The sequence below is a fragment of the Dromiciops gliroides genome, chromosome 1 (genome assembly GCF_019393635.1).
Source record: "Dromiciops gliroides isolate mDroGli1 chromosome 1, mDroGli1.pri, whole genome shotgun sequence".
Taxonomy (NCBI): domain Eukaryota; kingdom Metazoa; phylum Chordata; class Mammalia; order Microbiotheria; family Microbiotheriidae; genus Dromiciops; species Dromiciops gliroides.
Window position 1 is genome coordinate 324,198,511 of NC_057861.1, and position 131,768 is coordinate 324,330,278.

General features: G+C 35.4%; 2 pseudogenes; one reads left to right on the top strand and one right to left on the bottom strand.

The window, feature by feature from the left end:
* Positions 1-7,362: 7,362 nt before the first annotated feature.
* Positions 7,363-12,276, bottom strand: LOC122748789 (annotated as a pseudogene).
* A 35,610-nt stretch (positions 12,277-47,886) lies between these two features.
* LOC122748795 lies at positions 47,887-117,677 on the top strand (annotated as a pseudogene).
* The last annotated feature ends 14,091 nt before the right edge of the window (positions 117,678-131,768 follow it).

Sequence of the window (131,768 nt, forward strand, 5' to 3'; positions counted from 1 at the left end):
ACCAGCCAATTAGCTTGGAGCTTTGTGCATGTGTGGAGGGGTGTGCCCAGTTTCACAGGCGGCATTGGGGCCTTTTTGTTCCTGACCTCACCATGGTGGGTTGGATGATGGGGTCTCTTAGAAACAGTTAGATTTTTACCTTTCTCTCTGATCCTAATGATTTTTAATAAATATTTAAACACTTAAATACTCTTTCAAAAGCTTATAATTTATTGGCAACCACTCATTACATATTTTAGACAGACTAGCTAGAATTTTAGCCCCTTACAATAGTATGCCTAAATTGACATCATATTAGATTTCTACTTATATTTAAAGTCATTCCTTTTTAACATTAGCATCATCATTGTCACCAAAGAGTTAATATTGGAAAACCCATTCCCAGAAATGTTCTTGGGGCCACCAAGTATTGGATTTTTTTCCAATCACCACATTTCCCCATTTTTTTTAGATGAAATGTATTTTTATGTGTTTGTTTTTAATGGGCTCTTGATCTCTCTCTACATATCTCAGTTTCCTGCTGTTCATATTTTCATCCAAATGGGAGTGGATATTGGAGAAATAAATGAGTTTTTGGCAGCTTCAAAACCCATGGCAGCTTTAGTTCATTTTTAGACTCCATGGAATAGAGGGCATTTTTATTTAGGTCTCAGATGCAAATGGTAGAAGCGAAATGGTATTTTTTTTATCTGTCATTGTCAAGGAAGAGATTGTTTCATGTGTTTCTTCTCCAGATAACCAAAGTTTTACTCTATAAGCATCAAACCTTCATATCAGGGAGCTGTCTGTAGTATGCTGAGGGAAAACAACTAATTTTGAATTTAAAAATAAAAAAAGGTTTGAGATCTAGCATTGCCATTTTATAACTGTGTGATATTGAACAAATGACTTAAACTGTCTGGAATTCAGTTTCTCTAATAGCAAAATAAGGATTAAAATAACTGAATTATCTAATTTCCTAGGTTGTAAGGCTCAAAAGAGATATATGTAAAATGTGTTGTAAAACATAGAGAACTATGCCAGGTATTATTCATAGTATGTCTGAGTAGAAAAGGAATTTAAAGGTATTTCATTTGACTATTTTGTTAGAAATATTTCTTATTTGATGATATGGTAAATAACCCTGAACTACTCTGTTTCCTTAATTTCTTTTCTTTTGTTTTCTTGTTTGTTTTTTGTTTTTGTGGGGCAATGGGGGTTAAGTGACTTGCCCAGGGTCACAAAGCTAGGCTGGATTTGAACTCAGGTACTCCTGAATCCAGGGACAGTGCTTTATCCACTGTGCCACCTAGCTACCCCCTCCTTAATTTCTTACATCACTTAAAGGAATATTACTATGTCTCCTCATTAACTATCAGTCTGTCACCTCATACTTATTGTTTATTTCAGTATGCCTATTTATAACACAGAAAGATAATGGTACCTAAACAAGAATTCCATCTACTATATCTCTCACAGTCTTATCTTCTTTATTTGTAGAACTTTAGTTATAAAGAACTCATTTTACCCCCTTCATAAATCCTTTACATTCTTGAACATCTCTAAGTTTTGTTATTTTTCATTTTTATATGGAACTGAAAGATGTCTTCTTCTGCTTCACATGCAGGAAATATTATTGCATAAAATTATTGTTGCATAAATAGGCATAATCAGTACCACTACCCTCTTGTAGTTGCTTATAATTTTTTTAGTTGTTTATAATTTATGGAAGACAAAAGCATGATGGATTATATATGGGATTTATGGACTAGACCAGCTGGTTGGTTGTTGTCCTTCCTTCTTGAAGAGGACCAAAGATAACTTCACTATGTTAGGGTCAAATACTGTGTGATTCTAACTGTGACTGATCAGACAAATAGGTGCTGAGAAGGCTCTACCACAGGTCAGGCACAAATGTCTATTTGAATGTTTGGAGTTAAGATGTCTCTCAATTGCTCATCTTATGTTCCTTTTGAGCTGTGGCAATTCTGCTTCATTCATTTGATGCAGGCACACCATTCTGGGCAATCCTTTGCCAGTGTCTCCCATGTCATGTAATCAATACCAAAATTCTTCAAAGAGACAATTAGAGTGTCATTCTATCACTTCTCCTGACCTCTATGTGAGTACTTGTCTTTTGTGAGTTTTCCACAAAATAGCCTTTTAAGCAAACATACATTTGCCATTCAAACAATGTGCACAGTTCATCAGAGCTGTAGTCTCTGGAGTAGAGTTTGAATGCTTGGCAGTTTAGTTAGTTCAAAAGGGCCTCAGTGTCCAGTGCCTATGTGACAATGATAAGATGGTACGAGTGATGTCTTTTCATTTGCACAGAAATTGAATTTAAGTGAAGGAAGGCTGCCTCCTTCTCTCTTTCAGTCAGCAAAGTCCAATGGCAAGACAACAGTAAAGGTGACTGGTGATGGCATAGGATGCAGAGGATTACCTTGACATCTTTGATGTCTAACCAAGCTCTAACCTGGATGAGCCACCTTCAAGGACACTGGAAAAAAGTTGTTCTCATTCACCTTTTCTGAAGGGGTAAGTTTACCCATGTTTGAGGTAGACACCCTCCAACTCACTGATGGGTTTGAAAGCCCTCACTTACCCTCAAACTGATTTAGCCTTTCTGCCAAAATGGTTTATCAGATTATGGTCTTTGTACATGGTGTATAACTTCTTGGAGCCACAGGTGAGAGTTGGTTGGATCAGGTGGATGCCAAGGGAAGGAAAAGTGTTCGGCAGCCCTCACACCAGAGGTATTAGTTTTCCCTGTACAGACCCAATACCCCACTATATAATTAGTGTCAAACTCAAATATGGATCCTTACATGTTATATAATGACTTAGAACACCACAAATTCACATTTTATTATATTTTTGCTTATTTTGTTAAGTATTTCCCAATTATATTTTAATTTGGTTGGCCTCATTTGATAATTTTGCTGCCCAAAAACTGACATAACAAATTTCTCTGTGATCTGGCATGAAACACAGGGAATTGATAACAATTAGCAGTAGGAGGGGACATAGAAAGGTTGTTCTATCAATTGGAGAATACGGACTAAGGATTCTTTTTTTTTTTTTTTTTTTTAGTGAGGCAATTGGGGTTAAGTGACTTGCCCAGGGTCACACAGCTAGTTAAGTATTAAGTGTCTGAGGCCGGATTTGAACTCAGGTACTCCTGACTCCAGGGCCGGTGCTCTATCCACAGGACTAAGGATTCTTAATCAGGGGTCAATGTAGAACAAGAATCTTCAAAGTTCTCCCTGGTACAGAACTTACTTGAGTAAATGATATATAAGGAGTTTTATGTGATGTACTTAGCAGAATCAGGAAGCCAGCAGGTTACTCTTATATTGAAAAAGCACAAAACTAGAAAAGATAAAGATTTGGAGCACAGTATAGAAGATCATGATAATGTGAAGCCTTGCATTTCAGCATGAGAGCAGAAAGTAAAATGGCAAGGGCACAGAGACTGAAAAGCATTACAATAGGATGGAGGCAATTACTTTGGATTAAATTCCTTGCATTTTGTATTGTGATATGGGATGGGAGATCCATACTCGTGAATATTTTTTCTCATTCAGGATTTTTGTATTTATTGTTGTTACTCTGACCCAACATAGACCAGTGTATAGCAAGTAATGATGACAGCTACAAGACTATTTTAATAGTGTGTAGTAAATGGGATCTTTTAAAAAGCCTGATTGGCATATTTTTTTATATTGATTTTTTAGAAAGCCTTTTTTCATGTGCAATTTTGAATTACAGGTGATGTCTTATTGTAAAAGGCTCAAAGAAAATTGTATAGAGACCAACTTCCATATAAGTTAATGTAAATGATATATTGTGGGGGCCAAATTTAATATGTAGAGAGTTAATTGGGTGGCTCAACGTATAATACTGGGTTTTCTGAAAATAATGAGGGACCTCTAGGTCGAAAGCTCTCTCCCCTCTGAACTGCCTTTTTAGATATTTCTCCCAAGCCAATAAGAAAGGAGCCTAACAGCCTCATTTCCACAAATGAATCAGACTTTATTAATAGGAATAAAAATACATAGCAAAGGTGAAATTAATAAAATCCAAGACAAGGGAATAGGGAAAAAGAAAAATGGATAATCCCCTAACTCTAACCAAAACCTATACAATCCCCAATCTCGCTTCTAGCTCAACTAATTCAAAAGAGCTGGGGGTTGTTTATTAACTCACCACCTGGGGTCCATAACTTCAATGGGAAACTGCTATGCAGCCAGGGCCCACAGGACAAACTGCCAAGAAAAACCTCTCTCTCATCCACTCCTGCCAGCTCACCTGACGAGAAGAGGACTGAGTTCCCCTCAGCAAGCATTTACTCTCCCTCTCCCCAAAAGGAGAGGTCCCTTCAAACTCGATTGGAGAGTGGTTTCTCCTGCTGACATAAGGCAGCATATGTCACTCAGGATAGGCCAGGTGTGGCCCATTCCAATCAGTCTGCCAAATTCCATTATTTTACCACAATACCTACAAAATTGTTTTTTGACATTTAATAACATCATCTCACCATACCATAAATATAAAACTTATCATAAAACATATTAAAATTTTCTCACATATATAATATCTTCATCATGTCATATTGCTTGTTTAGTTATTTGCTAGATTTTCTCCTTGCCTATTATTTTAGTTTGATGAGATTTTAACTGTATTCTTTCCCAGATGTAATTTTTGTAGCTTTTGTTGTAACAGCAAAACACTAATTGGAAAATTTAAAAAAAGTATAATTACAAAAGTATTGACAGTTTGCTAATATCTTGGAACACTATATGTAAAAATATAGCAGCATTTAGAAATGTAAGATGAGCTATAGTTTAGTTATTGAATATGTAAATTAAATACCCTGTATTTAACACATTTCTATTTTTGAGATAAATTTTTCTTTGGACAAAACAGAAACTTTTTATTGACTTAATTGTAGTGTCTTCTGCTTATTGATCATCACCAATTTATCCTGTAAAATTTTTGCTTATACATAGTTCTTACATACTGCCTCCCTATTAGTCTGTTAGCTTCTTGAGAGACAGTTCTATCTTTTGCATTTATATTTATGCTCAGCACTTATCACAGTGCCTGGAACATAATAACCACTTAAATGTTTTCTGACTGACAGACTAGAATCTCTCTGCTATAGTTTTATCAGAATTGTAGCATACATACAAGGTTTGTTTCAATTTTGATTCCTAGGGTTAGAACAAAGACATGGGAAACTCTATTCATTTTCCCTGCAAAATAATTGGGCTGATTCTGATCACTGGCTGAGACCACCAAAAATGGGAAAAGGTGATGGAATATGTGCCTGGACTCATCCTCTTTGGTTCAAAGCTGCAACTAAATCTTTAACTCCCAGTCTCATTGTATTATGAATCTCCAACTGCCTTAGGTTAAGTCATTCCTCCTGCCCAATTCTTACTTCCTGTTATCTAATGTCTTAACCACCTTATCCCAACCTCTCCCCCCATGTCCCCTTTCTAATCTTCCTAAACCTTCCACTTTTGCCCCCCTGAAAGCCCCATTCTATAATAATAACAACAACAACAATAATAATAATGACAAAACCAATAAATAATGGGACAGTTCCCTTCATTTGAAATGTTTATCTATTGTGATTCTTTCATCTTCTGAAACTCAGAGTATTCACTTTTTCCAGGGACACAGCCCTGACTATCCTGTTTCTCTAATAACGTACAATACACTGGACTTAGAATAAAAGTTGTAATACTCTACTCTCTAGACATTTTCAGATTTTTCCATTACTGTACTCATAACTCTGTCATCTTCTCTTTTTCAAATTAATTTTATTGAATGGAATATTCATTACATATATTAGTGGGCTGTTTACTCCTCCCACTCTAACAGTTTCTCCACATAGATGTTAATGACTTTTCCAAAAGTATCGGTTGTATATCATCCCCATACTCAAAAACTTCCAAAAGATGTCCTATTGTCTTTGGATATAATATTTCCTCTCTTTGGCTTAGAAATTTCCTTGACAATTATAAGATAAGAGAGGAATAATTATATAGTAGTTATAAAAATGATCTAAGGATTTTAATAATCTGCAATTAAAATATTTAGCAGTGTAATTTGACAAACCAAAAAAAACATTGCATAATCGTGGACTGTATTAAGTGACATAGATACTAGAGATTGGGAAGTCATAGTTTCATCATTTTTGGCCTCATCGAACCTTATCTATAGCTTTGTTGCTCATTCTGTATGCCATAATTTAATGAGGATATTGAAAAACAGGAATGTATCTAGGGAACATCAGCCATAATGGTAAAAAACATTGTAATAGCTTAATCAATATTGATTGATTGAACATAGTAAAGAGGGGATAGTTAGCCTAAAGGAGAGAAGATTCCAAAGGAGTGGACATGTGATAGCCATCTTCCAATCTTTAAAGGGCTAGCATGTGAAGGAGAGATTACAATTCTGTGACTTTTCTCCATGAATTAAAATATGCTTTGTCTACATGTGGAAGGTATTCTACCTACCTGAAGGTGTTCAAGTAGAGACTGGGTTACTACTTTGTAAAAAATATTAGAGGTTCAGATCCATTTCACATATGGATTGGACTAAATGGCTACTGAAGTCCTTTCTAATTACCTAATTCTTTGATTTTGTTAGCCTTGTAAATCCTATTCAACCTGGTCCCACCTATCGTTCTAGACATCTTATACATTCTACCTTTCCCACAATGAGGTCCTTCCAAACTAGGCCTCTTGCTGTTTTTCACATGTCATTTTATTCCCACCTCTGTGATTTTGCATTGATTTTCTCCCATACCTGAAAAGAATTCCATCTTCATCTCAACATTTAAATGTTTGTTAATCATTCTAACTAAAGTGGCATTTTCTCCATAAAACCTTTAGTAATATCCAAGCTCCTAGTAACCTGAGTAAACTTATCTTATAGATACTAATATCTATTGTCATAGATACTTATATTCTATTATGTAGATACTTTTTTTTGGACAGGGCAATGAGGGTTAAGTTACTTGCCTAGGGACACACAGCAAGTGTCAAGTGTTTGAGGTCGTATTTGAATCAGGTCCTCCTCCATCTAGGGCCAATGCTTTACACCCACAGTGCTTATCTAGCTGCCCCCATATATAAATACTTCTAGACAAATATTTTTGAGGTTCTACGCAGTTTAATTTCTCATTATTCTATGATGGTGGTATACAAAAATGCCAGTAGACCAAGGAAATAAAGTGTAATGGTCAGGGAACATAATTTTATGTCTGATAGTATTTTACATGTCTTTCTCCATGATTGCTTCTAAGTAACTGTTCTCTTCTAAGGAAGAATTGGGGGCCACAGTAGGATTCCTCCATCCTCCCTACTGACACTTGACATAGTCTTTCAGATCTCTTCAGAAAGTTGATGTATTCCTGGTGTTCTAAGGCCGTGGCTCAGCTTGATCAGTTCATCTGCAAAGTATTGTCCACCCCTTGGTCAGCCAGGAAGTCCATCAATGGTCATACAGGACCCAGTCCAGAGAATCCATGTAAAGGTTTGTAAGTTGGTATCCTTGCAGTCAGATTCTCACTGGCAGGCTAATAGCTCACTTCCCAGGTTAAGAAAATTTCACTCTCCTCTTCCTCTTCCTGTCCAGCCTCATTCTCTGGATAATGGCAGTCCCAAAACAAGGCCCTTCTTGGTAATCATCCTTCACAATTGTCACATGAAGTTCAGGCTTTATGTAAGTCAGGCTCTTGCTCTTCCTCGGACTTTTTGTCCTCTGGTAGCACATCATCAATGTTGGTGGGATACTGTTGTTAATATTGAATGTGACTGTGATCATCTCCCCAGCTAATCTCTGGACCAACTTGGCTTCTGTCCCTTACACACCCAGTTCCCAATCCCCAGACATCTTGGAAGGGATTTGTATTTTTGGATTTTCCTCTCCTCTTTAATTTCATCTGTCAGGAATTCGGCAAAGGCCTTGTTCCCCTCAGTGGCATTGATTGGTTACTGGTTTGTTGGGGTTCAATGGGCAGTCTAACAAATATAAGATTTGAGTTAGCCAAACCTCTCCCTCTCACTCCCTCTGTTACTTTGTGTGGTTTGATGGGGGGTAATGCAAAACTTGAAAAAGAAGTTTCAACACCATCACATATTGATTATTAGAACTGAGGCTCAACAAGGCCACTTGTTACAGATATTCTCAGGTCTTCCCAAAGCAGTGCCTCTGTAGGAGCCAGTGATCACAACCCCAGCAATTCTAGGTGGAGAAAAGCAAGAAGACCTTAGCCTTTCTTGGATGATGCCAGCTTACCTTTATATTACATTTTTATGGACATGTTTCTATTGATCATACATTCAATCTCTGTGTTTCCAAAACCTGGCTAAGAGATAACCTTGTTAGAGGATAAAAAATGGTTAAGAGACAACAATATTTTCACATGGAGCTCTCTTGAATGTTTCACTACCCAAAGAATTTATGTGGTTTCCATGCTAGGGGAACATCTGGAAATGAGACAGGTACTTGGATATTTGAGTGTCTTGATAGTTGATTCCTTTTGGATTGGGAAAAAGGTGATTTTGTTGAGATTACATTCAAGCCCCTTTAATAGAAGACTTTGCTCAAAATGATCTCTTGGATTTTCCTAAAATTTCAGGGGTCAACTTGCAGTGGCAGACTTCCTGAGGTTTTCAGTACAGGTCATACAGTGAGCTGGGATTTTGTTATGTCATATAACTCATTATTGTTGCCTGTTCCAGGTTCAAGATAGGACAAGAGCAATTGGGGGAAAGATAAGAGAGAGTTGAATGGGCCACCAGATATAAAAGTATAAGCAGAGCTCAACTATTCGGGGCAAAATTGCTGTACCATACCAATCTACATCATATCTCCAGTGAAAATATTTGGATTATTAACTGGCCCAATAGGGCAGGTAGTATGAGTACCCCACCCACTTTCATAAGAGGTTTTTAGTGTATCCCCCCACCCAATGATCAGGATTAAAGAATTGTGTGTTAGACCCTTCCAATTATTCCACCACAGTAGCATGAAGTTAATTCCATAGTCATCTGAGGGGGAAAAAGAAAAATATAAACTTGCTCCTTGGTGCACATTTTCCTGTTCCCTTTAATAACCCCATAAAGCAAATATCACAAATATTATCTCAATTTTAAAGATAAGGAAACTGAAGCTCAAGCAGCCAAACATTATTCCAAAGCACATTAGACTCAAAATTTGAGCCCATACTTCTACTGATTCTAAGTTTGCTACTTTTCAAATGGGGTGTCCAAAACTTTAACAGTAGTACGATTAGTCAGGATGCTTATATAAGCCTCCTAGATCAAAGGGTAACCCAATAAATTTAGCAGAACCAGAAGAAGAGTTTATACTATAGCATCAATATTATAAAATTACCAGTTTTCATACATGTATAAATAGTTGTAGAATGAAATGTACAGAACCAGAATAATAATTTATTTAATAACAAAACCACTAAGAAAAAATGAAAGTTTTAAGAATTCTGATCAATATAATGACCATTTATTATTCAAGAAAACCATTGATGAAACCTATTATCAATGCCTCACAGAGATTTGATTGATTCAGAGTACAGAATTTTATATATTTTATGAATTGTTCACAGTTTATTATTAATTCTATAAGTCATTTCTGTCTTTTCTTTTAGGGAGAGTAAAGGTCCACATTTAATGAATATATAAATTGTTACCATGAGGGAGCAAGCAACACGTTTACCATATTTTTATAAAACTAGACACAGTTTTAAAACTGGACCTATGGTTTTATTAGCTCAGAGAACTCAGTGACAGGAATTTCTTACATGAGGTAGATTAGTATGTGCCAGATACAGGATTTGAATGCATATATTCCTGACTCTAAAGCTGGTTCTTTATTCATTATATTATGTTGTTGCTCAGATACAAGCAATTTTCGATTTAAATTCTGAGATTTCCCACAAGTAAATCTGACTGGAAATAATATGTGGGAAAAGAGGAGAGTGGTGTATCTGGGACATTATCTTATATTTATGAACTATGGGTCCTGTGGTAAAAATTATTGGAATTTAGCTGACTCATTTGGGAGAGGCCACACCTGGCCCACCCTGAGGTCAGAAGGAGAACTCTCCATAGGTAGTTTTTGAAGGACCTCCCCTTTTGGGGGAGGGAGATTGAATGCTCTTAGGCTACTCTCTCTCTTCTGGGTTTCCTGGTGATGCGAGAAAGCTAGCAGACTTTCCTAGCTACCCCAAGGCTCCTTTCTTATTGGCCTGGAAGAAATTTTTAAAAGGGCAATTTGGAGGGGAGGGAGCTTTTAACCTAGAGGTCTCTCATTATTTCCAGGACCCCAATATTTTGGTGAGTCATCCAATTAACACTCCATATATTAAATTTTGGCTCCTACAGTTCACAGGAACCAGGATTCTTGATGCCCTTGCAATCCATAGTGTTCCTCATTTGGTATAGAAGACTTAATCAACCTCATACAATTACTGATGTAATTGGACTAGGTCACATCTAAGGTATTTTCCTATTTTATTTTATTTTATTTTTTTGCAGGGCAATGGGGGTTAAGTGACTTGCCCAGGGTCACACAGCTAGCAAGTATCAAGTGTCTGAGGCCAAATTTGAATTCAGGTCCTCCTGAATCCATGGCCGATGCTTTATCCACTGCACCACCAAGCTGTCCCGATTTTCGAATTTTAAATCTGTGATGTTATGACACATCAAACAATGATGCATAATAATTCTGAGGACTCTGAAGACACGAAATTAATTTGAATCCTGGGGCTCCATGCTTGAGAACTTCTTGATACTTCTAGCTGTATTTCTTGGGACAAAAAGCAGTTGGTAACTCATCTGCCCCTATGTTTTTCAACTTCCTTTTATGTGCTGTGTTGTCCCAATAAAAGGTGAATTTTGATGGCATAGATTGTCATTCTTTTTCTTTTGTATCCCCAGCAAAGAGAAGAACTTTTGGTACATATTTAATAATGTTTGCTGACTTGACTTGAGTGAACCTAGTTCAACATGAAGAGAAGAGAGTATTTGATTGGTCTTTATCATGTAGCCCTATGAAAGAATGGCAGAGAGCAAACAATAGAAGATGTCATAATACTGCCCAACATGAAGAAGCTATATTTTCCCCTTTGCCATTTTTACTAACATTGCAGATGACAATGAAACAAATAAGAAAGGCAAAAGGACCTTTTGCTAATGTAGGATCTATTCTTATAGGTACTATTCAGTTCCCTCTTTGTGAAATTAATAGGGCATACCCATTCCTGGGGAGAAGAGGAGGAAAAGCATTGAATAGAAAGAGTGGAGAAAGAATATTGTCCTTAGTGATTAAGATGATGTATTTAAAAATAAAAGGTTAAAAAAACCAAACAAACAAAAATAAAAGGTTGGTGTGAATCCAGACTGTACTTGGAAACTACTAGATTACAGTATTAAGTCAATAGTTGTGATAAGCTATATGTTTCAGCATGAAAATGGAGAGAAGTCATGAGCAATTAGGGGATTGGGAGAAAATGGTAGCAGTGAGGTGGTGGATGCCTTTAAACTCCTTTATCTCTATAGATAGTTTCTTGTGTGTTAGTGAGGGAAGCAAGGTTTATAGATGTTTGTTTCAGTTAAGGTTTCTGAATTTATTGCAAGGGTGATACAAACAACATATATTAATGCAGAGTGAGCAATAGCAAGAAACTTGTGATCAGTTTCTATATAACCCAGAATAGTGTGTGCCATTTAGAAAATTTTCAGAATCATTCATTTGCACAAAATAAAAACAAGTCAGTCATGATTTATTATGTAGCATCTGACACTTTGGGGAGAAAATTTTATTTTATGTTTGTTATTTCTGGTGACATAAATAAATGACTGCTTATAGTTGAATTCATCTTTGTGCTGCTGGACCTATAATCTAGGTATCTCCAAAGAAGGAGCACTATCACTTAATATTTCTAAGCAAGTTCCATTTATCATATTAAGTAAAATTTTCCTTAGTTTGTCAGAGTATAAGGAAATCAGGTTACTTTTATAACTTTTTTTTTACCCCAAGGATCTCTCTAGAAGCTTCTTCGAAGTTAGAAATATTTCTACCTATTTGGAAATTGGCAGTTTCATTCAGAATTTGCTCATTCTGCTTGTGTTGGCTAACTTTATTTTTAGTTACTGTTATATGGAAAATGAATTGTGGGGAGATGGAATTAGGTAACATTACCGTATGATTCACAGGAATACTTAGGGAAAGAAGCCCAGTTCTAAACATGTTTCGGTTATAGAATGGGGTATGAGAACAGGAACTAAGATATAGAGATAAATGTAATGCTAAAGTTCCAAGGGAAAAAGAACCAGTTATCATGCTTAGCCAACCATTCAAGAGGCCAAATGTGAAAAGCAAGCTACAAATTAAGAGTAAGATGAGCACCAAGACTAACTTGATGATGAATGGTTGGAGTTTTGTGGTCCTTAATATTGTTCCTCTCATGTCTATAGAACACTTTAACGTTTCCCAAGTGTTTATGTTTCTATTCCAATTAAACAAATGAAAGCCCTGATAAGTCAAATGATTTGCCAATGATTTGGTATAGTGAAACAAGGACTTCCTCTGGAGATGAGAATACCATTTCATTTCCCATCAATGCCAATTACCTCCTATGAGACCTTAAACCAGTTACTTAAATAGTCTTGGTTTATTTCTCAATATTTAATTTTAGGATCTAGATGAGATGAACCTAAGGTCCTTTCAAGCTTGATGTCTATTGTTGGTTAGTACTCATGCTTAATTCTTTGTGACCCTGTTTGGGGTTTTTTTTGGCAAAGTAGTCATTTTCCATTTTCTTTTCCAGCTCATTTTTCAGATGAGGAAACCAAGGCAAACAATGTTAAATGACTTGCCCAGGGTCACACAGTAAAATTTTGGGGCTAGAATTGGACTCAGAAAGATGAGTCTCCCTGACTCCAGGCCCAACACATTATCCTTTGTGCCACCAAGCAACCCTTACAACCATAAACCTATGCCAGAATACAGTAAGAAATTAATCCTATAAATCTTTATATTCTTAATATAAAGGAAATCAGAAAAAAATAACTTTGCTAAAAGAAAAATGATGACTCCAAGTTTCTTCTTGGGGAAGCAGTTAAAGGAGTTTATGGAAATTATGTGTGGATTTGTGTTGAAAGTAAACAAGAAGTAACTTTTTATATAGAATTTGGTCTTATATGATAGTTCTTATGATGAATGTTCACACACACAAAAAAAAAAATCCATGCAGAGAATCATGACTTTTGTATCATCATTGGTTGAAGAGAATGAAGAAGTAAATAAAACCTAGAAATAACTTGATATAATATTCCAAATTAAATTACCTTATACTTTTATACTTACTGATTTTAATGCAAAGTTTCACATAAGGGAGAGCCATAAAACCTATATACCATTAAATGTAAAAATATGTAGAAAAGTGTGGTATAGATTTAAGAATTTTAAAAGTTGAAGACATAAGATAATACAGAATGTAATGTCTATACACACATACATACATACATACATACGTATGTATTTCATTCAACAAGTGAGGTAAGTTGGAAATAGTAAATACCAATAACATCAAAATAAGAGAAGCATTTTTTAATAGATGATAAATTACTTATTGCAGTGAAAGTAATTTCTGAATAAGCTATATACAATAAGAATCTTTACTGGTTAGAGAAAAGATAACATCAATACTCAATTAAAATAAAAAATAAAAAATGAGAAGGTATGGTAGGCAGCTGTTAAGATGTATGATTACCACAAGATATGTCATATTAAAAAAGTCTCCTAACTTAAATCCATTACCATTTGTGATGTTTAAAATCTAAATGTGTGGTCACCTTAAATTAGAAGTTTAGCACCAGTCTTAAGGCATTAAGAATTAAAGCATACCAGGTATTAGTCAGAGAAAAGATTATATTTGGACTCATCTCAGAGCCCTAAAGGCAGAGAGTGAGTCTGGTTTCAGGCCAACAGCTTTATGCCCGCGCCCCCCCAAAAAAAAACTCCCAGCAGGGGGCCGCTTGGTACACGAGGCTTTGAGCTGAGGCTCCTGGGCCTTAGGCCTGATAAAGGCCTGAAGAAGAGCCTGGGTTTTGTGGGAGTCAGGCTAGGCTGGGAGTTCACCTTGAGGTGCCCAAGGTGATCCCCACCTGACTCAGAGCTCAAGCCCTGACTTGAGTTTTGTTTTGAAAAGTTATGTTTACAAAAGCACTGTTTAGTGGGGAATGGAGACATTTTTACTCCAGCATAGGGTTGAGGCCTAAGGCCACAATCTGATTGGTTGGTGGGTTAATGGAGCAATCTGATTGGTCAAACCCCAAGACAGGTTTTCTTTCTAGAAGAGTCATGTATGTTAACATAGTTTTGTTCTAAAGGGGGGGGGGGAGCAACACTCTTGCCCAGAATAGGTTAAGGCCTGGTATTGTAGTTTGTAATATCTGATTGGTTAACTGGTACCACCTGATGGGTTCTTAAACTGTTACTGTTATTTTGTATAAATAACAACTGTAATAACTATAATAACTGAAATATAAATTAGGGGTATCAAAAGGCCTTAATGTGATTGGTCAGAGGGGACCCCTTGAGAGGTATAAATAGAGTCGAGGTACCTCATTTCAGTGCACTCTCCAGCACATTCAGAAGAGTGCCTATCTTCGTGAAGATGAATAAAGCCTTCAGTCACCAACTGCTGCCTGCTTGGGATTTTTGAACAGAGACCTGCTAGCAACACTAGAGCTGCCAACACTAGAGCTGCTAACATTAGAGCTGAGCAACACAAAGAGCAGTTAGCTGTGTTTCTAACATTAGTAAAAAGAGAACATGTGGAGTTCTGAAGGTTAAGAAAAGGCCTATCTAGCCTAGAGTTCCAGCCTGGTCTAGTTCTTCCTCAAGTCCTCCACCACAATCTGCTTTAACCAGGAACCCCCTGAGCAAACTGAGTGCAGAAGCTTTTTATAGGTCTTATAGGTCGGGGGAGAGGCAGTCCTTTCACACTGCTTGAAGATGATTGGTTATCGATATCAAAAACCATTGGTTCACTGAACTTGAAGGTGGTCCTGTGTTGAGTTCAAAGTCCTTAGCTTCTGAGAACAATACCTACTTAAGGGCCTGCCAGGTGTGCTTACAATGTAATTAATTTTAAGTAGGCTAATCAGCAAAGTCAATCAACCTCACTTAATTCAATCATTTAGAGTAATCTCCAGGTGGTGCCTTTGAGTATCTGCCAAATCCCATTATTTTCTCACACATTAAAAATAATTTAGCCTTCCTATATATAAAGAAAATAAATCATATAAAGATGTTTATTTTTTATGTATTAACAGAATAGATGCAACTGAAATAAATCATCCAATAAAATAAATTGACACTGAAAATGGGAAATGAATAGAACAGACAACTTCGCATTTTTTTGAAATATTTACTTAAAAAGCTTAAATTATGTGATTTGATCTCCAAAACAAGGATACAAGAACTCATTTCAGTCAGAAAATATTTGATCTCTTTGCTAGGCAAAGCAGTTAAGAGAAACATAAATTTACAGCAAAAACTCTTCATCTAATTTTATGGATAATGATAGGAGATTGTTATTATTACTGATTCATAAAACAGTGATAGCTGGTGGAGAGAAAATTAGTTTATAAGACAGATTATTGAGAAATATGATTGTCAAATTATCCTGACAACATTTAAAAGTGGAACCAAAATGAAGACACTGAACAGATGAAATTGAAAATTCTCTGTAAAAATATTTTAACAAATATTTGATCCACCAATGCCAGTGAAGCTGCCATATTTGGATTCCAACATTAGTCTCCAATCTTTTCATAAATACATGTGCATTTTCCTAAAGAAAACCAAAATGGCAAAAACAAAAACTTCTAATCTCCAACACATATATATATATAGGACATTTCTACCGGAGGGGAAAAAAAAATCCTAAACGATTTGACAAGAACTAAAGGACTGATTTTCTATATATTTGAAAGAGGAGGAAGATAAAAAATTCTGAAAAAATCATGGATCATATTATTGTCAAAAAAGGAAAGCAAAAATCACAATAACCCGTGACCCAGAGGCAGAATTCCTAATCTTTCTTATGAAAGTGAATCTAACACATTAGGATTCTAATATCAGTTTTCTATTGTATTGTGTATGTCATAGATATTTTGCTAAAGAAAAATGAAATAGGGAAAACTCCCAATCTATAACACATATACATTGAAAAGATTTATGCTGGAGGCAAAAAAAATACAATTTGATAGGATTGAGGAAGATGATTTGATTTATATCTGAAAGAGGGCCAGATAACAAACTCTTTGAAAAATTCATGAACCTTATCATTACAAAAATATAAGCAAAAATATCAATAACAAGTAGCTCCAGAAGCCTATTTTTGATCTCTACAAAATATATATGAGAATAATCTACACATACTTGAGAGTACTCCTTGATGAAATTATAAGAAGCAAAAAGTCATCCTTTTGCAATACTACATCCTAACAGTCATATAATTACACAAAAGTGCAGAGAACACAAGATACCTTGGAGGCAGCTAGGTGGCGAAGTGAAAAGCACTGGCTGTGCATTCAGTAGGATCCTAACTTCAGATCCAGCTTCAGACACTGACACTTACTAAGCTGTGTGACCCTAGGCAAGTGACTTACCCTCATTGCCCCTCAAAAAACAAACAAAAAATACAAATTTAGGGCAGCTAGGTGGCAAAGTGTAAAGCACTGGCCCTGGATTCAGAAGGACTGAGTTCAAAATCCAGCCTCAGACACTTGAGACTTACTAGCTGTGTGACCCTGGGAAAGTACAATTAACCCAATTGACTCCTAAAAACAAACAAACAAACAAACAAACATAAACAAGATACCACCAAGCTGTTAAATAAATACATATATTCCTATATATATATGTGTGTATATATATACACATATATATGTATATGTGTGTGCATGTGTATAGACATGTATGCATATGTGTGTATATATGTATATAAACCTGGGTATATATTATAATTATCTATAACATTTATAAATATGTATATACATACATACATACATTACACATTTGATTATGTAGAGAAAAAACACCATCTTTAAAGCACTAATTCCAGTTAAGTATATCCTATGGTTATATGAAAATCTTCCAAAGAACTTTGAAAGTGTAGCAACAGGCAAAAATTCTTTCATCCAGCATTTTGACTTGGCCCTGTTATAGGAGGTATTTAATACTGCAAATACTTATTGATTGCTTGATGGATTCCTTAACCCTTTTGTAATTAATATCAAATGAGACATAGAGAGATACAAAGTTGTGGAAAATGCTGCTATCTTATAGGATACACAAAGTAAAGTCCACCATAGGAAATATATTTCCTGTAGATAATATAATCTTTCAGACACCCCTGCTTATAAATGTTTGTTATGATAGAACCAAGATTTTTAACACAGCATAGTCTCATAAATGAAATCCACAATCCCATTACTATAACTATACAAACAGAATAAAGCAAGTGGATGAAAACGGCTATTGTCCAGATTATGATATAAATTTGATAGACAATCCATATTACTGATTCAAAAATATAGATAGTTTGGACAAACTCTTAATATGTAAAATGAATATTCTTCTTTTGAAAAGATGGAAGATAGCATACTAGAATTTTTGAAATTTTGCAGTCATTTTAATGTCCTCCTAATTCTCCCTTGAACAAAAGCCCTTAAAAAATTAATATTTTTTCAATGACTATTATGTGGGTTTATCACATGAAATATCATGGTCTCTGAAGAAATAAAATTAATTAACACTAACATGCAATAGAGACATGCATGGTGACTAAGAGTAGGCTTCAACAGACTGCCTATCATGAATTTTGCAAACAAAGTACAAATGATTTCATCAGAGAGTCATACACTTGGGTGGAAAATGAGGTAGGAGAGTTATTTATTGAGACTATGAATGACTGAAGAATAATTAATATGATTATTTGGATCTAAACAATGTCAAGAAATCAGAGAAGAGAAACCTTCAACTGTTAGATCCCTTATACAGAATTAGAGGAGATGGAGGTAAATTCATCTAGATTCGTTGCAATCTGCTCCCCAATGAAATTATTCACATCAACAAATATAAAAAAATGCATCAGTGTTTGAGAATATATTTCCCTTTAAGGAATATGAATTGGTACAATGATCTGGCATAGGGCTTAAACTGAAAGTGTCTTTTCTACTATATACTTCCCTATAATGGTACAATTTATGATATTACACAAAGAATAAGTCAGAAGATTATTATAAAAACCAGGGCAGCTAGGTGGTGCAGTGGATAGAGAACTGCCCCTGGAGTCAGAGGACCCTCAGTTCAAAATCCGGCTTCAGACACTTACATTTACTATCTCTGTGACCCTAGGCAAGTCAATGAACCCCAATTGCCTCACCAAAAAATACATATTATTATAAAACCATGTAACTAAGCATGTGACATAAGTCAATGCAATATAATAATCTGAGTAAGAGATTATTTTAATATTATAAATATTATATAAGCTTTAATGAATTAAGCCTGCACTAATTTTGCTACATAGGAGCCTTTTGTTGGTTCTAGGATTTCTGGATAATTATGATTTCTGGACAAGTGGCTGACTGAAAAGTGAGGTGTTACTATGTGGCTTTTCTTTCTCCAAGTTTATTTCAGAAAATTTCCAACTGACATCCGTACAGATCACTATATGTATTTATATTTAATATCTAGATCCAATTATCTATTTAAACAGTTATGGATTGATGGATAGAGATATTTATTCATTCACAAAGACATATTTCAATGAGAACCCTAAAACTGTACTTGTTTTATATAAACTAAGATCTATAGTTCTGATTCTTTGGTTATAGGTAAATGTATTGGATTTTACTGTGATGTACTCAAAATAGTACAAAGGTAGGAGTCAGGAAAATTGGTTCCATTGTGCTTCTTGCTGCTCTGGTGTGACAATTTCCAAATGTGTGTCTTGCTGTTTGTCTGAACTTGCATTGTCACTTTCTCAATTGTAGAATGAGGGGGATGTCTTGATGATCATGTCTATCTTTGCTTATATGTGTTGTGTTTCTTTGATTGATATTGAAAATTACTTGATGTTATACCCTTCCGCAGGAAATTTTGGGGACATAACTTTCTACCTAAAAGACTGCTTCTTATACAGTAAAAAGTTTGTAAGCTAGGGGAGGAGGAGGCATCTGATTTGGGAGAGGTGAATAGAACTTTCTCAGTTCTTGACATGATATATATGGTAATATATTCTGTTGACATGAAAGTCTGATGCTTGTCCCATTCTGTTTATTGGGAGAAGCATTTTCCAAAGTTACTCTCAATGGTTATAAGAAAGTGTTAAGCCATATGTTAAAGGACCAAAGTAATAACACAAAAGAAAAGGTGTGTGTGTGTGTGTGTGTGTGTGTGTGTGTAAGATGGGGGAGAACTTTAGAAATGTTTCTTAATCACTTGCATTCACATACGAGGAAACTCATTCCTAGTTAATTCATCTTCCTAAATTAACAGGTGGTGCATTAGTAAATCAAAGATTTTAACCCAGTGTCTCTTAGCTCACTCCAAAGTCTTTCTATAATAACAATCATATTCTTCCAGTTAACTGGAGCCTTGTGCATTTTACATGCCTTTTGGGTAAATAGTTGTTATTTCTTTATTTATCCTCCTTGGTTTTGCAATTACTCTGATGGTATCTTACTCTGAAACCATGCTGGAAGAAGAGATGTACACTGAAGAACAATGGAAACAATATTTATGCCAATACCATATATGACACTAAATTCAATAAAGATCTTAGGCTATGAATTATACCAAAGTGATTTAATAGATAAATCTACCAAATGACAAAATCTGTCTTTTGATAAATCTCAGCATTGTTGGAATGTTTGCATTGAGATGAATTGAAAAACTGCTGGCCTGATTTTTTTTTAATTTAATCATTTTATGTTATACTGAGAAGAAAAATATTATATTGAAATTTGGTTCAGGATGATGAATAATTTCAATTCAACACCATCAAGGTTTTTTTCTGTTTTGTGTGTTTGTAATGCTAATATATAGCATAATCCGAAGTAATCACAGGAAATTACAATTGCCATGTCTAAACAATATGCTAATATGTAGCATAATGTGAAGTAATCACAGGAAATTACAATCACCATTTTATAGCTCATCCTCTAATTGTTTCATTTATCTATTTATATTATTCCCATAATTAATTATAATGTCCAAAATGCAGGAATCATGTCATCATGTTCCTTTCATGTATCCACTACATTGATTGGTATAGTTCTTAGCATATAGATATTTAATAAATATTTCATTGAATAACTTCATCAGAGTAATTTGTACTAACACGCTTGCTCAGAATCAAACAGCATGTTTCAAAGTTATAAAATACAAGACAAAAGAAATTTTATTGATTTTATCTACAAAATAAATTTCACCTTGTATAATTGTAACTATAGCATAGAAGAGTATAGAAGACAGCAAGAACCTTAGAAAAGGCTTTTTATATGTAAATAAAGGATATACTTCCCAATCTGACTTCTGTTAAAGAAAACATTTCTTCTTTAAAAGGCATATAGGTACTTGTTCTCTTTCTCTTCATGCATACATATATGTGTGTGTATGTATATGTGTTGGTGTATATATATACTCACATTTTTATGTGTATATCTATATTTACATAAGACAGAAGTTGCAGATGAATTACTTCAACTACCCACTGAGCAGAAACATATATTAAAAATAAACATGATTACTTGTTGTCTATTATAGATATGCAAATTCATACAACATATCATATATACACATTCCTTTTGAATTCTAACACAGGAAGATCAAATGGCAAGTTGTCCAAATCTATTAAATTTATAAAGTAACTTTTCCATAGCATTATATTACTTTTAATATTTGAAAAGAGAATATATTAAAATTATAATGCCGCCTGTGCACAACTTTTCTCTAATGGGTTGAATTTGCAAAACTGCATTTAGGAAAGAAGCAAAGCTTAAATAATAGCCAAGAGAAGTATATCATTCTACCAAGTTCACTGTTCAGGATGATATTATTTAAACAAATGTAAAATTGTTGTTAAAGGTACCTGTAAGAGGAACTCTTAGCTTTGTTAGTTTTTAACAAGTTGTATTAATGGCAATTGACAGTTCTGTGTCCATAGTCCTGAAGCTGATACCAATTGGATATCCAGACAATTCCTTTTGTTCACTTCTGGCAGGCTAACATTTGAAAAAAAAAATTTTCTTATTCCCATTTTGCACATTTCTCTGTATGCCCAGACTTACATCATGTACGATTGATACTGTGCAGATGTTTCTTCATCCTATTTTGAGACATTTTTTCACCCTTCAAGTATTCCTTTTACTTCAAAGGGCAACATGGGGGAGAAGGAGCATTGTGGTAAAGCATTTCTCATGATATTGACATGTTCTTCTTCAGCAGGTGACCAGATGATGTAAGGTATCTACTTTGTTTTTGAAATTCATTCCCAGGACTTGAAGGACTCCTAGAAAGACAAATACCTCTTTTTCTCTCTGGCAATAAAGTTTTGGATTCAACTGCGTCAGAACCAAAGAACAGTGATTCTTTCTGAGGAATGTTGGGACTCTCTCCTAGAGTGAGAAACCCATAGGGTGTGGTAACCTTCGGGAGGTGTGGCAATGACAAAGCAGCCCTGGTGACAGGGTCTGAGTGATCTCCCACTCTCTCCACATCTTTGCTGACAGAAAAACCATCAGACAGACACAAAGAACCCTTTTTACATAATCTTGATATCTTACCCATAATTTCTTTTTTGATGGAGAATTCTGAATTGCTTCTTGATGGCCTGGGTTTGATATTAATTACATCAGAACAATTTCTCTCTACAGAAGGGTCTTCTGGTTTTTTCTCTGAGTCCATATGAAGGGCTATGCGTTTCACATCCAGGGAAGGAATGAAGAATTGAGGGATGCGATCAGGAGTCATAACAATGTGGAAAATATCTCTGTTCTTCTGTGATAGTTTATCTTTTGAAGATGACTTGCTTATTTTAAAAGTGGTCCAAGGAAACATTTTCAACAGCACTCTTCAAAGTAATCTGTGATGTGTCCAGCAACATTATCTTAATCTGTGTGGTTTTTGAAACCCAGGGCTTTTGGCTAATTGAATTCTCACTGTTGAAAATTCTGTTGGAGGACTTGTCTCCTTTAAACCAAAGGGCTCCCATTACGTCACTGGGCAGCCACACACCATTGGCATGGCAACTAAAGATAAGGAACCTTTTATACTCCTACTCATCCTTTTACCCTATGATTCATGCTGCTTCAGAACACTAATGAAACTCAAAGTATTTAATTTATAAAAATACTCCATTATGGATCAGACTGCTTGCAAACTTTAAGTGAATAGACATGGCACATTAATATTGAAAATACCCTGTATTACTTTAGAAAATGCCTGTGTATAATACTGTATGAATTGATTTTTCTAGAGAATGATTTAAAATAATGTCAAGGGGACAAAATTCAGATTCAGATTTAGTTTGACCTCACTCATATGGGAACATTTGTTGCCAAGGCAATGCTTTCTACATATTATATGACAGGAGATAATATTTGCAAATGATGTAGCAAGTTTCCTGTCACATATTAAGTGCTACATAAATGATATTAGTATTACCATGTGCTCAAGAAATGTACTGATTAAATAAATTTATAGCCTGTTGTTGCATAATGTTAGTAAAGAATTATAATCGTGTAAATGTATTTGGTGATAATAGTTTAACTATTAAGATGTACTGCTTTCTCCATGTTAAAAAATAATGCAAGGGAATTAGTAATCAGTATTAAGTAACTCTATGTGGCCACTACTGAGCTAGGTAATTTTCAGGGAATAAAGAAGCTCAATATATGATCATTGATCTTGAGATCTTGCACTTGATGTATTGATATATACATATTTATGTGAGGATAAATAAATAAATGTATATATACATACACACATCTATCTATCTCTATTTATCTCTATCATCTATCATCTATCTATATGTGTGTGTGTATAAATATGGTGATATGTGTGTATACACTTTCACCAAATCTTTGATTCCCCTGGTTTTAGAAAAAGAAAATTACATTACAGAATCCAGCTGATGAAGATTGGAAAGTTATCTGTAATAAAATATTTTAAAGAGTTTCTTAGGGGTCATTAGGAGATAAAATGATTTACCAATCAATGGTCACACAATTTAATAGACAGATAGATAGATAGATAGATAGATAGAGAGAGAGATAGATAGATAGATAGACAGACAGATAGAGGTATTATGGGTGTGCATGTGTGTGTGTGTATGGAAGATTGTATGACCATGGGTAGTATATTGACCATCATTAATTTTGCATACAAAGGAACATAAACATATCTATGGTATCAATGAATCAATAGATATAATGCTTTTATAAAGAAAAACATTATTCACTGAGTTAATATACCAAGGCCAAGGTATAAATTACCCCATGAAAACTAGGGGTATATTGGGGGCAGCTAGGTGGTGCAGTGGATACAGCAACAGCCCTGGATTCAGGAAGGCCTGAGTTCAAATCTGGCCTCAGATACTTGATACTTCCTAGCTATTTGACCCTGGGAAAGTCACTTAGCACTCATTGCCCTGCAAAAAACAAGCAAAAATCTAGGGGTATACCTTGATTTCTCCCCATATCCTTTGTTCTTAGAAGAATTAAGTTAAAGTAGTTATGACAACTAGGTGACACAAAGAATAGAGTGCCAGGGCTAGATTCAGGAAGACCTGAGTTCAAATCTGGAATCAGATACTATGTGTGACCCTGGGCAAGTAACTTTTATAAAAAATAGGGGATAATTTTATTATATATTTAAAAGGAATAGTATATTTTACCTAATAGATTTTCAGTTTCATGTATAATCATTTTTCTATTATAATATGGAAATTTTATTTTATTTCTTAAATTCAGGATAAATAAATAAAATTATATTTTACCTATAATTCAAGATTTAATCTTTTAATTTTTTCTTGTATTAACATTTTTATTTAAAAATTTGAGTTTCAAATGCTACCTCTCTCTTTTTCCCTCCCCCCTTTCTCCTCCATAAGGCAGGGAACAATCAAATATACATTATACATGTATAGGTTATATATGTACAATTATGTGAACTGGGCATTTAAGTTAATCCTGTTTGTTTCAGTTTTCTCATCTGTAAAATAAGCTAGAGAAGAAAATGGCAAACCACTGCAGTATCTTTGCCAAGAAATCACTAAATAAGGTCACAAAGTTGCACTTTACTATAAAATGACTGAACAGCAACAATAACATATACTTAGATTCCCCCTTCCCCTAACCAAATCAAGAAGAAGACTGCTTCTTGACCCAGAAAGTCCTTTTTTTCCCCGCTTGGTTGAATTCTTGGTTTAGCCTTGCCTATGGAGTAGTTGCTTTCTAAGAAAGCTAGTTTCCATGATAATAAAGTAAAGAGGGAAATGGAGAGTAATGCAACAGAAGAGAAACCAAAATCAGACAGTTTGGATGTAAAAAAAAAATGTGTTCATATGGGCACAAATAGCCAATTTAACCATAATTTTTTCTATGTGGCATGGGATTCAATATCATGTCACTTGTTTATATAGTACTTAGGTGTGTCAAATGCAGACAGAGAAGTAATATACCTAAGTAATGGGATTTGAGTAACACTGTCCTATCAACCTCACTAAGATGGCCTTATGATATGACATTCAGTTTATTATTTCAGTTGTTCTGCTCCAGTCCAAGAAGCTGTATTGATTATTTTCATATTCAAGGAATTTCACCTTCATTTCACACTTTTGATTATAGTGGACATAATAGAATTTCTGCCTTTGGTACCAGTTGCTATGGCTCAGAAGGAAAAAGGCATGGTTTTGTGAAAGGTCATGGAACCATAGAAGAATGTGTGTATAATTATGTAATTATATCACACACACACACACACATATATATATATATATATATATATATATATATATATATATATATATATATATATATATATTCTTGAGGAACAAAAGGGGGGAATGTGGTAAAAAGTTTTAACAGTTGGTTAGATAATGGAGAGACACCAGTTTTTTTTTAGGACCACCCTTTTGGGGAGGAGACCAACAGCATGAGCTACGCACACCAGTCCGCCTGTGATGCACGCCAGATTGCCTGCTGAGCACTCGACTTCCAGGGTGCGAACTTAAAAGGCAAGGAGAGAATGGAAGTGGGGCCTTTTTTTCCTGCTCCGCTGATCTCCTGGCTGCACTGTACAGACAGACACTGACTGGGGTTTGACTTGGCCTGGCTCTCGGTTAACAGCACACGCTTGACTCAGTCTCTCTCCCCAAAGGTGGCCTTGGGTTTTGGTGAGTTTTATACAGAATATAGACTAATCCTAGACTTAAGACTATTTGTATTGTATTTCTACTTTCCTATCCTTCTAATCAACATCACCTTGTGACTACCATACAATAAAAGGTCTATCTAGAAAACCAGAAGCTTCTTCCATTTACTAATCTGGGAGATAAATTAAGGGAAAGGTTAAGTAGGGTAGATTTATAATCTAATATACAATTTTAATCTCACAATATATATATATATATACATATAAATATATACATATTTGTATATGTACATTCTTGTATTTTGACATCAATAATAACATGATTGTATTTACAGAAACAATATTGGTATAATAAAGGGAGGTCTGATGTTGAAAGCTATGTCCTGCTTACCTGCAGGATTCTTGTAAGAATACAACAACCACAGCAATAACAAATAGAAAAAATGATAGCTTGCTTTAAGGTTTGCAATTTTTCTTTCATTTTTTTTTTAATGTTGCATTCACAACAACTCTGGGAGGTAAATGTTATTATTATTCTCCATTTTGCAATTGATGAAACCAAGGAAAAAAGATTAAGTGACTTGTCCAAAGAAAATACTATATTCAATAGGAAATATTATATTCAAAACAGTAAAACATTACCATAGAAGTTACTATTTTGTCTTATTTTAAAGTTACACAAAGGAGAAGAATCAACTAGCTTTGGGCCTTTATCTTTAGGCTTGTAGATCAGGGCTAGGCTAGAGAAAAAACAGCTTGCAGAGTAGTGTTCTGAAAAGGAAAAACAAATAGTAGAAGTGGATGTTGAAGGTGTAGAGACAAATTTTCCTTATTCTTCAATTTTTGTAAATCCCTAATCTGGCTTTGTATTCTTAGCATTACTGCCCTTACTCTGTAAATTGTTGTTAAATCTTGATAAAGATTTTTTTCCATTCTTGATGATAAAATTCAGTACATGGGAGTAGTGACTGAAATTCTGCACTTGGAGAAATAAATCAACCTATACAAATGAAAGCTCTCCATAAACCATAAACTTTATTGAAGCCAGCCCCTTCAATTAGAGCAAGTTCTCAACATCCTTGATTTTTGTATGTTCTTCCTAGTCATCCTTCTTTGATTGGTTAGGCATAAACTCAGTAATGGATTGATAATTTGACGATGAGTTGTTAAATTCTCATTTCAAATCACTGTAGCTTAGAAATAGGAAATTATACATCAGTATTAAATAATGGTGATAATTACCATAGTCTCAAGTCCTACTTACCCTGATCAAGTGTAATTTGCATTTTATAATAGAATGTTTATATGTGTATGCATGCATTCATACATGTGTGTGCATGTATACAGGAATTGTATACCCTTATGTTTAAGCATGTGTACACACGTGCTTAAACATGTACTTATATGCACACATGCATACATACTGTGTGTATTTAAGTGTTTTTTACTTTACATTCACATTTAAATAATCTAAGCCTCCAAAAGAGAAAAAGACCTATTTGTACAAAACTATTTATAGCAGCTCTGAGATTCATGGTGTCTAAGAATTAAAAATCAAAGGAATGCCCATCCATTGTGGAATGGCTAAACAAGCTATATTATATGATGGTGAGGAAATATTATTGTGCTACACGAAATGATAAGCAAGCTGATTTCAGAAAGGCCTGGAAAAAATTGTATGAACTGATGTATAGTGAAGTGAGCAGAACCAAGAGAACATTGAGCACAGAGACAGCAACAGTTTGATGAAGAACCATGAACGACTTAACTATTCTCAACAATACAATGATCCAAGACAATTCCAAAGTACTATTGATGAAACATACTATCCACCTCCAAAGAAAGAACTGATATTGATGAAAAAGAGTGAAGCATGCTATTTTAAAATTTTCTTTCATTTTTTTATTTGAGTTTTCTTATACAAAATGACAAATATGGTAATGTTTTACATAATTGTACTTATATAACCTATATGTGATTGCTTACTGCCTCAGGGAGGAGGGAGGGGAGGGAGGGAAGAAGGGATAAATTTTGGAACCCAATACTATAACTAAAAATGTTTATTACTTTAAAAAAAGAATCCAAGGACAAGTCCATATTATATATTTTTTGTAAAGCAAATCAAAAACACCATAATTTACCTATAATACAAATTCTATTGTGAAATGGGTCGTATTAAATAACTAAATCATTGCTGAGTTTCATTATAACTTTAAGATTCAATGATTCCCCAGCTTATTCTAGTTCACTTTGACTTACAGTATGATACGTTACTTTGCTGGGATGAGATTACTTATATAGATGTGTTATGGTTATTGATGATGATGATTTTTAAAAATTTACTGAGATGTGATCATTATTTTTTCTAAACTTCCATTCTTATGATTTCATTGACTGGGAATAATACAAGCTTGGGGTAATAATTTTAAGATATAGTAATGATAATCACTGTTCAGGATGGGGAAAATGTCCATAGTAACCAGCAGTCAGAGAGGACAATTAAACACTATTCAACTGATTACTTTGTATGGTATATTTATACCTCATTCTTTCTAGTGAGGGTCAAGGTCAAGCATAGCAGTCAGTATACTTAGACAAAATCTCTAGTCCTAACATTGTCCTGATAAGTTCTTTTTCCACAACAACTGGGGTAAAGACTAGCATTTTGTTTCATTCATAAAGAAAACTCTCAGATGAGGAAACTCTCTACTAATTCAGTTCAGCACTTTCTCTACAATTTATAATCAAAGAGTTGCATGCATCACTGAGAGATTGTGACTTGCCCAGACCCACATGCCCAGTATGATTCAGAGATGGAATTTTAACTCAAGTCCCTCTGGTTTGAAGCTTTGCTCTCTATCCATTATTCCATACTGCGTCTTTATTCAATTGGCATAATACTAATATTAATAATAGCTTTGATTTATATGGATCTAGACAATGTGACAGAATCTGAAAATTGGAAATAATTCCAAAGGTCCCCTAGTCAAACTAATACTTCAATAAGACTCTCCAATAAAATATTACAAATAAGGGGTAGCTAGGTGGCACAGTGGATAAAGCACAGGCCCTGGATTCAGGAGGATCTGAGTTCAAATCCGACCTCAGACACTTGACACTTACTAGTTGTTTGGCCCTGGGCAAGTCACTTAACCCTCATTGCCCTGCACCAAATCTGAGATATCTTAAGATATCTAATAAAGATATCTAATAAAGAAAAATAAATCTTCTGAGGCAGCCCATTCACTATTGGCTGATATTCATTTTTCATAATGTTTTACCATATCAATATCATATCTACTTCTCTATAAGTACCACACATCAATCCTAGTTCTGACTTTTTGGGTCAAGCAAATGAAGTTTCAAATGTCTCTTGTAAGATCTTCAACTGCTGTATTCAAGACAGCTTTCATTCCTTGCCCCTATTTAAACTTTAATGCTTACCAAAAAAAACAAAAAACAAAAACAAAAAGAAAAAGAAAAAACAACAAAAAAAAAAACCCAACCCTTTAATCAGAGGAAAACTATACTTTAAATTATATAAATATTGTCTGTATTTTTAGATGAGGAACCTGTGCCTACAGAGCTTCAGATGGGTTAATGGTTTTTTAGTGAAAATTCTTGTGCTAGATAGTACACAATGAATTGAATTGAGACATACTCTTTATTTTCATAAAATTTATATTCAGTTTGTGGAGATAGTGTATAAAGACAATAAAGAATAGCAGATATTGAATATTAGTCTATATTTAGGTCCCAACCTGTGTTTTATAGATTGTAAATATTTAAGATTTCAGAAAGATGTGAAATAAATAAGGACTGGAAATATCAACAGATACATACTAAGTCCTCATAAGGGATTATCAGGAAAAAAAAAACATTCCTGGAGAACATAGAATGTAATATAGACCTTAAAGGGTGGGTAGGATTTGAATACAAGAGCAAAAATGGAAGTTTGTGAAAAACAAATTAGAGGAATATCATGAATGAAGGTATTTAAAAATAAAACATATTTATGAAATGGGTTGGACATTTGGAAATTATGAGAGATTATTTTGAGAGTATGTTATGGTAACCACATTAATCTGAAAGCCTGACCTAGGAGGTTAAGTTTCACTTGCTATAACATATGGAGTCATTGAAGATTTGGGATAAGTGAATGATGTAATTAAAGTGGCATTGATATGTTAGTCAAATGAATGTGGAAACAATTGAAGACTAGCCAATTGAAACAGGGAAGGTTTGGATGAAGGAAATGAGGTAGGAGGTTGCAGTAACAAAGTACTTGTGAAGCTACGAATCCCTGGACAAGGATGGAATAGTAGAAATAGACACAAGAACAGAAACAAGAAATAGGTTTTAAAAAGATTCCTATTTTTCTCTTCTTTGAAGGAACTTCTTCTCCTGATCTCTTATAATATATTTTTCTTGCGTTAAAGTTCTTTGTGTAACTGAGTTATTTTGAGGAAAACAGGACCTTGTTTAATTCTACTTGGTGTCTTCAACATTGGTCATCTCAGTGCTCTACATATAGTCATTTCTTATATAGGTTTGTTGAATAAATAAAGGAATCTATCATTTAAACAAGAGGTTGAAAAATGATAACCTTCAGATCAAGTGAAAAGACAAATTGAAAATGGAGTTGGAAGAATAAACACAGGGGTGATAATAGGAGCTATTCAAATATATGAGTTCTTAAAAAGAAAATTCCATTAAAAAAAAATCTTAGCAATTAGATAAATCCAAACATGTCATAGATTGCATCAGGAGATAGTGAGTTCCCCATTACTAAAGAACTTCATTTAAACTTATCTGATCATCTGTCAGATATTTTAAGAGGGGTGCTTGTAAGTAATAATAATGACAATATCTAGCATTTATATAGCACCTAAAGATTTTTAAAATTCTTTACAGATATTATGTCATTTGACTCCTGTTAACATCCCTGGAAGGTACAAGCTACAGATGAGAAAACTGAGTAAGAGAAAAGTCCAAGTGGCTCAACCCAAGGTAACACATATACTACTATATGTGCTGGTGTGGAATTTGAAGTCAGATTTCCAGTTTTCTATAAACTGCATTGCTTATCTGGTTATTAATATATACTTTAGCCTGGCTAATTTTTGAGATTCTGTCAAATTCTGAGATTATACTATTTAGTGATCTCCCAGAAAGATTTCATAGTCCTTGTTAGTGTCTCTCTTTTTAGAAACTATTATTTACTGTTGTGATTTAGTAGTGCCTGGCACATAGCACAAGCATGTAATAAATACTTGTTAATGGATTTCTTTTATTGAATCATCATATATATTTATTTAATACCAATTATTTTTCAGGTATTGTACTATAATATCAAGAAAATAAGTATATATGCATGTGTGTGTGTATACACACACACACACACACACATATCCTTATAAAGAAATTTAGGGGGCAGTTAGGTGGTGAAGTAGATGAAGCACCGGCCCTGGATTCAGGAGGACCTGAGTTCAAATCTGACCTCAGAAACTTGATACTTACTAGCTGTATGACCCAGGGCAAGTTACTTAACCTTCATTGCCCTGCAAAAAAAAAAAAGAAAGAAAGAAAAGAAAAGAAAAAAAAGAAAGAAATTTAAACATGTTAGCACTTTCTTCTAGAAAAATATGAACTTTTAGAGAGCTTTAAAATTACTCTATAACCATGGAAAATAAGTCAGTCATTATCATCAGCCTGCTGTTCTCCCTGCTAAAATCATCTTATTTCTTTCATAATTACTAGCAGTCCTTTACTCAAATTAACATAAAATAATACAAATAGTGACTGATAGAGCTTGAACATGTGATGAAAGAAATGACAAGTTGGTAGGATCCAAAGTAATAAGAAAATATAATAGATGTTTAGAGCTGTAAGGAATTGTGGCATAATCTAATTTGTAGGTAAGAAAGCTAAATTTGGGGCAGCAGCTAGATTTTGCAGTGGATAGAGCACCAGCCCTGGAGTCAGGAGGACCTGAGTTCAAATCTGTTCTCAGACACTTGATACTTACTATGTGTGTGACCCTGGGCAAGTCACGTAACCCAATTACCTCACCAAAAAAAAAAAAAAAAGGAAAGAAAGCTCAATTTCAGAGAGTTTAAGTGACTTGTCTAAGATCACACAGTACATTTTTGACTATGCTAGGTGGCCAAGGAGCTAGGGTAGTAGAATACAAGAAGCAACTCCCCCAACATTCTCTTACAAATTTAAAATAATGCCTCTAACTTCAATGAAAAAGAGTACTTTCAAGCATTTGGGATGAAAAGACCTGAACTGAATAAAAAATTTGACTTTCAAATACAAGAAACTAGAGAATCATACAAAAGTAAACAGGAAAAAGAAATCATGAGGGGTATTAAAAGATTAAACTGTTTACATTACTGCATCAGAAGATAATACTTTGAACTCATAAGAACTTTTTCAGAATTAGGGTAGCTGAAAGGAACACACTTAGAAAACATAGGTCTGCACTGAATATGAAGGGATGATGTTTGTAAAGCATTTATTTTTTGTTTATCCTTGTTTTATTTTGTGTGGGGCAGGATGGGTGGGGTGGCTTATGTCTGAGACCTAATTTGGGCTGAGGACCTCCTGGGTCTAGGGTTGGTGCTTTGTTCTCTGTGCAGTCTGGCTAACCCATGATAATATTATTTAAAATAGGGTTGAGGGATAGGAGGAATGCACTGGGGGAGGGGGAAGGGGAGAGGTGGACTGGGGAGAGGTAGCTCACATGAAAGAAATAAGCAAAAAGTTTGTGGGGGGAAGAGGGGGAGGAGTGGTGGATTGAGTGAAACTTAGTCTCATCAAAATTGGCTCAAATAGGGAATAACATACTTTCTCAAGTAGGTATAGTAATATATTTTGCCCTGAGGGAAAGTGAGAGGGAAAGGAGATGGTGGGGAGAGGGGAAGGAAAGAAGGGTAGATTGGGGGAGGGAGCAGTAAAAAGCAAAACACTTTCAAGGAAGGTGAAGATATTCTGCATAACTGCACATGCATGACATATTGAATTGCTTGATTTCATAGGGAGGTTGGAGAAAGGGAGGGAGGAAGAAAAAATTAGAACAACAGATTAGCTCAAAGACCTAATCTCATTAGAGTGGTCTCAGAGAGGGAAGAAATTCATAGCCAATTGGGAGGAGTACTCTACTTAACCCTACAAAAAAGTAGGAGGGGAAGAGGATAAGGAGGGAAGGGTGAAAGAAGGGAGGGCAGAGCAGGGGAGGGGGCAGTCAGAAGCAAAACACTTCTGAGGAGGAATAGGGTACAAAAGTTAGAAAATGGAGTAAATATCATGGGAAAGGAATAGGATGGAGGGAAATAGTTAGTGATTTATTATAATGGAAAAACCGATGGTACTTACTTTGCTGGGCTATTGTGAAGAAAAATTCTTTGTCAAGTTTAAGGTACTGTATAAAAGCTATTATGAACAGGAATGCTATCAGAAAGATCTGGAAAGACCTACATACCTGAAGCCAAGTGACATGGACTTTATATACAAAATAACAGCAATAGTGTAAGATGATCTGCTGGGAAGACGTGGTTATTTTTGGCACGGCAATGATCCAATGTAACTCTGAGGTTTTATGGAAACTGCAATCTATCTACAGAGAAAGAACTATTGGTATCTGAAAGACAGATTGAAGCATATGTTTTTTTGACAGTTCCTTAATTTGAAATTTGTTTTATATCTGTTTTTCTCACAACCCAGCTAATGTAGAGGATGTTTTCCCATGAATACTCATGTATAACTTATATTGAATTGCTTGAGTTTTGGGGCAGGGTTTGGGAAGGGAGGGAGGAAGAGAAGTTGGAACACAAAGTTTTAAAAAAATTGATGTCAACATTTGTTTTTACATGTAATTTGGAGAATAAAATTCTAAACAAACAAAGAAAAATACCTTTAATTGAATTCTGGAGCGGCTGGGTCAAGATAAGGTTGAAGTGAGACATTTTTCCAGCCCAGGGAAACTTGGGAGATTGTCTGGTGAGGTCTTCTGTGATTCCAGGTAGGAGCTGACCCAGAACATAGCACACTTTGTGGCAACACCAGCAGCAGTTCTTGGAGGGATGGTGCAATAGTGATATGAGCTCTCAGCTCAGAAGGGGGGTGGACAATGGGTCAGAGAGAGATTACAGGGGACTCTTTGCTGACATTGAGTACAGGACCCAATTGCATTGTCCATATTCAGTTTTAGGTCACAGTTCTGGGGCAAAAATGCATTATATCATTTATAGCTGTTGGAGAAGTTTCCTGGTCACAGTTCCAGGGCATAAAAGAGTGCATGTGGTTGTTCACAAGGGAGTGTGTGTGTGTGTGGGGGGGGGGGGAGCTTATTTTCAGTTCCAAAGAAGAAAGGAGTACAAGCCATTCTGGCGGAAGGATAGCTAGGACCTTGGTCATGGTTCCAGAGACAAAAGGAGCACTAGTATTTGTGGCTGCAGGAACAAAGTTTCTTCTAGGGTAAAAAAGCAATGAATAGGACAGTAGAGCAGGGAACATACCTATACCTAGATAAAAACTGTCTCAAAAGCACTAAACAAACTTTCACCTAACCTGATATAGCTCTGAAAACAACATCAAGAAAGGCCTAAAACTTGGAACAGAGCCCTCTTCACATTGGAGTATAGTTCAACTTTAATATGAAATTAAAATCAAGAATATACTGAGAAAAAAATGAACAAAAAAACAAGGGGGAAAAAAACCTGATCATTAAAATCTGCTATGGTGACAAAAATTATTAAGATTCAAATTCTGAAGAAGGCAGCTATATACAAAGGAATCAAAGAAAAAAATTGAATTGGACACAAGCCCAAAAAAGAATTACAAGAAGAGCATCATTATCATCATTGTCGTTATCGTAATAATAGTGAATATTAAATCATAGCTATAGAGGGAAACTTCCATGAGGGGGTAGGGAATGAGAGTGATAATCCAGAAAAATCATGAACAGATAGCCAACACTTTGACAAAGGGCAATGAAAAATACTGGAAAAAATTACACTTTACCAAGAGAGAATTGCCCAAATGGTAAAAGATTCACAAAAGTTGACTAAAGAGAACTCCTTAAAAGGACAATTTCTGTCATTGGTGTGGTTCAGTCATCTCTGACTCTTTGCCAGACCATTCTATCCTTTACTTTTTCTCTTGAAGTTTGCTCAAGATTATATTCATTGTTTCCAAGAAACTATCAATCTCATCCTCTGCCATCTCTTTTTCCTTTTTTCTTTAATGTTTCCCATCATAAGGGCCTTTTGCAATTAGTTCAATTAGGGAATTTTCTAGGTTCGATAAGTTCATGTCCTATCTCTGCAACAAGAATAATTTTGTCACAAGTATTCCAGAAAGACCATCCCCTTTATTATTTTTCTTGTATTTTCTTCAATACATTACTCTCAGTGGATATATTAGATATTGATGCCCATTTTATACCATTGTTCTCTCTTCAGGGTCTATTCCCTTGTTAGAAATTACAGGAAAAATTATACAAAGAAGAATATTCTGAACCTGAAAAGCTAGGCCTCCTTCAGGGAGCCTCCACCATTATATTCTGTTTGTATCTTCATAGTGTATGATAGAGAATAAATAAATGCTACCCTCTGGTGTTTTTAATTTGTAAAATAGGAGTGTGCTCTCTCTGGTTCATTTGAAGAATAATAGGGTGAATCCCTCTCTTTAAAAAAAAAAACAAAGAAAGGAAAAAAAGAGCCAAGCAGAGTGTTAGAGGCCTATCATTGTCCCATGATACACATATTTAAAATAATACAAACAACGAAGTACTTCATCTACTTAAAAGCTATAGGCTCTACACAAGTCTCTAAAACCTCTAAAAACTCTAAATTACACCTTACATTAAATAGGGAAGAACAAATTTGTAATATATTACAAAAAATAAATACTGATCGTTGATGGGAGCTTATTTGAAAGCTGAAAGTTCATGTGGGTACATAACTCCTCTGGCATAAAGTCCAAAGGAGGTAAGAAAGCTATTTCTCTAATAATGAAATATGGGTGCTCTTCTTCAGGCAAGAAATTGTGAGTTTATAAATAAGAGTAAATCAAACCATAGACACAAAATAGGAACAAAACAAATAAAAACTATGAAATGACTCCATTTGAAAAATACATTTAAAAGAATTTTTGTATTGTTATTTAATATACCAGATTATCCTTCTCTTGTTACAATAGGCATATACTATTCATTTTCATTTGGCTGGGCTTAAATAAGCTTTTTTGAAAGAGGCAGGGGATACCTACTCAACTAGTTTTCATAAAAACTCATTCCAAATGCTACATTTCCAAAAAGATTTTCCCTGGTTCCCCTCATCATTAATGTTTTTTTATTCCCCAAAAGTATATTGGTTTTATTGTATATACATGTATACATACGTGCATATATGTGTGTATGTATATATGTGTACTGTATACATATATGCATATATATACACACACAAATACATGCACATACATAGACACATAAACTTCTGTTTACAATGAGAAGTTCATGAGGGTAGGGAGTGCTTTATTTTTTATCAAAATATATAAAGCACTTGAGGTCATACCTGGTGAATAGAAGTCACTTAATAAATATTAAATGATTAAGAGGAATCATCATTTTAGACTTAATGTGTGAAACTCTTAGGCAGTAAAATTACAAGCATTAATAAGTTCATGGAAGAAGATTGAAGGGAAGAGAACATCAGAGCCTTCTCAGTAGCCCTAAAATTATATTACATGAATCATTGTGTACTCTGCTTACAAATAAAAACTCACATTAACTTGGACTTACCCCAAATCTCATATTAGGAAGGGAGACAATTTAAAGTTTGAATCTGATATTCAAACTCCAGAACTAATATTCCTTCTATTCTATCATGCTTCCTTTTCCTAATTGGCTCATTATTTTAGTCCATCTTTCGAATTAATCTTCAAAATGGCAGAGCAATCCTAATCTCTACAGCCTCTTCTCAAGTAAGGCCTAGGACAAAAATTGAAGGGATGTTACCTTATCCTAAGTGAAACAGGGACAAGGATTATGCATAGACAATCTTGGGAAGTGGTTCTTTCTAAATTCTGTCCTTTATTACAGTCAAAATGGACAGGACTTAAAGAAACTGAACCTGCCTTGCTATTATGGACATCTTTTAGATTCTTTCCCTATGTCTTGTGTTGTCCTGACATTGGGCTTGGTAGGTTCCTTCTGAATAGTGGTGTTTTCATTGCCCCTTCCCTTGATTCAAGGGTTTTTATAGGCAAGCCCATTGTATGGATAACTGACTAAATTTGATACAAGGCTATTGGAAAAAAACAGTGGGTAAGCTGTTACATTTTCACATTCCCACCAATAAAAGGAGGTAGCCTTGCTTTCAGTCTTCCAGAAATAATTTGTTATTATTTTTCTCTGCCTTGTACTTGCCCCACTTCAGGACATCACATGAAAGTGTTTAGCTCTCCTGTTCATATCAAGCTATTTTTTCAGGCATATGTCTTCTCAATCAAAAATCATTTTTGGAGTGCTAATTATCTTTAAGTGGCTGTTTGATTTGAATTTTCACACAAGTGTCCACATTTTGTGCTGCTTTATATATGGTTTCTAAAATCAAACTGTTTCAGGGGCAACTAGGTGGTGCAGTGGATAAGGCACTGGCCCTGGATTCAGGAGTACCTGAGTTCAAATCCAGCCTCAGACACTTGACACTTACTTGACCCAGGGAAAGTCACTTAACTCTCATGGCCCTGCTAAATAAATGAATAAAAAAACAAACAAACAAATAAATAAATAAATAAATGATCAAACTCTTTCAGAACTTCCTTCATAGTTTTGAATAGAGAGATTTTGTGTGTGTATGGGGCAGAGGGGGGGGGGCTACATAATTACACATTAAAAGACTACCAAGATAAAATAAGAAAAAGAAGACACTATTTTGACTAAGACCTAATTCTTGAGAATTGGCTTCTTCCCTCTGTCATATCTGGTACTGTCTCCCTGTCTCCAACGTCCCTGGGGCCCTAGACAAAATGACAGGGATTAGGTATATTAAAAAGTCTTCTTGTTTTGGGGTTTTTTTTCTTTGTTTTTTTTTGTTTGTTTGCAGGGCAATGAGGGTTAAGGGACTTTTCCAGGGTCACACAGATAGTGTCAAGTGTCTGAGGCAACATTTGAACTCAGTTCCCCTTGAATCCAGGGCAAGTGCTTTATCCACTGTGCCACCTAGCTGCCCCTTTAAAAAGCCTTCTTATGGAAATCTTCACTTCCCACTTCCTTTATTAAGAGAATTTCAGGTCTAAGTTATGGGAATATAAAATTTATATTATCCTTCTTGTTATTCCCTGTATTAATTTTTATTCAATAACCAAGGTTAAACATCTGAAAAAAATATACTTTTCTCCATGCCATTCTTCTTTTAAATGATGTTTGATGTGTTCATTTTGTTTTATGAATTGAGTCCATCCTTCTTATCCCTGATATTCAGAGTCCTTCATAATCTGGTGTGACATAGCCTTTACAACTCTCTCCTTTATATCCCACTAGTATCCACCCTCAGCTTTAGCCAAGTTGGCAAGAACAGGTTCTCAGAAACTTTTTAATAGTCTCTCCTCCAAATCTTTGTCCATGTAAGTTCTTCTAGCTGTAAGAGTCTCTCCCATACATTGTCACCACTTACCTAAATTACAGAAGCTGAAAAGTTTTGTCAAAAGAGCACTGGATTTGGCATTGAACAGCTTTAAATTTGCACTTTTTTCTGTTGTTTAATAGTTATTTAACCATAGAAAAATCAATTCAGCCTTCCTAACCTTCAGTTTGTTGTTCTGTCTTATGGGGAAATTGGTAATTCACTATTCATACCATTATGTTGTCATGAGCAAGAGATTTTCTATAGTACCACATGGGGGAGATATGTGGTTCAGTGGATAGAGTACAGGTCCTGAAGAAAGGAAGACTCCTCATTCGGAGTTCAAATCTGGCCTTATACTTTTAGTAGCTATGTGACTATGGACAAGTCACTTACCCTTGTTTGATTTAGATCCTCTTCTATAAATTTAATTGGAGAAGTAAATGACAAACCATTCTAGTATCTTTGCAGGCACCCCACAACCCCCTCAAAACAGTATTGTGAATAATAGGACAAAAGTGAAAAATGACTGACCAGGGCTAAGCTAAGATGGCAGAGAGTAACCAGGATGTGGTCTGAGATCTCCCAAGTTTCCCTCAAAAACAACATTAAATCAAAACTCAAAAGTATTCTGAAACTACAGTACCTACAAAAAGACAGAAACACACTCTTTCAACTTGAGATAATTTAGAAGACTTCAGAAGAGGTTGGTTTCACTCAGGCAAAAGGGGAGCACAGCCCAGTTCAGACACTGCAGCTCAGCACAGAGGGGGTCTAGGTTAGACAGCAGGAAGATCTTGGCCACAGCTGAACAACTGAGGCCCTTTGATCCTGGCTAAGCAAGCTCATAGTGCAACAGGCCAGTTGTGAGATCCACCAGCACCAGATGAGAGGGCAGGGTGACAGCTGGAGGGACACCCACAGGACAGGACCTACTGGGCCAGTTATCCAAAGCACCTGAAGCAAGAGCAGGGAGCAAGACCAGGGCAGGGAGAAATCCACATGCCAAAGAGAACTCAGAGTAGAAATCCAGTAACACAACGCCTATCCCCCAGCACAAGAAGCTTGAAACAGTGACGCTTTTGCCCTAGGAGCAGACATTACCTTTAAAATAATAAGTTGAAATATGAAACAAAAAAGATCTCTTATCATTGAGAGCTTCTGTGTTGACAGGGAAGTGCTAAACACAAACTCAGATGAGGACAATACTCTCAAATTGCTTACATGTGAATCCTCAAAAGGGAAGATGAATTGGTCTCAAGACCAAAAAGACTTCTTGAAAGACCTTCAAAAATTATTTTAAAAATCAGTTGAGAGAGATAGAAGAAAAAATGGAGAGAGAAATGAAAGCAACATAAGAAAATTATGAAAAAAGAATTGCTAGCTTGGAAAAGAAAGCACAAAGAATCAAAAGCTTGGAAAAAGAAGCACAAAGATTGACTGAGGAAAACAACTCCTTTAAAAATTCATTTGACCAAATGGAAAAGGAGGTACAAAAGCTTAATGAAGAAAACAATGCCTTAAAAATTAAAATTGAGCAGGTGGAAGGTAATGACTCCCTGAGACACAAAGAATCAGTCAAACAAAATAAAAAGAATGAAAAAGTAAAAGAAAATGTGAAATACCTGTTTGGAAAGACAACTGACCTGGAAAATAGATCCAGGAGAGAAAATTTGAGAATTATTGGACTACCTGAAATCCATGATCAGAAAAAAGAGTCCAGACACCATATTCCAGGAAATTATCAAGGAGAACTGTCCTGATATTATAGAATCAGAGTACAAAACTGTCATGGAAAGAATCCTCCAATCACCTCCTGAAAGAGACCCCAAAAGGAAAACTCCAAGGAATATTGTATGCTATTTCCAAAATTATCAGGTGAAGGAGAAAATACTACAAGCAGCCAGAGGGAAGCAATTTAAATATCATGGAGCCACAGTCAGTATTGCCCAGGACCTGGCAACTTCAACATTAAAGGAGCACAAGCCTTGGAATAAAATATTCCAGAAGTCGAAGGAGCTTGGATTACAACGAATAATCAAGTACCAAGCAAAATTGATCATTCTATTTAAGGGGAAAATATGGACATTCAATGAAATAGGGGACTATCAAGGTTTTCTGATAAAAAAACAGAACTGAACAGAAAAATTAATCTTCACATAAAAAACTCAAAAGAAGTTTAAAAAGGCAAACAGGGTGGTGAAAAGTTATTCAATAAGGTTAAACTGTTTACATTGCTACACAGGAAAATAATACTTATAACTCTTGGGAACTGTATATCTATTTGGGAAGACAGAAGTAATTTACACAGAGCATATGAATATAAATTGTCTTTGATGTGATATAAAGAAAATTAAGAGGTGAAAAAAAGGAGTTTATGAGGAGAAGAGGAAAGGGAAGGTAGAATGGTATGAATTACATCATATGTAGAGGTGCAAAAAACCTATTATAATAGAGGGAAAGAAGGGAAGGTTGAGCATTGTTTCAATCTTACTCACATTAGATTTGGTTCAAATGGGGAATAACATATATATATATATGTATATATATACACACACACACACACACACATATATATATATACATATAAACATACACACACATATACATATATACCCATATACACACACATACACATACACACACACACACACACACACACACACATATATATATATATATATATATATATATATATATATATTTGGATAAAGAAATTTAGCTTACTCTAGGAAAGTGAAAAGGTGAACAGAAAGGGTGGGGAACTGAAAGAATGTATGGCAGAAGCAGGGGAGAAAAGGTTCAGATAAGTGAGGGGGCTGATAAATGGTAGGGTAGATTGGAGGAGGCACTGGTAAGAAGCAAAACATTGGTGAGGAGGAATAGGGTGAAACAAGGGGGAAAATTTTAAAAGGGAGAAAATAGAATGGAGGGAAATGTCTAGTTAGTAATAATAACTGTAAATGTGAATGGGATGAATTTTCCCATAAAAGAGAAGTGAATAGCAGAGTGGATTAAAAAACAGAATCCTATAATATCTTGTTTACAAGAAACACATTTGAAGCAGAGAGATACACACAGAGTAAAGGTAAAAGGTTGGAGCAGAATATATTATGCTTCAGATGAAGTCAGAAAAGCAAGAGTGGGGCAGCTATGTGGTACAGTGGGTAGAGCAGCAGCCCTGGAGTCAGGAGGACCTGAGTTCAAATCCACCTCAGACACTTAACACCTCCTAAGCTGTGTGACCCTGGAAAAGTCACTTAACCCTCATTGCCCTGAGAAAAAAAAGGAGGGGTAGCAATCCTTATCTCAGAAAAAGCAAAGGCAAGAATAGATCTCATTAAAAGAGATAAAGAAGGCAACTAAATCTTGCTAAAAGGTACCATAGAAATATGAAGTAATATACAAGACTAAACATGGTATGCGCTAAATGGTATAGCATCCAGATTCTTAGAGGAAAAGTTAAATGAGTTACAAGAGGAAATAGACAACAAAACAATACTAGTAGGGGATCTGAATCTTCCCCTCTCAGAATTAGATAAATCTAGCCACAAAATAAATAGAAAGAAGTAAAAGAGGTGAAATAGAATGTCAGAAAAAATAAGACATGATAGATGACTGGAGAAAATTGAATGGGGGATATAAAGGAAAATACCTCTTTACTCTCAGTGGTACATGGCACATATTCAAAAATTGATTAGTGCCCAAACACCTCATAGTCAGGATGTAGAAAGGCTGCGAAAGAGTAATTACATCTTTCTCAGATCATGAGGCAATAAAAGTTACATGCAATAAAGATCCATGGAAAGGTAGAATGAAAATTAATTGGAAGGGGCAGCTAGGGTGGTGCAGTAGATAGAGCAACTGGCCCTGGATTCAGGAGAACTGAGTTCAAATCCGGCCTCAGGACACTTAACACTTACTAGCTGTGTGGATCCTGGGCAAGTCATTTAACCCCAATTGCCTCACTAAAAAAAAACAAAACAAAACAAAAAACGACAACAACACAAAAGAATATTAATTGGAAACAAAATAATTTCATTCTAAAGAAAGAGTGGGTCAAAAACCAAATCCTGGAATCAATCAATACCTTCATCCAGAGAATGACAATAAGGAGACATACACCAAAACCCATGGGAGTGAGCCAAAGCAGTGCTTAGGGGAAATTTTATATCTTTCAATTCTTACATAATAAAAATAGAAAGAGGAGATCAATGAATTGGGGTATGCAACTTAAAAGCTAGAAAAAGTACAAATTAGAAATCCCCCAATTAAATACTAAATTATAAATCCTGAATGAAAGGAGAAATTATAAATTGAAAGCAAGAAAAACTATAGAATTAATCAAGAAAACTCAGAGCTGGTTTTATGAAAAAGCCAATAAAATAGAATAAAACCACTAGTTTATTTTGATTAGAAAAAAGAAAGAAGAAAACCAAATAACCAGATTCAAATGAAAGGGGGTGATTTCAACTACCAATGAAGTGGAAATTAAAAGCAATAAGTTAGGAACTTATTTTGGCCAACTGTATGCAAATAAATCTGACAATCTAATGAAATGGATAAATATTATAAAAAATATAAATTGCCCAGGGTTAACTGAAGAGAATTAAAATCCTTAAATAAGCCCATATTAAAAAAAAGAAATTGAATAAGCCATTAATGAATTCCTAAGAAAAAATCTACAGTGCCAGATGGGTTTTACAAGTGAATTCTACTAAACATTTAAAGAATAGTTAATGCCAATATTATACAAATTATTTGGGAAAATATGTGAAGAAGGAGTTCTAACAAATTCCTTTATGGGACAAAATATGGTGGTTGATTACCAAAACCAGGCCAAGGCAAAAGGGAGAAAGAAAACTATCAACCAATTTCCCTAATGAATAATGATGCAAAAATCTTAAATAAGATATTAGCAAGGAGATTACAGCAAGTGATCACCAGGATACTACACTATGACCAGGTGGGTTTTATGCCAGGAATGGATGGCTGGTTCAACATTAGGAAAATCTATTAACTAATCAATCAACATCAACAAGAAAAACTAAACCAAATCATGTGATTATCTCAATAGATGCAGAGAAAGCTTTTGACAAAATATATCATCCATTCCAATAAAACCACTAGAGAGCATAGGAAGAGGTGGAGTTTTCCTTAAAATAATAGCAATAACTACCTAAAATCATCAGCAAGCATTATATGTAATGGAGATAAATTAGTAGACTACCCAATAAGATAAGGGGTGAAACAGGGATGACCATTTATCAACCACTATTATTTAATATTTTACTAGAAATGTTAACTTTACCAATCAGAGAAGAAAAAGGAATTAAATGAATTAGAACAGGCAAGGAGGAAACAAAACTATCACTCTTTGCAGATGATATTGTGTAATTTAAGATTCTAAATGTGGGTTCTAATCTGTTCCCCCAGTTTTAGGGGAAACTGACTAAAATCACTGATAAAATGAATTTAGGTTTTTAAGGGGTTTAATGAAAGATAGAAAGAGAAAGATTGAGAACAGTATTCCAACAGCCTGGCATTCCTATCTTTCCTCAAAATTTCCTTTGAAGTCCTCTGCTGCCACCACCACCATCAAGTCAGGAACCAAAAGAGACAGAGCTCTCCACGCAGGCCTTCTTTCCTCCTTCTGTCCCCTCCAGAAAATAGGAGGCCTCCTCAAGTTGATTGGCTGGTAGCCTTGATAGCAGCACTCTGATCAAACGTCACTTCCTGACACCAAAGAAAACCACATGGCCTTGCCCTCTGAGGCATTCTCCTCATGGTGGAGCTTTCCTATAGTAAGTCTCCAATAGGTGGCATCATTCCAATCATTACAGTCCCCCCCTTTTGTTTCATTTGAAAAATGATGTGTTTGCTCATGAAACAACCCCAAAATAATATCCTATGCTAGCTAACAATATTTAAATAACAATATAGAAAAGGGAGAGAGGAAAGTTTTGTCCGAGGGGCAGAAAGTTGTTGAAATGGCCTGGACTCACTTAGAAGAGACAGAGCAAGTTCCATCAGCCAGAATAAATCCTAAATATTTCCACCTGGGGCAAATACCATTGTACCTTTGACTTGGCACCTTGTGGCCTCTCTTGTGCAGCTCTAGTAGTAAGTGACGGCTATCTTACTGACAAATTTCAGCATTAGGGAGGCTAAAAGTAAGTCTTCACATATTGTACTAGTGTGGAAGCCTTTAAAGGTAATGGAGGCCAGATCCTGTTGTAAAATTTGGGAAGAATAATGTGGGACTGTCTACAAATCCTTGTGGGAGTCTAGTCCCAGGTCCACTGTGTATTTTTCCAGGTGAAAGCAAATAAATATTGGAAGGTCCTCATGTACTGGTATGGGAGAAAAAGGCAGAACAGAGGTCTACCACTGTGAAGCATGTAGCCTCACATGGAATGGAAGACACTATCATTGCCAGATTTGGGACTTTAGAGTGTCTAGGAATAAACATGATTGTTAATCACTCTAAGATCTTGCACAAAACAATAAACAGTTTTACAATCTGGCCCAGGCTTGGGTTTTTTAACTGGCAAAATGGGAGTATTGAATGGAGAGTAATGATATGGAACATAATGCCCTGCATTTTCAATGCCTCAATTATAGGGGGTGATCCCTTCTATGGCGTTCTTTAGACAATGGATATTGTGGAATGGATGGTGCTGGGCCACCTTTGGTCTTAATGATAACAGGTACAAGCAGATTTTAAGGAGACCTACGTCAGTAGAGGAGGAAGCCCATAGGGACTCATGAATATCAGAAGGGATTTTCAAATGTGTTCTCAATTATTCCCTGACTGTCTGAAATCAAAATTGGCAGTAAGTGGACTGTTCCTCTGGCACCTCCAGGGAAAATGCTACCATCTGGAGAACAAGATAGATTGCTCTGAGTTTACAAAGGAGGTCACGGCCTAATAGGGTTTGCAGGAGAGGTCAGCATAAGTAGAATGAATATTTCTACTGTTAATGGACCCAGATTCACCTCACCCTGTGAGTGGGTTAATTTTGCAACGGAACTAGGCTTTTCTGAAACACCCACTACATTTAGAGATCCAATAGGTGTACATGCAGGGTCAGGTTTTCGCACTAGGACTGATCTGGAGACGCCTGTATTGTTTCAAGTAGTTTTTTAGTTGATTCTTTAGGATTCTCTAAGTATACCATCATATTATAATGATTGGAATGATGCAATTAAATTAAAAAAAAAATTTGTACAAACAGAAGCAATGCATCCAAAATTAGAAGGGAGGCAGAAAGCTGGGAAATAATTTTTATGGCCAGTACTTCTGATAAAGGCCTCATTTCTAAAATATATAGGGAACTAAATCAAATTTATAAGAATCCAAATCATTTCCCAATTGAGAAATGGTCAAAGGATATGAACAGGCAGTTTTCTGATGAAGAAATCAAAGCTATCTATTGCCATATGAAAAAATGTTCTAAATCACTACTTATTAGAGAAATGCAAATTAAAACAATTCTGAAGTACCACCTGAGACATATCATATCAGCTAATATCACACAAAAGGAAAATACTAAATGTTGGAGAAGCTTTTTTTTTTTTTAGGGAGGCAATTGGGGTTAAGTGACTTGCCGAGGGTCACACAGCTAGTAAGTGTTAAGTGTCTGAGGCCTGGATTTGAACTCAGGTACTCCTGACTCCAGGGCTGGTGCTCTATCCACTGTGCCACCTAGCTGCCCCCGAAAAAGCTTCTCTTAAAAAAATCAGAACACTGATGCATTGTTGGTGGAGCTGTGAACTCATTCAACTATTCTGGAGAGCAATTCGGAACTATGGCTAAAGGGCTATAAAGATCCTGAATACCCTTTGAAACCACTATACCACTATTGGGTCTTTTTCCCAAAGAGATCATAAAAAACTGAAAAAGGACCCATATGTACAAAAATATTTATAGCTGCTCTTTTTGTGGTGGCAAGGAATTGGAAATTGAGGGAATGCCCATCAACTGGGGAATGGCTGAAGTAGTTGTGGTATATGAATATAATGGAATACTATTTTGTGGTAAGAAAGATGAGCAGGCTGATTTCAGAGAAACCTGGAAGGACTTGAATGAACTGATCCTGAGTGTGATGAACAGAACCAGGAGAACATTGTGCACAGTATCATCGATTAACATTATAAATCTTTTAAGACCTAGCTCAAGTGCCACCTTTTTTGTGAAGACCTTTCTTAGTTCCATGGTTCAAATTACTCCTTCTTCCAAATGCCTTTAGAACTTTTTCTGTCCCATTCATTTGATACAACATCAAGGTATTATTTATAATTTTAAATGAAAATTAATATATAATGGTTTTATATATATACATATACATATATACATATGTGTATATGTATATGTATATATAGTAGGGGCCAAAATTTAATATTTGGAGCATTAATTGGGTGACTCATTGAAATATTGGGGTCCTGGAAATAATGAGGGACCTCTAGATTCAAAGCTCCCTCCACTCTGAACTGCCCTTTTAGCTATTTCTCCCAGGCCAATAAGAAAGTAGCCTTACAGCTTCTTTTCCACAAAAGAATCAGATTTTATTATTTGGGAATTAATTTAAAAAAGGTGAAATTAATAAAAATCAAAGATAAGGAAATAAGGGAAAAGAAATACAAATAAATTGTCTTAACTCTAAACTAAGTCTATGCAATCCCCAGATCATTTCCAATTAAGCTAATTCAAAGGAATGCAGGGTTTTTAAAATTCACCACACCTGGGATATCTGCTAGTTTTTCCACATCACTGAGAAGACCAAGGTGCCACCAGGCGAGTGTGAGAACGTTCTGCAAGTCACTCTTCTCCCCTCAGAGAGTGTTCAATCTCCCTCCCCCAAAAAGGGAGGTCCTTCAAAACTGCCTATGGAGAGTTCTCCTTCTGACCTCAGTAGCATATGTAACTTCAGGGTGGGCCAGGTGTGGCCACTCCCAAATGAATCAGCTAAAACTCCAATAATTTTTACAACTATATATATATATCTATATATATCTATATATATAATATATTATATATACACATACATATACATACATATATGTATGCGTATATATATATGCATATATGTGTAAATATATGTGTGTCTATATATTTATATAAACACATGTAGGTATATGCATCTTTGTATTACAATGTTTGTGTTATTTACCTACCTAAATCATAAATTCCTTGAAGGTAGCACCCAGGTCTCATTAATCTTTATATACCTTGCAGAAATTTGGACATTACCTTGACTATAACACTTTTCATGTAAACAGGAAAATATCTCCTGCAACATTTATTCAACAAAGACTTTAAGAATCCGGAAAAGGAACTTTGATATAATTAAGTATGAAACAGAGAGCCAATGTTTACCTTTGAGCAAGAGAATAATAGGATAAAAAGAGACTTTTTATAGGTGAATCAATCAACTAATATAGCTTCAAGGGACCACAGATATGAACTACTCTAACGTTCATTTTAAAAGTGAAGATTCTGAAACTCAGAGAGGTTAGAAACTTGCCCAGAGACATGTAGGTAGTAAGTGGGCAAACAAGAACCTAAAACCGCTTCCAATAAACATTGCAATATTCTTTGTATTGTGGCATGGTTCTAGTGAACATGTACAAGAGATGTGCAATACAGAGCGACTAAATTTCTCACTCTAAGGTGTATAACGAAGATGAACATTGGACAGTCTTCTTCAGATGTTCCTCTTGTCCCCCACATGAGTTACTCTATGTGCATGACTTTTCCTTCCTATGGAGAATGTATGTTTTTTCTGGAAAATATGTTATTCAGCCAGGAAATCTGGAGAAAGAGTTGGATCTCCCAGTAGAAGTATGTCCAGAAATTTCAACCAGAGAAAGAACTGTGGACTCAGTCAGCAGCAAGTCTTACAAACACAGGAATGATGGACATACAGTAGGTACCTCTAGTTTCCTGTGCTGAAAGAAATCCTAAGGTAGAAGCCTCTATAAAGGGAAATAAGTGATGCTATTTTATGCCTAAACATGTCCAGTCAACCCACAACATACAGAGAGATCAAGAGGTATGTACTTAGGAAGAAAATGAAATACCAAGAGAGCATTCACCATGCCTCTCCCAGATGACACAATCGTATAAACTACAAAATCTTCCAAACCCACAGAATTAACTCTCAAGACAACAGTGATAAAGTCTGAGGCTTGAGACAAAGCCCTTCCCTCATCACCTGGAACAGAGATCAACACAACCCTAAAAAGGATCAAATAAGTGGTACAGGTGGAAAATAGGCAAAATGCAACAAATGGAAAATAATGAAAATACAATAAATATCTTTGTAAAAGAGGGACAAAATACTGAAGAAAATAGAACCTTAAAAAAAAAAATTGCTGAGTGGGAAAAAAAATGTAAATGACCTAATTTAAAAAATTTCTAGGAGGCAGCTAGGTGGCGCAGTGGATAAAGCACAAGCCTTGGATTCAGGAAGACCTGAGTTGTAATCTGGCCTCAGACACTTGACACTTACTAGCTGTTAAGGGCTAAAATTCTAGCTAGTCTGTCTAAAATATCTAATGAGTGGTCGCCAATAAATTATAAGCTTTAGCAAGAGTTAGGCTTTTAAGCATTTATTAAGGAGAATAAGAATTTGGTAAAGAGAGAGAGAAAGGCCTAGATTCCTATCTATTAAAGGGAGAGCACATTTCTAGCTCCCTTCTCCACCAGAGTCCCCAGGAAAGAGAATGAAAGCGAGCGCCAGTCTCTTCCTTCCTCCTCCCACTAGCCCGCGTCACTTCCTGACGCCAAAGAAAAGACTCCTAGTCTTGCCCTCAAAGACCTTCACTTCATGGGCAGAACTCTTCTACAGTAAGTCTCCAGCAGGTGGCATTATTCCAATCGTTACATAGCTGTGTGACCCTGAGCAAGTTACTTAACCCCTGTGGCCCCGCAAAAAAATAAAATAAAATAAAAGACACTAGAAAACATATTTTAAGAAATAATAAAGAAAACTGCTTCATATTCAAGAACCAGAAGGTAATAAAAAAATTAAAAGAATCTACCAATCACCACTTGAAAGAGATCCCAAAATGAAAACTCCCAGGAAAATTATAGTCAAATTCCAGTGTTCATAAATGAAAGAGAAAATACTTCAACCAGGAAGAAAGAAAGCTTTCAAATATTTTGGAGCCACAGTCAGGATCACACAAGATTTTGCAGGTACTAAGTAAAGGTGAAGGCTTGACATATGATGTTCCAGGAGCCATAAGAGCTGGGATTGCAACCAAGAATAAGCTAAACAAAACAAGACAAAATAAAACAAAAAACTAAGTATAAATCCTTCAAGTGAATAAAATGGATACAATAAAATAGTGGACTTTCAAGCATTCCTGAAGGAAAGATGAGAACTGATTAGATAATTTAATTTTCAAATAGCAAATTTAAGAGAATCATGAAAGAGAATTCATAATGGACCCAATAAGGATAAACTATGTGAGAATATGATACATATAACTTCTAAAACTTGATCATTATCAGGGCAGTTAAAATGATTACACATAGAACAAATATACATCTGTTAGGATAATATCATTTTTCCTAAATGGATAATATAGAAATAGGTATGATCTGGGAGAAAGGGTAAGGCTGAAGAATGGTGAAAAATATCTGATATAAAAGATTTAAACTAGGAAGAACATTTACAGTGGAGGTAAAAATGGTAGGGGTGGAAAACTTGGTTAGTTGTTGTCCTTCATTCTTGAATAGGACCAAAATGACACCACTATTGTGGAGTCAAGTAGAGTGTGTCTCACTGTGGCTGATCAGCCTAATACCAGCTCAGAAGTCTCTACTATAGGTCATTCACAAATAATCCACATGAACATTTGAAATGGAGATATCTCAAACTTTATGCATCTCATATATCTTTTGAGTTACTGAAATTCTAATTCACTCATACAGCACAGTACCTTCATTGCCGTTGGAATAATATGTTGGGTGGTCCTTTGCCAGTGGCACAAAATTGATTTCAAAGTTCTTTAGAGAGACCTTGAGGGTGTACTTTTATGGATTCTTCTGATATCCATGTGAGTGGGTGCCTTTTGTGAGTTCCCAGTGAAATAGTATTTTTGGTAAATGTGCATTTGACATTCAAACAATTTAGCTAGCCCATTGGAGTTGTGATCTTTGCAGCAGATTTTGAATGTCTGGCAATTTAGCTCAAGAAAACACCCTTCTGTCTTTTACATTATCTTGTCATATGATCTTTAGAACCATTCTAAGGCAATTTAAATGGAAGCAAATTAGTTTCCTGGCAGGGTGCTGGTATACATTTCAGGTTTCACTTCTCTCCTACAGTTTCTTTGGAGCCTTCCTAACCCTGGCATTGCATGAGTCAACTGTACCATGTGTGTATACATCCCTGGGAAGCATACTGCCAAGGTAACTGCATTTATACAGAATATTCAAAATTTCTCTATTTCCTGCAACCAATGTTTACACATAGGGATGATATGGTGTTGGCTAGTGGAAAACCTGAATTTTCTTTGAGTTAATTGTTAGTCAAAAATTATCAGAAGTAGCAAAGAATTTATCTATACTTTGTTGCTTCTTAGATTCAGAGACTTCAATGAGTGTGAAATCATCTGCAAACAAATATCATTGGGGGCAGCTAGGTAGTGCAGTGGATAAAAGCACCGGCCCTAGATTTAGGAAGACCTGAGTTCAAATCTGGCCTCAGACACTTGACACTTACTAGCTGTGTGACCCTAGGCAAGTCACTTAACCCCTGTTGCCCTGAAAAAAAATATCATGTACCAACTATCCCTTCAATTTAATGTTGGCTTTTAGTCCTTTCAAGTTACTTATCCATTAGTGCAGTAGCTGAGGGCATTTTCATCCTTCTTGAAGGTATCTGACAACATTGCTGAATACATCATGCTAAAAACATGGGAGAAAGCACATGACTTTGCTTCACTTCTTTGTTGACTTGGAAAGTGAAAGAGCAGCATCCATTATGAAGAATTTGTGCTTGTATGCCATCGTGAAGTTGATTTACAATACCAATTAACTTTTTTTGGCAACCAAATCTTGCCATAATTTTCATAAGTTTTCATGACTGACTGTATCAAAGGCCTTAGTCAGAGCAATGTACATTGTATACAAACCTGTTTTGCTTCAGGAATTTCTCCTGAAATTTTTTGGGTAACAAATACCACATTGACCTTTTTCAGCCCTTTCTGAAGCAACAATGATGTTCACATAGATGACCACCTTCGAACTGAAGGATCAACCTATTAAGGAGGACATTGGAAAGAATCTTGCCAGTAATGACTAAGAGAAAGTCTCCCTCCCTCAGTGATTGTCACAGTACAATCTCCTTTATTTTTATAGAGATGGAGAACGAAGACATCTTTGAACTCCTGGGGGATAAGGTCCTCTTGCCATGTAACCAGGAAAAATTTCAATTTTTGCATAAGCAGTAGATCCCCACCTTGCAAATATCAGTTGCAATAGAATTGACACCAGGTGCTTTACCACATGAGAGGAGCCTAATGACACTGAAAATAACTTTTATGGTTGCCAATTTGGCTAGAGGAATTGATTTCCAAATGATGTATATGGTCAATGTCTTCAGCTTTTAATTATGATGTTCTACGGAGAACACTATGGAAGTGTTCAGCCCATTTCTGTAAGATCATGTCCTTATCACTAATCAATGAGATGCAGTATTGGTCTTTGGTCCATAACTAGAACTGTGAACATCATAAAAATGCTTTGCATTGTTAATGTAAGTGTAAAATTATATTTTATCTGCCTTTGTAATGAACCAAGTATCATGCATCTCTCTTAGCTTTGGTTGTACTCTACTTTTGATGGAAATAAATGCTACCATCTTAGAGAAGATGAACTATCTTGCTGATAAATACTGTGGAGTTCTCTTTTTTTTCATTTAGCAGCTTAAGAATTTTCCCCATCATTTTCATCAAACAAATCTTGATGTTTGCAAGTATTCTGGCCTAGATAAGGAAATTCAGTGCTATACATCAGATCCCTAAAAGCTGCCCATGCATTTTCTGCTCCATTATTGCCAACAATGTTTTGACTCAGCTTTCTCCTCAAATTAGCAACCAATTTTTTTCTGCTTGGAGAACAGCTCTAATCTTTTGACATGAATTCTTTTGGCAACTTATCTTGGCTTGAGACCACCATTTTTGTTGAATGGGAATATTTGCTTTGGAGAAGATAAGTCTATGAACAGTTCAGCACTCTGCACCACATTGGCTATCCCATTCAGTAGTAGATGTTTTGTAGTGATAGGACTCCAGACCTAGGACTCAGAAGACTATAATCACTTTGATTCATTATTGGCTTATGACATTTGACAAGTCCCTGCCTATCTATGGGCCTTCATTATTTACCTACAGAATGGGGGATTTGAATTATATTCTCTAAGTACTCTTCCAGCTCCAAAAATGTATGAATTATTGATTTATTTGTTTCCTTCTGCCTTTTCAGAAATGTCCAAAGTGAATGCATACAAAATAATGTTTTTCATTTCTTAATTTGGTACATTGGTATTAACACAATTGATTCAGATATATACTAGCAGTTGCTCTCTTGTACCAATAGTTTCCTACCTGGAGACAAAGATCACATATGACATCAAAATATTTCTCATAGCCTTAGTTGTTCCTAACCTGATGAAAGATACATTATCTCCTTATTCTTGTTGTAGCATATTCTGTAGGATCATAGGATCATAGTTTGAGAACTAGATGCCATTCTGAGGGCCATGCAGTCCAACTCCTTCACTTCAGAGATGAGGAAACTGATATCATAGGAGGTCATCTAATTTGTTACAAAAGCAGTTTTGTGGCCAACTCGTGATAGATCATTTCAAGGTCTTATTGGTATTATCAGCCATGGTTGGACACACTGTTCCTTGACTTCAACATCATGATGTCATTTTAATTCTCTTCAAGAATAAAGGATAACAACCAACCAACCAACAAAGACCATAACTGCCAAAGGGAGAATTAAAATCTCTTTCTCTGGATCTTCATAGCTAGTACTCTTTCAAGCATAACATTAATTACTTCTAAGTTCCTACCACCTTGATATTTACAAAATACTAAATTCATATAATGCACATGAATAGAGAGATTACATCTTGGATGTGCCTATATTATTTACTGTCAAACTTTTGACATAGAATTTAAGCTCCTTGAAGTCAGGGGCCATTTAATTTTCTCTTATTTGCTTTGTATATTCAGCATCTAGCATAGAACCTGGCATGGAGTAGATGACTGATAAATTATTTTTTTTTGCTGGGTAATGAGGGTTAAGTGACTTGCCCAGGGTCACACAGCTAGTAAGTGTCAAGTGTCTGAGGCCGGATTTGAACTCAGGTACTCCCGAATCCATGGCCAGTGCTTTATCCACTGCTCCAACTAGCTTCCCCTATAAATTCTTGCTGATTGATACTTTTAGATCCAAAAATAAGTTTATTAAAGTGATGAACTTTTACCTGTGTCTATTCTAGACACTGAGATTACCTAAAAATCCTCGATGACTAATGAGATGATTATATCTCAGTCAGTAGGGATTGCTTTGGCAAAGCTGAAAAATGGGAAAAGTTATTCATTGGTTCTTTTTCTCCAACCCCCTTCACTTTCAATTCTTTTACACACATTTTTCTCATAAGTCATACGTGCATAATCATGCAAAACATTTCCACATTAGTTAGGTTGTGAAAGAAAACAGACAAAAATATCTTTAGAAAAAGGAACTAGCAAAAACAGTATGCTTCAGTCTGTATTCAGATATTATTAGATCTTTCTCTGTAGATAGATTGCTTTTTTCATAAGTCCTTCAGAGTTGCCTTGGAATATTATATTAATGAAAATAACTGTCCCTCATAGCAGATTATCTTACTATATTGCTGTTATTTTGTATACAGTACTTTGCATCAGCTCAAGTAATTATTTCCAGGTTTTTTCTGATAACATCCAGCTCATCATTTTTTTTTATAGTAAAGTACATTTATATACTACTTTACAGAGATTTCCTTACCATAAACCCATGAGTTTGATTATTACAACAACAGTAATAGATAACATTTATATAGTGCCTTATAATGGACAAAGAATTTTCTTCACAATAGCTAAGCAAAGTAAGTACCATGTTTTGTCATCACCATGACTACCACCACCACCACCATCATCCTCAACATCCTCCTCATCATCATCATCATCTTACATTGCTCTTGCCTCTACTTAAATTTTTTTCAGTTACTATTGTTAACTGTTTCCCTCCATCTTATTCACTCGCCATGATATTTACTCTATTTTCTAACTTCTTTCACACTATCCCTCCTCAAAATTGTTTTGCTTCTGATTGTCCCCTCTCTCAATCTGCCCTCACTTCTTTCAACCCCCCCACCCTTTTCCCCTTCCTCTCCTATTTTCCTGCAGGGTAAGATAGATTCCTATACCAATTGAGGGTGTATGTTATTCCCTCTTCGAGCCAGTTCTGATGAGAGTAAGGCTCACTCATTCCCCTGCATCTCCCCCATTTCCCCCTCCATTCTAAAATCTTTTTCTTGCTTCTTTTTTGTAAGACACTTTAGCCCATTCTGCCTCTCCCTTTCCTTTTTTCCCATCACATTACTCTAACTCCTTTATTTTATTTTGTTAAAGATATCATCCCTTCATATTCAACTCACACATTTGCTTTCTGTCTAAATATACTCCATTCAGCTGCCCTAATAAAGAGAAAGTTCTTATTATGAGTTACAAGCATCATCATCCCATGTAGCAATGTAAACAGTTTAACCTTTTAATATCCCTTATGTTTTCTTTCCCTGTTTAACTTTTTTTAATTTTTCTCTAGGGTCTTGTATTTCTAAGTCAAATTGTCTTTTCAGGTCAGGTCCTTTCACTACAAATGCCTAAAAGTCCTTGCTTTCATTGAATTCCCATTTTCCCCCAAAAGATTATACACAATTTTGCTTGATAGATAATTCTTGGTTGTAATTCCAGTTGCTTTGCTCTCTAGATTATCATATTCCAGCACCTCTGATCCCTTAATATTGAGACTGCTATATCTTGTCTTATACTGACTTTGGCTCCACCATACTTGAATTGTTTCATTCTGGCTGCTTGCAATATTTTCTCCTTGATCTGGGACTTCTGGAATTTGGTTATAATATAACTGTGGGTTTTCATTTTGGAATCTCTTTCAGGAGGTGATCAGTGGATTCTTTCAATTTCTAATTTATCATCTGTTACTAGATTATCAGGGCAATTTTCAATGACAATTTCTTGGAAGATGATGGCTAAACTCTTTTTTTGATCATGGCTTTCAGGTAGTGCAATAATTTTCACGTTATCTCTCCTGGATCTCTTTTCCAGGTCAGTTTTTTTTTTTCCAAGGAGATATTTCACGTTGTCCTCTATTTTTAAATTATTTTTGTTTTGTTTTATGATGTCCTGATTTCTCATAAAGTGATTAGCTTCTATTTGCTCAATCCTAATTTTTGAGGAATTATTTTCTGCAGAGAGCTTTTGCATCTCATTTTCCATTTGGCTTTTCAAGTTGTTGACATTTTTTTAAAGACTTTGCTACATCACTCTCATTTATTGTTCCATTTTTTCCCCTACCTCTATTATCTTATCTTCAAAGTCCTTTTGAGCCCTTCCATGGCCTGAGACCAATTCATTTTATTTTTTCCAACACTTTGGATGTAGGAGCTTTGACTTTGCTATCTTCCTCTTAGGGTGTATTTTGGTCTTCCTTATCACCAAAGAAACTTTCTAGGGTCAGCATCGTTTTATTTCTTCTCATTTTATCAGCCTATTTCATTACTTTTAACTTCTTAAAGTGGGACACTGCTTCCAGGATGCACTTTCCCAAGTTTCAGGGCATTCCAGCTGGGATAATTTAAGGATAGGCCCATTCACTACTCCCCTGGCCTGTGCTCTGGTCTGCAAGTAACCACAGACCTGCTTGCCCTCTGACCTGGAAGAGAATCCTATTCCACTATGTCTATAATCTCTGGCATGCCTGAGCCACCCCCCAAACTGGGCTGCCACTTAATAGTGAGACCTGGTTCCTAGCTTGGGCAAAATAATGGAGTCCTGCCTGAGTACTATTAGAGACCCCTGCAATCACACCCCAGCCAACCACTTGAACCCTCAACTTCTGTGGGCTAAATTCCAGAAACAGTCTCAGTGGCAGCCTAGGCACTCCTCTGGAACACCCTGGCAGGGGCTGGATCTGCATGGTGATGCTGCGGGGTTGTGTTCCACTCTCACCCTGGCACAACAGATTGTTCCTGCCAACCTTCTAAGCCATCTTTGGCTGGAAAATTATCTCACCCCATCCTTTTGTGGGTTCTGCTGCTCCTATAATTGTATTATGGTATTATTTGAAGAAATTTGGAAGCATTTTGGGGGGGGGCGGTCCAGGAAGTCACTGCCTTTCTTCCACCATCTTGGCTCCACCTCTAGATCCAATATCTTTTTGAACTACCTACTTCTATCAGGTTTGGAAAAGCTTTAAGAAGGACCTCATTGATTTAGACTACAATTCTACATTCTGATTCCTGTCTTTTAGACTTAATATAAAATGCTTATCACTAAGCTCTGTAATGATTGGGATGATGCAACTTACTGGAGACTTACTATAGGAAAGCTCCACCATGAGGAGAATGCCTCAGAGGGCAAGGCCATGCGGCTTTTCCTTGGCATCAGGAAGTGACATTTGCTCATGGGTGCTGTCTATCAAGGCTACCAGCCAATCAACTTGAGGAGCCTCCTATTTTCTGGGAGGGGACAGGAAGGAGGAAGGAGGGCCTGCATGAAGAGCTCTGTGTCTTTTAGGTTTCTGACTTCATGGTGGTGGTGGTGGTGGTGGCAGAGGACTTCACAGGAAAATTGAGGAAAGATAGGAATGCCAGCCTGTTGGAATTCTGTTCTCAATCTTTCTCTTTCTATCTTTCAATAAGCCTTTTAAAAACTAAATTTGTTTTATCAGTGATTTTAGTCAGTTTCCCCCCAAAACTGGGGGAACAGATTAGAACCCATATTTAGAATCTTAAATTACACAGTTCTCTGTTTTTTAAATGTGCTTAATCCTTTAGACATTTTATTCCCTCTACCAGTACACTAAGATCTCCTGCATTCTAGTGATTATTATGACCATATACCAAATGAACTCAGGTTTTAAAATAACACCAATAAAAATAATCCCTATCAATAAAGTGTACCCTACTACTGTCATACTCTTTGCCTTCCACACTCTACCTTCTTGAAGGAATGAGACTTGGTATGATATATATTTTTTATTTTTTACCATCTTCACTGACAAGCCAGTATGAATCGCAGGCTAAGAAGTTAAGTAAATATCAGACCATTCTCTTTCAGGATAGATTTTGAAGGTCTTTGACTGAATGGTATTTAGCTAACATAATTTCTATTTAACCTGCAGAAATCTTTCTTTCCAAACAATAATAATGCAAAGAGGTGCACCTTTAAAAAGATTCAATGTTAAAAAGCATCAATACATAATAATATTTCGAGATTGTTGGTATCCTCAACATAAAATGTCATTAATATGTATTTATAATAATCTATAACATATGAATCCCATTCTATTATAGGCTAAGTTTTAAAAATTTTAATATGTACATACACTCACACATATACACACATATGTAATATACATACATGCACACATTTTGTATTGAGAAGAATATTAGATTTGAAATCAGGAAACATAGGTTTACATCCCAGCTATTTTACTACTTGTATAACCTTAAACAGTTTTACCTCCTCTATGGATTTGATTTCTCTCAATTGTAAAAGGAGGTGTTTAGATACAATGATCTCTATGAACCCTTTCAGGAATAAAGTCTGAATGCATTAATATACATACATATGTGTATATGTGTGTATACCTGTGTGTATATACATGTGTATAAAATATTTTTTTTCTCACTAAAAACTTAATAAGCCTAAGACTTTCACTTCTTAGGACCACAGAAAATAAACCAAGAATTCCATGTTAAAAAATCATAATAAAAAATTTTAAAAGCACTAACTCATATCTGGGGGTGTTTGTATGCTAGTAAGGAGTTACTGTACCTACTTCAGATAAGAAGCAAATATTAAAGAAGCAAATACTAAAAATAAACAATACCAGATTGTGGTTTGTTTCTTCCTCCCATAAATGTTGTCTGAATAGAAATACTGATATATTTCTCTAGGTGGCAGCAACATCCTAAGGACTTGATTTCAGGAGGATGAAAGTCCATATAATCAAGGAAAACACTAAGAAAAAATCAGGTTGACAGGCAATCTCTCTCTCTCTCTCTCTCTCTCTCTCTCTCTAATGACTTTGAGACACAGGACTGTCTTAACTTCATACAAGTTGATAGGATTTTTTTAATGTAACAATAAAAGTATAAGGAGTTAATAGTAACCAAATGAGTTCTTTTATCTAGGTTGGCCTGAGGTGGATGTGGATATGATAATAGTTTGATATGATATGATTTCAAAGTTGCAGGAAACGGCTCCATGTATAAAGCCTCACCCTCCCCAATGTCTGATACAAAAATTCCAATTAGGTTTGGATTACATCCCCTAAATGTTTCAACATTTTAAAAAGCAAATATCCCCTCCCTCAACCATAAACCTATTTCTGTAGTTGAAAAGAATAAAAAAAAAAATAACAGAGTTAGAAAGAGTTATAAAGATAATGGTCTGGTACAGCTAGGTCGTGCAGTGGATAAATCACCAGCCCTGGATTCAGGAGGACCTAAGTCCTCTTCAAGAAATCTTATCTCAGGGAAGCTAGGTGGTGCAGTGGATAGAGTACTGGCCCTGGAGTCAGGAGTACCTGAGTTCAAATCTGGACTCAGACACTTAACACTTACTAGCTGTGTGACCCTGGGCAAGTCATTTAACCCCAATTGCCTCACCAAAAAAAAAAAAAAAAAAAAAAAGAAATCTTATCTCTTATGACTCAATTAATTAATGCCTTTGTTACAACCAAATTGCAAAGTTCCTATTTCTAGAACATGTTTTACATTTGTCAATTTTCTCATCCTTACTTGCTTAGTTCCCTTTGCCTAGAAGTCTACCTTAATGTTGAGTTGTCTTTCAAATATTATAGTCTTCAATATCAAATCCAAGGACATATTTTTGAACTATATATACTCACCCACAGCCATACCGCTTCTGTAAAATATTGTATGCTTCAATTTGCTCTCCATATCTGAAGTGATTTGGAGAAGCAAGATAAGGGAGTTATAAGATTTTTCTCTTGTAACACATGCCAAGGTCTTGGGATTGGGAGAGCTTATTATGTGATCTGTTCCCTGAATCTCATGTTTAATTCCATCTTTTCTTCCAAGGATCCCATCACTACTGACAATAGGCTCTTCCTGACTAGGGACCAGAGATGAGACCTATGTCTAGTCCAGTCAGCTGAGTATTATAGGGGAATTGTTCTCATGACTGACATTTTTGTAATATGCAATTAATCCTTTTTTCTAGATCCTTAAAACTGGTACATGTCCAAAACAGGCAGTTTTGCTGAGGGTAGATTGACTGAGGCAGTGTGGCCAGTAATTCTTCATGGTGTATCCTTCCCTCAGCCAAATACAAAGCATTCATTGTCTTCCTATTCATATGAAAATTATTAATTTATCTCTTCTAATATGTCCTTTTTATTATTAACACTTTCTAGCCCTGTGTTATCTTCCCAAATAAACTGTAAGTTGTACACGGTCAGGAAGTATTTAGGAATCTTTATGTCTTACATATAATTTCTTTTTTCTTTTCTTTTCTCTTTTTTTGGTTGGGCAATGTGGGTTAAGTGACTTTCCCAAGGTCACACAGCTAGAAAGTGTCAAGTGTCTGAGGCCAGATTTGAACTCAGGTCCTTCTGAATCCAGGACCGGTGCCTTATCCACTGTGCCACTTAGCTTCCTCCCATATAATAAATTCAATATTTTTTTCACTTATTGATGATTAATGAACATTGAGTTTAATCTTTTCTATGTGTTTTTGTATATGAATTTTCTTTATGGGAAGAGAGAATATGGTATATAGTGAATCTGGAGAGCTGAGCTGGAAGACATGAATAACTTGATTCAACTCCCAGCACAGACACATACTTACTGTGTGACCCTAAGCAAGTCACATAATTTCTCAGAGACTTAGACAATTCTATATGTCTAAAACCTGCAGAGAAGGCAGCAACCTTTCTAGATACTCCCTATATTAGTGAAATAACAGACCCAATCAAATGCATAATAATTGAATTTATTAAATATTTAAATGCCTTTTCATAAAATGACTTTTGCTAGGCACAAGGGATAAAAAGATAAAAAATTCAACATCCCATGTTATCAAGGAGTCTTCTTGATATTAGCCTTCTTAGTACTAGAGGGGAAGTTGGAGATATAGAGATGATTGTGATGCAAGGAAAATGTCTTTGGAACAAAGTCAAGACTCAAAAAATGTAGAAATTTGCATAAGGCTGAACATTTTCAAATGGAATTCTCTGGGAAGGCTTCCTTAAGTACCAACTAGGCTGTCTTGAAGACAAAAAACATAAAACATTTGATACAATGGGAATGTCTTGGGCAAATGCGTGAAGTAAGGGGACAGAAGGGAGGTAATGAATTGGGAAGAACCAAATATGTTACTTGGCTATATTAATATACATAATGTGAAATAAAAGTAGAAAGCTGAATTGGAGTCAAATTGAGGAGGACCTTAAGTAAAAGGTAACGAATTTCTATTTTATTTAGGAAGCTATATGACATCACTATATGTACGGTTTTTAGCAAGTGAGTAAAATGGTGAGACCAGTGAATTAAGAAGAATATTTTGGCAACTTCATGAAAGATTGATTAAAGGAAAGAAAGATGGAGTGGAGGGAGAGGCAGTTCAGTGAGGAGGCTCTTTAATAGTCCAAAGGAGAGGCATCCAATATTTTCCAAGATGATTCATTCCTTTGTGAGTAAGGAAGAATAGGTAAATGCAGGCAATTTTTATTGAACAATATGTAATAGCACTGATATGTAAAATAGTCCTAGAATGGCATTTCTAACAATCAATCACCATGCATATTAAGTTTCTTCTGTGTCAAACACTGGGTTAGTCATTGGGGATGCAAAGACAAAATAAAAGTCCCTGTCTTCAATGAGTTTACATTTTGTAACTAGAAATGCATTTATAAATAAATGCATAATATATACAAATTAATTAGATATTAGTTCAGGGGGTAATAGTCAGGTAGCAGAAACTGGGAGAAGGTCAGGAAAGTTCTCACAGGAGTAGATACTTTAATTGAGGGTTGACTGAAGATCATGTTCTAAGGAGCTGAAGTGAGAAGAGGGATAAGAGAAATAGAAAAGGAGATAGACAAGGAGAGACAAAGACAGGGAGATAAGGAAATTTCACATATATATGCATATACCCACATGGATGTACACATACATATAAGTGTATGCCTGTTTGTGATTATGCATATATATTTTCAGAAAGCACTTGAAAACATTTTGCCTTATTTAACAATAGGAGTTCAACTCTTGGAAACATAGGCTTGGGAAAATATTTGCCCCATCAATTAATATACCCAATAATTGAAAGTACATTAACTATCTATCCTCCCTCTTTCCCTTTCTGATTACACACACACACACACACACACACACACACACATATCTCTGTAGGGAAGAAAACCCTCACTATCTGAATTGAATCATTGTTTGCCTGTTGTTTATGTTCCATGAAGTCACCTTATAAAAGACATCTGTATTTTAAAGAGAAAACAACAACACTCATAAAAAGAGAGGCTGACAGTTTTTCTCTTTTCTGATAGATATTAGTCCTGTAAATCCAGCACTGCCTTATAAAGTTACTGATACTCCCCTAAGCCTAAAAAAAGACTGCAACCATGCTTTTATAATAAGTAAAGAAATAAAGAGAGGCTAACTGTACAGTGAGCTTTTATAATTGCTAACCTAACAGTCCTGTAACAAAATGGATTAAGTGAATTAAAATGTTTAAAGATTCATTATAATTTTGATCAGTTTTCCCTTGTCAGTATTATGGATTTTCCTACAGAATAGATAACTGATCAAGAATAATATCTTTCAAAGATGAGGAAGCTGAAACATGGGCAGTCTAGGAGACTAGTAAAATGGAATTTTCATATTTGTTACGCAATTCAAAAGTTATATGGCTTTAGGTAAATGACTTGCCTTCCATTGGACTCATCATCCTCACCTATGTGTAATATAAAAGGTTGGCACTGATGATTTCTTTGATCCTCTATTGCTCAAAAGTTCTCTGATTTATAAGCATTCAGAAAAGAGATGGTCAAAAAATAATGTAAAAAAAAGTTATGTGAACAAAAATAATCCAAAGCTGGAATATGTATAAAGTAATATGTGTTTATGTCATGCTTTATTACTGAATTATTTTTACACCAATATTATAAAATGGGTAGGAGAAGTAATAAACAAGAAGAGGTGAAGTTAGTTTTTGTAATTTTTGGATACATTCATTAAGGTATCTTTCTTTAAAAGTCTTCTACCTGAAGAACTTTTTTCAACCACTTCTCTATCTACTAAATTTCTTCTTAAACTCCAAGACCCAAATGAAGTATAACTTCCTCCATGACACATTCCCCATCAATATAAGCTATATTAATTTCTCTATTTGAGAAATATTTTAGCCTAAAAGTATTATGTAAGTACCCATTAATTTCCCTATCTACATCAAATGCCTGTGCTATAGTTTTTGCATTTGATTTTACAGAAAAATATGTAATTTTATACCTTAATATGCATTCTTAGAGTTACAAAGAGAAGTAATTCCAGATAAAACCCAGTTAAGTTGTCATCAATTTTAAGATGAAAAAATTGAGAGCCAGAATTTTAGAGTGCCTACCAAATTTCATACTACTAATCAGCTATTTTTAAAAGCCTGGACTATAAGCTTGACATCCTGAGTTCAGACCCAATGCATGCTACATGACTTTGTGTTTCCTCTCTAGGAAATTATACACACATGTATATAGGTATATGTGTGTATAAATGTATTTATAATTATTTTTAAATTATATTATCTCTCCTATAAAAGTACAGGCTTTTCAAAAGGGTTCATAACTTTATATGATAATGATGATTCAGTCCATCATGAGCATTATCAACACTACCATCATCATTTTGATCATTATGCTGATTGCTCATCATATTATTCTATTTTTCAATTGAGTTTTAAGCTATGTAAAAAACTTAAGCTGCCTAAATTGTCTTTCTGTAAAATATCACATTTATGTCCCTTGTTTTTGACATTATTGTTTTGGTGATATGTGTTAAACAAGGAGAGTTTTACATTTGAACCTTTAATATTCTATTATACTGATGATAGTTGAATCTATTTTACATATTTACAGTACTTGAATAAGCAATGAGTATAAAACTGAGTCAAAGAATTTGTGATAATAAATAGCAGCTACCTTGTACAACAATGACCAAATTGCTAATAAGTTTCTTTGCATACACTGGGGCCCTTTTGCCACAACACAATGTTTTGGGTTTTTTTTTTTCTCCCCTCAATAAATAAAATCTACATTTATACAAATGCATGGTGTGTGCTTGTGTGTGTGTGGAGGGAAGGGGGTTAATAAGTTTTTTTAAGGATTCAAAATGTGAAGAAATTTATAAAATATATAAACATATAATTTGCTTATACTTGGATAAATCACTGGTGGTTTTTCTTTTTCCTTTCATTAGAATATATGTGATGTCTTCTCATAAGAAAGGGGAGATCAAGCACATGTAAAGAGAGAAGCTGATGAAATGCATCACTAATAATATATGGGAAAATTTCAGTCAATAATTATGGCTTTTATCCATCCCTGTCATTCTCTACTTTTGCAGAGAAACTAGTCAGTTACATCTCTTGAAACACCTATCCTATCTTTCATTATGTTAATATGATGGAAGATTTTTGTTTTGCTTTTGATCCAACAAGTGTTTTTATGGAATGTTGTAATTCTTATGACCATAAAGATGAATAGAAGCATTCTGCTTCCTCCTGCGTCTGTAGCATTCTCTCTGCTCTGATTTAATTGCTTCTGAAGCTTCTGTAGTAAAGTTTAAATTGTTCATTTTGCTGAGACACTTTGTGTCATCTTAAATTTTTTAATTCTTGTCTTCAATTGCTGATTAAAGGAAGTTTTGATTAGTCATAGCCTTTTGTTTTCCAGATTCCTTCCTGCATGGTTCATTTTTAAAGGACTTTCATTTGTCTATATTTGTAATAATGATATTTGTTTTCTCTTAGCTATGAAAGAAAATTTCTGATGTAGCCACCAAGACTAGCTAGATGTTCATGAGATGCTATTTTAACAGCTCCCTGCAATGTGTCATTGATCATTTGGAGTAGGATTCTGAAGGATGATCCTCTTGTAATTTCTTGTGGCAATGACCTTTTTCTTAATAGATAATATAAACTCTATTTTTTCCACAAGCTCTCATGTTTCAAACATTTTAATGACAATTTACCCACATCATTTCGGCTTAGTTCCTGCTAAATTTTCCTTGGAAGAGCTTATGATTTCATTCTCTGTCCTTAATTATTTCATAGATGCTATCCAAAGATAAAATACTTTTGGTTACATCTGAAAATTTAATCATATGTAACCATGATAAGCTTTTGTTATTGCTCAGTGAAGGGATTTAAGTTTATTTCAAAAGCAGGTACTGAGAATCTCTATCTATACTTTCCATCACACCACTGCTTTTTTAGGCATAGATGTAAACTTTTTGTAACTGACTTGGAATAACATTGGCCATTTTCATTGATATTAAGCAGAATTTTATTAAGCTGTTTTCCAATATTGTTTTAGAATTGTTACCATATACATTTACAAGTATAATATAGATGTTAATTGTTTTAGATATGTTCTTCCTATTTATGTATGATTTTAGGAAAGATGCTTAATGTATTTAGCCATTTTTATCCTTGACATCTTTGTGTTCCATGTCTTTCTTGGAGTAGGAGAAAATGTTTCTTGTAGTTATCACCTTTCAGGGGGCACCTTGGTGGCACAGTTGATAAAGCAATGGCTCTGGATTCAGGAGGACCTGAGTTCAAATTTGTCCTCAGACACTTGACACTAGCTGTGTGACCCTGGGCAAGTCACTTAACCCTCATTGCCCCACCCCAAAAATGTATCGTAGTACCTTTCTCCATTAGCTCATTGTGATTTCTGGTTAAAAACTCAACACCTTTAGTCTCAATATTTCTTTAGTGAGTAATAAGAATTTAAAACATGAGTTCAAATTGTACTTTGATATAATTAGAGAAAGACTAGATGAAATGAAAGAAATATATATATATATTTTACCTATGGAATCTTATTGATTGGTCCTATCTATGATATCAAATGATTAGTTAGATGTTTTCTTAAAATTTTACTTTAATTTTAAATCCACATTTCTATTTAGTAGTATTTGTAATGGATTTAAGAATAGGCCAATATATAAGGGGTTTTAACTTACCACATTTTATACTAATTGCTCTTGGCATTATTGTATTGGTGTTTTGCTAAAACTATAGGATAATTTTCTTTGTGAACATCAAATAATGTGTTTTCAATATACTTTTGTTGTTGTTGTTGTTGTTTGTTGTTTTTTTTTTTTTATTTTTTGCTGTGGCAATGTGGGTTAAGTGACTTGTCCAGCGTCACACAGCTGGTAAGTGTTAAGTGCCTGAGGCTGGATTTGAACTCAGGTTCTACTGAATCCAGGGCTGGTGCTTTATCCACTGTGCCACCTAGCTGCCCCCTTCAATATATTTTTATAGATTTTTAAGTACATAAATAACACATGAGAGTACAACTGAGTCAAAGGCATTTTGATAATTGAAATAGAGAGTGTAAAGACGACAGAACTCTCAGGAAGATTATTTAAATAGTTACAAATTGATAATAAGTTGCTTTTTAATTGTAGGTACTTATTATAATACTGTACTATTTTTCTTCCTCAACAAATGCTTGTTTATGCATATATTTTTACAAATTTCTTAAGTAACATAACCTGTCAAAGTTTTATATAAACTATAAAAAATGTTGACTTAAATTTTAATTGGTCACTGGTGTTTTAATCTTTTGTTGGTAGAGAATTTTTTGGTAAAAATGATGGGAACAGAATGGTACCTGAGAAGATTTCTTTTTTAATTTCTTTGATAATAATTCAGGAAGCATTTTGAAGCATTAAGGTAAATATTGTGAATCATATTCTGCCTTACCATTATTCAGATATACTTTGAACACTAGAATTTGAGTCACATTTCTTTTTTTTAAATTTTAAATAAAAATATTTTATTATTTTCCATTTACATGTAGAGATAGTTTTCAGCATTTGTTTATATAAGATTTCCAATTTCAGATTTTTCAAATTTTTCTCCCTCCCTCCCCTCCCTCCCCCCTCCCTTAGACAGCAGGCAATCTGATATAGGTGTTATATATATGTGTGTGTGTGTGTGTGTGTGTATACATATATACATACACATACATATACATAACAACATTAAACATATGTCTGTATCAGTCATGCTATAAGAGAAGAATCAGAGCAATAAGGAAAAACCTCAAAATAGAAAAACAACAGCACCAAAACCAAAGGACATAGTATGGTTCAAAGATGGTTCAATCAGCATCCATATTCCACAGTTCTTTTTTTTTTTTTTTTCTGGATTTGGAGAGCCTTTTCCATCATGAGTCCCCTGTAACTTTCTTGTACCATTGTACTGGTGAGAAGAATCCAGTCTATCACAGTTGATCAACACATAATGTAGATGATACTGTGTATAATTTTCTTCTGCTTCTGCTCATCTCACTCATCATCAGTTCATGCAAGTCCTTCCAGGTTTCTCTGAACTCCTCCTGCTCATCGTTTCTTATAGCACAATAGAATTCCATCACATTCATATACCACAACTTGTTCAGCCATTCCCTAACTGATGGACAACCCCTCAATTTCCAATTCCTTGCCACCACAAAAAGAGCAGCTATAAATATTTTTGAACATGTGGGTTCTTTTTTCTTTTCTATTGTGATAAAATAATGGGATTTTGCAGATACTCAAAGACCCACCTGGAGTTTAATCTAGACTGATTGAATCAAGTGAGAATGATTGACTGCTGATTAGTCTGCTTCAAGTTAACTGGATTGTAAGGCAGTATCAGAATAACCGTAGAGCAGGCTCGTGGAGGAGGACTTGAGGAAGAACTCAACCAGGCTGGAACTCTAGGCTAGGTAGGACTTCTTTTTTCTTAACTTTCTGAACTTGTGAATATCTGTATTCTTTAATAAATGTTTAATGCCCAAAGACTGGTGTTTCTTCTAATTTAAGGTGATCACACAATATAGATTTTAAATATCACACTATGATTTCCTTGGGAAAAAGACCCAAATGTGGTATTGCTGGGTCAAAAGTTATGCACAGCTTTATGGCCCTTTGGGCATAATTCCAAATTGTTCTCCAGAATGGCTGGATCAGTTCACAGCTCCATCAACAATGCATTACTCTTTCAATTTTTCCACAGCTTCTCCAACATTTATTATTTTACTTTTTTTGTCATTTTATTTTTTTTTAATTTTTTTTAAGTGAGGCAATTGGGGTTAAGTGACTTGCCCAGGGTCACACAGCTAGTAAGTGTTAAGTGTCTAAGGCCGGATTTGAACTCAGGTACCCCTGACTCCAAGGCCGGTGCTCTATCTACTGATCCACCTAGCTGCCTCTTTTTTTGTCATTTTAGCCAATATGATGGGTGTCAGGTGTTGTCAGAGTTGTTTCAATTTGCATCTTTCTAATACATAGTGATTTAGAACATTTTTTCATATGGGAATAGATAGCTTTGATTTCTTCATCAGAAAACTGCCTATTCATATCCTTTGACCATTTTTCAATTGGGGAATGACTTGGATTCTTATAAATTTGATTTAGTTCCCTATATATTTTAGAAATGAGGCCTTTATCAGAAGTACTGGCCATAAAAATTGTTTCCCAGCTTTCTGCGTCCCCTCTAATTTTGGATGTATTGCTTATGTTTGTACAACAACTTTTTAATTTAATGTACTCAAAGTCATCCATTTTGCATTTCATAATATTCTCTATCTCTTCTTTGGTCAAAAACTGTTCTCCTTTCCAAAGATCTGAAAGGTAGTCTATTCCTTCCTCTCCTAATTTACCCATGGTATCACCTCTTATGTCTAAATCATGTACCCATTTTGACCTTATTTTAGTAAAAGGTGTAAGATGTTGGTCTATGCCTAATTTCGGCCATCCTATCTTCCAGTTTTCCCAGCAGTTTTTATCAAATACTAAGTTCCTATCCTAGAAGCTGGTGTCTTTGGGTTTAACAAACACTACATTACTAATATCATTTACTACTGTGTCTCCTCTGCCTAGTCTATTCCATTGATCCTCCACTCTATTTTTTAGCCAGTACCAGATGTGTCACATTTCTTAATGTAATTTTTTGGACATTCATTAAGTTAATGGTCAAGATATTTTTCCCTTGCTGGATTCTTCTTTTATTTTCATTTTATTGGACATTTTACAACCATCAAGATGACTCAAAGTATTTTACTTCATTTTTCTTTCGAATGTCTTTGCTTCTATGGACTCTGTAGGAACATTTTTAATTGGTGCATAATTATGTATTTTGTTCTTTCTTTTGACTCCTTGAATCACTATGACAAATTGACTTTTGCTTTCAATTTCTAATTGAAGAAATCTCAAAATTCTGTTCAGCTTTTGTTTTAAGGATTCTTTTCCAAGTGTTGTCTTTAATTGGCAATGTCATATTCAAGTTTTCTAGTATATGCACCAGCCAGACATAATATTGTTTGACATGGTACTTGAAATTATCATGTGGCTTCTACATAATGCTTCTTTTAAGGCACTTCTGCAGTGATTTTTGAATCAATCTTTACTTATGTACCTTGATGACACTCTTTCGTCCCCTGGATATTAATATAGTAATAGTTTCTGAGTATATTATTGTGTTTAAGTAGTGATATGTTTTTATATTTAAGACCCTGGTCGCATTAGCAGGGTGAACTATCAATAATCCATTATATGAATGGAAAAACTGAATATGCTTTTTGAAACTCATTCCCTTCCCCTGTGCTGTGTTATAGTGGATCAGAAGCATGGATTCTTTTAGATAATTCCTCTCACCATTTTCTGTCTCACAATTAGTATTCCCAAAAAGATAATAGGTCTAAATTGGAATGTTGTTGTTTGCGATGCCATTTGTTGTTTTCTTGGCAGAGATGATGGAGTATTTTGCCATTTCCCTCTCCAGCTTATTTGACAGATGGGAAAACTGAGGTAAAAAGGGTTAAGGGGCCTTCCCGGGATCACACAGCTAGTATCTGTATCCAGATTTGATGTCAGGAAGATGAGTCTTCCTGACTTCAGGACTGGCACTATATCCACTTCCCAACAGGATTTTTTTAAATAAACATTTTTATTTAAAATTTTTAGTTCCAAATTCTATCCCTCCTTCCCTCCCTTCCCCATTCTTGAGGCAGTAAAAGGTCATATAGAGTTTATATATGCACAATTGGGTAAAACATTTCCATATTAGTCATTTTATACAAGACTCAAACACAAGAAAAAACTGAAAGGAGCAAAGTAAAAAATAGCAAGCTTCAGTCTCTGTTCAATCAATATCAGTCCTTTCTTTGGAGGTGGACAGTATGCTTCAGCACTAGTCCTTTGGGATTATTTTGGATCATTGTATTGCTGAGAAGAGCTAAGTAAATCACAGTTTTTCAACAGAATATATTGTTGTTATTGTGTAAAATGTTCTCCTGGTTCTGTTCACTTTACTCTACATTAGTTGGCATAAGTCTTGCCAGGTTTTTTCTGAAATCATCCCACTTGTCATTTCTTATAAAACATTAATATTTCATTACAACCATATACCACAGTTTCTTTAGCCATTCCCCAACTGAATTCCCCCAAATCCCTTTGATTTCCAATTCTTAGTCACCACATGATTTTTATATACCTCAATGCTCTCTATTAATTGTTTATCCATGATTTCTTCTTGAGTCTCTAAATCTGATAGGTAATATGTTCCATGCTCTTCTTTTACTCCTATTATGTCTAGGTCACTTTCTGCTATACTGCTTTACATGTTTTCTCAACTATTTTAACCAAAATGATTTCTTATCCATAAAGCTTAAACATTTATACATATCAAACACAAGATTACTGTAATTATTTACTACTGCATATTGTATATCTATTCTATTCCACTGATCCACTGTTATTTGTTAGCTCGTACCAAATAGTTTTGATTTTATATATATATATATATATATATGTATGTATAATGCAGTTTAAGATCTGGTACTGCTAGACCTACTTCTTTTACTTTTTTATCAGTTCATTTGGTATTATTGAGCTTTTATTCTTCCAAATTAATTTGTTATTTTTTCTAGGTTAATATTTTTAGGGTAATTTAATTGAAATGATACTGAATAATTATGTTAGTGTATGCAGAACTGATGTTTTTATTATATTGACTTGGCCCACCCACTAGCAATGGAAATTTCTCTAATTATATAAATATGATTTTTTCATATAAAAAGTGTTTTACACTATAACTATAAAAGTGTTTTACAATTATAGTTCCTGGGTTCATCCTGGCAGGTAGACAACAGGTATTTTATATTGACTATGGTTATTTTAAATAAAAACATACCTTACTGTCTCTTTTTGCAGGGCTTTGTTAATTTATGTGGGTTTATTTTATATCCTGCTACTTTGATAAAATTATTGTCTTAATTAAGTTATAAGTTGAATATCTAGGATGTTTGAAGTATACCATCCTATAATCAGAAAAAAAGGAAGAGTTATATTATTTCATTGCCTATTCTGGTTCCTTCAATTTCTTTGTTTTCTCCTTGATATTGCTAGCATTTCTAGTACTATATTGAATAATATTGATGATAATGAGCATCCTTGTTTCACTCCTGATCATATCAGGAAGTATTCTAGTTTATCCTCATTACAGATGATGTTTTATAATGGTTTTAGTTAGATGCTTCTTATCATTTTAATGTTACATATAGTTTCTATCATATGCTTAAGATAATATGTCTAATACATATAGCAGATATGTTTTTTAAAATATTCATTTGTATATAGTTTATTACTATTTGGATGCATGGCATAAGATAGAAAATATTTTTTTGAGAATTCTAATTTAAATATGTGCAATAACTTTCCCTAACCCTTTGATAAAGTAGGGCAATTTTATTATGTTTCTTTTTTAAGCATAATATCTAGTTACATTAAGTAAAGTTTTTTAATGAGGTCAGGCACTTCCACTTTTCCACTCTTAATTTCAACTATTAGATTTTGTTATTTTTTTCCTAATTGAGGCTTAGTAATATAAACTTTCTTTAAATAATAAAGGCAGTAGGGCAGCTAGCTGGTATAGTGGATAAAGCACTGGCCCTGGATTCAAGAGTACTTGAGTTCAAATCCAGCTTCACACATGACACTTACTAGCTGTGTGACCCTGGGCAAGTCACTTAACCCTCATTGTCCCACAAATGATGATGATGATGATGATAACAGGGGCAACAATGTGTTGTTTGACTTAGAGCTGAGTGTGCTAGAGACATTTCTGTATCTGATATCTGAAATCATACCTTCTTAAATGTCATAAATGATAGCTTCTTAAAAGTCATAAATTCATAGAATGTTAAATTTGGAAGGAATTTCTAAATTGTGTGCTCTATCTACCACTCATTTTATGTGAGCCCATGAAATGAAAAGTTACTTTCTTAAGGTCACACAGATAGTTAATGGAAGAGCCAAGAATAAAATTTAAATTTCTTATATTAATTGCAATATTCTTTGATTTATACCATATTATTTGTCTCTGTACCTCTGTCAAAATAATCCAAAAATACTTTGGAACAAAACAATGCAAATATATATTGATTTCTTATGATGGCGATAGCATTTTGCTTCACACAGAATACCTAAATTAAATACAAGGCTCATGACCTAAAAATGAAGCCGGTATAATTGAAAAGACTTACATGACATAATGGTGATAGGGAAAATTTGCATCAAAATGTTAAATTGTGGAATGCAGATCTTAGCTTTTGGGGGATTTTAAAGAAAAGAGAAACTTTTGAGTTCTAGAACATTTGGAGAACACTTCATGAAAGTGATGGCATTTGGGTTGGTCTTTGAAAAAAGACAACATATCCCATCAGGTAGATGCCAAGGAAGGGACTGCTAAAGCAAGATGTTATCCTAGGTAAGGGGATTGCTATAAAAATCACAGAAAAATAGTTCAAAGGAATCTTAGACATCATTTTTGTCAATAAGGAACTGGCTTTAGAGTCACAGATACTTATTTTCAAATTCTACCTCAGATTCCATTTGGAAGTATGTTTCTAGGCAATCAACACCTCTCTGTGTCTCAATTTCCTTATCTTCAAATGGAATTGGACTCAATGGATTCTATGATCCCTTCTAAATTTATTATCTAGACCATTATGATAAAGTGATTATTGCTCCATCCTCTGCTTGAAGATTTTTAGTGATTAGGCACTTGCTGCCTCCCAAAAGTATCCTATCCTGTTTTTAGATAACTAATTTTAATGTGTCCTTGTACCAAAATGAAACCATTATATGCCACAGTTGAGGGAAAAAAATGTCATGCCAAGGACTGAATAGTGAAAAAGGACAGGAAAATGAATCATAGTAACAACTCTGATAGTTAGAAGATATTATCTATGTGGTAAGACACGTAAATTATTGCTTGCTTTATGTTACTTTCTGTATTTATGCTAATTTACCTTTATTCTGTCAGCCTTTCAAATTGTGACTCCCTTGACCCTCAAGTAATAACATATTGAGGTAGCTAGGAGAATGATTTCCCTGTGTATTTACTTGCTAAATGACTTCTGGAGTTGGGCAGCCAGGATGTAGATCTTTATTTTTCAAGCAATGGAGGTTTGGGATGGGGTAGGCATTTGGGGTATGTAGAACTCTTACCTCATGTACAAACTCAGGATGAGCCACAAACATATGGATAGTGTTAGAAATTTGCTATATAGTTTGTGGTGGGGAGAAGCTTTCTCTTGATCTCTTACCACCTTCCACCACCCAATATAACTATCTCCAGATCCCCAAAATTTTCCTAGTTAGAATCGTGCCTATTTATCTTTAGAACAACATTAATTGTCAATAAATTTAAAGGTAACCTATTATTCGAAAGGACCATAATGTTGAGCTCTAAGGCCATTTGTTCTGTCTCAATTTTATAGATGAAGAAACAAAAATACAGGAAGTATAAATGATTCACTCCACATCATAATGCTCATTTTATTAAAGGTGGGATTGGAACACAGGCTTTCTTACTAGGGAACTAGGGCTTTTGTCCCTATACTCTATCTTCCTATTGTTTACCAAAATCCAGCCTTAGCTGATAATGGGTAAGGACTCTAATCATCTAGTATCCTATAAAAGAGAGTTGGATCCCTTAGGACAGAGGATAAAAGGAATAGAGGAATTTGGAGACAGAAAAATCTTGCCAATGCTAGTACTCAGGGGACAGGAACTGAAGTAACCAAGAACCCCAAGGAATGCAAAGTTCTTATAACATCATTGGATTACTAGGAGAGGCAAGTTCAAGAGAGACAAACTTCACAGAAGGCTCCATTTTTCCTCGGGTGAGTTCTCCATATAAGCACAGGTGACTGAGGAGAAGATCTGGGACACTGAGACCTGAATATTTTCTTGGCCTCTCAAACTCCTTATTCACTTTTGTTGTAATAATATGTTCAAGCCAGTGACAAGGAGAATTGCCTGAAGAGACGATGGTGGGGAACTTTGATTAAGTTACTTTTGGTCTCTTTGAAAATATGCTTTCTCTAAGGGTCTCCTGAGAGTCTGGAAGCTTTCATTCTGTGAACATTGCCTTTGGCTTCCCTGACTGACTTATGGGTAGTTCAATCCATCAAGAGAAATGGAGGACTTGAGTTTGCCTTTCAAGTACAGCGGAAAAGTAAGAAAGGGGCTAAGTTGAAAAAAAAAAATACCCTGAAGCAAGGAAATGCCTTTGTTTCCCATGTGACTAAGGGATGGAAGACGAGGGAGTCATTTAAAACATTTCCTGATACATATGAGAGATCCAATGTGGAACAGTGTAAAAAGCAATGTACTTTGCATCAGAAGTTATGGATTTGAATCCTCATACTTATACTTATTAGCTATGTGAGCCTATTTAAGGGCAAATTATTTTACATCCCTGAGCCTCAGGTTTCTCATCTGTCAAACCAGAGAACATAACATTACAATTTCTGTCTCATGGGGGTATTGCAAGGAAAACTTTTTTTTTATTATGAAGTGATAAGGAAGAGAAGGAGAATGATAAACAAATCCTAACAGCTGGCCCTTATATAGTTCCTTCTATATGCTAGGCACTATACTAAGAACTTTACAATAATGATATCATTTGATCTGCACAACAATTGTGTGAGGTAGGTACTTTTATTATTCCCCATTTACAGATGAGAAAACTGGAGCAAATAGAGGTTAAGTGATTTGTTGGTCACACAACTAGTAAGAGTATGAAATGTTCCTGACTCCAGATCTAGAACTTTATCTGTTTAACAACTAGCCAATGATACATACACATTTCAACTGGAAGTGATGGTGCAGTCCATGGACTTGATTTGGTGGATGAAAGAATAGAATATTAGGGAGCTGAAATAACTTGCCCAAGGTCACCAAGATTTTGCATGGAGGAACCACACCAGCAGCATGGATGCCTTACTCCTTCTCAAATGCTGCTGTGGCTGTTATATTCTATCATGTCTTTAACTTCATTTGTCAGTAAAATATTCTTGAAAAATATGTTTTTCCCCCAAGTTAATTTTTTTTGTTTTGTCCAATTATTCAAGTGATTCATGGGGATTATATTCAAAAGAATTTAACTGTGTTGTGATTGCTTTTTATTAGTGTGAATCTAAGAATGCTTTTTTAATCTCTTGAAATTCATATTTTTCACAGGAATGGGTTGAGTTTATAATTCAGAACAATTATTTATTTTTCTTCAGAGAAGGCAGACTGAAGAGTGTTATTAAATTCCATCCTGTGGTAGTATGGCATTCATGTGATCATGTTTAAGTAAATATCCTTTTCTTATGTTGACTTCTCTAGAGGTTCTATAAGGGATTCATGAAACAGGATTACAAGATGGTTTGAGGGCTTAGGTAGAAATTGTTATGTAGATGTAAAATATTGCTAGTCTCAGTCTAGGTTGCTTGTTATCTCAGCTGGTTTGTGTATGTTTCTTGTGAGGCTAAGATCATGAGTTTGATCCCATTTTGGGCTAGTTAACTTCACTGTCATCCATGGTCACACACTTTGCCTATAATCCTGGCCTACTGTCATGCAGAAGTCTTCCCTTGATCACAAAGGGTCTGATGATATAGAAGAGGGAACTTGGACAAATGACAACTCTCACAATTCCTGGAAAAAATATAGTTCACAAAATATGTGTGCTAAAAATAATATGATGATAGTATAAAAAAGGACAGCATATTTCATTATTTTATCCTCACTATATGGCCTTATTCTGTCTGCCATCTGGGTTCTTATTTCTTAGGGTGCTTCTTAACCCACCACTATTTCCAATTATATCTGCTTCCTATGGTTTCATATTTCACCATCTCTCAGAATCAAAGGTGTTAGCTTGAAACAAACACATGAGATGGAGAAGTACAAGGCTACAGTTCCAACCCCAAGTCTCAGGTCCTTGCTGCCACACCCCATTGGCACCTTTGATTCTAATAAATGTTGAAAATATGCAGTCAGAAGAAGCAATTGGAATGAATTACTGTACTTTTTGTTATATCAGTTTCCTCATCTGTATAATAAGAGTTATGGACAAAATTCTTTCTAAGGTTTATTCCAACTCTAATTCTACCATCTGAGGAATGCTGACCTCTATTTATTTATTTTTAAATTATAAAAGTATTTTATTATTTTCCAGTTATATGTAGAGATAGTTTTCAACATTTGTTTCCATAAGATTTCTAGTTTTAAATTTTTCTCTCTCCCTCCCTCTCTTCCCTCCTCCCCAAGACAACAAGTAATCTGATATACGTTATATATGTATAATGGCATTAAACATATTTCTACATTAGTCATATCGTAAGAGAACAATCAGAGCAAAAAGGAAAAAACTCAAAAAAGAAAAAGAGAACCTAAAACAAAAGAAATAGTATCGTTCAATCAGCATCCATATTCCAGTTTTTTTTTTCTGGATTTGGAGTGTCTTTTCCATCATGAGTCCTTTGGAACTATCTTGTACCATTGTATTGCTGAGAATAATAAAGTCTATCACAGTTGATCAACACACAATGTTGTTGATACTGTGTACAATGATCTCCTGGCTCCACTAGTCTCACTCATCATCAGTTCATCCAAGCCCTTCCAGGTTTCTCTGAAATCAGCCTGCTCATTGTTTCTTAACAGAACAATAGAATTCCATTACATTCACATACCACAACTTGTTCAGCCATTCCCCAGTTGATGGGCAGTCCGTCAATTTCCAATTCCTTGCCACCACAAAAAGAGCAGCTATAAATATTTTTGTACATGTGGGTCCTTTTCCCTTTTTTATGATCTCTTTGGGAAAAAGACCCAATAGTGGTGTTGCTGGGTCAAAGGAGTCATAAAATTCTGACTTTTTGAACAATGGGCAGTCATCAGGGTCCACTAAGAAACAACTGTTGGTAGTGAGAACTACAAAATTTACTGAGAACTGACTCTCCACCCAGTCCCCTCTTTCACAGACAAAATGAATTGCCTAGGGCTGACTGTCTTTGTCATTTCCAGACTCTTGATGGACTTATGGACCGTCCACCAAGTAACATCCCCTCCCAGTGTTCTCTGCCTTACTCCCTGGATTTTATGTTATTATGTAAAAAGGCTCCACCTACATTAAGTAGTTTCTGTACAGAGTCAGTAGAGCCTATACTTAACTTAGGAACAGTTCTATTTTTTTCTTTTGTTAAAGGTTCATTTACACTAAGTAGTTGTATGTCACTCTGGAGCAATCTTTTTGTTCCCTTTTTGTTCTGTTACCCCATAAAAACCCTGTCCTCTGTTCCCATCTTTGGGTATTCCTAGCTTCTGAGCTTTGTGATACCATGAGCTATAGTTCCTCTGCCCCAATTAAAGACGTTGTTTACTCCTTCAAAAAGTCAAAATTGTATGACTCCTGATTTTATTTTCTATCACATAATAACTGAGTAAAGCAATGCTGAAACAGCTAGGTGGCTAGCTTGTCCTCAGTTTCCTAATATGTAAAATGAGCTGGAGAAGAAAATAGTAAGCCACTCCAGTATCTTTGCCAAGAAAACTCCAAATGGGGTCTTGGAGAGTCAGACATAACTGAAAAATGAACAATAACAAAAATTAATGTTTGTCACCGTGGCATAGTTTACAAAGATCACAGAAGGTCTGTGCTTGTGTTTTAGATTGACCATCTGAGAAATTACATACTGTATCATTTGAAAATATATTGGGGGTGCCTATCTCTTTTCTAAGATACTAGGAAACTTAGATGGGGTTTCTAATATATTGCTATTTATAAAATAGATGCTACTGCACCAGTCTTTTGCCTTTAGCATTTCTTATAAATTTGACCATGAGTAAACCCCACATAAAATCCCAGGAAGGGGGTTCTGGGCTAAGAGCCCCGGGATAAGGTCAGTTAGTATCTGGGAGAGGAGCAGCAAGGAGAGAAAAGAGAGAGAGAGCATGCGAGCCCTTTTCCCAAGGATTTTTATCCTCTCTTAGGTAGGCACATCACTGCACATTGATCCAAGCTAATTGGCCAGTAACATCCAAGTCCATTGATTGACATGATTTTGGGGGTTGCCAAAAGTTAAAGTTAACTTCCTTTAGGTAGTCAGGAAAGTTGATCTACTTTTCTTTTGATTTTCTACTGACTCTGGGCTGGCCCTGAAAAAGATCAGGTAAGACTCCCAAGTGATGCCCTCCAGTGGGAGGGTCCCTGGATCCTCCCCAAACCCATTATTTTCTCACAATACTCTCACAAACTGCTAGAATGTCTTGCATGGCATATATAGATTAACTGAATTTGGAGTCAGACCAATCTGGGTTCAAATGCCACCTCAGACACTAGGTACAGAAACCTGAATAAATTACTTAAATACCCTGGTCTCAGTTTCCTTATCTCTCAAATTGGACATAACAATGACACCTATCTAGTTTCATAGAATTGTTTGAAGATCCAATGAGTAATAAAAATGCCAGCTATCATTATTGCTTATTATCTAACTTTCAGGCAAAATGCAAAATTAATACCCATTTTGTTTGAGAGACTGCCTTCATGAAGCCTGAAATAAAATGGTCACTTTCATATCATTGAAATGTGACTGTCTCATTGTTGAAATTAAAGGTAATATTTTTTCCAGCAATAAAAAGTTTTATTGCTATTTAAAGTTAATTTTCATTATCTATGTCAGGGGGAAATAGGTGGTAGGAGTCCTTAGGTATTCCTCTGTAAAGAATTACACTCTCAGTGCAGCTAGGTGGCAAAGTGGATAAAACACTAGCCCTAGATTCAGGAGGACCTGAGTTCAAATCCAGCCTCAGACACTTGACACTTACTAGCTATGTGACCCTGGGCAAGTCACTTAACCCATATTGCCCTGCAAAAAAGTAGTCACTTAACCCTCATTGCCCAACTTTAAAAAAAGAATTACACTCTCAAGCATGTCCTGATTAAAGATAAAAAAAGAAGAGTTTTATTCAGTACAAGGGAACCTGATTGTGAGGAAAGTTTAGAACTTTTTCCTCCACCAACCTTATTAGGAACCACTATTTTATAGGGTCAGATAGGATAATCACCTGAGAGTGAAATGTCCCTTATTGGAAGTGGGTTGGGAGAAGCTGGATGAAGGTTGGTGGTTTTGATTTATGGGGTTATCTCTTTCCCCTTGGTGTTGCTCAGGCAGTAGCCATGCTTAATGGGAATATCTCACCATTGGGTCTGGGAGGCTTGAAGGAGGGGTAATGGTCCTAACTTCTGGAGTTATCTCAGTCAGGGATGCACCAGCTATCTCCCTTGCTTCTTAGGTGTGTCCTTTAGTTTAGTTCTTTAAGAAGAAAGTTGCCTGAGTTGCCCCAGAAAACTTCTGAGGTACCCTAGACTCCTCACAATCTACTAGGAGAAAAAAACCTTTCACAAAGTAACCTTGTTTACTGGGCCAGAAATGAACACAGATTACAAAGCTTTGAAATGCAGAAATAGGAAAGACATTGAATTCATCTCCATTCTGTGATGCACAGTGCATAAGATTTCATGTTCATTTCTGTGCTTCTAAAACTCAAGAGGCATATCCCGTAGTTGGGATTTCTTCTGACCCCTAAAAAAACTAACTATATCAAATGTAGAAAAAATGGACTATTCATAAACAAAATCACCTGAAATTTCTAATATCAAAGTTCTCACCTGCTGTGTCTAAAGAATTCTTGCTTCCCCAGCTATTTTGTTTTCTTTGGTTTCTGTTGACATAGTGTTGAAATAACATTAACCACTCATACTATAATTTAAACTAGCTATACACCCTGAGGAGCTGAGGATCCATGATATTAGCCTCAGTTCACTCATCTGTAAAATGAGCAGGTTGGGCTAGATAATTTCCTAGGTCCCTGACAGACTAACATAATTCTAAGTATTTTTGACACCTACAAGGTGCTAACATCCATGGCCAAAATGTTTTGGAAAGCTAAGAGAGAGATTTGGGGCTTCAACTCTGGAAGGGCATTTGAATTTCTGATTTCAAAGATAATAGCAGGTCAGAATCAAAGTTTCGAGGTAAACAAGGTTTATCTTTGGTGTTTATTTCCTTTTCTTTCAATATACTTTTCCTCTGGCATTGACAGTAAATGCCTTGCCAGATACTTAGAGTGCCTTTTAATTCAAGGCAACACATAATCCTTAAGCACCTGTTATGTTCAAGTCACTGATAAACTCGGGGTGGTACAAAAAAAAAAAGGAATTATCCCTAATCTCCATGGAATGACATTTAAGTGTGGAGATGAAACATATACTCATGTAAGTAAACTCAATGTAATTTGAGAAGAAAACATGAAATTAAAACAGAGGATCAGGAAAGACTTCTTAAAGTAGAGGGTATATTAGCTGCTCCTTGAAACAAGTTGAGAATGCTAAAAGGTAATGGGGAGAAGAAAGTGCATTCACACCTCTGTGTCTGGATTGGTGATAGCACAGAGATAAGGAATAGAATATCTACTTCAGAGAACTGCAAATAAGTTAGTAGGCCTGGAATGTACTATGTGTCAAAATTAACAATATGGAATAAGAATGGAAAGGTAGATTAAAACCCAACTATGGAAGGCTTTAAATGGTAAACTCTGTGTTTTATCCTGGAAGCAAAAAGTAACCCTTGAAGATATTTGAGCATGTTTCTGACCTGCATTATTTTGGCAACTATGTAGAGAATAAATTAAAGAGGGGAGACACTGGAAACAGGGAAACCAATTAGGTATCTATTGCATTATTCCAACATAGAGCCAAACCAGGGTTTGATTTAAGGTACTGCTCAGGTCAGTGAAAAGAAGTAGCTGGATGTGAGAGAAGACTACTATCAGGGATGAATAAGAGTACAAAACCTGAGAAATCATTAGATGTGGAGGGGTGATGAATAGTATGATCATGCTTTTGACAAACGCAATTTACTGAGAACTGACTGACTTCTTTTAGTTTCCTTTCCCCAGACCAATAAATTGCCTGGTGCTGATCAAACTTTGTCAGTTCCAGCTTCCGATTACAAGTTTATGGAAAAAATTTAACAGGTGAAACAAAAGTTTATCAAGGCAACCATTTTATGTGCTCTGTTTGTTGTTTGTACCATATATAAACTCTGTTTTCAGAACTACCCTTTGAGTACTTCTAGATTGGTATGGTAGTATTAGGAGTTATAATTCCTCTGCCCCATTAAAAACTTTAATTTTTTTATATTGATTGTTTTAATAATTTTCAGGTTGACACTTTTGAAAGGAATTTGGAAAAGAAATAAAAAAGGGAATGGGTACAGTTAATTACTTCTATTTGGTATGTGCTGAGTTTGAACTACAAAAGGAACACCTGGATAGAGATTACTTACAGAAGTTGTGGAACTGGAGTTCAAGAAGGAGATGACACCTGGATTTAGAAATTGAGGAATCATCTGAATAGAAATGGTATTCAAGTCCCAGGGAATTCAGGAAATCATCAAGAGTATATATAAAAAGAAAAAGGCAGGCATATGTGAGAAAATGCTTAGCAACTGACTGTCTGGGGTGGGGGAAATAAGGAGAGGACATACTTTTGTGATTAATTTCCACTAATTTCCATTCACTAACACTTTCTCTATTTTCTTGTTTAGATCATAAAAACCAATAAATCAACCTCCAATTTATAGTATTTGTTGATTTATGAAGTACAAACAATCAGCTTGTGAGCCAATTTAAACTGTTTTCAGCATGCCTTGGAAGACTGGGGCCTAGAGCACAACTTTAGGGAATGTCCAATCATTGAGACTAGAAGGTATAAGGTATATTAGGAAAAGGGGGTTGGAAAGACCAGTGAAACTGTTTGGAGAACCATGACAAAATACTGTTCTGGGAGCCATTGGAAAAGAGAATTTCCAGAAAAAGAGGTGAAATTGAAAGAGAAATTGAATAACATGAGAACAGAGGGTCATGAAATTTTAAAATTTAGGTAACTTTGGAGTGAACAGTTAGTTCAGATGTGAAATCTGTTAACCTGGACATTAAGGAAACAATCAATATAAGAGAAATAAGGTCTTTAATCAGGGTAGAGAAACTATAGCTCATGGTATCCCAAAGCCAGAAGCTAGGAATACCCAAAGATGGGAACCCAGGACAGGATTATTTTGGGTAACAGAGTAGAAGGGAACCAAAAGATTGTTCCAGAGTAACATACAACTACTTACTGTAAATTAACCTTTAACAAAATAAACAAAAGAACTGCTCCTGAGTTAAGTATAGCTACTACTAACTCCAAATAGAAATTACTTAATGTAGGTGGATCCTTTTTACATAATAACATAAGTAAGGCAGGGATAATTTTGCTTGGGGGAAGGTCCATAAGTCAATCAAGAGTCTAGAATTGACAAAAGATTTGTTAGCTACAGGCAATTCACCTGCCTGGGAAGGGGTGACTGGGTGGGGAATCAGTTCTCAGTAAATTTTGTAGTTATCCAAGGACTGAGCCCGATGGAGTTCAGTGCTCAGGAGCAGTTTGTGCAAAGCTGAGGTGGGCCTTCAAGATCTGGAGGAAGAAAAATGAATGATATGCAGTATCCAAAGGTCAACAGAGAGCACAGTTTTCTGATGTCCTCATTGTAGCAGGAGCTGTGGCTCCTGTATTGGACTGCACAGCCACACTGTGGCCTGTGACTCTTCAAGGCGCTGATCAATGGTCGTCGGTGACTGGCAGAAGCCTACTATCAAATCAAAAGCTTGATTATGAAGATAGCTAAGTGAACAGTGAAGATGTTAGGGAAACAAATTAAGGTTGTTTTTTCTAGGTATTTGGCTATAGGAGAAAAGAGATATAGGATGAATCATTGATTTATTTGAATTGGAGAAATAGAGACAGATTTTTGTTAACTCAGATGCTCAGAGTATAATAGGAAGATTAACATTTGGGATTAACTGAAAGGTGGTAAGAAGTTTATTTTTTCAAAATTTAAAGCCGTTGATCTACCACTCTATTTTTTAGCCAGTACCAGATAGTTTTGATGACTGCCGCTTTATAGTAGAGCTCCAGGTTTGGTACTGCTAACCCACCTTCCTGTGAATTTTTTTTCATTATTTCCCTGGATATTCTTGATTTTTTGTTTTTCCAGATGAATTTTGTTATTATTCTTTCTAACTCTATAAAATAATTTTTAGGTTGTCTGATTGGTATGACACTGAATAAGTAAATTAATTTAGGCAGTATTGTCATTTTTACTATATTAGCTCTGCCTATCCATGAGCAATTGATATCTTTCCAATTATTTAGATCTGATTTGATTTGTGTGAAGAGTGTTTGGTAGTTATGTTCACAGAGTTCCTGGGTTTGTCTTGGCAAGTAGACTCCCAAGTATTTTATATTATCTACTGTTACTTTAAATGGAATTTCTCTTTCTCTCTCTTGCTGCTGGACTTTGTTGGTCATGTATAGAAATGCTGATGATTTATGTGAATTTATTTTATATCCTGCTACTTTGCTAAAGTTGTTAATTGTTTCAAGTAATTTTTGAGTTGATTCTTGAGGATTCCTTAAGTATACCATCATATCATCTGCAAAGAGTGATAGTTTTGTTTCCTCCTTGCCTATTCTAATTCCTTTAATTCCTTTCTCTTCTCTGATTGCTAAAGCTAACATTTCTAGTACAATATTAAATAATAGGAGTGATAATGGACATCCCTGTTTCACCCCTGATCTTATTGGGAAGGCTTTTAATTTATTTCCATTGCATATAATACTTGCTGATGGCTATAGGTAGATACTGTTTATGATTTTAAGGAAAGCTCCTATCTGGTACTGGCTAAAAAATAGAGTGGTAGATCAATGGAATAGGCTAGGCTCAGGAAAGGCAGTAGTAAATGACACTAGTAATGTAGTGTTTGATAAACCCAAAGACTCCAGTTTCTGGGATAGGAACTCAGTATTTGACAAAAACTGCTGGGAAAACTGGAAGATAGTATGGCAGAAATTAGGCATAGACCAACATCTTACACCTTATACTAAAATAAGGTCAAAATGGATACACGATTTAGACATAAGAGGTGATACCATAGGTAAATTAGGAGAGAAAGGAATAGACTACCTATCAGATCTTTGGAAAGGAAAACAGTTTTTGACCAAACAAGAGATAGAGTATATTATAAAATGCAAAGTGGAAGATTTTGATTACATTAAATTAAAAAAAATTTGTACAAACAGAAGCAATGCATCCAAAATTAGAAGGGAGGCAGAAAGCTGGGAAACAATTGTTGAGGCCAGTACTTCTGATAAAGGCCTCATCTATAAAATATATAGGGAACTAAATCAAATTTATAAGAACCCAAGTCATTCCCCAATTGAGAAACGGTCAAAGGATATGAACAGGCAGTTTTCTGATGAAGAAACCAAAGCTATCTATCCCCATATGAAAAAATGCTCTAAATCTCTAATGATTAGAGAGATGCAAATAAAAACAACTCTAAGGTACCACCTGACACCTATCAGATTGACTAAAATGACAAAAAAGGAAAATAATAAATGTTGGAGAAGTTGTGGGAAAATTGGAACACTAATCCATTGTTAGTGGAGCTGTGAACTGATCCAGCCATTCTGGAGAGCAATTTGGAATTATGCCCAAAGGGCAATAAAGCTGTCCATACCCTTTGACCCAGCAATACCACTTTTGGGTCTTTTTCCCAAAGAGATCATGGAAGGGGGAAAGGGACCCACATGTACAAAAATATTTGTAGATGCTCTTTACGTGGTGGCAAAGAATTGGAAGTTGAGGGGGTGCCCATCAATTGGGGAATGGCTGGACAAGTTGTGGTATATGAATACAATGGAATACTATTGTGCTATAAGAAATGATGAGCAGGAGGAGTTCAAAGAAACCTGGAGGGTCTTGCGTGGGCTGATGATGAGTGAGATGAGCAGAACCAGAAGAACATTGTACACAGTAACATCAACATTGAGTGTTGATCTATTGTGATGGACTATATTCTTCTCACCAATGCAATGGCACAGAAGAGTTCCAGGGAACTCATGATGGAAGAGGATCTCCAAATCCAGGAAAAAAAAAAAAAAGAACTGCGGAGTATAGATGCTAAATGAACCATACTATTTCTTTTGTTTTTGATGCTGTTGTTTTTTTTTCTATTTTGAGGTTTTCCATCATTGCTCTGATTTTTTTCTCTTATAACATGACTAATGCAGAAATAGGATTAATTTTATTATGTGTATATATATATATAGAGAGAGAGATATAGATAGATATAGATAAAACCTATATCAGATTGCCTGCTGTCTAGGGGAGGGGGGAGGGAGGGGAGGGAGGGAGAAAAATCTGAAATTGTAAAGCTTGTATAAACAAAGGTTGAGAACTATCTTTACATGTAACGGAAAAAAAATAAAATACTTTATTAATTAAAAAAAAAATTAAGCCATATCACACATGGGAAAAATATTTGACTCTAGATTGTTTTAGTTAGGACAACATAGTAAATTGTATTGAATATAAAATTTGGACTCCAAAAAAATACCCTCTCCTGTGTTTTCAGAAATGGTTAGTTGCCCAAGTCAATACTCATAGGTATTATAAATTTATTTTTGGATTTTTTTAAAATCTGTTCTGGTTTTTTAGAATGTGAGCACAAATTTGCCTAACACCATATTCAATCTTTTACTATCATCTATCCCAACTTATTTCCATTTTTTTTTTTTAATGAGGCAATTGGGGTTAAGCGACTTGCCCAGGGTCACAGAGCTAGTAAGTGTTAAGTGTCTGAGACCAGATTTCAACTCAGGTAATCCTGATTCCAGGGCCAGTGCTCTATCCACTGCACCACCTAGCTGCTCCCCCCCCCATTTCTTAATCTAATTAAGAGTTCACTATGTTATGGGCCCATAGCATCTGAAATTCTCTGGGGCACATCAAAGAACCTTCAATTTGAGAAACTAATCCAAAAGACAGACACACCTAAAGAAACAAGTGGAACCAGATCCGACTGATCTGACTTCAGGACCTGTACCCTTCATTCTAGTCTCCCTCAACCCTGGGGAGATAAATTTGGGTGTGGCTGCTGTCTTTGTGTCCTGAAGAGAGAGATGGCTTGAGAGATTAGCAGCCACCCCTCACCCAATTCCCTCGGCCACCACCAGTGGGGAATGGTGCTCCCTCGCAAAGGGAACTTTCCACAGTCAGATGGTCACCCCCACCAGTCCTTATAAATGTGCCTGTGTCCTGCTCGAAGAGACTGGTATCTCAGAGCCACTCTCTGTGCCATGCCTTTCTCCCTAGGAGAAGTACAATGATTTCTCTCTTGGCTTCCCTTCCCTTCCCCTTCCTCTAAATAAACTAATATCTTATTCTAACTGCTTTTGTGTGCAAGAGGGTGTAATTATTTAAAGAAGAATCCCTAAGGAAGTCAAACCCCTAACCCCTTTCCCGAACCCCTATCCCTAACCCCCTACCCCATTTTCCCCATGACAACTACATAAGAATGCATTGATTAGACATACTCTGATCTAAATTTAAATACTAACAAATTCAAACCTTTTCATGAGGCATGAATAAGCTCATTTATGAGTTAAAGCCACCATACCCAGTGTCTCACTCCTTCCCTGCCCATTGGACTTCAGCTAGGTGACAGCCATGACAGAGCTAAAAAATGTAGTGGGGAAAACAAAATGAAAAGAATACAGAATAACATAGTGGATAAAGCACTAGGCTGGGAATCACAAGACTTGTTTAGATAACATATAGTCCCTGGCTGTCATGAAGTTTACAATAAAGTAGGATAAGCTATATTCTGAGACACAATATTATGTGATGAGGATGTTAGAGAATGACAGACCAGTGCTATGTGAAGTCTAAGGTAGGAAGCACTAAGAAAATCAGTGAAGTTATAATACAGACAGTAGCATTTTAGTTAGCACACCCCCCCAAAAAGAAGGGAAGAGGTCCAAGGTCATTATTTCAAGGCAATACCGCTGGAGAAATGAGGAATGGGTTTAAAAAAAGGTGATAGAGATGATTATGATGATGACATAGATAAGTAGACTATCTATATATGTGTATATATATATGTATGCATAAAAATACGTGTGTGTATATATATATATATATATATATATATATATATATATATGAACATTTAGTAAATATTTACTTTGCCAGGAGCTATGCTAAGTACTGGGGATATGAATGCAAGAAACCAAATCCATTCCCATCTTCAAGAAGCTTTCGATTGGAACATGTACAAATTCAGATCTCAGAGAAGAGATTTTCTAGAGTGAATCTCTGTCAGCTTCATATTTTGATTAAAAATACTAGATAAATAATTACTAAATTCAATTATTTCTATTAGTTGTTTCTGTCAGTAGCCTTGGTACTCAGGTAAATTCTGGCACTATGGTCAAATACCTGATTTTTTCATGTATTAAGATTGTGAATTTCTTGTGTTCAACTCCTATGCTTTATTTTTTTGTTTTGTTTTATTTTTCCTGCATTCTAAAATGGTGCATAACATAGTGTTGAACAAATTATAGATCCTGTTGATTAATTGTTGACTAAAGAACAGAATAAATTAATTGCTAGGCTTATAGAAGACAGATTTTCTTTCCTTTGATATGAACTTGGAATCCATATCAACTAAAGCCCACTTTATCTCCACTCTGATATTTTCTCATAGCCTGGAGAAGACTTGAGTTCTGAAAGCCTATGCTAGCTTAAGCTTTGTCAGTTCTTATCAAGATTGGAGGAAAAAATAAAGCTTTGATACTGCAAACAGCTTTGTACAAACAAGATATACATATAAAATAATCTCAGAGGGACTTGAATTAAGAACTGGGAAAAGCTTCTTGAAGGTGGGACTATTGTTGAAGCTTGAAGCCACAGAAGATAGCAGGCAGAGATGAAGAGGAAAAGGAGAACAATGATGAAAACTCTCTAATTTAGGAGACAGAATGCCATGAGCAAGGGAAAGCAAGGAGATAGAGCACATAGGGGAAGAAAGTATACAAAGACTGGAAAATTAGGAAAAGGTCAGAATTTGAATGTTCAATCATTCATTCACGTGACTCTGTGGACCACAGCACACCATGTCCTTCTACATGCAACTATCACTCAAAGTCTATTGAAGTTCATCGTTTCCACAGTACTGCCCATCCATCTCATCCTTTGCCGTACCCTTTTTCTTTTGCCTTCAATCTTTTCCAACACAGGGGTCTTTTGCAATAGATCCTATCTTCTCATAATGTGGCCAAAATATTTAAGCTTCACCTTCAGTATTTGGCCTTTCAGTGAATTAATTTAAGTATTGACTGAATTAATTCTCTCGATATCCAAGAGACTCTCAAAGTCTCCAGCATCACAGTGTTATCTCTGTTTTTAGTATGCTGTCTAAATTTGCCATAGCTTTCTCTCAACCAACAAGCATCTTTTAATTTCTTGGCTGTAATCACCATCTTCAGTGATCTTTGAGCCCAAGACACTGCTTCCATAAGATATTTTTAAAATTTAGCTCTAAGTCACCTTTTACACTCTTCTCTTTCAACCTCAGCAACGGTCTTAATTCCTCTTCACTTTTTGCCATCAGAATGGTATCATTTGCATATTTCACATTGTTGATCTTTTCCTAGCACCCTTAATTCCTTAATTGATTCCTTCAGCCTGACATTTTGCATTGTGTATTCTGCATATAAATACATAAGGTGCCAGTACTTATCATATTCCTTTTCTAATTTTAAGCAAAATTGTTATTCCATGTTTAGTTCTAAATGTTGCTTCTTGGCCCACATTCAGGTTAATCAGGGGATAAATAAAATGATCGGGTCCTCTCATCCCTTTGAGGACTTTCCACATTTTGTTGTGATCCACACAATCAAAGGACTCTAGTGTAGTAAATGAATAAGTAGTAGATCCCCCCCCCCAACTCCCTTGCTTTCTCCTGAATACAGTGAATACATGTTATTTGGTCTCTAGTTCCACTGCCTCTTCAAAAACCAGCCTACCCCTTTGTTAATTCTCAGTTCACATACTGCTTAAACATAGCTTGCAGAATTTTAAACATAACTTTGCTAGCATATGAAATAAACTCAATTATGTTCACGAATTTGAAAATTTCTTGGAATTGTACTTCTTTAGGATTGGGACAGGAACTGATCTTTTTCAATCCAGTGGCCACTGTTGAATTTTCCAAATTAACTGGCATATTGAGGGCTTCACTTTGATAGCATAATCTTTTAGGGTTTTAAAAAGCTCAGCTGGAATCCCATCACCTCCACTATCCTTATTATTAGGAATGCTTCTTAAGGTACACTTGACTTCCTCCTCCAGGGTGACTGGCTCTAAATCAGTAACCATCTCATTGTTGTTATTGGTGACCTTAATATTTTTCTTGTATAGTTATTTCATATATTCTTGCCAGGCCTTCTTTTTCTCTTTTTGATCTATTAAATCCTTATGATATTTGTCTTTTATGATGTCGATTTTTTCATGAAAAAATATATCGGGGCAGCTAGATGGCACAGTGGATAGAGCACTGGCCCTGGATTTAGGAGGACCTGAGTTCAAATTCAGCCTCAGACACTTGACACTTACTAGCTGTGTGACCCTGGGCAAGTCACTTAACCCCCACTGCCTCACCAAAAAAAAAAAAAATATATATATATATATATATGTATATATGTATATATATATTATATATATAATTTTCTTAAAGAGATATCTTGTCTTTCCCATTCTATTGTTTTGTATTTCTTCTTATTTGCTCTATTAAGAAAACCTTGTCATTTCTCTTGCATTTTTTGTAATTCTGTATCCATTTGGTTTATCTTTTATTCTTTTTCCTTTACCTCTAGCTTTCCTTCTTTCCTCAGCTATGGTTATTTTCTAAATTTAGTATTTTATTTCTCCCAATTATATAAGAATTTTAACATTCTTTTTTTTTTTAAATTTTGAGTTTCAAATTATCTACCTAACCCAATCCCCCATTCAGAGGGCAAACAATTTGGCATAGGTTATACACATTTGGTCACATAAAACACATTTCCACATAAGTCATGCTGTGAAAGAAAACAGACAAAACAAATATGAAAAATAAAGGGAAAAAAATCATCTTTGACCTGCATTCAGTCTCCCCCAGTACTTTCTCTGGAGTTAGACAGCACTTTTCATCATGAGTCCTTCTGAATAGCCTGAGATCATCATATTGCCGAGAATAGCTAATTCATTCAGAATTAATTATTGTACAATATTGCTGTTACTGTGCCCAATATTCTCCTGGATCTGATCATTTCACTGCATCAATTCATGTAAGTCTTTTCAGTTTTTTCTGAGAGGATTCTTGCTCATCATTTCTTGTAGACCAATAGTATTCCATTACAATAATGTACCACAACTTGTTCATCCATTTCCCAATTGATGGGCTTTCCTTAAATGTTGAATTTTTTGCACTACTAAAACGGATGCTATAAATATTTTTGTACATATAGGTCCTTTTCCTTTTAAAAAAAAATCTCTCCTTGGCTATTTGTAAATCCTCATCAAATAGCAACTTTTGTTTTTTGTTCTTTTTCTTTAGATGTTTCTTGATACTGTTGTTGCTATTGCTGCTGCCACCTCCTGAATAATATTGCAAACTTCTGTCTATAGTTCTTTACTCATTCTATATACCTGATCTACTTCCCTAAATCTCTTCATCATTTCCACTTCCTATTCACAAGGGATGTTATTTAGGTTCTATCTATATTATATGATGGTTTTCACAACTTTCTTCATTTTGAGTCTGAATTTTACAATAAGAAGCTCATAATCTAAGCCACATTCAGCTCCAGGTGTTGCTTTAAGTAACTGTATAGAGCTTTTCTACCTTTGGCTAAAAAGTAGATTGCAAAGCTACAAATCAATCTGATTTCTGTATTGATCATCTGGTGATGTCCATTTATAGAGTTTCCTTTTGAGTTGTTGGAAAGGAATGTTTGTTATGACAAATGAGTTACCTTTATAAAACCCTATTAGACTCTGTCATGTGTGAGATTTAAAATTGGATATACAGGAATTAAACTCCCCCTTTTAACTTTTCCCTTATATATCTCCCAGACCACTAAGAAAAAGAAGCCTATGAGCTTTAATCAGTGAGGGATTAGTTTTTATTGCTTGGGAATTAATTAGACAACAAAAGGTGATACCAATTAGGGAAATAGGAAAGTAGAAATACAAGTGAATAATCTTAGATATAAGCTTAGTCTATATCCCTTTATAAAACTCACTGAATCCCAAACTGCCCACCAGGCCAAGAACCAGAGCTGAACACCAAATGCATGCGCCGCCACAGCTAAGCTGAAAAGCCAGAGAGAGAGCACTTCCGTTCCTCCCTCAGTTTTAAGCTGGTGTGCCAGAAGTTCGTCATGGTCTCCTCCCCAAAAGGGAGGGCCTTCAAAAGCTGCTTCAGTAGCATGCACTCAACTCTCAAATGATTCAGCTAAAACTTCCATTTTTTACCACACATGCTTTATTTTGTACTCCAGGTTAAATTTGTCTGTTATTCCAATTCTCTTTTGGTTTCTTACTTTAGCATTCTAGTCTCCTGTGAATTCTGTAGGACTTCATAGAAACGAGTAAATCTGGCTTCTTCAGCATCAGTGGTTGGAGCATCAACTTGTATCACTGTCATATTGAACAGTTCCCCTTGAATTCAAACAGATATCATTCATTCATTTTTGAAGGCAAATAAAGAATTAATTTTATTCATTCATTCATTCATTCATTTATTAATTTATTTATTTGTTTGTTTGTTTGTTTATTTATTTATTTATTTATTTGTTGGGTGAGGCAATTGGGGTTAAGTGACATGCCCAGGGTCACAGAACCAGTAAGTGTCAATTGTCTGAGGCCAGATTTGAACTCAGGTCCTCCTGAATCCAGGGCCTATGCTTTATCTACTGTGCCACCTAGCTTCCTCTCAATAGTTGATCTTTATACCATGTTTGTTTGCATTGAAGGCATCTGACAATATTGTTGAAAACATCATGCCAACAACACAGAATCTAATAAGCACACAGCCTTGGTTCATTCCATTGGTGCATGGAAAAGCACAAGAGCATCATCCAGAACCTGGGCAAATGTGGTATATTGAAATTGATGTACAATACTGATAAACTTCACTGGCCAAAGAAATTTTGGCTTAGTTTTCCATATTCCTAATTTATCAAAGCCCTTGGTCAAAGCACTGAATGTTGTGTACAGACCTGTTTTCTGCTCTAAATTTTATACTGGACTTGCCAGGCAGCAAACACGATATCAAACATTCCTCAGTCTATTCTGAAACCTCACTCTTCCTTGGGTAGATGTCCATCTTCCAGGTGAAGGATCAGCCTGTTAAGGAGCACTTTGGGAAGAATCTTGCCAACAATGACTAAGAGAGAAAACCTCCCTGTGATTGTCACAGGACAAATTATTTACATTAATTTTACAATGATGAACAATGGAGGCCTCTTTGAACTCCTGGGGAATGAGATTCTTTTGCCATATAACCTACAAAATTTCATTCTGCTTTGTATGAACAGTGAATCCCCACATTATAAATATCAGCTGGAATAGAATCAGCACTAGCTTCTTTGCCACATGAGAGGGGCCTAATAGCCTTGAAAACCTCATGTTCAGTTGGAAATTTGCCTAGAGAGGGATTGACTTCAGCTTGAGGTATATGGTCACTGGCTTCAGCATTGATTTATGATGGTTGGTTGAGAACACTGTGGAAGTGTTAAGCTCATCTCTCCTGGATCATCTCCTTGTCACTAATCAATGTGGCTCCATCAGCTCTAAGAAATTGAGATCCAGCAAAAGTTGTTGGTCCATAAATAGCCTTCAGACATCATAAAACTGCTTTGTACTATTACTATCAGCATAAAAATTAATTTTGTTTGCCTTCGTACTGAGCCAACTATCCTTCATCTCTTTGTGTTTCACTTGCACTTTACTTTTGGTAGAATTAAGTGCTACCTCTTAGAGATGGATGAACTATCTTTCTGGTCAACTCTGTGGCATTCTCATTTTTTATTTAGCATTTCTTGATGTTTGTGAATATTCTAACCTAAATAACTAAATGCAATTCTGTACTCCAAATTTATGAAAGCTGGCCACTCATTTCAGCCCTACTTTTGCCATTTATGGGCTCAGCTTTCTGTCCAAATTAGCAACTAACTTTCTGGTCAGAGAAAAATTCTAATTTTATTATCATTAGTTATTCTGATGGTCACTTTACTTTTGACTGTCACTTTTTTAAGGCTAATATTAACTTCAAGAGGATAACTCTATGACTAGTCCAACATTCCTCACTACACTTTACCTTCATCACTCTCACATTCTATTTATCTTTTTTCCTTACAATGACATAAGCTATTAAATGTCAATGTTTACTATAAAGCTTTATCCACAAAATTTTATTGTATTTAGATAACTGGAAGATACTGTTGGTGATGTGAAGGTTGTGAGATACACAAATCTTCAATAATAAATAATCATTGCTGTTGCTGTTTCCAACCTATTCCTTCCCAAGGTCTCACTGACATTTTTTGTAATCTGTTCCTACCCTTGCATTAATGTCACCCAGAATTATGCTTCTTTTCTTTCAGCACATTGATGATGAGGGTATCTAAGCCTTCATTTTTTTTTTCTTCTTTAACCTCATCAGGGTTTATCATAGTGGGAGCATATACACAGATGATGGTGGGATGGTGCTTTGCTACAGAGGGCAATCACAGTGCCTTGAATCTTTCATTCACTGTTTTGGTAAACGTTAAAACTTGTTGACTAGAATAGTTTTGGTTGGAAAACCTACACTAGCTTCACTGTGCTTCTCTTCACTGTGGCCACTCCAGAAAAGCATGTATCCGGCTCTGGCTTTGGTAAATTTGCCTTCATTGCCCTTCTTGTGTCACTCATGGCTTCTATTTGGATGCAATAATTGCTGAGTTCTCCTGCAGCAAGAGTTATTCATCTTTTAAGTCAACTGGATATAGTGTTCCTTATAAGCTTGTACACATTTCATGTACCAATAGTGAGTGGGATAATATTCATAAAAGTTTTTGTGTTTCTGTTTGTGTTTCAAACATAGGGTAGAATGCTCACCTGCCAGACTAAGCAGTCCAGGATTGGGTGAAGCAGAAAATTCCTCAGATACTTTTTCTAGTTCCTCATACCAGGAAGTGAGCAGTGTGATTCTTCACCAAAGTCCACTTCTACTTGTAATGAGACAATAATCCTATGGCTTGGGGCACCTGTGTGAAGGGTTGTGAATACAGCTCCCCCTGTTTCTGCATCTGCTACTTCCTCAATTTCCTGTCACTACAGGATTTTGAGATAGGTAAAAGAAGTTCAATAGCACTGATGCCTTTTGCTTCACAGATAAATTGGATTTAAGTGAGGTAGAACTGTGCGAAATTGTCAGCCTCAATCTTTCTTCCAGAATTATGATAGTTCAATAGCAAGACAAAATCAAGACAACTGATGATGGCTAAGGATACAGAAGATAACCTTGTCATCTTATATGTCTAATCAAACTCTAAGGGTTACACAACATCTGCTTCAGCAGCCTTTGTGACCACTGGAATAAATTGTTCTCATCTGTCCACTGTACCTGGAGAAGTTTTCACATACTTGGAGTAGACACCTGCCTAACTTGCTGAAAAATTTGAGATCTCTCAATTACTCTCAAACTGGTTTAGCTAGTCTGCTGAAAATTATACCAGATTGTGCCTGCTGCACATGCTACAGCTTCTTGGAGCCGCAGGTGAGAGATGGGTGGATCAAGTGGACAACAAAGGTGGAAAGCAACCCTGAAATGGGCTTGACAGTACTCATATCAGAGATACTAGTCTTCCTGGAACACACCCTGTACCCTAATAGCCTTGGGCAGAGGCACAGAGGATACCTACTCTTACCTGGTATGATGTAAATGAATATCTAGCAAAAAATAAAATAAGGGATGGTCAGATAGGTCAGAGGAAAATCAGACAACTGTAAGAGTTATAAGACTTATGTTAAATACAATGACCATTACTAATTCCAAAAGAGTGATAATGAAGTATGCTATTCATGACAGAGAGGTGATAAAGATGGATTTAGAGTGCAAAATGAGACATAGATATACATTTATGCATGTATCTATCTATCTATCTATCTATCTATCTATCTATCTATCTATCTATCATCTATGTGTATATAACATACACATAAAGACAAACATATGTGTTTGGAGCTGGGTATAATTGTGTATATGTGTGCGAATGTTTATATATGTACTAACACACATATATGTGTGTATAAATGCATATGTGCAGAAATATGTATATATAATTGAAGGAATATTCTTTGCTTGACTGCATATTCCTTACAAGAAACATTTTTGAAAATTGTTTTCCAACAAAAATGTTCAGTTGCAGGGATGGATAGAAAATATATTTCTGTTAGCTTTTTTTTTTCCTTTTCTTTCCTATTTTAATTTTTTGTTTTGTGTTTAGAAATTTATTTTCCAAATTACACATAAAAACAAATTTTGACATCAATTTAAAAAAAAAAACCTTTTCATTCCAACTTCTCTTCCTCCCTCCCTTCCTACCTCCCCACCCCCAAGAACTCAAGCAATTCAACATAAGTTATACATGAGTAGTCATGGAAAACATCTCCACATTAGCTAGGTTGTGAGAGAAAATAGGTAAAAACAAAACTTCAGATTAAGGAACTGTAAAAAGAAAATTATGCTTTAATCTGTTTTCAGATACCATAAGTTCTTCTCTATAGATAGATTGTAATTTTCCTAAGTCCTTCAGAGTTATATTATATCATTGAATTCCTGAAAATAACCACATGCTTCCCAGCAGATCATATTACACAATTGCTGTTATTTTGTATACAGTACATTTCACTCTTGTAAGAAAATTATTACCAGGGGCCCCCCTGCTGTAAGAGCCTGTTTGATATTTGACTTAAGGTCAGCCCGGCATCAGGAAGTTATCTCACAAAGCCCTTTTTCCCCCCCACCAGAGGATCTGAACTCTGATCTCAGCATGTTCTATTCATGGATTGCCTTCAAGTCATGTGAATCAATGAACTTGAATGCTACCAGCCAATTATCTTAGAGTAGTGTGGGGACTGCTTCTCTTCTAAACCCGCAGGGAGCTTCCGCTCTCACAGGCACAGGATCTTCCTCTTTGTGGCCTGGGACTCATGGATGAAGGCAGATTTTTCTCCTCTCTTTCGCATAGATCCTAACTAGGCTCTCCTATCTTTCTGAAGTCCACATGTACTCTCTTTACTCTTTTTTTTTTTTTTTTGTGAGGTGAAGAGTAACATAGCTAGTAAGTGTCAAGTAGCAGGGGCTGGATTTGAACTCAGGCCCTCCTGAATCCAGGGCCTATGCTTTATTCACTGTGACACCTAGCTGCCATTCTCTTTACTCTTTAATTCAGGGTTAATGCTCCCAAATTGGTGCTAAAGCTTCTAATATTTAAGTAAACCCTAGCTACACTTGGGGGCAGAAAATAGACTACCACACATTTAGTTTTACTCGTAACACTCTGCTTCATTTCATGTAGGTCTTTCCAGGTTTTTCTGAGAGCATCCTGTTCATTATAACTTTTATATAGTACCTTAACTTTGACAAAGAATTTTCTTCACAATAACCCAACAAAGTAGGTACCATATGTTTTGCCATTATAATCAATCATCACGACTGTTTCCCTCCATCCAATTCCCTTCCCATGACATTTACTCTATTTTCTACCTTCTTTTACCCTATTCCTCCTCAAAAGTGTTTTGCTTCTGACTGCCCCATCCCCCACTCTGCCCTCCCTTCTTTCACCCTTCCCTCCTTATCCTCTTCCCCTCCTACTTTCAAGTAGGGTTAGAGAGATTACTCCTCCCAATTGGCTGGATATGTTATTTCATCCTTGAGACTACTTTGATGATATTAAGGTCTTTGAGATAATTCTGTGTTCCAAATTTTTTTCCTCTCTCCCTCCTCAAACCTCCGTATGAAATCAAACAATTCAATAGGTCATAGATGTGCAGTTATGCAGTACATCTTCAACTTCCTTGAAAGTGTTTTGCTTTTTACTGTTCCCTCCCCCATTCTGCCCTTCCTTCCTTTACCTCTTCTCTGCCTTCTCCCCTTATCTCCTTCCCCTCCCACTTTCCCTCAGGGCAAAATAAATTACTATATCCACTTGACTATATATGTTATTCTCTCTTTGAGTCAATTCTGATGATAGTAAAGTTTACTCACTCCCCCATTCATTCCCCATCTTGCCCTCCTCTCCATAAACTTTTTCTTGTTTCTTTTATGTGAGCTACTTTTCCCTAGAATATTCATATCTATCTATTAGATTTAATTTTAAATAACCCTAAAATTGAAATTTTTGAAAAGTAGATATTTCAGTTTACATTTTAAAAATATAGAACATGAAGGAACCAGTATTAAAGGGATTTTGAACTCTTATTCATACTAAATGGAAAGATAAAGTTAACAATGAAATACATGTCACATTGGACTTAAAAATCAGAAGTATTTAAGCATCCTAGGAAGTCAGCTGACTAGAAAAATAGTAAAAATTAAATATTCCTCCAGAAAAACTACAAGAGATGGGATAGGACTTTCTTTATTGTCACAGTCATACTTGGCCTGAAAGACCCATGGAAGAAATAAATAACTTGGCAGGTTTATTCATATTCATTTATTCTCTCTCTCTGTCTCCATACTCACTCACACACACACACACATTTATTAAAATGAAAGAATGAACACACACATGCATATATACACAAATATACATGTATGTATTTGTGTATATTTATATATTCATGTATATATTAATATATTTATATATATGAATACAAATGCAAATATACTTATATACATATATGTTTATGTGTATTATGCATATTTATATATTATTTGCTCTAATTATATATAGAAACAATCTTTAAAACTAGTTTTTAAAATTTTGAGTTCCAAATTCTCTCTTTCCCTGAGCCTCATTGGAAGAAAAGCCATTTATATAGGTTATAAATGTGTAGCTAAGCAAAACATATTTCCATATTAGTCAGATTGTAAAAGAAAACATAGACCAAATAAAATCCACCCAGGAAATATAAAGAAAGTTGAAAAAGTATGCTTTGACTTGTATTCAGGCTCCATCAATTCTTTATTTGGAGATGAAAAGTAATTTTTTATCATAAGTCCTTCAGAGATATCTTGGTTCATTGTATTGCTGAGAGCAGCTAAGTCATTCACAGTTGATTGCCTTAAAATATAACAGTTACTGTGTACAATTTTCTTGCTCCTTATTTTACTTTGCGTCAGTTCATGTATTATTCCAATTTTCCATAGCTTTTCCAACATTTATTATTTTCCTTTTTTGTCATATTAGCCAATCTGATAGGTGTGGGGCGGTACCTCAGAGTTGTTTTAATTTGCATTTCTCTAATCAATAGTGATTTATAGTATTTTTTCATTTGACAAAAGATAGCTTTGATTTCTTCATTAGAAAACTGCCTGTTCATATCCCTTGACCATTTCTCAATTGGGGAATGACTTACATTCTAAATACATTTGAGTTAGTTCCATATGTATTTTACCAAAGAGGCCTTTGTCAGAAATACTGCCTGTATATATATATTTTTTTTCCTGGCTTTCTTCCTCCCTTCTAATTTTGGCTGCATTGCTTCTGTTTGTACAAAAACTTTTTAACTTAATGTAATCAAAATCATCTGTCTTGCATTGTATAATATTCACTATCTCTTTTTTAGCCATAAATTGTTTTCTTCTCCATAGATCTGAGAGGTAAACTATTCCTTCCTCTCCTAATTAACTGTCATATCACCCTTTATGTCAAAATCTTGTACCCATTTTGACCTTATTTTGGTATATTGTGTAAGATGTTGATCTATCCCTAGTTTCTGTCATACTATCTTCCAGTTTTCCCAGCAGTTTTTGTCAAATATTGAGTTCCTATCAAAGAAGCTGGAGTCTTTGGGTTTCTCAAACAGTAGATTACTTTCATTATTTATGACTGTGTCTCCTGTACCTTAACCTATTCCATTGATCCACCACTCTATTTCTTAGTACCAAATAGTTTTGATGAGTGCAGCTTTTTAGTATAGTTTCAAATTTGGTGTGGATAGTCCACCTTCCTGTACATTTTTGTTTTCATTAGTTCCCTTTATATTCTTGACATTTTGTTCTTCCAGATGAATTTTGTTATTCATTTTTCTAACTCTATAAAAATAATTTTAGGTAGTCTGATTGGCATGACACTGAATAAGTAAATTAATTTAGGTAGAATTGTCATTTTATTATATTAGCTAGGCCTATCCATGAGCAATTGATATTTTTCCAGTTATATAGATCTGATTTTTTTTTTATGAAAAGTGTTTTGTAATTATGTTCCTAGAGTTCCTGGATTTGCCATGGCAGGTAGAGTCCCAAATATTTTATATTGTCTACTGTTACTTTATTTTGTTTGTTTTTTTTTTTTGGTGGGGCAATGGGGGTTAAGTGACTTGCCCAGGGTCACACAGCCAGTAAGTGTCAGGTGTCTGAGGCTGGATTTGATCTCAGGTACTCCCGAATCCAGGGCCAGTGCCTTAACCACTGCGCAATCTAGATGCCCCCTCTACTGTTACTTTAAATGGAATTTCCCTTTCTATCTCTGGCTGCTGAACTTTGTTCGTAATGAATAGAAAAGCTGATGATTTGTGTGGGTTTATTTTACATCCTGCAACTTTACCAAAGTTGTTGTTTCATTTAGTTTTTTAGTTGATTCTTTAGGATTCTCTAAGCATACCATCAAATCATCTGCAAGGAGTGAAAGTTTTGTTTCCTCCTAACCTATTCTAATTCCTTTAATTTCCTTTTCTTCTCTTATTTCTAAAGCTAAAATTCCTACTACAATATTAAATAATAGAAGTGGTAATGGACATCCCTGTTTCACTCCTGATCTTATTGGAAAGGCATATAATTTATCCCTGTTACATATAATGTTTGCTGATGATTTTAGGTAGATACTGCTTATTATTTAAAGGAAAGTTCCACCTATTCACATGCTCTCTTATGTTTTTATTAGGAATGGGTGCTGTATATTGTCAAATGCTTTCTCTGCATCTATTGAGATAATCATATGATTTTGTTTAGTTTTGTTATTGATGTGGTTGATTATTTGATAGTTTTTTAAGGTTGAACCAGCCTTGCATTACTGGTATAAATCCCACTTGGTCATAGTGTATTATCCTAGTGATCACTTGCTGTAATCTCCTTGCTAATATTTTATTTAATATTTTTGCATCAATATTTATTAGGGAAATTGGCCTGTAATTTTCTTTCTCTCTTTTGGTTGTGCCTGGTTTAAGTACCAACACCATATTTCTATTCCCATTAAATTTTCTCCAGACAGCTATCATATCTAACTTTTTTTTAGCATTCTATTCACCTCTTTAAATTTTTTCTTATTTGTTTTGTGTTCAGATTTATTTAATTCTGAAAGGGAAAGGTTCAAATCCCCTACTAGTATAGCTTTGCTATCTATATCCTCTTATAACTCCTTTAACTTCTCCCCTAAGAATTTGGATGCTATACCACTTCATGCATACATGTTTAGCATTGATATTATTTCATGATGTATAGTACCTTTTAACTAGATGTAGTTTCCTTGTTTCCTTCCTTATCTATTTTAATTAGATGTCTTTTTGTCTTTGTTTTGTCTGATATAAGGATTGCTACCCCTGCTTTTTTTTTTTTTTTTTTTACTTTAGCTGAAGCATAATGTATGGGACTAAATTGTCTCAGTTTACCAAAATAATTCAAGGGGACCACCAAGTCAAGCAGAGACAGATTTATTACATTCTCATGAGAATAGGCGACCCCATGCAAGGGATGAGGAGCATGCTGGTGGTCTCATGAGTTGGGTTTTTATGGAAATTTTGAGGGGGGAGTCCCCTAATGCACAGGGTGAGCTCACAATCTAACATCCAATCCTGTCTCACCCAGTATGCATGTTCAGTGCCTGATTAGAGTATGGATACATGTTACAAGACCAAGGGAGAAGGGGAGGGGGAAAAGGTCAAACAACTAGAGGGGAAAAGGGTGAAAATACTCCAGCCATGTAAAGAGGGAGCAAGGGGGAAGAGGGGGGAGATGGTACCAGGAGCTGAGGTTGAGGAATGCAAGAAGGGAGAGGTGATATCAGGGTGGGTCTGCACTAGCAGGAGACAGTTCTTCTGCTTGGTCATAGAACAAGGGGGTGTAAGAGGTGTGTTGTAGCAGTGGCATGGTCTTTGGAATATTGGCAGGGAGGGATGATACCAGGGTACATCAAGTTCAGCAGTGCAAAATACATGATTCCTATTATTAACAATGGAATAAAGCATGAACAGAATAATCTAACAATAACAGGGACTGGGGCTGGGTACTTTCCAGACCCCATCCTCAGAGTCTGAACTGACTCAAGTCCACCGTATCCCATTCAATAATATATTCTGCTCCAACCTTTTACCTTTACTCAGTGTGTATCTCTCTGCTTCAAATGTGTTTCTTGTAAACAACATATTATAGGATTCTGGTTTTTAATCTACTCTGCTATTCACTTCTGTTTTATGGAAGAGTTCATCTAATTCATATTCACAGTTATGATTATTAATTGTTTATTTCCCTCCATCCTCTTGTCCCCTTTATTTGTGATATTTTTTCCCTTCTTTCACCCTATTCCTCCTGACCAGTGTTTTGCTTCTAACCACTGCCTTCATTAATCTGTGCTCCCTTTTATCAGCCCCCCTTCCTTTTCTTTCCCCTTTTCCCCTTTTCCCCTGCTTCTTCCCTCCCCTTCCCCTTTTGTTTCTTTCAAGAGTAAGCTACATTCCTTTATAGAAATAGGAGTGTATTTTATTCCCTCCCTGATACAAATCTGATGACAGTAAGGTTAAAACAATGCTCACCCCTCCCTTCTTTTCCTCTATTGTAATGGGTTATTTTTGTGTCTTTTCCTATGATGTAATTAACCCTATTCCACCTCCCCCTTCCTCTCCTCCCCCAGTCTTCTTTTATTCTGTCCCTTAGGTTTCTTTATGTCATCACATCAAAGTCAATTTAATAACAATACCTTAATAGAGATACAGATCCCAGGAGTTAAAAGTATTATCCTCCCTCATAGGGATGTAAACATATTAACCTCTTTGAACAACCTTTTTCCCCTCTTTGTTTGTTTACCTCTTTATACTTCTCTTGAGTATTGTATTTGGACATCAAATTTTCTGTTCAGTTCTGTTCTTTTTTTCAGGAAACCATGAAGACCCTTATTTTGTTGAATGTCCATCCATCTTTTACCCTGAAAGAGAATCCTCAGTTTTGCTGGGTAGTTGATTTTTGGTTGTAATCCAAGCTCCTTTGCCTTCCAGAGTATCATATTCCAAGGCCTGTGATCCTTTAATGTTGAAGCTGCCAATTCCTGTGCATTCCTGACTGTGGCTCCATGATATTTAAATTACTTTTATCTGGCTACTTTGAGTATTTTCTCCTTCATCTGAAAATTCTGGAGTTTTGCTACAATATTCCTTGAAGTGCTCCTTTTGGGATCTCTCTGGAGGTGATTGATGGATTCTTTAAATGATTATTTTATACTCTGATTCTACAATTTCAGGGCAGTTCTCCTTGATAATCTCCTGGAATATGGTGTCTAGACTCTTTTCTTGATCAGGGCTTTCAGGCAGTCCAATAATTCTTAAATTGTCTCTCCTGGATCTATTTTTCAGGTCAGTTGTTTTTTCCTATGAGGTATTTCACATTTTTTTTCTATTATTTCAGTTTTTTGATTCAGAAAATGGCAGAGAGAAGCTGGGAAGTTGCCTGAGCTTTCCCATGTTTCTCTCAAAAACAACATTAAATCAAGTCTCTAAACAGATTATGGAACTACAGAACCTACCAGAAGAAGGATAGACATAGTCCTCCTAGTTTAGATATTTTAGAACACTTCAGGAAAGGTCTGTCTCACCTGGGCAAAAGGGGAGGGCAGCTCACCACAGCTGAGAGTGGGACAGTGGAGAGTGGTAAGAAGCTTGCAACAGTGACCCCTGTGCCCCAGGAGCAGACTTCAACTTTAGAAGTTTAAAAATAGGCTACAGTATGTGTAAGAAACAGAAAAGGACCCTTACCCTTGACAGCTTCTATGCTGAAAGGCAAGAACAAAACTCAAAGTCAGGTGAGTTTTTCAAAATGCCTACAAGTGAAGACTCAAATGGGAAGATGATCTTATCTCAAGACCAAAAAGCCTTCTTTGAAGAGTTCAAAAAGGCTTTTAAAAACCAATTGAAAGGACAGCTTCATGGTGCAGTGGATAGAGCACCAGCACTGGATTCAGGAGTACCTGAGTTCAAATCCGGCCTCAGACACTTAACACTTACTAGCTGTGTGACCCTGGGCAAGTCACTTAACCCCAATTGCCTCACTAAAAATGAAAACAAACAAACAAACAAACAAAAAAACCCCAAAACCAACCAAACAAACAAAAAAACAAACAAAAGAGAGAGGTAGAAGAAAAATGGAAAAAAAAGAAATGAGAGAAATGAGACTTACACTGGAAAAAGAAGCACAAAAATTGACTGAAGAAAACAATTCCTAAAAAATACAATTGGCCAAATGAGAGAAAAAATTAGCCAAATGGAAAAAGAGGTGCAAAAGCTTACTGAGGAAAATAATGCTGTAAAACTTAAAATTGGGCAAATAGAAGCTAATGACACCACGAGACACAAAGAATCTACCAAGTGGAATCAAAAGAATCATTCTTATTTTTATAAAATTGAACCAATTCTATATATATTTGTGGCTTTTTCATAGAAACTTGCTTCAAAAAATTTTCACAACTATTATTGCTAACTCTACTACCCTGCAATCAATTTCCCCACTGTTTATTCTATTCTCTCCTTTCATCCTGTCCTTCCTCGAAAGTCTTTTGCTTCTGACTATATATAACCTCCCTTAATCTGCCCTCCCTTATTTCAATACCTTCCTTCTCATAATCGCTTTCCCCCAATTTTCCTGTAATGAAAGAAAGATTTCTATACCCAACTGAGTATGTGATTCCCTCTTTGAGGGAATGAGAGTAAAATTCAAGTGTTTCCTGCCACCTCTCCCATTTTCCCCTCTATTGTAAAAGCTCTTTCTTGCCTCTTTCATATGCGATGATTTACTTCATTCTATTTTTTGTGTTGATATAAATTGTTTAGAAATTATAATGTAAAATTCTAGGAAAATGTCTCAAATGCCTTAACTTATACTAATAATGATTGATATGATGATTTGTCAGAATGCAAGCTTTCTTCCTGCTTTAAATTATATAGAAAGCATATATTATGTTCAAAACTAAGTTCCTCTAATAAGTTGCTTCAATAAGTGACACTGAAGAACCGATGTGAACTTACATACTTGCTAAACAATAGAAGTACATGTATATGTATCAAAGGTCTTCTATTCCTCTTTCAGAACTCTGAAATCTTGACAAAGATTTGTCTATATGTTTTGTCATCCAAGGTATCTAGATAGTGTAGAGTGAATGGCAGGTAGAGAGAAGAGCATCAGAACCTTAACTATATGAGATTTTGAAGGTGAAAGTTTAGAGATGGAGAGAATGGTAACCAGGACAAAGTAAGCACATTGGGCTCTTTGCCCCTTGGCTCTGGGCCATGTTGTCCAGAAATCTTTAAACATTGTTCCTTCTTCAAGAAGGGAGAGTTACAAAAACAGATAAGTTCTGGAACTAAAGAGAGTGGCTTCACCTGATTATAAGTAGAGTAAAAGGAGACTTAAAATTGATATTTTAGAAGGAAATAAGACTAATAACTTGCATTTATATAGTACTTTAAGGTTTACAAAGCACTTATAAATATTATGTTCTCTCATTATCACAATAATCCTGAAAGATAGGTGTTATTTTTATGCTCTCCCATCATTTAGATGAGGAACCTGAGGTTAAGGATATTTCCCAGGGTTACACAGCTAAGTTTCTCTGCCTGGATTTGAAACAATAACTTCTTGATTCCAGACACATTGCTTTATCCCCTATTCCACTTGGAATCTAGGGAGAGTGAAATAAGACAACTAGACTTTGATTCAGCACATACAATGAGTTTTAGCTGTATCTATTAAGGTCCCAGAGTATAGCAAAGAACCAATGTGTATATGACCAAACATTGACTACCTATTATCTCAAGATCCAGATGTCAGTTGTGAGAATGTGGTTGTGATGAAATGGACACCTATTCAAATGTGTTCCCCCTCCTCCCTCCCCCCCCCCAAACGTGGGAGAATGGAGTAATTGAGCTAAATCTATTTCTAAGAAATATGTCCATTCTTATTTTTTGTCCATTTATATTTTACCCTATTGTTTAATGTAATTAAGCTATTTAATAATGTAATAATTCTTTATAGAAATTCTCCTGATAGAGCATGTAGACAGGCAATGATTTTGGCAGTAGGTAGGGGAATAAGCCAGAGCCTGAATGAATACTACCTCATGGATGGAGCAAGATCAAGACAGGATGTTTTAGCAGGAAGAGGCAGGGCACTCAGTTATTGGCAACTCTTAGAATATGACACAGACACTGATATATCACTGACTCTGGTATACTAGTTATACATAGATACTTTAGGTATATATAGCCCCCAGATGAAACCATGATGCCTTTTTTTTTTGTAAAACATTTCCATATTGACCAATTTGTAACAAAGCAAAAATAAAAACAATAAAAAATGAAAAACAGTGAAAAAAAGCATGCTTTCTCTTGTGCTCAGAGTTTATCAGCTCTCTCTCTCTCTAAAGGTAAATAACATTTTTTTTTTTTTACCATGGGTCCTTCAAAATTGTTTTGGATTAGTATCTTGATCACAATAAATATCTCTCACAGTTGATTATCATTACAATATTGTTACTGTGTACAATGTTTTCCTGCTTCTGCTCATTTCACTGCATCAGTTCATTTAAGACTTCCCTGTTTTTTCTAAAACCACAAGGTTCATCATTTTTAATGCCACAATGATATTCCATTACAATGATTTACTAAAATATATTCATCCATTTACCAATTGATGAGCGTTCACTTTATTTCCAATTCTTTGCCACCATAAAAAGAGCTGTTATATTTTTTGTTCATATTGTGCCTTTTCATTTAAAAAAATATTTGCTGCACAAATTAGTAGTGCTATTGCTGGGTCAAAGCACCATGTACATTTGGGGCATAATTCCAAATTGGATCCTTGATGATTTTAGGAAAATAAAGAAGACTATTTAGGAGTAGATAACTGAACAATCCAGTTAGCAGCTCTTTTAGTTAGACTTTCAAGCTATGTCAGGAAAAGTCTAGGGCACCTATAGGCACTGACCACTATTCATTTCTCTCACTCTGACAAAGATTACCTGGGAAAATTGGGCACATTGTTAGATCAGGATTATCAAAGTTAATAAACTCATGTACCAACAGAAATTCACCAGTTTTCTGAAAAGCATTAAGGTAAGTGATCATGGATGTTGACTTACAGCTTTAGATCTTTGTCTCAAACTGAGTATTGCTGTTAATGAAACTTTAATTATAGGTCAGATGTTCTGACACTGTTTCTCCTTGCTTCTTTGACATATTCTGAGGCATAGACATTTTGAAGTAGTTAAAGAAGCTGAATTGATTATTTGATGGATGTGTGATTTCATCAGTGTAGACGTGACTTTTATTCCAATAATTCCACCTTAAATTAATCATGCCTTCAAACCTTTTCCCTGTTCTTTTAGTAAATCTGTCCTAGGGAATCCATCAGATGTTCTTGAGTACTTGCTTTAGTTCTCTTGTAATTTCATGAATATCAGTGGAACATATGGTTTATACACTGATTATTCCTTGCTTTTGCTATAGAATTGGCAATTTTTTCTGCTCATTAATTTTTCTGAGGATGTTATGGAACTGTATAAATGATGATACTCTGAATACCTGACAAATAGATTATCTTTTTTGGAGGGTGAAATGCTAACCCTGTTTCTGAAGAAGCTTGAACTAATATGGACTATATTCCTCTCTTTGATAGAAGACTAAATCCAAGTACATCACTCTATTTTACTGGACTAGATGCTTAGATTTTCTATAAATTTACATTTTTTCTTGGCTAACCAAAGACCTAAGGATACAGACAACTGAGCTGACATTTAGAAATTTATTTTCCAAATCTGGATTTTCCACTCACTACCTTTATAGCCTTGGACAATTAACTATATCTGGGTCTCATTTTTAAAATATAGATAAAGGGACAGCTAGATGTCACAGTGGATAAAGCACTGACCCTGGATTCAGGAGTACCTGAGTTCAAATCTGGCCTCAGACACTTAACACTTACTATCTGTGTGACCCTGGGCAAGTCACTTAACCCCAATTGCCTCACCAAAAAAATTAAAATTTAAAAAAATAAATTAAAAAAATAAATAAAATATAATATATGTAAAATGAGAGAATCAAAGTGATAACAGCTTTTTCTGTTCTAAATGGCCATGAGCACTCCACTTCTCAAATACCTCTATCCCCTATGTTCTTCCACCATTTACTTTCCACTAACAAATTTCAAGGAGTAAAATAAAAGATTCAGGCATCCTTATGATTTTGTGTCATTTACATTTGTCCTTCTTTAAGTAATGCATATAAACATTCTATAGTCAATAGCAACAACACCATTGTGGGAAAATTAAAGATTAAATAACATTCCCAGAAAAAAAGAAATGAAAGCATGATGACGTGAACCAGCTTTAAAGTTTAACCATCCACTATATGACAGACTTGGGATCCGACCTTATGATATTTCTAAGGTAGCAATATAAAATATTTTTTATAACTTGGTTGATCTGTATTTCAAAGGGAAATTTCCTCTCCTGAAATCTGAGTTGAGTGCTTGAGGCTTTTCATAGGTACAGGAGATGGAATATTAATATTCTCCTATCAACTCTGCATTTTCCTCAATTTAAATATAGAAATCTCTCTCTCTCTCTCTCTCTCTCTCTCTCTCTCTCTCTCTCTCTCTCTCTCTCTCTCTCTCTTGAGGAATCAGTCATGCTTTATAAAATAGGCATTTTTTTTCCAAAATATATTTAGGTTTATTTAAATTTTGCTCACCACAAGGAGGTTTACTACAAAAGTACTATCAGGTCATTCATACATACATGAAATTTAATACTTTAAACCTGCCAGGGAAACCTATAACATAGCAATGCCTCCAGTTTATTATAGCCCATAACTATGGCACTGTTTTTGATAGATATATGGGAATTTCATAATTCAGATGTTGTCTGTCTGATGAAGGAAAACTTAGGAAAACTGACTGAGAGTTTTCATTATGTGTATATCTGTTTGGGGTAAGGAAGGACACCTGGGTGTTCTGGTAATTTTGGAGATTTCACCAACATTCAGCACCTAACACACTATCTGGCAGAAGATATTTCAGAAATATTTACTGAGTAATTGATTGATGGATAAGGAGCCCTTGCAGTCTGATAGTGATAAGTCATAAAACAGCTAATCCATGAAGATACTCTGGTTCTAGAGTGGGGGAGGTAAAGCATTGTTTGTTCAATCAAAAGAAATCAATGTTGGTCACATATTTTGCAAACCATAAAGCACCATATAAATGTTAATTTTCCACTTATTGTTTTCTTGTTGTTATTGTTATTAACATGCTAATGTTATATGGCAACACTATGGCAAACCTTTCTTCCAATTGCAAACATTTCGGAATCAGTTTTTGGAGTGTCCCTGTCTCCCCTCTTTTCACATTCTGGTTACTTTCTATTTCCTTACCCTTAGCCACTCCCTTGTTATTCAAGAATGCCCATTGTGGTGCTCCTTTTCATAAGAGATTAAGGTTGAGGTCCATACAAATCTATAATTTATTTGAGACAAGCTCTTACAGAAAAGGAAATTAAAGCACAGAGGGTTTAAGCAAGTGCCCAAAGTCACAGAACACATTTAGAATCTGGATATGAATTCAGTTCTGTTAATTCCAAAACTAGCACTCCTTCTATTCTACCATACTTATTCCTTTCGCCCATATCAGCACTACCCTCTCATACTCCTATATTCCAGACCTATATTTCCAATGCTAACATATTTAAACAGTGTTTAAGAATACATAGCACATGCATGTATATGTGTGTATATGTGCATACATAAATGCACAATACATATGTGTATGCATATATGTGTGTATATATCTGTATACACACATTGGCATATGTATGTGTGTGTGTGTGTGTATAATTTGCTTCTCACAATAACCTTGGGATGTTGTTCCAATAGATATTATTATCCTCATTTTGCAAAATGTAAACTGAGGCTTTGAAAAGCAAAACAACTTTTACTTAATTAGAAGCAGTAATTGTATTCTGAGTTCACCTTACTTTTACCTGGCTTTTCACTATAGAATTGAGAGGCAGCACACTTGATATGAAGCTAAAATGGCTTTCAGTAAAGACTGAAAATTCATTGGTATTTATGGATCTTTATAAATGATTTTTGTTCAGAGAACTACCCCAACTAAGTTAATAAAAATCTCAACACCAGATTGGCATCAAGGGCATGAACTTTTTGAGGAAAAACTCATGGAGATTTGTAATGCAAAATCAGTTGGGAAAATTCCCAAACTAATGGAAAATATAATATGACATTATTCTTTAATGAAATAAATGAGTCTTCATTGATTAAATTTAATGTATAATCCACAGGCTGGTAGAAAAAATTCCACACACTGAAGTCTTTCTATTGCTACAGAAATTGATCCACATAAGCAGGATAGTATGAGAGCCAGCTCATACCAAGTTGGAAGAACCTTTCTATTAACATTTTTTGGAAACATTTATAACTCAGAAATTAGCACACTACCAATCAGAATTTTATATATTGTGTTGTTAATTATATAGACTTAAGAAAATGATAGGGAAAATGTTAAAAATTCCAATTAAATTGTGTGCCATGTGTACTTTTCCCCCAAGAGTTGATTAAAATTTACTAGAAAATACCCTCACATATGTATAGATAGATAGATATAGATATAGATATAGATGTAGATGTAGATGTAGATGTAGATGTAGAAGTAGATGTAGATGTAGAAGTAGATGTAGGTGTAGGTGTAGGTGTAGATGTAGGTGTAGATGTAGATAGATATAGATGTAGGTATAGATATGGAAGTTATAGATATAGATATGGGTATGGATATATAGATATAGATAGATTTATGTGTATGTATATGTATAGATGCACGTGTATACATATATGTTTCATATACATACATATACACAGAGGTACACATGTGTACACACATATATATGTAAACACATGTGTGTGTCCATTTGGGTCATATATGTGTGTGTGTCTGTGTATAAATGTATATGTATATGTGTTTATGAGATACGTACATGGAGCAATTCCAGTGTATAAGGTGCCCCAAATCCATGTGTTTCCAAATTCCCAAATGATGAGGCCCTTGGAGAACAAACAAAAAATATGTTAAAATTAACTAATTTTTTCTAATCGTTAGGATATTATATCTGGTTTCACAGTAATACTCATGCTTCTATTCACATTGTTTTCATTCACATGTTTGATGAGAAAAAGGAACACATGTGATCATGTAAAACAGATGGATATACACTTATTCTGCATGCCAAAAAAATCCAAAGAAATGCCTATTGTCATAAATTGATTTCTCAGCAGATGTCCTCTTTTTATTTCCACAAGACATAGCTTTGCTATTTGGTATCAGCTAAGACATTTGACAATGAATAAATTACACTTTCAGACAATGATGTATCTCCCAAATTACCTAGTAATGTTTCATGCAAGGTACAAAATAGATGTTTGTTAACTCATTTTCTCAATTAATTAATACCCAGGCATCCATTCAGCAGAGATTGGTTGGTGAAAAAGATGATAGAAAAGTGGTTATTTCCCCTCTTATTACAGAGGAAAGTGAGTGATATTTCTACCTCACCCCCACCCCTTGGAATAATAGAAATACAGAATTAAATATAGAATTAATATAACCCTTCTTTGCACAGGAATCTTTTATGCAAAATATATGGCTTATTCTATCCCAACACTCACAAACCCAAACCCACATATACAAAGAGGTCCTTCATGTCATTTTAAGAGCTCTAAAAAAAAGGGAATCCACTACTTCTGTAGGAAGTCCCTTCCATGTTTGGACTGAGTTTTTTGGCAAGTTTTTCTTGAGGGAAAGTTGCAATGTGCCTACTTGAAAGTTCTATTAATTTGCCCATGTTCTACCTTCTGGGTCCAAGCATAACAGGTCTACTTCCTTCCTCCACATGACTTCCCTTCAAATATTTGAAGGCAGCAATAATTTCCCCTTATAATTTATCATGTGCAATGATCAACTTATGACTCCCATATCTTTCTGCCCAAGACATCCAAGTTTAGATCCCTCTTTAAAATTTGTTTTTATTTTATGTTTTTAGATCCTTTTGTAAGTAGTAGGTGATACACCAGAAGTACCAGTGGGTGATGTTTACCCTCATATGGCATCAATTAATCACAGTGATATTTCCTTGTTGAATCATGACCTCAGGATCTTAGACATAATATTTCTCAGAGAAATTAAAAATAAATAATAGCAACATTTTTTTACCCATAACACAATATTGCTTCAGTATGACCAGAACATGTGCCCACTATATTAAGAAATTTAGGTTGGTATCAAAATGGAATATTTAACTTATTGCCTTCAGAGCTGCAGGCTGCTAGCCAAATCCCTTCATCCCAGTAACAACTACCATCAGATTTTAATAGCAGCAGCAGGGAGATAGGCTCACAGCAGTACTTGTAACATTTGCTTGTGATGGGCCAGAGGATCCTGCTGCTCTGGCGGCCTGCACATCATAAGCACTTGCAATATGGGATCTTGCTTGGATCTAGGGCACTTTAATAAATGGCATAATGTTGCCATATGAGATGTCTGGCATCAATAACTCCCCCTAATTAAGTTCAGGAGGACCAAATATTCTTTTCCTTCCTATTCACTCTGTGATTGTTTTGCAATGTAGTGTGTGTAAATTGCTTTTGCTGCTGTTAATTTATTTTGGGTTTAATTGTTTCTACCCTGGGTTTGCCATTATAATGGCCATTTTCCTTAAGTGCAGTGCTGTTCTAGAATGCTTTAGTGTCATGGAGAAAAACTTTATCACAATTATAAGAATGCAAGTCCAGCTTGGGGAAGAAAGTAAGGCCATGATGAAGTATTCTCTCTTGTGGCCTCTGATGTCTGCCATTTGGATGCGAAGGCTGTACTACTGACTTATTCTCAGGAAAAATAAAATGCTCCTTGGTTTGCATTCTTCAGTAATGTGATTGGGTTTGTATTCTCTCCATCCTCTTTGGGATTGGAGACTTTCATTAATAAGACAATGAGCCCGGATCATAAGGAAATTTGTGGTTGAGGGAGTTGAATAATACTCTTGACATTATTTTTATGTTGTAAATAAACATTTTCCTTCTCACCCTGTTCTATTCAACACTATATAAATAGGAAAGTGGGAGAAAATATGAATACTTCATTGTGTTCTGTTATTTGATAGAAGTTGTGGTGCTCCTACACTGGCCATTAGGTTTGCCAGTTTAGTCCCCTGAGGCTGTTTATTTAATGACATAATTTGCCTACAGCTAAGGTATATTATTATGTGACAAAGGTGATCTTGGCTGATCTTGTTTATTGACTGACTGACGATGTATGCTGGAAACATCTCTTTAACTTATAATCTTAGAGACTTGCCTGTTACACTGTGAGGTTAAGTGATTTGTCCAAGTTTACATGGACAGAATGTGGAAGAGGCAGCATTTTTACTCAGGTTTTCCTGACTTGAAGCCAACTCTCTTTATAGCATGTTGAACTGCCTTTCTAATTTGATAATAGGTTGCATTTGTAGAATATCAGTATCTACAAACACAGAGGTTTTGGTCCTTAAATACTCTGCTCCTATAATACCATACATAGGATAATATACTTCATGTTGGGTACCATATTTTAGGAATATATATATATATATATATATATATATATATAATATTTTGGTGTGACAAGAGGGAAGCACACAGGATGAAGCTGGGATATAGCTTAGACAGTATGAGTACTGGAGGGTGGGAGAGGTGAACATGGGATCTGTCTTTGTCTAAGAAAACTTGTCATTTAGAAGAGGGTTTATATTGATTGTGCTTGTCTCTAGAGGGCAGAAGTATGATTCAGATTGTACTTTTTTGTTTTACTTTTATATGAGAAGAAAACTTCCTGAAAATAGAGTTGTCTAAAATTTTAATAGATTGCTTCAAAAAGCCATGAATCATTCTTATATGACTACTAGAATATCTGTTATTGCTCTTATTATCTTGAGATGCTCAGGCTAAAAAGGCCATAAAGAGAGAGAGGAAAAAGAAGAAGCCCTGCTGGTATAAAAACTTGCTGAAGCTAAACTGAAAGGAAATCCATCAAGCCATTGGCCCTGATTTCTGGGACTCTAAGTATCTCCTCTGCCAGAATGAAGTAATCCCAACCCAGTTAAGCTTTTCTGAAACTCAACTTTTGGAATTTCTCTGTCTTCACTTATAGATTTGTTCTATCTCACCATGAAGCTGCCTATTTAATCCAGGGGTGAAGACTTGGTCATGTATATTCGTGTTTACTTGTTGTTGGTTGTCCTTTGTTTTCTAAGAAGACCAATGGAATGATGGGATAATGTCTTAATTTTGACATGAATTGAATTTAAGTGAGGCAGAGTTGCACAAAGTAATCAACTTCACTCTCTCTTCCAATATTATGTGTTGATCAACTGTGATAGACTTGACTCTTCTCAGCAATACAATGATTTGAGATAGTTCTAAAAGACTCATTGTGGAAAATGCTCTCCAAAGCCAGAAAAAAATAACTATGGAATCTAGATGGAGATTGAACCACACTATTTATATTATTTTTGAGGTTTTTCTTTTTTGCTCTGATTCTTCTTTCACAGCATGACTAATGCAGAAATATGTTTAATGTGATTGTACATATATAACGGTTATCAGATTGCTTGCTGTCTTGGGAAGGGGAAAGGGAGGGGAGGGAGGGAGAAAGATTTGAAACTAGAAATCTTATAAAAAACAAATGTTGAAAACTATCTCTACATGTAACTGGAAAATAATAAAATACTTTTATGAAAAATACTTAATTTTAGAGGAAAGCTAGGTGGTGCAGTAGGTAAAACATTGGCACTGGACTCAGGAGGACCTGAGTACAAATCTGGCATCAGACACTTGACACTTAGTAGTTGTGTGACCCTGGGCAAGTCATGTAACCTTCACTGCCCTACACCCCCAAAAATCATCTAAAATTTAATTTTAATTTTTTTAATCTATGGAATAAAAGAAGCATTTCCATAGTATAGATCAATAAAAAATGATGATTACAGATGAAAAAAATTTTAAAAGAGGTGTGTTGTTTTTTTAAAAAAGCAAAACATATATTTGGGACAGAAACATACACAAATATATGTTGTCCATAAAGGTTCCTCCCATTTATATATCCAAATTATACTTGAGAGAGGTTATAGCAAGATGGCAGAGTAATAGAAATCAGTATGTGAGCTCCCTTTTATAGACACATCAATATAGATATGAAAAATTCAGCTGAATGAATTGTGATGGAGAAATTTTTAAAAATCATGGAGACATTTTAAAAAATCATGAGAAATTTCTATTAGGTATATCTGCATACAGTGAGAGAGAGAAGGGTCTTTGTATTCTGAGCACAGATTAGGCCAGCAATACACCACTGAGGACATACTCCAGTATTCAGGGACAGGCTATGAACTTGGGCAAGGGGAACTCCTAGACTATACCAAACCCCCAAACACAACCTGGAGCATTCAAATGGGGCAAGTGACAACTTGTCCCTGAAGTCTTGGAGTAACACAGCACTCAACAAACTAATAAAGGCATAACCTTTTCTCCAGACATACAACAGAGCTCAGCTTTAACATCAAGTCTGAACTTAGGGAGTAGGCTGGAATATTTGGCAAAGAAACTAAAAAAAAATTCCATCTTTTTTAGATAGTATAGTGGCAGAGATGCTCAAAATACAAACAGGAAAGGGGAAAATAATTACAAAATATCTACAAGCAAAGCATTAGACAATGTATAAATCACCGGCCCTGGATTCAGAAGGACCTGAGTTCAAATCCAGGATCAGACATTTGACACTTACTAGCTGTGTGACCCTGGGCAAGTTACTTAATCCTCATTGACCTTCCAAAAATAAAATAAAATGAAATAATACAAACCTGTGGAAAAATTTAAAGCAAATATCTCTAATGAATGGCTTTTTTTGTGGGGCAGTGAAGGTTAAGTGACTTGCCCAGGGTGAAACACCTAGTAAGTGTCAAGTGTCTGAGGTCATATTGGAACTTAGGTACTCCTGAATCCAGGGCTGGTGCTTTATCCACTGTACCACCTAGCTGCTCCAGACATATAGAACTATAATTATCACTTTACTATTGCTTTGGGACTTGAGAGATGGCCATAAAAACTCAGTTTGCATAGCTGATACCCTCTTCAATTTAAATGGACTAAAAAAAAAAAGTGTGGCTATTTTACTCTTCCTATGAAAGAGTCAAATTACACTCAGCATTCCAATAAAGAAAAGAGGCTATGATAATTTTTTCCTCCAAATGACACTAATATTGATAAGGTGATGACATTATTAACCCCTTTCCCTGCATGAGCCTCTAGGAAGAGTTTCATTTCTCTAAGCATCTTCATGAAAGAGAAACTGAAGGGATGACAGTATCACACATTTCCATGTTGCAGTGAACAAGAAATTAATATTTGTGCAAGGCTTCATACAAGTTTCTCTTTCACTCACAGGACTGTAAACTCATATTCTTTCAAAACCTAATAGAAATAGAAAAGTTGCAGGGGATTAAAATGTCAAGATTTAGTTTGCTCCCTCATTCTATTCCTATTGTCAAGTAATGATGAAATTCATTTCATCTTTTGATATGAACTTCATGTTTCTGACATAGTTGCTTCCCTAAAACAAAGTAATTTCAGAAAGACCATTGCTCTATAGTAGCACACATATTCCAGGAGGGCCCACCATTTGTCCCCATCATTCAAGAATCAAAACATTTTAAGTCCCTATTATGTGTCAGACCTAATGCTCAATGATACATAGATATAAGTAACACATTTCTTCCCTAAAGGAGCTCACATTTCATACCTCAAAAGTTAAAACTTCTATAAAAGGAACAACATGATTATATATGAATATATACCAGTTATAGAAAAAATGCACATTGTCTTTTTTATTTATTTGTAGTTTTTCTCCCCTGATGGGAGGTATTTACAGTGGGGGAAGGTCAGGAAGTACTTAGATTATTAAGACAATATGGTCCTTAGTCACATAATCTTGAGAAAGCCATAGGAAACTTACAAACAAGGAAGAAAGAAGCAATTTCTCATAGATATAGGAATAGTGTCCTTGAGGTCCTCTCAAAAAATAACTTGGGGAAGCATGATAAGAAATCCATATCATTACACAGAACAATCTAAGGAATATTAGATGACTAGGCGCATGATGGCAACATCCAGAGCTATAACTGGGGTTAAGAAAGCGGTACTTTGCCACAGACATGGCTGAATTTAGAGAATAACACATTTGCTACACATATGTGGAGGTAACTGTGAATCCTTAAAGGACAAAGGCATATATCTTTTCTATCTTTGTATTTTTATTATATTATTTTGATACTCTGAGTACCTCTAGCACAAGTTGATGCTGGGAGTGGGCCATGATTATAGGCATGAAAAGTGTTAACCATTTTAAAGCTTTGTACCAGAGTAGAAGTGAGTACTTAAACAAAGAATATACTTTACAAGCCAGCCCGTGAGACTGAGCTTCCCCTTTGTAGCTCACACCAACCATTGGAATCTCCCAGGACAACTGGCACAAGTTCTGCAAGACCCAGGACAAGCACAGGAACTACCATGACAAACACAAGTATGAGCTGGGCCGCCCACCTGCCAACACCAAGATCGGCCCCCTCTGCATCCACACCGTGCATGTCCGAGGAGGCAACAAAAAGAACTGGGTGCTGAGTCTAGACGTGCCCAACTTCTTCTGGAGCTCCAAGTGCTGCACCAGCAAAACAAGGATTATTGATGTGGTCTACAAGGCATCCAATAACAAGCTGGTCCGGACCAAGACAATGATGAAGAATTTCATTGTATTCCTTGATAGCACTCCATACTGCCAGTGGTATGAGTCCCACTATGCCCTGCCCCTGGGCTGGAAGAAGTGAGCAATGCTGACTCCTGAGGAGGAAGAAATTTTAAATAAAAATCAGTCAAAGAAGATCCAGGGGAAATGTGAGGAGCTGAAGAATGGCAAGATTAGCTTGCTTCTGGAGGAACAATTTCAGCAGGGCAATCTCCTTGCCTGTATAGCATGGAGGCCAGGCCAGTGTGGCCGAGCAGATGACTACATGCTTGAAGGCAAAGAGCTGAAGTTCTATCTGAGAAATATCAAGGCCCGAAAGGGCAAATAAATCCTGACCCAGACATAGCCCTAAATCGGACACTAGCTCATAGAATAAACCACCAGACTGTTAAAAAAAGTGTATGAAATACACAACATGAAATTGCCCTATCAATGCTGTAGCCTGGCCCCAGGCTTTTATTCCCTTTCCCTCTTGAAAGGAGGCTCTGACTAGAAGAGGACCAGTTAGGTTGAGAAGGAGAATCCTTTTTGTACCACTCAGTTGCCATAACTCTTTCCCCTCCCTTGTATAGGTCTAGTCAATTTTCATTATGGTCATCTCATCTTAACAGTGAGAGGAGAAGATATCTACTTATCCTGAACTTCAGGATCATGAAGAAAACTTAGGTACACTTTGAGGATGCTTTTCCCTTTACTAGCTGCAGATGAATTCACACACATTCCCAGTGGGAGGCAGGAATTAGTAATACTATTCATCCTCACATGTGTTTAAACTTGGTCAGATGAAGTGTATATGGGTACTGAGACAGGACAATCACTGATTGTTTCCACTTTGTCCTTTATCAGCATTTGCCCAAGGTTGTCCTTCAACTATCATCAGTCTGAAAGAGGTAGAGATGTATGCACTGAGCTGAGAGATAGTGGTTGTAAAGGGAAAAAGGAAATGGATGGATCAGGGTAAATAACCAAACTTGCCTGATATCTTGGCATAGCCACATATAACCTAAATAATATCCTTGGTGAGATTATCTGACATTATATAAGAAGGTCTTAAAATTTTCTTTCCTTTCACAGATGACCTCCTAGGGGGAAAACATCCATTATCTCCACTTCATCTCCTCCCACTTACCTTTCAATCCATTGAAATATAGTTTCTGAATTCATTAAATGAAAACATTCTTTCCAAGGCAAGGTATTATGCCTGCAATATAAAGTTCATAAAGAGTAGCTATGTCAAATAATCTCTAAAAATAAACCTAGCCTGCATCCAGGATGTAAAGGAATTTCAAGGGTCTTCTGAGAAATTTATATTTTAAGTTAAAGGAATCCAGTGAAACTTCACACTCTGGAGAGTGATGTAGTCAGATATGTTTAGAAAGGTTTTCTTGGTACCATGTGATTGAAAAAAATGAGGGGAGAGTATCAGTCAGTCAGTAAACACTGATTAATCATCGAATTGGTAGCTTTGTGGTACAGTGAATGGAGTACTGGGCATGAAGTCAGGAAGACTTATCTTCCTGAGTTCAAATATGGCCTCATATTCTTACCAGTTATGTGACCCTGGGAAAGTCAATTAACCCTCTTTGCTTAGGTTAACTCAGCAGTACAATGAGCTGGAGAACAAAATGTCAAAACACTCTAGTATCTCTGCCAAGAAAACCCCAAATGGGTTCAGGAAGATTTGGACATGACTGAAATGATTGAAAAACAATAAGCATCTGCTGTATTCCAAGAACTGTACTAAGTACTGAGGGTTTGGGGGGGGGGAGTGAAATAAAGTCCCTGTGATCAAGAAGCTTACAGTCTTATGGGGGAGAAAACATGCAAACACACACACACACACACACACACACACACACACACACACACACCAAACTATATACAGGACAAATAGGAAATAATAGAGGAAGAAAGACATTGGCATTAAGAAGGGTTAGGGAAGGTTTTCTGTAGAAGTAGTATTTTAGTTGGAATGAAAAGGAAGACAAGGACTTCAGTAGCTAGAGTGGAAAAGACAGAGTATTTAGGCATGGGGGATGGGAAAATAAATGTCTTGAGACAAGTTGGAGTGTCCAGTTTATGAAACAGTAAGGAGGTCAGAGTTACTGGATTGAAAAGTGTGCATCAGGGAATGAAGATGTAAAAAGAATGGAAAGTTAGGAGGGAACTAGGTTATGTATGAAGGGCTTTCAAGGCCAAATGGAGTATTTTGTATTGGATCTTTGGGGTAAAAAGAAAACACTGAAATTTACTCTGTGTTTGTGTGTATGTGTGTGTGTGTTTGTGTGTCTGGGGTGGGGGTAACAGATAGTAAGGAATGAAGTATGAAAACCTAGAGAAATGAAAAAATAAAGGAGACAGTCACAATTGTGACAAAGGCTGTGGAGGAGTCAAAAGACAATGACATAGACAAAAGGCTATTGGATTTGTCAACTAAGAGCTCATTACTGATTTTGGACAGAATAGTTTCATTGGAATGATAATGTTGGAAGCCAGATAATAAGGAGTTAAGGAGAGAGTGAAAAATGAGACAGTAGTGAAAGCCATTTTAGATAGACCTTTTTTTTCTTCAGAAGGTCAGAACAGGTATAGGATGATAGTGACCTTGGAAGGATTGAGGTTTTTGGTTGTTAGTTTGTCTTTTGCTATGGGCATACTTGTAGGCAGTATGGAATAAGTCAATAGGGAGAGAATGAAAAAAAGAGTGGAGTGGGGATAAAGATCTCCCTCTAATCTATTTTACCCAGTGTTCTTTTCTTCCTGAATTTGTCAATTTGCCTTTTTTGTATGATCTCATTAATGTAGACATCAGCCCATTCATATAATTTCATCTTGTATGATTATTTTTTCAAAAAGAGATTTGTTTGTATATATATATATATGCATGTGCAATATTATATATGTGTGCATGTACATATAATATAGCATAATATAATGTGTAGTAGCATAATGTAACTTCACATGACATGTTATTCTATGCTTGATATGTCATGGCATGTTATTACATAAAATCACATAATATATAACATTATATATATATATATGTGTGTGTGTGTGTGTATGTGTATTCTGAATTTCTTGTTTTATCTATCACCTATCCGAGAAAGCTATACCATATAACAAATATGTTTTAAAAGGCAATGCATAAAATAAAAGAGGAAAAATGAAAAAAAAATCAATCAATACATTAGGGAAAAGCTAGTATTATAAGCAATTATGAATCTCCCTGATCTTTCTCATTTCTATTCTTTGTGATCAAGATTTCTTTGTGTAATTTCCACCATTCATTTTTGTTTCTTCTTTCTATTGATGCAGTTGTAGTCATTGTGTTTACTTTCTTTCTTAGTTATGCTTACTTCACTTTGCATCAGTTAATGAACTTGTCATTTAGTCAATAAACATTTAGCAATTGGCTACTAAGTATAATAAACACTATGCTAGGTACTAGACAACATAGAAAAGTAAAAACCTACCTGCCATTGAAGAATACAAAGTTTAATAGGAAAGGCAACATGCAAAAAATATGCAAAATATGATATACACACAGAAATATAAATAGAAGATAGATTGATAGAGATAGATATAGAGATGTATAGATATCAGAAGAGGGATGGCACTAGAATTATAAGATATTGATAAAGACTTCTTGTAGAAGATATAATTTAATTGGGAATTGATGGAAGCTGGGGAACCAATATGTGAAGATGAGAAGGAAAAACAAAGCATACAGTAAAGATAACAAGTAAAAATTCCCCAAGGTGAGAAAGGGATGTATTTTTCAAGGAATAGCAAGGAGGTCAACGTCTTTGGATCACAGAGTACAATGTGGTGTGCACTGTAGGGCATAAGAAGAATGGAAAACTGGGGATGTAGGTTATGAAAGACTGTGAACACAAAGCAAATGACTTTATATCTTATTCCAAAGGCGATAGGGAGCCACAAGACTTTACATAATTTACATAATTGGATATGTACTTTAGAAAAATCACTTTGCTGAGTGAAATATGGACTAGAGAAAGGATAGTCTTAGAGATAGACCAACCATCAGGGTATTGCAGAAGTTCAGGGATAGGGAGACAAGAGCCTATACTATGTTGGATTGTATTAGAAATGGGCATAGCTATAGATTTATAGATCATTAGAGGTGCAAAGATAAAATTGACAAAACTTTGCAAACATAGAGTACCCAAAGTGCTCTCTTGTATAATTCCTTTCTTCTACCATCCATATTCTGTAGAAGGCCCAATCAATGTATTGCAGGCTTTACCTTTATTTCTTTAATATTTATGAAGCATCTGAAGAGTAATCAGTAAGTTTATATCAATCACTGTAGCTGTGTAACCAGCTCACTTCTGTTTCTAGTCATACACATAATTGGTTATATTTTTGCATCACTTCTCACATACAAATTATCATTTACTTGCTGGAGCATATTTATACCTAATATACATCTTCCCATTGGATTTATTTCATCTGCAATTTCTATTTTTCTATCATTGGAATTCATTATTTATAACCATATGATGTCATCAAAAATATTGGTAATGAAAACCATCTGGGAAGAGAGGAAGAGATTTTCTTCTTGAGCCTTTAGTGTGTATACTTGGTTTTGTCTCAACACTCAGAAAGCTGAGAGGAAATAGTCACAGGATATGTGGGTATGCTCTGAAGAGAGCTGGAGGCCAGGGCATCCCAGAAGCAGGCTTAGCAAGCCTGGAGATACACTAGAACCAGGAAGGGTATATTGTCAATGCTTTAAGAACTGTCTCCTCATTGGCCAGGTCCTGTATTATAAAAAAACAGATTAAATAAAAAAGTTATTAAAGGGCAGGGTAAATTAACAACTCTCTGTTTTAGGGACACACATTTGTTTGTTTATGTCAAGTTATTTAATCATATCTGATTTCTATGACCCCATTTGGCGTTTTCTTGGGAAATAAGGAGTGGTTTGTCATTTCTTTTTCCAGTTCATTTTACAGATAAGGAAACTAAGACAAACACGATTAAGTAACTTGCCCTGGGATCTAATAACCAGACATGAATACAAATAGAGAGATAGATTAAAAGACCCTTGTTCATATATACATATGTACATATGCACATATACACATACACATACAGAAATGTATATGTAGATAGAAATAAAACTGAGTTCATATATACACATGTATATATGCATGCATACACATGTATAGATATGCATGTATATACACACATGTGTGTCTATCCCTGGAAATATCCCTTTTAGTGAGAGGTGGAACTTAAGTTAGCCTTTTCTTTTAGGGGAGTTATGAATTTCAAGAGGCAAGGAGGAAGAGGCTAGGCATAGCGATAGCTTATACTAGAGCATGGGGTTGTTATATGGAGTTCATAAATAAGTAACAATATCAAGTATAGTAGTTTGCTTGGAACATAGGATGTAACGGGGTATATTGTGAATGAACCTGAAATTATAGTATAGAATTCTGGTATGTACTGAGCAAAAATAATGAACTTTGTTGATACTTCATCAAATGAGATGAGAAGCATAAGTCAGATACTTAGAGGAAGAAAGAGATAGCAATATCATTTTTATCAAAACTTAGAAAGAAGACAAAATTCGAGAGTGTGACTTACAGTTTAAAATGCAACCATAAGGTAAAAAAAAATGAGAACTTTTAAAGAGATCATTTGATTTAGAAATTAAGAGAACATTGGTGACCTTTGGAGAAAGAAATTTCAATGGAGTGATTTGGTTAGAAACCAAATTTGAAAATATTAAGTAGGTAGGTGAGGATGTGAAGACAAAGAATAAAGAAAAGACAACCCTCTGACTCTCCTTTCCACTTCCCAGTAGATGTGTCATTAAATAAATGAGAGAGAGGTAGTTTTATAACTCAGTAAGATGACCAGTTCAAGTGATTTTGTTATTTTTAAAAATCCTTGATATTTTTAAGGCAGTAGTGAAGGACTGATGAGGACTGATGATAGAAAGATGTAAAATTAGAGATTGAGGGAAGCGATTGAAGGGGGAAATGACATTAGTAGAAAGGTTGGCCTTGGCTAGAAGAAGGGCCAAATCTCCATTTAATATTGAGGCAAAGAAAAAAAAATGGTGAATTTACAGTTGTTGTTGCTTGTCCTTCACTCTCAAAGACAACCATCACATTGAGATTATGTCATGAATTGAACTGAATTGGATTTGAGTGAGCAAGCACTGTACAAAGTCAACAAACTCTCATCTCCAGAGTCATCTTGGTCTTGTGGCAAAATATAGATCAGAATGATTGGAGATGTCTCTGGATGTTTAAGGCAACTGGGGTTGTGACTTGCCCAGGGTGGCACAGATAGTAAAGTGAGATTTGAACTCAGATCCTCCAAACTTCAGGGCCAGTGCTCTATCCACTGTGCCAACTAGTTGCCCCAGATTTACAATATAAAATAAGACAGAAGAAGCTCAGGATAAACAGCTTCAGATTATTCACTTTAACTATCACTTTTTACTTTAAAGCTAGATCTTCTGCTGAAACTAAGGAAGAAAGGTTATGTGGTGTCACGAGAAAACACAGAGGGTTTTAAATGGACCTTATGTCTAATACTCAGTAAAAGTAACAGACTGGCTATTTTTTGTTTGTTTGTTTGTTTTTCAATTCTCATATCCTGTTTCTTTCTGAAGGCCTATCCAATGTATTGATATCCTGGCAATTTGCCTGGCCTGGTTAGCCTATTAATTATAGCCAATCAACTGGAATTTATTAAGCACTAATTATGCAACAGGCACCGTTAAGGACTGAAGATATAAAGAAAGGGAAAAGAAAAAGTCCCTTATCTGAAGGAACTATCAATTTAATGAGTGAGAAAAAGTACAAACATGCAAATGTGCATGTTATAGATAGATAAATAGATAGATGATAGCTAGATAGAATGATATATAATGCACACACATCTAAATGTGTGTGTGTGTGTGTGTGTGTGTGTGTATACAAGGTAGGACTTTAGCTGAGACTTTAAAGAAGTCAGTGAAGTGAGGTGATAGTGATGAGGAGGGAGAGCATTTCACACATAGAGGACATTCAGAGAAAGTATTCAGTCAGAAGAAGCAGACTTTTAACTGACATAATATTTACTGCATCAATTAAGCTCGAAATTGGAACAGAAATGAGTAGATAATGCAAAACCACATTCTCCTTATTTTAAGCAGCATTCCAAAAATATATATTTTCTCATAGACTATGGGATTCTTTTGATATTGAGGTGGGTAAAACAACTTTTCCCAATAAAGGTTGTATTAGTGGTGGTGGGATGGAACCTACAATTTAAACTGACTGAACCTAAGAACCATGAAATCACTATCCTTATTGAAACAGTGCACCATCCAACTGAAGGCAAATGATTCAAGTTAATGACACCCTGTGAGTTAGGATGCTATAGTGAAAAGGACATTTGGAATCAGAAAGCCTGGACTGGAGTCTTGACTAAAGATGTTATCTTTAAAATAAGAAGGGTAGACAAATTCACAGGTTCTTAAACTGAGGGTTTATGAATTTATTTTAAAAGTAAATCAATGAGACAGCCTGGATAGAGGGTTGAGTGGTTGCCCAGGAATATTTTAGCCAAATTCCAGAGCTCCCAGTTCAAGGAGAAAATATTGCAAGCAGCCAGAAAGAAACAATACAAGTACTGTGGAGCCACAGTCAGGATAGCACAAGATCTAGCAACTTCTACATTAATGGATCAGAGGGCATGGAATATGATATTCTGGAGAGCAAAGGAATTGGGGTTACAACCAAGACTCACCTACCGAACAAAACAGTGTAATCTTTCAGGGGAAAAATGGGACTTCAATGAAAAAGAGAACATTTAGGCATTCATGATGGAAAGACCTGAACTGAATAGAAAATTTGGCTTTAAAATATAATATGCTAGAGAAACATAAAAAGGTAAACAGGGGGTGGGGGGCAGCAGCTAGATGGCTCAGTGGATAATGCACTGGTCTTGGGTTCAGGAGGACCTGAGTTCAAGTCCAGCCTTAGACACTTGACATTAGCTGTGTGACCCTGGGCAAGTTACTTAATCCTCATTGCCTCACCAAAAAAAAAATTAAAAAAAATTTTAAAAAGGTAAACAGGAAAAAGAAATGATGAGGGATGTTAAAAGGTTAAACTGTTTACATTCCTACATAGGAAGATGATATTTCTAACTCATAAGAAATTTCTTGGTACTAAGGAAGATGATAGGAATAAATTTAGACAGAGGGCACAGGTGGGAATTGATTACGGAGGGAAGATATCTGTAAAGTATTTATTTTTTATCTTTTTTTGTGGGGTAGTCAGGGTTGTGTGGCATGCCTGCAGTCAAGGAGTTGGTAAGTATCTTGTGTCTGAGGCTATATTTGGGCTCAGGTATTCCTGGGTAGATGGTGGGTACATTGTCCACTGTGTCACTTAGCTTCCTCCTGATGACATCTTTAGGGTAAACTTGATGGGGGAGAGGATTTCACTGGGGGAGGGGGAAGGTGAGAGGTAGAATGGGGTAAAATCTCACAGAAAAGAAGCAAGAAAGGGGTTATGGAGTTGGGGGAGAGATGGGGGAGGAGTGGGGCAGTGAATGATCCTTACACTCATTAGAATTGGCTCAAAGACCTTACTCTAATCAGAGTTGACTCAAGGAAGGAATAGCATACACATTCAATTGGGTGGAGTACTCTATCTAACCTTGCAGGAAAATAGGAGGGGAAGGGGTTAAGGAGGGAGGGGTGAAATAAGGGAGGGCACAGTGGGGGAGGGGGCAGACAGAAGCAAATCACTTTTGAGGAGGGATAGGGTGAAAAAAGATAGAAAACAGAATAAATTTCATAGGGAAGAAATAGGATGGAGGGAAACGGTTAACAGTAGTAATTGTGAAAAAATATTTTGCAGCAGAGCCAAGAGTAATGTAAGATGATGATGATGATGATGATGATGATGATGATGATGATGATGATTGGCTGACTGATAGATTGTTGATGCTTGGAGGCAGATGATGATTGATTGATGATGATGACAAAACATATTTTGCTTTGCTGGGCTATTGTGCAGAAAATTCTATGTCAGATATAAGGTACAATATAAATGTTATCTATTACTGTTGTAATAATCAACCTCATGAGTATATTGCATAAGGAAATCTCTCTTTAAAGTACTATATAAATGTAGTTTACTATAAAAATGATGAACAGCGTGCTTTTAGAAAGACCTGAAAGGATCTGCATGAGCTAATACAAAGTGAAATGTACTGTATACAAAATAACATTAATATTGTGAGATGATCTGCTCTGAATAACTTGGTTATTTTCAGCAATGCAATGATCCAAGGCAACTCTGAAGGTCTTAAGAAAAATGCATTCCATCTACAGAGAGAGAACTGATGGTATCTGAATACAAATTGAACCATTAAAAAAAACAAGTAAATAGATAGATTGATAGATCGATAGATAGATCAATTGATTGATCGATAGATAGACAGATGATGGATGGATGGATGAATAAATGAATGAATCATTCAGGGTAAGCTAGGTGGTAGAGTGAGTAAAGTACTGGTTCTTGGATTTAGGAGGACCTGAGTTCATAGCCTGCCTCAGACACGAGCTGTGTGAATCTGGGCAGGTCACTTAATCCTGACTGCCCCCACAAATAAATAAATAAATATATTAATGAGTGTGTTCATATAATTCATTTCTTTTGTAATGCTAATTATTTCATTTTATTAAAAGCATTATTCTGGGAAGAGGTCCACACAAAACATTTTTAAAAACCTTTGGACCTAGAATGATGACCCCATTCCATTTCTTCATTCTAATATCATATGCTCAATCTTCAGAGGTTTCATTGCTCTACCAACAGTTCTATTCTCCTCTTCTCAATGCCATGTAGATAAATCAAGCAGAAACTAATTTAAATAATACTTAAATATATGCATACAAACATATAGATAGATAAGATACAGGAAAATTTAACTGTATACTTGCTAAGCATGTTATATCCTTGTGCAGAAAATAAATTGAGTTCTTCTTAAAAGCATTTCTCATGTGCTTTAATCATTCCCCAGCGTAGTGGCTATTTCCTGGCCATAAGATAGCTACATTACTTGTCTCTTTTCATGCCAGAGCCTTATATTGTCCATACCTCATTTAAATCTCTTAAAGCATAGTTATAATATATTGTATAAATGGGATGAAAATAAGGTCTTTAACATAATGTTTTCTACTAAAAACAGCAATGATAATTTGTTTTTGCTCATTTGTTATAGAAATTCTGATTGCATTAATGCTCTGAATCTTGACATATTAACTCTTATTTCAATTTATTCTTAAATTTAAACATTAAACATAAAATCATTGAAAAAACAAAAATCTGGTTTTGATTCTTGAATAAAAAGCATGGTAATTTTAATTAGGGAAAAGGGATGTTGTAGTTTTCTTATTATGGTGATAAACACTGTAATGAGATTGTGGGTTCCCAAATTAAGTGGAATAAGCTCTGTCAGCAGAAGATAGTTTTCCTGTAGATATAGATATGTTCAGCTACATAAAGCCTGAACCACACAAAGATTCCAATGACTTCTTCAATATTTATCATTTACAGTACATTTAAGCCAAATCCTGATAAGAGTTTCCTACCCTACTTCATTATTTGGCTCCCAAAGATTTCTCTACCTCTATATCACTTGTCACTGCATCAAATAATAAAATGGATGAGGGACAAGAATATACTGATATTCAAGTTTTTGATAAGGCTTTATTTAGGAATTAGTATCATGTGAGCTGAGAATATTAAGGGTTATAAGAATTCTAAATAAATAAAGAGTATATTATAGACAAAATGTAGAGCAGGTGAAAAGGCATATGAGATAGTATGTTGTATATGAGGACCAACAAGAAAGCTGATGTGTTCAAGAAATGTCTGGATGACCACTTATAAGTGATATTGTTAAGGAGATTATGGAATGGGGTGAGAGATTTGACTAAATGTTCTCTGAAGACTTTTCCAACTTGGAGATTCTATGAATATTCTCATGAACTATGCTTTTTTCATTGTGTTGTTCTTGAAGGAAAGGATAGAGTGGCATTATGTATCTTTGGTATTTGGTCTCTCAACTTTATTTGCATAACTCCCTTTATTACCAGTTATATTTCTTGGACTTGTCATATGTTAGAACCTTTGGCTGGAGATTTCATCTGGCAAAAGGAAAAATTAATACTCACTTTTGAAATAACCATCTGGTGACACATTTCAGAGGTCACATATGGCTCCACTGAATGAAGAAAAATTCCACACATATAAATAATAGTAGAGTCTATGGGAATATAGATCATTGAATCATAATGTCTATCTGGAAGATATCACAAACACTATATAGTTCATTTAATGTATGAGGAAAACAAGATGGCATTCAAATAATTGACCTGCTCAGTGTCACAAAGTCCATATCAGAAGTAGAATTTGAACTGGGATCATCTGAACTCCAAAGTTATTGCTCTTTCCTTAGTACCATGATGGGTTGTCTTATATGGTCAATTCAATAGACACTCCCTTGATAGGGAATCTGAGAATCTGAGAGGTTTTTTTTTTATTATTTCAGTTTAGTTTTATAACAAATCCCCCTTCACTAAAAATAGTTTTAATATTTCCTGAGAATCATTCCTGAGATAATCCCACCTTAAAAGTAAATTGATAGAAAAGAATAAGTACTGGATTTGGAGTAAGAGGACTTTGATACAAATCTGGACTTTTTTTTTTTTTTTTTTTTTTTAGGCAATGGGGGTTAAGTGACTTGCCCAGGGTCACACAGCTAGTAAGTGTCAAGTGTCTGAGGCCAGATTTGAACTCAGGTATTCCTGAATCCAGGGCCGGTGCTTTTAACGACTGCGCCATCTAGCTGCCCCAAAATCTGGACTTTTAAGACAATTTTAAAAATTTAGTTATCAATTGCATGTAAACAAAAATTTTGACATTCTTTTTAAATTTTGAGTTTGGTATCCTCTCTCTCCCTCTCTTGCTCCCTCCTTGAGAAGGCATATATATATATATATGTATATATATGTATATGTATATATGTATATATGTATATGTATATATATGTATATATGTACACACAGATATACATACATATATACATACATACATATGTATGTATATATATGCATGTGTGTGTGTATACAATAATGGAAAACATTGCTATACTATACTATCCATGTTGTAAAAGAAAACACAGATCAAAAAAGGGAAACAATGTTTTTTAAGGATGTTTCAATATGCATTCTGATTCCATCAGTTCTTTCAATAGAGGTGAATATCATTTTTCATCATAAATTCTTTGCAACTGTCTTGGATCATTGCATTGCTGAGAATAGCTAAATCATTCACAGTTGATAAATGTCAATATTGCTGTTACTGTGGAAAATCTTCTCCTGCTTCTGCACATTTCAATTTGCATCAGCTCATGTAAGCCTTTCCACCTTTTTTTTTTTCTGAAAGCATCCTGCTCATTATTTTTATATGACAATTGTATCCCATCACAACCATATACCACAACTTGTTCAGCCACTCCCCAAGTGATGAGCATCCCTTCAATTTCCAATTCTTTGACACCACAAAAAAAGCTTCTCTAAATATATTTGTATGTGTGTGTGTTTATTAATATGTGTGTGTGTGTGTGTGTGTAATTTTCCTTTTCCTTTGTTCTCTTTGGACTACAGACAGATTTATAACCCTTTGGGCATAGTTCCAAATTGTTCTTCAGAATGGTTGGATTAGTTCATAACCCAACCAACAGTGTATTAGTATTCTTATTTTTGCACAACCCTTCCACTATTTGTCACTTTCCTTTTCTGCCATGTTGGCCAATCTGATAGGTTTGAGATAGTACTTCAGAGTTGTTTTAATTAATATTACTCTAATCAATAATGACTTTGAGTATTATTTTCATATGATCATAGATAGATTTGATTTCTCTGGCTAAAAACTGTCTATTCATATCCTTTAACCATTTATCAATTGGGGAAGGGCATGCATTCTCCTACATTTCACTCTGCTCCTTATGAAGTTAGAAATTACTGTGGGCAGCTGGGTTGTATAGTGGATGAAGCACCAGCCCTGGATTCAGGAGGAACTGAGTTCAAATATGGCCTCAGACACTTGACACTTACTAGCTGTTTGACCCTGAGTAAGTCACTTAAACTTCATTGCCCCACAAAAAAAATAAATAAAAATAGTCATTCATTAGAGATACTTGCTTTAAATTTTCTCACAGGTTTATATTATTTTCTTTTCTTTTCTTTTCTTTTATTTTGCGAAGGGTCACACAGTTGGTAATTGTCAAGTGTCTGAGCCTGGATTTGAACTCAGGTCCTCCTGAATCCAATGCCAGTGTTTTATACATTGTGCCACCTAGTTGCCCCCATTGGTTTGTTTTTGTTTTTGTGTTTGTTTTCTTCTAATCTTGGCTGTTTTGGTTCTGTTTGTGCAAACCCATTTCAATTTAACATAATTGACATCAATTTTCCAGCAAATAATTCTCTTTTTCTCTTCTTGAGTCATAAATTCTTCCCTGATCCATAAATCTGACATGTAAAATATTCCTTGCTTCCCTAATTTGTTTGTGGTATCACACTTTATGTATAAATTAAATATCTATTTGTACCTTTTCATGGTATGTTGTGTGAGATATTGGTTTATACTTACTTTCTGCCAAACTGTTTTCCCAATTCCCCAGAAATTTTTGGCAAATAGGAACATTTTCCCCCAAATGTTTGTATCTTTGCATTTATCAAATACTTTATTACTATGTCCATTACCTACTGTGCATTGTGTACTTAATTTATTCCATTGATACACCACTCTATTTTCTTGCCAACAACAGATTATTTAAATGTTTATGCTTTTGTAAGAAAGTTTGAGACCTGGTATGGCTAGGCCACCTTGCTTCACATTTTCCACCCATTAATTTTATATATAGACACACACACACACACACACACACACACACACACACACACATATATATATATATATATATATATATATGGATGGGTGGATGTATATGTATGTGTGTGTATATATATGTATATACACACACACATATATATGTATATATTATTCTTCCAAATGAATATTGTTCTTTTTTAGTTCTATGAAATGATTTTAGTAGCTTGATTGGTATGACATTTAAAAAGTTAGTTAATTTAGGTACAATTGTCATTTTTATTTTATTGAGTTAGCCAATCCATGAATAATTGATGTTTTTTTAATTGTTTATATCTGACTTTGTGTGAAAAGTGTTTTGTTTTTGTGTCCATATAATTCCTGGGTTTGTCTTGACAAGTAGAATCCCAAGTATTTTATATTGTCTATTGTTATTTTGGGCCCGACTCCTGTATCAGCACAGCAGCTCCCTCCTTCTG